Genomic DNA, 144,179 nt, shown 5'->3' on the forward strand with positions numbered 1-144,179 from the left:
GGTTAAGCTTCAGGCTTTCGAGAAGCAGTTCAGCTGAGATTCATTCTGGATGAGGACTGAGAGGCTTCCTGTTTGGGGAAACAGCATCAGCTGAGGAACTGGTGAGGTGAGGTGACTGTAGCTTGTTCTGCTTCTCTGATCTTCCAGCATTTACCCCAATAACTGGCACCAGCTTGTTTTTATTAATAAGACCTTCTAAGATCCATTTGGATAAGGACACAGAGGCTTCCAGTCTGAGGAAACAGGATCAGCTGAGGAACTAGCAAGAGGTGGCTGTGGCCTGTTCTGCTTCTCTGATCTTCCAGCATTCATCCCAATACCTAGCCTCGGATTTGTTTTTATTAATAAGACCTTCTAACAATTCAGGCTACAGAAAGATTCCTATCAGAGACAATAATTTAGTTTCTCATCCAGGTGTGCAAATGGAGGAAGAAGACTCTGGCTACCAAAGAGAATGTCCAGGGAGAGAGAAGTTATGTATTACAGCAACAGTGCCTGGAGGATGTATGGGAAGGTTCTGGCTGGCTTTCGATGCCTTGACATATATTTAGTTGTCATGTGTGTGATCTTCTGCTGGTCCAAAGTTGCTCTTGTCTCCTCTCCTTCTTCTGCTCTGGTTGATACACTCCAGGTTGTTGTAAGTGCTTAGGATTTGAAGACAGGCTTTTTTTGAACAGAAAAGCATCCTGCAGCTAGAAAGGGAGTAGATGAACCTCTGAAACTGCTGAATTCATGTCCATTGTTACTTGCCTACACAGAAAAAAGTTCTATTTACAAAAGCACTCTAAATTTTTCTTTGGAGCACTCCATCCCTACCTCCACACTTATTGTCAAGCCACATGAACCAAGGTATGCACAGGCAGTTTAATTGAAAAAAGATCAGCTACAGTGAGCATCAACAAAATTTTTTGTAATGAGACAGCTAGTAAACATTTCAAATTTTGTGGATTACTAGGTAAGAGGTAACTAGTTACATAACAAGATTATATATGTGCATATATATATATATATATATATATATATATATATATAATGCAATAACTGAGTATTTTTGTGAAGGCATACTAATGTGAGAATTAGAAAATTAGAATTATTTTTGTTTAGGGACAGGGTTAATATTTCATTTAAATGGAATTAAATCAATCTTTCTCATGAACAAAATCACCTATTAATTTTTCCTCTGTTGCTGTTGATCTGTAATGAGATTTTGCCCATTTCCTCTTTTAAAATGTCCTTTCATTCAGTAGGCATTACCACATACCGATATTAATTCATAAGCATATAATTTTAATTGAGTATATCCATCATTGGAAAGGCATTTATAAATTCTATTAAGTTCTTCTCTTTGATACCTGCCTTTCAGCATGTCACTACAATGTTGATTAATCACTTCCAATTAAATATTAGGTGGAAACTCTTCAGTTGGATTTTGATATATGAAAATTCTCTTTCTACTTGCTTGGAAGCTGGCAAATGTGACAAGAACTATATTAGATGTATTTGGATCAGACGTTGTTACAGGTTTGTGGGAGATTAGAGACTTTTACAGTTCACGCTTCAAGAGAACAGGAAGTATGCAATACCGTTTGTCATTACTTACAATTCCAGGAATGTTAGCTATTGCCAAGGTAACTTTACAGTGGCGTCAACTTAACACCAGCACTGTTCTGCTTTGTAAATTTCAGTTTAATTCATTGCACAATATTATCAAATGTTCAGTAAAAAAAGAAATTAATTTCCAAAGAGTGCAATATTCTATAACAGACAGAATTTACTTTTCTTGTTGAGAAAACTTTTGACATCAGGCATAAGCTCTAACAATTACAAGGAGACTTCACCCCTGTTAAGCTGTCAGGCTTGCTATGGTAGGGCAGATCAGCATAATCAGCCAATGTCTATTCATAAATGGACAATGATTCATTTCAGAACAATGAATGAGGTTCGGTTGACACCACTTGCTTAATAACAACTGGTAGACTCAAGTATTCTTTGCAACGACTGTACAATTTATAATACAATTAATAGTCACAAGCTTTAAGTGTCTGGCAATTTCATGAGTTTTGCATGTTTGTCTCACCAACTTTTTTTTTTTCTGCATATCACTGTCTTCTCTGATAGCTCATCTTAGTGTGTTCCACTTCAGGTTATACTAAACTGCTTCCCTAATTTCCTCAAAGAACTGCCTACCTATTAATGTTCTATACAGATTGTTCTTCATTCTCCTCAAGCCTGGGGCTGACTTCTTAAAAAGCAAACAAAGGAAGAAAAAACAAAACAAACAAGCAAACAAAAAATAACACAGCAGTTTGGTAACATCTGTCAACTTACTAGTAACCAAGTTATCTATTCAAAATTGTTTCCCTTATTTTATTGACTGTTGACGTTGTTCCAAATGTTATTAACTTCTCAAGCAGCTGTTCCTTCCAAAAGCACAACAGTCATAAACAACCCTTTTTCCTAAGCACATATCTTTGGTTATTGTCACCAAACGTGACTTAATCAACTCGTGATCAGTAAGCATAATTTTCTGCTGAGTTAACAGATATGCCATTTGCAAATTTATTTTGCTTAGAACTTTGTAACACAACTTCCTAAATGGTCTTTTAATAAAAAACCAGGAGCTTGATATTGGGGTGAAGGCTGAAAGATCAAAGAAGTAGAACAAGTCACAGCCACCACCTCTTACCTCACCAACTCCTCAGCCTGAAAAAGGCTCTAGTTCCTGTCTCCTCACACCTTATATACCTTTCTCCACCCTGCCAACACTTCCTGGGATAAAAGTGTGTGTGATTCCCAAGTAAAGGCATGAGATCTCAAGTGCTGGGATTAAAGGTGTGTGCCACCACTGCACTGTGTGGCTCTGTTTCTCTCCTACACTGAGTCAATCTCATGTAGTCCAGGGTAGCTTTGATCTCACAGAGATCCAAACAGATCCTGAGTGCTAGGATTAAAGGTGTGTGTCACTACTTCCTGGCTTCTATGTTTAATCTAGTGGCTTGTTCTGTCCTCTGATCTTCAGGCAAATTTTATTAGGGCACACAATATATCACCACAGAGCTTCACATTCATGTCTCACTGCTGTGGAAATAAATTCAGCAATAATGAGATATTTCCCCTTTAAAGTTTTCTGGTTTTCCCACATATTGCTTTCTTGTGCCTTGGTGATGTTGTAATGAATATTTATTCTGCCAATGCCATTCACTATCTGTTGTAGATTTTTAGACAACTCTATTGGATAGTAAACATGGTGTTTTGACACTAAACTCAATAATAAATAATTTACACCTTACCGTGTTTTAAAAGTGAGACATACTATATTCGTTTCCTGTGGCTATTATAATAAGTTGCAGTAAAATCTGTGGCTTGCAATAACACAAATTATTTCATTCTAGTTTGGGGAACATGAAGTCTGAATTGAGCAAAATCTAAGACAGCTATAGAGCCAGTTAGTGCTAGGCCCTTCGGAGAAGATGCTTCCTCACCTCTTCCCACTGTTGGAGACTGTAAGAACAACTCCGCTGGGGCTTACATCCCCGCACTCTGCTTCTCTTCCTGCATCACCTTCTCCATTGCTTCCCTATGTCTCTCTTAGAATCACCACTGTGGTTTCGTTGAAGACACCAGACAACTGAGTATTATCTTCTCATCCCAAAATCCTTAATTTGATCACATCTGCCATACAAGGTACCATAAAGAAATTAGGACCTAAAAATCTTCAAGGCATTGACTCTCACAAATTTAAATATACTTTTTTCATTCTGCCCTAATGGATGTCCACAGAGAAAGGAAATGGATAGGTCATTATAGAACAAGAGGCATTTGAAGGGCTGACATGTTACAATCGCATCATTTCAACATGCCCTGTGCTGACCGGAATGCTAATAGGGTATTTCTTATAATTCAGTTCTACTTTGGTAATAAGAAAGCTGCCAAAGGTGATATGTAAATGAGCAGGTATGGCTATATGTCACTTTGATATCTAAATTTCACAAAGGTTCTGTAGATTAAGAAATGTTGGATGGCTGAAGAAATGGCTTTGTTAGTCAAGTACCAGTTACATGAGCCTGAGAACCTGAATTTGACATCCCACATCTACAAAAAAAAGCTGGTATGGTGACTCATGCTTATAATCCCAGCACTTTGAGGGGTGAGATAAGAAGACAAATTCACCGGTCAGCTAATCTTGAACACCCGGTTGATAGAACTGGTGGGAGAATCTCAGCACTGAGGAGGCAGACAGAGGTGGATACCTGGAACTCACTGGCTAGCCAGCCTAACCTACTTGATGAGATACAGACCAGTGAGCGACCCTGCCTCATACACACACACACACACACACACACACACACACACACACACACACACGGAGAGAGCAACAGTAACCTTATGAATTTTCAAATACCAATATAATATAGAAATATTTCTAATCTCCCAAACCATATACAAATAGCTGGCAGGCTGCTGTGGTTTGCATATAAAATGTTTGAGTACTTGGTTCCCTGATGTTGCTGCTGTATCAGAAGATAAGGAAACCCTCAAGGGATGGACCCTTCCTTAAGGAAGTCGTTCACTGGGTGTGTGCCTTGAGGATTTATAGCCTTGCCTCACTTCTGGTTTTCTTTATGCTTTCTGACTATGGCTGCAGTGTGACTAGCCACACTCTGCTCTGTGCCTTCCCTACCATGATAAGACACATCACTTCAAACCATAAGCCAAAATGAGTGCTGTCTCCTTCATGCTGCTTCTTGTCAGGTATTTGGTCATAGCATTGAGAAAAGGAAGCAAGAAATAGGCTGCAGTGACCATTAGGGCCTAGTTTTCTCACTTCCAAACTAAGCCTCCAGACAACTCAACAGCTAGATCTGTAGATTCCCTTCAGACCACCACGGAGTGATCAACAAATAATAATCTGACTGTTGTCGGATCATCTTTTTATACACTGTGAAGATGTGTCTCTGCCAAGGCACCTTCTGATTGGTTTAATAAAGAGCTGAATGGTCAATAGTCAGGCAGGAGAGAATGGGTCAGATTTCTGGGAAAAGAGAGGAACTCTGGGAAAAAGAAAGGCAGGATTCACCAATAAGACACAGAGTGAGTTGGACTGGATGTACATTATGGAGGAGAGGTAACGAGCCACATGGCAGAATGTAGATTAATATAAATGGGTTAATTTAACTTCTAAAAGCTATTTGGGAACAAGCCTAAGCTAAGGCCAAGCTCTCATACTTAATAAGAAGTCTCCATGTCATTATTTGGGAGCTGGCAGTCCAAAGAAAGACTGGCTATATCTGACACTTAACAAATAAGAAAGTTTGCATGAAAACTTTGCTTTTTTATTTCCTCTTATCACATCTGAAGATTGGGGAACTACGGGCCCAGCTGACAACATTCCCATAATGCAATTTACTTTTTAGATGGAACACAGAATTTTCTCCTGGCTGACTTAAATCTTATATGCTATTGAGTATGTGACTCGAGTCTCTTAGCCCTCTAAATTTCCTGTTGAATTCTTCAAACAATTCATTGTGGCTATAGCTGCTCAATCTTCTGTCATAGTGATCCATTTCTTTTGTATTTTCTCTGCTCCCTTCTATAACATGGTACCAAAGAACTGCAGCTGTCACGGTAAACCACACTATGAAGTAAATATTTGGGGATACTTTGGGAAAGAACTCCAACACTTAGGCCCTGCTTTAAACCAATTGTAAAATAATCACTGGGACCACACTTCACATGTCAGTTCCCATACTGAATATGCATCAGCTGATTTTAATGTGAATCCAACTTGGAAATGAATGAATTAGAGAATAGACATTATATCATCCTGGGCTGTAGTCACTCTTGGCAGTTTTGACATTTTGAATTGGAAAAAAAAAGAAAGAAAGAAAGTAAACTTGTACCTATATAGATGTAGAAATTATGGAATCCTCTATTTTATTATTTCACTTTTTTCTGTTTTTGATTCCACATGAATCTAAGCACCTATTATCTTCTACTACACACTAAGCCAGGCACAAAGTCTTCGTGAATTTCTGCTTGTTCTTACAACTTACTGTATATATGTGTAGTATTATCTCCAGAATATACATGATGATTCAGAGGTTTAATAAGATTAGCAAATTCTCCATAGTTACCCAACCAATAATTATTTTGTACAACTAGCATTTGAACCAAGATTCACAAGCTAAATTCATTATTCCTCTGTACTCTACCATGAGATAGGTGTATATATATATATATATATATATATATATATATAACACTTATGACCATGTGGTGCTTCTGGCTCAAGGCTAACTTTGTACAAGGATTCTTAGGAGAGCAAACATATATATATATATGAGATATATAACATATTACATAAAGCATACTTAACAAAAAAAAGCACTTACTGTGGAGGGGCCCAAAACAGCTTGACCACACAACTGCCATGACTGGCTTAGGGGCCTAGACACAGCTTCTGTAACAGGCTTACTAGCAGGCAACACCCAGATCCAGGAAAAGCCTTAAGCTGACACCACCCAGGGATCCACCCAGGGATGGGGAAGTACCTAACATCCCAAACATTCCAACCATTAGATAAGGTGGCCAGATGTCCCTGAGTCTAGCACACACCTGTTTTTGTTTTACAGATACCCCTAGACAAATGTCAGCCAATCAAGGTCCTGAAACCTGGAAACCCCGTCACCTTAACCTCTGCTATGATAAAAACCCTACCCTGCCTGGGCTCAGGGCGCTCTGCTCTCACTGCTGCATGAGACAGACAGACCAAGTCCCAGAGCTTGAGAATAAAGGCTCTTTGCTTTTACATGTGGGATTCGATCTCAGTGGTGGTCTTTTGGGGGTCTCCGAGATCCTGGCATAACACTTATGACCATGTGGTGCTTCTGGCTCAAGGCTAACTTTGTACAAGGATTCTTAGGAGAGCAAACATATGACTTTGCCTAAGATAAATTGAATACCAAATGTTTGAGAAGAATTTTATGTATATGTGGGGTGTGTGTGTGTATGTGCATGTGTGTGTTGTGATGTGTGCGTGAGTGCAGGCATGTGAGGCCAGACATATACATGACTAAAGAAGCGAAATCGGTAGAGCACTTCCATGCATCAGTTCTCTCTTCCACTTGTATTTTACTGTTTTATTTTTTGAGACAGAGTTTTTCTTTTTCGTGCTGCACCACTGCTCACTCCATGCTAGCCACCCTGCGAGCTTCCAGGCAACTCTTTTTGTCTCCAGTTTTCATCCTGCCTTAGGAGTGTTGTAATCAGAAATGCATACTGCTGTATCTCACTTCTTGGATGGTTTCAAGGAATCCAAACTCTGGTCATTAGGCAAGTATGGCAAGCACTTATATCTGTGGAGCCATATCCCTGGCCTCTGGGCAAACAGATTAGCAGACACACTTTCACCCCAAACAAGTCTTTGGTTTAGATAATAAATTACATGATCACCCAAGTTTTGCAAGATTATACCTGAGTAAAGTACCTATACACTTCAACACTCAAACTTCCCTTTGTGGTTGTTGTTATGCAAATAGGTGAAAGAAGGTGAAAGGCAAGAATATGCAGTCAGCCTATGGCCTTCTAAATCATTCATCAAAAAAAGTTATGGACAGTCACATGTTCTTTCCAAAACTGCAGTTTATGAACACCAAATATATGAACACTCAAAACAGTTGAGTATTGTGACTAATGGAGAGATTTGTCTTAGTCACTAGTCTGGATCTTGTTACCAGTGAAATAGAAATTATAACTAGGATTAATTTTTAAACTGGGACATTTTAGATCTTTTTGCCCACTGATCATATCATACTCCTAGAATTTCCCCATGTGACCTCAGGGATTTCAACACACCTCTCTTTTCTGCATGGTGGTCAGAGAGAAAAGTCAGGAGAGATGAAGCCTTCTCACTCACTTGTGGTGTTCTGTCCTGGACCCTGTGCAACACATGCATTATCTTGTGAGATGGTCAGTCCTCAGAGGTGTGGGCTCACCGAGACAAGTCAAAGAGATTCCTTAAGGGCTTCAGTTATTCCTCATGACCTACCCTAGATGGCATTGCTCATTTGCAATAGGACCAATATGTTTCTAGTGTGATTGTAAGTAGGCAATAGTGGATGTGCGCTTTGTCTGTGCTTGTGTTTGTTCATGTTCCAATGAGTGTTTGTTATACAATGAAACTTTGCATTTTTCAGAGTAGCAAGTTCCTGATAAAAAGCATCTCTACCCATGTCACATTTCCTTCTCCCAAACTGCCTATGCTCGCATTTGACTTACATTTTCCACCCTGTGACTACAGTTACATATATATTAAAAAGTAATAAAAAACTCATCCTCCATTGAAAAAAATTACAAAAAGATAATGTTTCTCTAGTCAGTTCTGATTAGCTCTAATCTGGCTCCCCAGAAGGAAAGGACATGACATTGAACATCGAGTCTCTATTCAGAAAGCCGATCCTTAATAGTGCTGAGAGGGGAAAAAAAGGATTCTTTTGATCTTGTATTTTAATCTTAAATTTTAATTTGCCCATAAAAATTTAATAACTGTCCTCTAGGTTTCAAAGTGAATAGAATTAAATATTTTGCCCACGCTGCACATTACACATGTAACTTAAGATCCTTTTGTGTCTGCAAGAGCTTTGAAGCCCGCTTATTAAATTAGTAATGGCCACTGGTCAAAGGATGTCAACCTTTTTGTATACTGTTAGGCCTTGACCACACATCAAAAATACAAACTGAATTCTTCTTTGTTCAGAATCACAATATAATGATATGATCATGATTTAACAAACTCTGTGTTTCATGTGGCATTGTAAATAATTACCTCTTACTTTTCTAGGCTCTGTGTATCATATATCAATTAACAAAGCATCATCCAACAGAGTACACTTTTCAACAGGCTAATGATCAACTTATAGCACCATAAAAATACTGTAGTCACTTATTTGTAGGGACTATGTCCCCAAACCACCAGTGGGTGCCTGAAACCATGGATAGTGGCAAGACTTATCCATGCTGTTTTCCCCTCAGTATGCTACTTTCTCTTATACATACATTCCTGTGATAAAGCTTAATTTATAAATTAGAAACACTAAGATATTAATACTAATTAATGATTGAACAATAGAATTGTGACAACATGTTATAATAAAAGTCATACTAATGAGGCCTCTCTGACACTTCCGTTCTCTTATGTTGAATTAATTGAACCCAAGGAGAGCAAAACCACAACAGTGAGTATGAAGCAAAGACAGCTATTGAATGGACCACAGGAGAGTAGCATATACAGTGTGGGTACACTGGACAAAAGGAAAATGCATGAGAGAAAGAGTAACGATGTATGGGATTCCATCACACAACTAGGGGCGGCGTACAAAACAACTTCCACTCTATTTCTGCACGTTTCCATTTACAATGCTTGTACGACAACAGACTAAAAATAAGTGAGCCATGCAAAGTGAAACTATACGTAACGAGGAGGACTACTGTAACATGACCCTATCTGTGTGATCCTGAACTAAAAGTTAATACATATAACATGGTTATGTAGCACCAACCCAAGCCTTATTAGGAAGGGTAGTCTGCTTTTCTGATTTACTACTCTGTTTTATATGAAGATCATCATTTAAAATTAAGATATGTATTTTAAGACATCATCTCCTGTACCTCTTAACTGTATGAGAGATAAGACAAGTAATATATACATATATATACATATTTTTATATATTACAGTTGAATGCAATTAAATATATTGCAATTGTAATACACACACATATATGTGTGTATTAGTAACATAATATACATTACAATTCATTCTGTAAGGACACACTAAGAAGGCACAAGTGTGCAATATATCTGGCAATAGTTTTATATTTTTATAAATTATTTTATTTTATTTTATTTAAATATTAATATAAATTTTATTTATATTAATATTTATATTTTATATACTAAGAAAGTGTGTTTTTGTTCCTTAGTTCACTTAAGAATACACTGACCACTTGCTTGTTTGGTAGAGAATTTCCACTTCACATGATATGTAGCATACTAATGAAGAAATAGAATCAAACCAGAGTGAAGAGAGCTGATTACTGCCTTGAGGAAGCAGGAAGCTTCAGGGAGAATGTCACATGAGAAAGCTGCCAAACAGATTCCAAAGCAGTCTTGAAGGAGTGGAACGATACAGAGCATGGGATGGAAGGCCCACTTAGGAATTCTGAGCAACTGAGATAGTCCTTCCCATATTCTCAGTATAATTGTTCTTTGAGGTATGTGCTCTGCAAAACATTCTCTCAGCCTACAATTTTCTATTTTAGTGGTATCTTTCATGAAGCCAGTTTCTAATTTTGATGAAATTTAATTTATCACTTTCATTTTCTTTTTTAACTGTGTTTTGATGTTCCATCTAAGGAAGATTTGCCTATCCTGAGATGTGTAGCACGAATCTTAAAAGTTCTTATTAATAAAAACAAACCTGAAGCCAGATATTGGGGTGAATGCTGAAAGATCAGAGAGACAGAACAAGCCACAGCTTCCTCACCTCGCCAATTCCTCAGCTGATTCTGTTTCCTCAGACTGGAAGCCTCTCAGTCCTCATCCAGAATGAATCTCAGCTGAACTGTTGCTCAGAAGCCTAAAAGCTTAACCAGACCTAGTTCCTGGTCCTCATGCCTCATATACCTTTCTGCTTTGTGCCATCACTTCCTGGGATTAAAGGCTCACTTCCTGGAATTAAAGGTGTGAGTCACCATGCCTGGCTGTTTCCAGTGTGGCTTTAAACTCACAACCTATGACCTGTAGTCTGCCCTGCCTAAGGTAAGTGCGGGGGTGGGGATGGGGGTGGAGATTGTGGTAGTGGCAAACCAGTGGCTGTTTTAGCTTCAGCCCCATACCTCAAGAGTGAGCTCACCCCGGACACTGCATGGAGTACCAGGCCCCAGAGGTTGCATGGCCCTGAGACCTAGGATAGAACCAAATACGATTGGGGCGGGGGTTGAGGGGGAGGGGGGATGTCAATGTATTGATGTCCCACAATATTCTGCTATACTCATAGATTGGTGACTACCCCAATTGTCATCAGAGAGGCTTCATTCAGTAGCTAATAGAAACTGATACAGAGACCCACAGCCAAACATTGGGCCGAGCTTAGGAAATCTTGCTGAAGAGAGGGAGGAAGGTTTGTACAAGCCAGAGGGGTCAAGGCTATCAAAAGGAAACCCACAGAAACAGCTAACCTGGGCTCTTAGTAGCTCAGAGTTTGCAGCCACGTAGCCTGCATGGGACCAACTGAGGCCCTCTACATTATGGGTGACAGTTGTGTAGCTTGATCTACTTGTGGGACTCCTAGCAGTGGGAGCAGGTACTGTCCCTAATGCTTTGACTGGCTTTTGGGAACCTATTGCTCATACCGAGTTGCCTCGCCCAGCCTTAATACAAGGGAGGAGCTTGGTCCTATGGCAACTAGATATGCCATGCTTTGTTGACACCCATGGGAAGCTTGCCTCTTTCTGAATAGAAACAGAGGAGGGATAGATTGGAGTGGGAGGGTAGAAGGGATGTGGGGAGAAGGAATCAGAGGAGAGAAGGGAGGGGAAACTGTTATTGGGATGTACAATAAATGAATAAATTTTAAAAAAGAACAGTTGAGTAAATTTGCATAAAAGATACAAGCTATGGGACTAAGCGCTTTTTCTCACATTGCTCAAACACTTTTTCTTCTACGCTTTCTATGTCCCTTTGTCTAGAATCAATTGGTCATAAACATATGGGATTGTCTTCACACTATTTGAGATGCTTTTCAAGTGAAACTAAGAAAATGATGGAACTAGGGGAACCCGAAATTCTTTTTTTTTCCTCCTCATAACATTCAGAAGCTGGTCTAATTGTTATCATTGTTTCCCAAACAAGAGAAAACATAACTGCACTACCATGCCGATGAGAAATATCAGTATGTTTATAGGGCTTTACTGGGGTACAATATAGCATACTACAATGATGACAATATTTCTGTCAACACAAGGGATTTTGAAAACTCAAAATTACTAAATTTATCAGATGCACAAAGCCTACGTGAGATAACATAATGCATTCTGTCTTAGGTTGCTTTTAGTTGGTGTAACAAAATACTTGGTTTGGGCAACCTGTGAAGCCATCTTAACATGATGAGGGGCATCATGAAGGGACTTGGAACCAGAGTGACATCTCAGGTCTTTTCCTCTTCTTACGAAGCCACTAATATGATTTCAGTAGCTCCATCCACATTAACTCACCCAACCCTCACTGCCTCCCAAAGTGACAATGAAGAGAACTGCCTGCCCACAGTATACATGAACTGTGAGGATCCCAAATGGATACTTGAGAAAATGAAGAAGAGACATTGATAGAGTATTCATGTCCCTAAAATCACAAGCCACCCTAGAACAGGACTTCTTCAACTTTTCCATGTGTAATGCCTTTCCATCCAAGAAACATTCACCAAGCTCATGAACACAGGTTCATGAAATAGGCAAACAAGTCAAACACCTACTGATGATGATAAATCATAGAGTTTTGTTTTTTAAACAATTCTCTGGTGCTGTTTTAAAATATATACCATTTTGCCAGTTATAGATGAAAGAAAAATTGTATACTAATGAGGTAAACTTGCTTGCTCATTTTTACATAAAGACTTAAATCTTATCTGAATGTCTGAAACTGCAGGACAGAAAGAGTCTGTAATGCTTTTGGAAGTTGATCAATATTTTGATTTTATAATTGCCAATTCTCCAAACAGCCTTTATGTAAATACACAGTACAACACAGCAGACGTGAAGTTAAGGCCATTTCAGAAATTGTTGGAAATTTTGTTCTAATCCCAAGCCATGGTCGACTTAATGATGTTTTTTATTCAATTCAAGTAAATTACTCAAACAGCAATGTTTATAATAAATATTCTACCCCAATATGATTCAAAGACAGGCAATCTGATACTGGCATACTGAGAGATAATATAGAAAATACCAAAAATTCTCTTTTTCCTTACTAAATAAATATATGCAGGAGGGAAAAAAAAACACAGAAAATCATGACATCCAACAGTTTGAGTATGAGCTGAGATGTTTCAAGCAGCACTTGCTGGCATTGCCTGGTGTGATAGCATGTACAAGGCAAAGTTCACACATGTTTCCAGAACCGAGTCAGGATAGAACTCGTGCAATGCAATACGGCCAAGCACTACCCAAAGTACTTTAGACTCAGTATGTGTTTAATACTGGATTGATCAATGTGCATTCTGAAGTCTTTTTCTGAGGCGGCATTTTTCATAGCCACCACTTTCAGTCTTGAAACCCCATGAGTTCATGAAGCTGAGGACCAGAGTTCCAGAGGCTGGGCTCTAGACATCCATACTTGTTTGCTGAAATGCTCTTCCCAAGCACCTGGGCTATGTGTTTCTTTCAGAAATGACATAGTGAATTCTAATTCTTTGGCTTAAACTAAAGCTGACATGTAACTGTGAAAGGAGTGACCTGGAGGATTTGACCCATGGTGGCACATCCGTTAGAGAATCCAGCATACATACAGTTGGGCACCATGGGATGGGAAAAGAACAGTTTTCACAGAGAAGCATCCTCCTGCAGCAGATGGGAACTAGTACAGAGACTCGCAACCAGACATTACAGAAAGATAAAGAGAACTTGGAACATTCAACTCTACATGGGATGTCTCCATCAAATTCTGAGCCCAGGGAACTCCATGGAAGAGGGGGCAGGAAGAGTATAAGAGCCAGAGGGCATAAAGAACACCAGGAGAACAAGGCCCTCTAAATCAACATGAGCAAAGCTCGTATGACTGAAGCAGCAAGCACTGGGTATGCACAGATCTGCACCGGGTCTTCTGTGTATATATTGTAGCTTCCTTTTTCATGGTTTAAGGAATTCCTGTGTGAATGAATAGGTCTCTGATTCATGTGCCTTCTCTGGGGCTCTTTTCCTCCTGTTTGTTTGCCTTGTCCAACCTCAATATGATTATTTTTTGTTTTTCTTATTGTATTTTATTTTTCTATATTTTGTTGTTATCTCTTAGATGCCTGTTCTTTTCCAGTGAGAGACAGAAATAGAGTAGATTGGAAGGGAGGGGTGGTATGGAAAGAGTAGAGGGGAGGAGAATCTGTGATCGGAATATATTGCATGAGAAAATAATCTATTTTCAATAAAATGGGAAAAATAAAATAAAATAAAGACTCAAATTATCCCCCACCAAGTAAGAAGAAAGAAAAAAGGAAAAGGAAAATAATTTGATGGTCTAAGAGTTTATATCCAAATTCTTAGGCAACTCTTATCCAAAAGCCACAGTATTTTGTGTCTTTAAAGGAATAATTCATATAAAAATCACATCCTTGTTTCATACACTGCAAATCTTCTTTAATTTGGATTGTAATTAAAAACAAATAAGGCAACATTTAGATGAATAACTTTTTTTTAACTTGGAAATTGTTATTTTGTTCTTTATTCATTAAACTGAAAGTAGATTCTGGAATGGCTTTGTGCCTTTTAATAGTAAAATCGTGTGTGTGTGTGTGTGTGTGTGTGTGTTTCCTCTGGAAGCCTCTCACACAGAGAGCATTTTAATTTTCCATAGTATTGCTATCTTGACCTCTGAGACCTTGCAAAGTAAAGTATTTATGATCCTGGGCTTTTTTATGGTATTGTTTCAATATTTTTGTAACATTTGTATTTCTTGCTGATGTTTTTGGCATTAAAAATCACTCAAGCTGTGCTGAAATATAATGGTATTCACTGAACCATACCGAGGAAGGATAATTCAGTTCAGCGAGGTTATTCGAGCTCATCATGTACACAAAGGATTGAAAGAAATTGTAGGAGCGCCTCAGTTCTCTGCATAGGCAGCATCAAGTCTTTTTCCCCCTGCTAATAACTTGATGTAGAAAAACCATCACTTCAATATAGAAATAGCTAGTTTTAAGCTTTTAGAGCAAATCAAAGGAACAATATAATGGCTAAATTTTATGATATCAAAGTGTGGGTGATCAGTTTGTGCTGTTTGACTAATTTCTTTGCCCTGTGACCCAGACAGAAATCCAGCCTGGACATTGGGGCTAGGGCTGTATCTCAGTGGTCAATCACTTACATGCCCAGCATGTGCGAGGGCCTGGGCCTAAGTCCTAGAAAATGCACACAAAATTTACTGATGGCAGAAATCTAATCACAACAAAGAATACGCCTTTATTTGCAGTTTCAACACATCTACATCAACCCCCCAAACAATGTATGTTAGGCTTAGAGTAGGGGGACAGGCTTACAAGGCTGTAATTAAGAGATGATTTCACATTGAAGATGTTTGTGTTGTGGATACTCTGACAGTCAAATTTCTCTGTTGTATCTGGGCCATTTTCTGTTTATTTTTTTTAGTATCTGTGCCAAGTACAGGAAAATGCTGAATCTTTCTTGTAGTATACAGTAGCTCCTTCCTTATACTATTTGACATTTAAAAAATTTCCATTTTGGTTTCTTACTATTCAAATTTGGCCTTGATTCTACCATGAAAATAAAACAGATATACAGAGCTGAGTGGCTGAAGCATTAATATTCTCAGGCCTTACATGTATTCTCTTCAATTGCATGGGACAGATAATATTCTGAACTAAAATACATAACTCAGCCCTTCAATTTAGTGGACTTATCTCATAGATGCTGTATCCTCCTACTACAATGACAGCAGAACTTCCAAGTTTGGCTCCTTGAAGATAAACACAAGTACAACTGTAAGGTTCACAAGCAGAAGAATATGTGACACAAGGGGTCACATATTCTTCACCTCTTGCACTAATGGTAAGAATTTAGTCATGTCATCCTAGCTGCAAGAGAAGCTGTAGCTAGACCTGGTGGCCCCATTCAGAGCTATGGCCAGGTCCCTATTATTAAAACAAACAGGGAAGAATCTGTATTGTGGAACTTCATGGCCAGTTGTAAACATTAACTATGAAATCAGCTTATAAAGGCTTTGGTACCATGACTAAAACTCAGAAAGATTACAAAATTTTTACTTCTATTAATACTTTCAGGATTTGAAAAAAATCCTTTATTGAAAGGGCCTCAAAGAACGGTAGTACCAAAAATTCTAGATATCCTTTTGTAGCTTTTCCCTGGTCCCTAGGTAACCTCTCCCTTCTCTCAACCTAATGACAGGAAAAAGGTCCATAGAAAGAACACAAAATGCTGAGCAGAAACACTGTGCCAAACAAAGCAAAGGTGTCTATGAGAAAAGATTAAATAGATTGTGGCAGGAAGCAGGGGACATGAGGGAGGCCAGCTCCCTCTTATTCTTGAGCAGGAAGAAATGAGGAGTTTGTAGATAGAAGGATAGAGGAGAGAGAGAGAGAGAGAGAGAGAGAGAGAGAGAGAGAGAGAGAGAGAGAGAGAGAGAACATAGGATAGCCTCAGGAAGGCCTAGGTCTCAACCCACCACCCCCTTCTGTCTCTACTAAAGGGCTTTTTAAAGGAATGTCAAGGAGTGGAGCAAAAGACACCCCCCCCCAGCACAGCCAAGTATAGACCATTCCAGACACCTGGTGACCATGCACATGGTCCAGTCATCCCCTAATGCAGCCCGGCTGTGTAAAGCAAGCTCAGATCTCACTAGGAAACCTTTATGGGCTCCCACAGGGACAGGACTAAAGGAATGTCCTTCCATTTTGCCTATCACTATATAATAAATAGAAAATGTCTCCAGAGAGCTGTCAAAAATGAGCATAAAATGTTTCCTTCCCCTTTTTTTATTTGATACTAGATGATTCATTAAATAAATATGAAAATGACAGTGCATGATATACCATCTTGGCCTGGAGGAGGGAACAGCGGAACAGGTGTCTATTTCTTGCAGCCAATTTATGTCCCTTTTCAAATGTTTAAGCAGAAGATGAAAGACAAGAGCAGAATAGGAGATGACCTATAGAAAATTGGAGAAAAAGAAATCTATATGGAAATCATGTAGGAGCACATTTTATATATATATATATATATATGTATATATATATTTAATATACATATGTATATATATAAAACTACCTGCACCCATAAAAGATGACCAGCACTTACAAGTGTGTTATAGAACTGCCTAATGGTAACTGCAGTGTAAGTCGGCAGCCTGACTTACTTCATAACAAACCTTAGTCATCAACACACCTTTGCCTATATCTTGAAATGTGATGCTTTGCCTTGAGTTATCCCTTGGATGACTGATGGCCTTGCAATTGATAGACAGTTATTACTGTCCAAATCCATATGTCATCTCTCTCCTTCCAGAATAGCTGCCAATTCCAAATCTCCTATTATGAGTCAAATCCTGAAACAACCTGAAGAAAGTTTAACTTTGCAGGACCCTGGATTTAAGAAAGATTAAATAATCAATAAATAAATGACTCCGGTATGAAAGAGTGAGACACAGGGCAGGTGTGGGCCATCTTGGGAGTGGCAGCATCCACAGGACATGTCCAGTTGAGATACAAGAAAGGACTCTTCATCAACAGCAAGAAGCAAACTTTGCCAGTTGCTACACACATCCAAGGGCCAATAGCTGAGCATGAGTGTTCAAGAGAACCAAGGAGCACAGGACTCTAGAAAAAAGAGACTTCAGCAGAAAAGGGAAAGAGGCTATAATTAGGGTGCTAGCACACAAACAAGAGGGAAGAGGATCCCCAAACAGCGCCTTTAGAATGTTATTTTATTCAAAATAATTAAAAAAGCAAGTGTTTGGAGGCACTATAGGCACATCATCAAAAAATTAGGAACTAGCATAGAAAGAATGAATTAAAGAATAATGGCCAGGAAGGGCATGGACAGTGTCAGGAGTGTACTGGCTTCATCTGGGGGGTAAAAGATGTTACCCAACCAAAAAAAATTTCCAAGAAACTGGAAGATCTTATGTTAAGGGAACTAAGCCAGTCAAGAAAGACAAACACTGCCTGATCTCACTTTTATGGTGAATCTTAAAAAGTTGGTATTGGCTGTTGAGAGCCAAATGGTGTTGATCAGAGGCTGGGAGGGGAGGGGAGATGAGTAGAGGTTGGGGAAAGTTATGTTACAATTAGATAGGACACAAATCTCTGACATCCTACAGCATAGTGAAATACCAAAAAGAGCAACAGCACGTTGTATGTCACAACAGCTGGAAGAAAAAAATTATGAATGAATGAGGAGATAAACATGTTATCCTGATTTGAATATTACACAGAACAGACATAAATTAATAAATACTGTTAATTTTTGTGTCAATTAGAAGTAAAAACACACACAATGATAAGACTTAGGCCCAATGGAGGCGGAATAAGTTTCTTTCCTAATGAAAACACTGAGCACTAATGAGTACTGTGTTGCCCCCATGTGGGAGTGGGTAGGTCACGCCTGCTGTCTGTTCCTCTCTCACCACCTTCAGTTTTCCTTTGGGCAGCAGAGTGCTGCTCTCACTGGGATCTTATTTTATTTTTGTACTACTCTAGTTACACCTTCCTTTCCCAATGGAGTGAACACATGACCTCATTCAGGCCAAAGGGGTTCTCCCAAAAATGTGCGGGATTATAGCACATTGAACATATCTTTAAAAATAAATAAAAGCAGTGTCACAACCCATCAGCACTATGTTCCTGTTGTTGGGCTTCCCTCCTTCCAAAGCTGGGTGAATCAGGTTCCCTTTGATCCCCTGAGGCCCGAACTACCCCACAACCTCCCATTGAATCCCATTCAGGCTTCGAGGCAGGCATTCCTTTGTGTGTATCTAAATCATTCTGAGAAAAGCACCCCCAACACTTCACAAATGCATCTGCCTATACATTTTAACTTGTCTTTTGGCAAAATAACCCACCTCAATGTTATCGACAGAACACACACTGCTCTAGACAATAAGGAAGGGTTTTTGGAATATATTAAGGCAATGTAAACTATACAGGATGCATACATCCATGAAAAGAAAGCACCAAATATGGAGCAATAATACATCCTTCTCTAAATGTTCTTGTCACCGAGAACATTAAAATTGCCTTGCTAACGACAGTAAAGCCACGTCACAGAGGAACAAATGAACATTAAGACCATCAAGGGTTAGATGAAACATAGTCTAGGGAGGAGGGTAATTTCTTCCTCAAAGAATAGCATTTATCGGGCCACAAAAACACTATGAAAAGGGACCTTGAGTTTATACAGGCAGGACCCACCTGGGAGAATGTCTGATCAAAACTAGGCAGGCCCTCAGTCTCAGGGGCTAATGTTGATGTGGTTTGTATATTTTTGAAAAGAAAAATAGGTCTTAAAGTACATTCACTTAAGAAAATTAAAATCACCCTAATGTAAATTCACAGTACCGGAAAAAAAAAAAAAAAGAACACTTTCAGTAGCAAAATGAAGCAGGAAGAGGATTATAATGGACTAAAAACACACACCCAGGACACAATAACTGTCTTTATATTTCTGTATCATGTCTGTAACAACAGATATGGAAATACAATAACGTTCATAATAATAAAAGTGAACAGTAAAAGTATAATTTAGGCCCTATGCTTTTAATATTGCAAACCATCCTCACCATTGTACAAAACCCAAGCCAGGAAAGTAAACCCCCATTAGCCTGTCTCTAAATATTTAAATTCCTCAGCCAAGTCTCGGATTCTAACTTAATTGTTTTCCTCCATCTTGCACTCAACAGCAAACGTGCCACTATCCGTAGTAGTGGTGATTCAGAGAAACTGTGAGTACCAATGAATGCAAGGACCACTATACATGCCACACATATTCAGAAAGCTGACTTGCTCTCCAAACTGTGGAGACCAGAGTTTAAATTCCCAGAACCCACATAAATGCTAAGTGGGTGTGGTAGCCCACCTGGAATTCCAGCCTTTGAAAACAGACATCATGAGATCCTTAGAGCAATCTGGCTTGAAGGATAAGCCATAACAGTGAGCTTGGCATTTGACTGAGAAGCTCTGACTCAATTAGTAAGACTGAAAAAAGAGCCAGGATGATTCCCAAGATCAACCTTGGACCTCCACATGTGCATACACACACACACACACACACACACACACACAAACAAATGCGCGCATGCACATGCACACGCACATTCATACTTTCACATGTGCCCACACACATGCACACACCAGATACACACATCAAAATGGAAAACAAACAAACAAACAGTGCCATAAGAGGAATGGTATGGTAGTTTCAATGTAATTGGCTCCCATAAGCTCATAGGGAGTGACATTATTGGGAGGTGTGGCATTGTTGAAGTAGGTGTGGTATTGCTGAAGGAAATATGTCATTGTGGGTGCAGGCTTTGAGGTCTCTTTTGCCTTCTGATCACAATTTAGGCAGTACCATGTCTGCCTACACACTGCCATGCTCCCTACCATAATGATAATGGATTAAACCTCTGAAACTCTAAGCTGCCACCTCAATTAAACGTTTTCCTTTATAAGAGTTGATGTGGTCATGGTGTGTCTTTACAGCAATTGAAACCCTGATTGAGACTAATAAGAACTGGGCAATAGTTTGAGTGACACATGAGGTAAGAAACAGCATTGGGGAACTCTTGGGAATGTATCTTTCTATAAGTCTCCAGGACAGTCAGAGCAGCAAAAACATGTCTGTTAAGGCATTTTGTGCCTGATAGAAGTTCTTAGGACCTATTATGTGGGATGGGATGGTTAAAAAAAAAAAAAAAAAAAAAAAAAACCTTAATCAAAAAACATAATGTGATGAAAATAAAGGTGAGGATATAGACAAGAGAAAACCTGACCCAGCTGTTCTTCAGATGTATGAGCCAGGCTAGATGAAATAATAAAGACAGCCATCACCAACTCACCACAGAACACACATGCTTATTAAGTCTATTGGTCTAAATTAGCTTCCTTTTTCTAAAATCTCATCCAGTATCCATATAAAATATGAATATTGTCTTTTATGGATGTGGTGATTTGAAATGGTCTCCAAAGGGAGTGACACTATTAGGAGGTGTGGCCCTGGGGAGTAGGTGTGGTCTTGGAGGAAGTGTGTCATTGTGGAGGCAGGCTTTGGGTCTCTTTTGCTCAATGTGACACTGAGACTACTCCCTGTTGCCTTCTGATCAAGATGTAGCCAGCATCATGTCTGCCTTCATACCACTATCTTCCCACCATGATGACAATGGTCTGAACCTCTGAACTGTAAGTGAGCCACCCAAATAAATGCTTTCTTTCATAAGAGTTGCTGTGATCATGATGTCTCTTCACAGCAAGAGAAACCCTAAGACAGTGGACATTAAATTGGTATTTATAAAATTAATTGTAAGTAGTTTAATGTATTTATATAAATTCTAGTTAGTGCCTCTTTCTACCTCTGAAGAACATTTTGTAATTTCGTTTTGAACTTTCTAATTGTCAACATAAATCAGGAATTTCAATTTGTTTGTTATACTATATTGAGAAATCAGACAAATCAAGAGGAATGTTTCCAAATTAGAAATGATTTGAATCAGGGGACCCAAGCACACACACCCATATCTAAGCAAATGGTATACGTGAATAACTCAATCTGAGTATGAAAAAAAATACATGATTACCTTTGTCTGACCTTAATGTGTCCATGTTTCATAATTGTGTGCACTGAAAAAATTCTAAGGAAAGTTACAGCAAAGGTACAAAGTAACAATGCATAACATTGGTCTTAGTCACAGATGCACTGATATAGATATATAGGATATAGAGATGATAGGATAAAAGGTTAGATTAATGAACCTACTTATAAAGAGCAACAACTTGTTTAAAATGTTTTATATTGGTATAGATTTCAGTTTATGTTTAAAATGTTTTACATTGGTATAAATTTTAGTTTATTGATACAAACTTAAAGTTGATTTTGTTATACTGTGTGTATATTTCTACACTTGTTTAAGGTGTTATGTTTGTACAGCTCATTTAAAATTGTAATGGATAATTAAAAAATAGATTAATAATTAGTTATCTATGATAATCATACTCATAGCCATGTTAGTTAAGTCTTTTAGGTATACATAGATATATTTCAGATAGATAGGTAATCTTCAAATACTTCAAAGACCTACAGAATATGGCATTTAAAATATTTTTAAAAATTTAGACTTTCTGGACAGTGAGACATGTCTGCTCCTGACAACACCAAATTTACTTAAAAGAGGATGGGCATCGAAGACACTCCATCTGGAGTTTATCTTTACCTTGGCAAAAATAGCCATTTGGACAAGAAACTGTTCTTGCCTTGACTGCTCGATCGACTGGACATGCAGGAGCCATAGAAAGATGACCACTAAACTTTGCTTGACAAAATGGTCCTTCAGGTTCCTGCTTTGCAGAGAAAACTGCCAGACATTCTACAGGACGCTGAAAAAATGACAAAGAGACTCTAGCCCTGTGGGCTAGAGACAGATGCCCCAACTTTACAAAGGAACATGAGGTGACTGTGCTGTGGGATGTATGGCAAATGTGTTGCTGATTAATCAATAAAACACTGATTGGCCGTTGGCTAGGCAGGAAGTATAGGCGGGGCAAGGAGGAGAATAAAGCTGGGAAGTGGAAGGCTGAGTCAGAGAGACACTGCCAGCCACCATGATGAGAAACAGCTTGTGAAGATGCCGGTAAGCCACGAGTCACGTGGCAAGGTATAGATTTATAGAAGTGGATTAATTTAAGCTATAAGAACAGTTAGCAAGAAGCCTGCCACGGCCATACAGTTTGAAAGCAACATAAGTCTCTGTGTTTACTTGGTCGGGTCTGAGAGGCTGTGGGACTGGCAGATGAAAGAGATTTGCCCTGACTGTGGGCCAGGCAGGAAAACTCTAGCTACATGACTGTCCAGGCTGTCATCTGTCTCTGTCTATCCTGCAAGACTCCCAAAAGTTGCTTGCATCCTTCTCCCGTTTCTCAGGGAATATTATATCCTTTTGAGGTCTTTGATGTAGTTAAAGACTAGATAGTTATAATTTTCCTTAGTTATGATAAAAGATAAGTTAGATATAAAACCTTAGACTCACAAATATAGGATAGATAGAATATCTTCTTTAATTTTGTCAAATATAAACAGACTAGATATTGTAACTGTAATTCTTGCTTGATAATTGTTTTATTATATGTAATTTTACTATGTGAAAGTTAGAACCTTCCTTTTTGAAAAAAAGAAAAGGGGAAGTGCTGTGGATATCGCTCGGTATAAATAAAACACCAATTGGCCAGTGGCCAGGCAGGAAGTAGGCGGGACAAGGAGAGAGGAGAATTCTGGGAAGTGGAAGGCTGAGTAAGGGAGACACTGCCAGCCGCTGCCATGACAGGCAACATGTAAAGATGCCGGTAAGCCATGAGCCACGTGGCAAGGTATAGATTTATAGAAATGGGTTAATTTAAGAAATAAAAACAGTTAACAAGAAGCTTGCCACAGCCATACAGTTTGTAAATAATATAGGCGTCTGTGTGTTTATTTTATAAGTAGGCTGTCGGACTGCCGGGGCTTGGCGGGACCCAGAGAAAAAACTCCAGCTACAACGCACACAATGCAGAAGAAGTAGGCATTGACATAAATTTTGAAATGTACACTCAACTTAAGGTGGTAGCTGCCACTCCATGAAGCCTTGGAAGTATCACACTTGGTGTGATTCTAAAATTATTAGATGGTCTTGTTGATGTCACTTACTTTGTTCAACAGAACAAACAAGTGATGTTCCACGCTGGGCCTCAGTAGGACTCAGTCACTTCTGGGTGCTCTCTTAAAGTTCTGTCATTAATACAACAAAGCCACAGCTAGCATGACATGAATGATAAAGATATGGAGACAAAAGAAATTAGCTTTCAAGGCAGGAGAGATGGCTGAATGTGTAAGAGCATTGGCTGTGTAATAAGCATGAAAACCTTTTGGGGTCACCAGCATTCAAATAAAAGTCTGAGTATGGCCAGGCATATACTTATAACCTCATTACTCTGGGGAAAGGGGATGGAGGCTCACTGGGGCTTTCTGGCTGTCCACCTAGTTCCAGCTTTAGCCTGTCCAAGTGACTAGGCAACGAATGATAGAGCAGGACAGCCTACATTTTCCTCTGGTGGCCTCATACATACACACCTGTTTGTGTGTGTGTGTGTGTGTGTGTGTGTGTGTGTGTGTGTGGTGGAGAGTGTCACAGAAACAGAGCCAGCTCTAAAAAGATGAGTGAGTGAACCAAGATGAAGGCATCCATGTACCTGATTCACAACTCAATTAAGACACAGGAGCAACAAGCATACATTTCTATATCACTGAGGCTTTGTGGGTTTTTTTTTCCTTTTTCAGTAATCTCATGGTTATAAGTAACTGATGATCTCCTTTTGTAAAATTAGATTTTTTTTTTAAAGTTTGTAACTAATTCACAATTTACAGGAAATGCAACATAGTTCAAATAATTATTTCAGTGGTTACAATTCAGGTCCCAGGCCATTGTCTTGTATTCTCTGTTCTAGTTTATTCCCTTCATTTTACAATTATGAAAAGACATTCACAGACATAATATATCTTCCCCAAAGCTGTGTATTTTGACCTCAGGGATGTTGATTCTTCTAATTCAGCCAAATTTTGCAAAACATCTCAATGTCGTCATTTGGGTGCCTGGATACTTCAAAAACCACTTTGTTCTTTTCTCACCATTCTTCCTGCTACCTAGTTTTTGTCCAGGGGCTGGATTCCCACCAAAAAAAAAAAAAAAAAAAAAAAAAAAAAAAAAAAAAAAAACCTGCTGAATTCTTCTCTACAAACCTTCTCTGAACTCTGTCAGCTACCATCTTTTGAGCCAGAAATTTGAATTTTCCTGCTCCCAGTGAAGATAATACATCTAAAACTATGCTTGAGGCCACAAACTTGGTATGTTATTTTAGCATTAAAACACCACTTTTCTCCACAAAACAAATGAATAAATAATGTTTAGACTTTAAACTTGAAAAAAAAATTATATACAGTGCTGACTACAACAATATTCCCATGTAGCCGGGCGGTGGTGGCACACGCCTTTAATCCCAGCACTCAGGAGGCAGAGCCAGGTGGATCTCTGTGAGTTCGAGGCCAGCCTGGGCTACCAAGTGAGTTCCAGGAAAGGCGCAAAGCTACACAGAGAGACCCTGTCTTGAAAAACCAAAAAAAAAAAAAATATTCCCATGTAAGCTATAAAATGCTGGTCTTGGCCAAATAAAAGCAAAGGGGATAAAAGCAGAGAGACAAATTCTAATAGGATGTGTGTCCATTTATTTCAGAAACATGGTTTCTCCATCACAGAGCTGTTGAAGCAGAATCCATATTGAAAGTTGTGAATATTGTTTTAGCTTAGATTCATAGAGTTGAACAGCGACACTCTTTATTAGACCCATTCTAGATACCTGTTCTTTGTGTTTGGTGCTGGGAGATATTTATGTTGTCAATTCAAGTTTATACTAACTATCAGGAGGAACACTCCATGTAGCTCTGCTGACTCAAAATAATGACTTGTAAGGGAGCTCTAATGACAGAACAGGGGGCAATTATAGACCCAGCATGAGGCTTGGAATAACTGTGTGATGTATTCCGTGCACTTGATTGACCTCATCTTCAAGTTCGTTTGTGACTCACTGTTGTAGATATAGCCTATGCCTCTGGGTATATGCCTTGTTAATTTCGATATAAGAAGACAGAATGGATTAGAGTCAACAGCTCAGAAAAAAAGAATATGGTGTGCCAGTGGTTGGCAGAAAAGCCATGACACATTGAGGTCTACCAGAAGGAACCATCAACAGTCTTTTAGGGAAAGATGAGAAATTGTAATAATCAGCATGGAGTGTTAATTTATTTCTGTTCTTGAGATAACTACAACAACAACACCATAACTGTGGTGGCGGCTGGGAAACTTAGAATTCTTTATAAAAAAAAAAAAAAAGGAATAGGACAGCCAAGAATAAGAGTTTACTATACAATAAGGTTACTAAGGTGTTCATAGATCATGTCACTTTAGGGTCATTTGGCAGTCTCTTCTACCCATGTCACTTTGAAATGCACTGCTGCTGCCTTCTAATTCAGAGAATGGGAGAAGGGGAGTATTTTCTGATGGGTAGTCTATTATCCCAGTTCTCTCCAAGTTTACTTAAAAGATGTGGGTACAAGAAACAGGACAGAAACCATTGTTTATAGTTTTTATTGATGTTAGCATTTACTGAGAGAGAGAGAGAGAGAGAGAGAGAGAGAGAGAGAGAGAGAGAACAAATTCTCTTGTTTCATTGTGCACAAAATTATAGAGGGAATTCAAGTACATAACAATATTGCAGGCTGCCTTGAAAACAACACGGAATAACCAATAGTTATGCAATTTCTCAGAAGTATAGCTTTGATCTAAATTGGGTGAAAGGAGGCATTCCAAAAGAGCCGTTTCACCAGCCATGGTTGTTTGTTAATAGTTACATCTAGTCAGCGACACCTGCCCTTCAGAAGCAGTTGTTGGAGAGCCTACAATACCTTAGTACAAACTTGAAATTGATGTTCTCTGAACGCTCCCGGGAACTACTACATATTTGCTCTTCTGTCGTTACCCTTGTTATCTTTGAGAAAGACATGAGTAACACATAGTATTAAATGAAGAAACATCTCTCTCATAATACACAAAGAAAGTACAAATCTAACTGAAAATATAGGCAAACACCACAGAGGGATTAAAACCTGGAATATGTGAAACTATTCCATGGTTACCTCTCCTCCAAATTTTAGTCTAGAAGACATCCTAACTAAAACTTTATGAATGTAGGAGTTACTGTGAAAGAGATTAGGTTCTTGGAGGCTGTTTGTTTTTGAAACAGGGTCTCATTATACATTTCAGTTTGACTTTCAACACCTGATCTCCCAGCCTCAGCCTTCAAACCATTTCTTTTACAAGTCTGTGCTGCCATGCTCAGTTAGATTCCGGTGTTTTTTAGACCCCCCCCCTTTTTTTTTGCCTCAGATGTTAGAGAAAGAAGGTACATGCTCAACCACAAAGTGCTTTTAAAGAAATTGGTTTGCAATAGCCTGTTTTAAAGAACAAATATTTGTAAGTTCTCTTCAGGACACTAATCAAATATTGAGTACTGATTATAAACAGTATGTAGAATAAGCATCCATGAATTTTCAGATTTCTATGAGAAAACAAACTCAACTTAAAGTCTCACTGTTCAAAAGATGTTCTTTTTCACTGGAGCCGTGTAGTCAACAAAAGCAGGAAGGTGCAGTTAACAAAGCAAACACATAGAAAACTGTAATTCTCAATCCTTGATTTTCAGTTTTATTTTAATATCACTACCACTGGGTCTGGATAGTAAAGCCAGAGAACTCTAAAAAAATAAGACAATGCTATTATTTTATTAACATTTGTTTTAAGAAGTATAAATTAATTAAATTGAAAGTCAATGAGCTATAAAAAAAAGAAGTTACTTTCACAATACCTGTAATTAGGAACAGATAGACCCTGAGAAGAGTTTTGTCATAGGACATTCCTTGATTTAAGTTGTCTTTGAAGTATGTTGAAGTTGTTCCGTGTATGTTGTAGTATATTATGCTGGATTTTAAAAGCCTATAATCAGGAGGTACTCTTGCTAGTGAGCATCAATTTGTCCTTCCGCCATGAAGTAATTTTCTTTGGAAGCCATCTACCAAACTTCCCATTTATGTTTAAGGAAATGTTCATGACTCTATCCTTGGCTCATGACTCAGGTCTGGCCAGGCAGTGCCTTTTTATTTTTCAAGAATTTAAATTTGTACATATCTGGCCTACAGCTGTTAGCAGCCATTTCAAGATCAAGGAGGATCTAAGAACAACTTCATTAGGTTAGAAAATAAGACAGTGAAAGTAAATTCTGATGCATCTGATTATTTGGTAGCTCATTTTCAACAACTATTCCTTGAGCACTTATTATACCATGATATCCATAGTAAAAATAAAAATAATACAATTTGAAAATAGCTTGAGAGTAATATGGATCATGGAAATTAATAAAGTAAAAAAAAAATGACAATAAACACTGAGATGGGTGTGTTGCGTTGTTTGACACATAGGGTGGGAAATTATAGCCAATATTTTTTAAAGAACTATTTTAAAAGAAGAGGGGAGAAAACAAATAACAAAGCTATAACGTGGCTGTGAAAACCGTAACTTAGTTCTAGTATACCAAGGGAGCAGTTTAGGATCCTTTCTGTCCTTCTCTAAGCATGACCTTCTTCCAATGAAAAAAAGTTAAGCTACATGTGATCTCAGTACTTCGGATGCAAGATAAGTGGACTCTCAGGTCCAGTCCAACCTAGGCACATACAAAGACTCTGCCTCAAAAAAAAGGAAAGGGGAAGAAGAGACAAAGACAGATAGATACACATGCATGTGCGCGCACATGCGCGCGCACACACACACACACACACACACACACACACACACGAGGGGGAGAGGGAGCTGCAGAAGAAGTGGCTCAGAGAACAGTGTAGGAAATGCCATATGATAACTTACTATTTTATAATTCAATTAAAAATACTAGCTATAAAGAATGAGAGTCATGTCAAGATACTGCTGTTTCTGAAAGCCCGTTGTCAGAAAGAAAGTAAGGGAGGAAGGAAGGAAAGAAGGAAGGAAAGAAAAGAAAAATGAAAAGTAAAAGGGCAAGACAGGGCCAGAGAAAAGGCTCAGTGGTTACTGTTAGAGGACTCAAGTTTAATTTCCAGAACCCACATGGCAGCTCACATGCTCATCTGTAACTCCAGTCCAAGGGCTCCAATGTCCTCTTCTAACCCCTGCAAGTACTGTACACATGTGATAAACAGACATACATGTAGGCAAAACAGTCATAAATGAAAATGAGTAAACATTTTTTCTTTTAAATAAAAAGACATAAATGTGTTGAGCATAGGAAAGTAACTTGCATGAAAGAAGGAAGATAATGAGGTGGGAGGAAAATCAGAGGTGGTACGGTAATCAAAGTGCACCTTATGCGTGTGAAATTATCAAACATCAAATTTAATGGAAGTGATTTTAAAGAATATCTGATACATTTGACCAGAAAAAAAAAGAAAAGAAAAGAAAAGGTGATGAGTGATAAAAGAAGACATTTAGCATCCTCCTCTGGCCTCTGCATGCTCATTCATAGGCACACACACCTAAGTACACACCATACCACACACACACACACACACACACACACACACACACACACACACAAGGACAAACACAAAATGTAACTGATTTATTTCATTAAAAATAAGGATGGATGTGATGTCATTTTCTGACCAAGTTAAGTAGAAGTACAGTGGTACCAGGGCAAATTTGCCTAGCCAAAGCAATGTTCTTAAAGTAAGAAATTCTCACCAAGCACAGAGCAGACTGGGATCACAGCCATGGAGCCTTTATTAAGGACACAAAGAGGTACTTAATAGCATCCTTTGGCTAGGTTATGGCAAGTCTAAACAGTCTTTTTCTATTGTAAGATTTTTTAAAAAAATTAGTTCTTTGAGAGTTTCATACAATGTTTTTTGATTACCCCTCTCCTAACTCTTCCCAGATCCACCACCCCATTCCTTATATACTCACCATTCTCTCTCTCTCTCTCTCTCTCTCTCTCTCTCTCTCTCTCTCTCTCTCTCTCATTCCTTCATGACTAGTCCATGCTACCCAAATACTCTTGGATGTGTAATCTTCCACTGAGAGTGTTCAGTTTACCAGGGGCTTCAGTCTTAGAGAAAACTGCCTCTCTTACTCCTAGCAGTTATCAGTTGCCAATAGCTCCATGGCTAGGGGAGGCATTGTGTGCCCAAATCTCCTCTCCTTGCTGAGATTTGGTCTGGCTTGGGCTTGCAGAGGCTTTGTGCATGCTGCTATGACTATTGTGAGTTAACATGTGCAGATGCCCTGCCGTGTCCAGAAGAAATAATTTCCTTTCTGTCATCCGCTGGTACCAGCTATTCCACTTTTTCTTCTCCCTCTTCCATAATAATTACTGAGCCTTGGGGTCAGAGAAGATATGTTCCCTTTTAGGAATGAATATTCTTCAGAATCTCTTTCTCTGATCCTTAGCCAGTATAGATCACTGTGAAAATCAACATCTACTATAAATAGAAGGTTTTTTAGATGAGGGCTAAGAGATGTATTCATCTATGGGCACAATGGTAAATCATTAATAGTCAATTTAATATTATGTTCATTTAGTAGGTTAATAGGTTCTCCCTTAGGACCTATAAGCTCTCTAACTATAGGCTCTTAGTCTAATAATGGTGCCAGATATGAGTTTCATCTTGTGCACTGGGGCTTAAATCCAATCAAATAGTGATTGGTTCCTCCCATGATGTATGCACCACTATTGCACTAGTTGGCATGTCTTGTCAGGACAACCATTATTGTAACTGGATTGAGAGCTAGTTATGATCAGTGACTGTGTTTTTCCTCTGGAAATACAAATAGAAACCCAGGCCCAGGAAGATAAATATCGTATTTTGTGTTTTCCTCATCTGTGGATATTATCTTTGGATCTTTAGGAATGTCTTCCGTTTGGAATATCCATAGAGGTCAGAAAATTGCTGAGTGATCATACAGGGGAACTTTCAAGAGATAGGAAATAGAATGCACTTCTATTAAGGGTTAAGGGAAAAATGAAGCAGGAAGGGTTAATTCACAGTGGGGGAGTAGAGGATATGGTAGAGAATGGAGTTCAGGAAGGGATAAATAACACCAAAGCCCTTTCAAAAAGATATATGGAAATCAACTGCTGTAAAGGTTTCCTTTACTCTCTCTCTCTCTCTCTCTCTCTCTCTCTCTCTCTCTCTCACACACACACACACACACACACACACACACACACACACACACATTCATACACATGAAGAGTTAAAATGGAGTTACCCCAGAAGAGGACAATACCCCTACTAGACTCCAGAGACTAACAGAAGGAAATGAAGAAGGAGGAGGAGGAGGAGGAGGAGGAGGAGGAGGAGGAGGACGAGGACGAGGACGAGGACGAGGACAAGGAGAAAGAGAATGAGAATGAGAATGAGATTAGGAGGAGGACCATGACAATGAGGATGAGGATTAGGACGAGGAGGCCTAGTACCAGGAATGTAATTGTTGGCCAGTGAGGTCCAATAGATATTCAAACATTACAGGCTATTGTTATTGCTCTTAGTTACCCTCCATAACATCACAGAGGGTTTTATGAGGATGTGTCAACCATATTACTGAAGATATCATATACATGAGCCATTGAATATAGAAAACTTAGAAGTTTCATCTCTATTGGCAAGTTTTCATAGTATTGGAAATCTAATACAATACATTGGCCCACTACAAACTAACATATTCAGAGTAAAGAGGGGCTAGTTTCAATATAAATTGGGGAATGAGAGTATAGCTCAGTGGAATAGTGCATACTTAGTGTGCAGGAGGCCCTAGGTTTGATTTTTAGCTCTGCCAAAGTGAAACAAAGCAAGAATAAAAAATGACACAGAGAGAGGGGTGGGGGGAATAAGATATGTAAAAGGCCAAAAGAGGAATACAGACACAATTGGCTTCACTTGTATCAGAATGATCTCTGCTAATAAGCCACTATGTTTCAGATGTCTTACCATGGGCTCACTGCTTCTGTCCTCTCAACATTCATATACTAAGCCCATAACCTTCATACAATGATATTGGAAGAGAGAGATTTTTTGAAGGCCACCACCAAGTTTAGGCAATATCTTGAGGTTTAGCTTAATTCTCTCTGTCAACATGTACTCACCAAGAAGAAGCCATGTGAGCACAGTGACAGACCTACCTTCTAGGAGCAAGGAAGGATTTCCTCACTTTGAACTACTACTTACAAACTTGATTTTGGATTTTTCTGTAAATTGAAAAATGTCTTAAGATATTTATATTTGTCTTCATTTAGCCCAGTGGTTTTCAACCTGTGTGGCATATCAGATATCCTTCATATCAGGTATTTACATTTACATTACATTACAATTCATAACAGTAGCAAAATTACAGTTATGAAGTAATAACAAAAATAATTTCATGGTTGGGGGTCACCACAACATGAAGGACTTTATTAAAAGGTCACAGAATTAGGAAGGTTGAGACCACTGATTTAGCCAAAGGGTGTAATAGACATTTCATATTTGCATAGTCATTCAGCCTGTCAAAGAGACATGCTTATGAAGCTAAACTGATTTAATTTATTCTAGAGACTTCATAAGATTTACCAAAGCAAGACCACATGCCTACAATGAGGAACAGAAAAAGGGAAGTTAATGGATACAAAGAAACCAGCCAGGCAGGGTGATGCATACCTATAATTCCAGCTACTCAGGAGAGTGGGAAAAAGTTTAAGGATCACCAATTTAAGACCATCCTAGGCTATATAATGAGATCCAGTATCAAAATTTACCCAAACAAATGGGGACAGGCTGGAGATTTAGCTCTGTCAAAGAGCCTGATTTGTGAAGCCCTGTTTTCAATCCCAGGTCCTACAAAGGAATATAAGAAACTAAACAAGCTAAGAACTTTTAGTCCAAGGAAAAAAATTTAAATGTGATTCTAAGCATGACTTAAGAGTTTCTTAATTACACATGCTATTCAAAACCTTTTTAGATTTATGAACAAACACATTCTTTTTTCTTTTTTTATTTTAAATTTTATTTTTCATTTTACATACCAACCACAGTTCCCCATCCATTACAACTTCCCCCATCACACTCTCCATCCACTCCTCGGAGAGGTTAAGGCCTCCTGTGGGGAGTCAACAAGGCCTGGCATATACAGTTGAGGCAGAACCAAGCCCCTCCCCACTGCATCGAGGCTGAACAAGGTATCCCACCATAGGGAATGGACACAAAAAAGCCAGTTCATTCACTAGGGATAAATCCTGGTCCTACTGCCAGGGGCCCCACAAACTGCCCAAGCACACAACTGTTGCCCACATTCAGAGGGCCTACTTCAGTCCTATGCAGATTCCCCAATTATCAGCCCAGAGTCCATGAGCTCCCACGAGCTCGGGTCAACTGTCTCTGTGGGTTTCCCCATCATGATCTTGACCCTTTTTCTCATATAATCCCTCTTCCCTCTCTTCGGCTGGATTCCAGAAGCTCTGCCCAGTGCTTAGCTGTGGGTCTCTGCATCTGCTTTCATTAGTTACATGATGAAGGTTCTATGATGACAATTAGGGTAGTCATCGATCTTATTTCGGAGAAGGCCATTTCAGGCACCCTCTCCACTACTGCTTGGAGTCTTAGCTGGGTTCATCCTTGTGGATTCCTGGGAATTTCTCTAGCACCAGGTTTCTCCCTAACCCCATAATGACTCCCTCTATCAAGATATGTCTTTCATTGTCCTCCCTTTCTGTCCCTCCCCCAACTTGACCATCCAGTTCCCTCATGTTCTCATCCCCCACCCCCACGCTCCCAGTTTACTCAAAAAAAAAAAAAAATAAAAAAGAACAAACACATTTTCACTCTTGCTCATATCTCAAAGATCCTCAAAAACAGATTCCCCAAGATGACTAGCTGCTAGCAGCAGTATTTTAATGCCTCACCTTGAGTATAGGAGAGTATTCCATTAAAAATATAAAAGAAGATAAAATGTAACCAGTTTCTAAGTTCTACATAAATATGGGACTTCAAATAGATAATCATACTACTATCATCTATTACATCAGTATTTGGTGTATTAAATATGTCTGTGTGGTCAGTGTTTAACCATCACAGTTTAATCATTTGTATTAGTTTCTTGTGGCTGCTATAACAAGCTAGTAGTTTGAAACAAAAGAGATTTATTTTTTGCAGATTCCAAATCCTAAAGTCCAAAACCAAGTTGCCAAAAGCAGAATGCTCTCTCCAAGGTTTGTAAAAGAGGTGTATCTTTCAAATTCTCCGAACCACAGCCAACCCTTGGAGCTCCACTAGACATTCCTCTGTCTCCAACCAAATGGCCTTCCTCTCTTTAATGTCCTTCATGGAGAGATTTGTCACTGGATTTAAGAGGCAACGAATTCATATAATATTCCATCTCATGATCCTTTATAACATTGTGAGAATTCATGTCCCAAACACGGTCTCCTCCACAAAGACCAAGAGTTGGGGTTGGAACATATGAGAGTCATCATTCATCTTTGTCCTCATTCATCTTTAATGCTCAAAATACAAGTCACTTAGGAAAAGCCAAACATCGTGGAATTCCCCAAGTAGTATTGCAAGTAACCAAGTTTTAAAAAATCACCAGTTCCAAGTCACGTTGTTTAAATGTATTTGTGTGTCTGCCTGCGTATGTGCTCACATGTGTACTGACACGCCTACATGAGTGTATGTGTCAGAACTTGACATCAGATGTCTTCCTCTGTTCTTCTCTTCTGAGATCAGGCCCTTTGCTGAACCTGTCACTCACAGATAGAGTAAGACCAGCCAGCCAGTGAATCCCAGTGACCCTCCAGTCTGCCTAGCAGGTGCTAGGATTGCAGGTATATGTCACCATACTCAGATTGTTACATCAGGGCTGGGGACTCAAACTCAGGTTGCCATGCTTGCGTTGTAAGCACTTTACTGACAGAACCATATCTTTAGTTCCTGATTTTATTTTTAGTACTCCAGTGTCACAGTTCGGTAAAAATGACAACTTGAGCTTAAGAGAGACCAATAGATGTAAGACATTTGCTAGTATTTTCTGTATTCGATACTCATGTTATCAGCCTACTTAAGACATTGGAAACTGCTAAAAAAAAAAAAAAAAAAAAAAAAAAAAAAAAAAAAAAAACACCACTTTAAAGACACAGTACTTCAGATGGTGACTTCCATCTGCACATATTTAAAAAAATTCTCGCCAGGCAGTGGTGGCGCACACCTTTAATCCCAGCACTTGGGAGGCAGAGCCAGGTGGATCTCTGTGAGTTCAAGGCCAGCTTGGGCTACCAAGTGAGTTCCAAGAAAGACGCAAAGCTACACAAAGAAACCCTGTGTCAAAAAACCAAAAAAAAAAAAAAAAAAAAAAAAAAATCTCGTTTTTACCTTGCATTCACTGTAGCCTTGCCTTTTCTCCATTTACAATGAGAATCACAGTTTAGATTGCTGCCCTACGTGTCTGAAGGTGACCCAGTGGGGAACAGAAGAGGAAATGCCTGTGATATGGACAAGTGTGATGATATCTGTCACAGAAAGAGCACCTGCCAATGCAACGGACTCCTTTCAATGGTGCATCCTGTTAAACAGTTAACTAAAAACATCATTGCAGGAAACAGTCATTAAAACAACACAAAAAGCCACATCAAATGATAGGGTCAATCTAACAAAAAGATTTCTGTTACCAATGTAGACAGTACAACTCAAAACTGATTCAGAGCAAAGATACAAGCAAAACAGAATTCAAAAAGGCAGAGCGAAATAAAAAATAAAATACACTGTTTCTGACCAAGCACTAGCTTCCTACCACAGATTGAGTAATTTGCAAAGAATGGGAGTTCCTTCTTTCAAGGGTTTGGGGGATGAGAGTGTCAAGAGCACCAGCAGGTGGTACCCAGCTTGTGGGCATCTAAGAAGGTGTTGGGAATTCTGTTCTTCTAAACAAAGGAGCACTGTATCCATACACGGCAGTAAAGACAGAGATAAACTAGTCCAGCAAGCCTTCAGAGTAGCTACATCAATCTCTCCATGAAGACTGAGCACTTACAACTAAACACCTTCCTATAGATCCCATCTTCAGAACTGTTTGACCTAGTGATTGACATTTCAATGTACAAATTTTAAATAAGACAAAACCCTTTAAAACTGTAGCAAAGTCTTAAGTACCTTCCAAGGCTAAAGAGATGACTCAAAGGTTAAGAGAATCTACTGCTTCTGCAGAGGACCAGGGTTCAGTTTCCAGCACCCATATGGAAGCAAACAACTATATATAACCCTAGTTACAGGGTATTCGATGCCTTCTTGTGGCTTCAGTGGGCGCTTAACACATGTGGCAACCAGATATACATGCACGTAAAATATGCATACACATAGATAAAAAAAACAAGTATTTAAAATCCCTTTAGTAAATTACCTAAAGAATTCAGAATTTCAATTATCAGTAGAGCTAGGCCCTTATCTAGATATATCTCTATATCTTGAATCTCTCTCTCTCCTCTCTCTCTCTCTTACACACACACACACACACACACACACACACACACAAATATAAATAGCCCTAAAAGTCTTCTTTCAGGTGGAAATACATAAAGAATAAGTGTTTTCCTCCCAAACCCTCCAGCAAAACTCAGTGCTATTTAAATTGGATCATAAGCCTAAACTTGAGGGAATCAATGTAAATAAAAAGATAGACTACTCTGACTGGCTAGAACAATAGACCCTCAGGAATCTGGAGAAAGGAAATACCAACTCACACCATGGAAAGTTAACATGTTCCTGTATGTTTCCATCATATATTTGACAGCTAGAAATATTTTATCTAAGTTGTTCTAATGACCCTTGATTATTTTAATAGAATAAATTCTTAAGAGTGGTATTGCTATGTCCGAGCATATACATATACATTTTAAACTTTTAAGAAATGTGCAATATTGTCTCTTAGAACATGGCATTGATGCCTGTTTCAAAGGGTAGTGTGTGATTTTTGTATTGCAAGGTCTCGTTTTCATAGTTAAAGACAAAATAAAGAAATATCTAGATACCATTAGTCACATATATTATTTTTGTTTAAACCATGGATAACTGCAGATATGGAAATACAGTAACAATCATGAGTCAAAATCTAAACACTGGCCGGGTGGTGGTGGTGGTGGTGGTGGTGGTGGTGGTGGTGGTGGTGGTGGCGGCGGCGGCGGCGGCGGCGGCGGCAGCAGCTCACGCCTTTAATCCCAGCACTTGGGAAGCAGAGGCAGGTGGATCTCCGTGAGTTCGAGGTCAGTCTGGGCTACAGAGTGAGTTCCAGGAAAGGCACAAAGCTACACAGAGAAACCCTGTCTCGAAAAAAAAAAAAAAAAAAAAAAAAAAAACTCTAAACACTGTTACCTACTAAAGTCCAGACTTTGCATTACAGTTTTCCTTTTGTGGTATTCATGTCCAAAAGTTTGACAGATGGATAACTTCATTCAAGTCCTCAGAGAGGCACGCAGAATATTTCCACTTCCTCACTCTTTCTGAACCCCTACCTGAGTTAACCCTTGATCTTTAGTCTCTCCACAGTTTTGCCTTTTTCACAACGCACTGTAATTGGACTTACTTCAAGTGGCTACCTTTGTTTACACATTTAGACAGTTGTGAATATAGCTACTATGCCCATCTTTATGCAGGCCTTTGGTGGGCATAAGTTTCCAATTCCATTAAGTAAATACTAAGGAGTGTGGTGGTAGCGCCATTTGGTATCATCATCCTTATCTTTATAAAGAACCATCGAACCATCTTCCAAAGTGCCTGTACTGCTTTGCATCCTTACCAACGATGAGTCAGAGTTCTTGGACTCCACATGCTTACCTGCATTTACTGTTTTTGGTGTTCTAGATGTTGGACATTTCAATACATAGACAGTAATATCTTATTTGTTGCTTCGATTTGAATTTTCCTAAAAGCACATGACCCCATCACTGTCACATGGTTATTTTCCATGTGTGTATCTGTCCTTTAGTGACCCTACACCCTGGAAAATACTCCTCAGTCATTTTGCCTTCTGCAGGACAGGATGGCCGGAGGTAGGTGAAATTAGGTATTTTCTCTGCTCCTGGCATGAGAATATGTAAGAGTTAGAATTGGCTGTTTCTCTCCAATTAAGAACCACCAACAGTTTAGACTGTTGTAAAATAGTAGTTTCACTTGGAGCATGGACTTGAGAAGAACAAAATGCTCTGATACTTTCAAAGTAGCTCTTCATTGCCACTACCTCCCAGAAGCAAACAGCAAGTTTGCTCTGAGGCCCTGGTTGAGCCGCTGGAGCTATGTTTGACAGAGTGGGTAGGGACTCTATGATTGGAACCCTGGCAGCTCTTGCGTCAGTCCTGGGTTTCCCTTCCCATCACTGTTTGCCAGCTGTTTCTGCCCATTGATTCCTGCTCCAGTAAGTGGATGCATCTGTCTGTTGCTCTAGTTTAGGATGCAGGGCTTTGTTCTATAACCTCCGTGTTTTATATATTAAGAATATACTTATATATATTTTTTCATTTCATTGAGTTTTCTACTAGTTATTAGGATTGTGGAAATAAGTTCCTTAAATGCCGATCCAGGAATTCAAACTCTCTACTTTTTTTCTAGTTTATCATTTCCTCACTTTTAACATCTATTCCAAGATTCAACATAGCCCAAGAATATGGTCATCAACTTCCATGAGGTTGTTTCCCCATAGCAGAGCCCCTGAAACAGACAAGGAGATTACTCCTGCTAGTGTTGATACTTTCCACTCCTAATGGAATTGTCACTGTAACTTCTAAACTTTAAAGAGGCTGCTTCCCATACAATACCAGCACAACTGATTGGCGGAATATGCAAACAAGCAATTGGATGATGTAACACGGTGTGTTCACAAATAATAATCCCTGGAAGTAGGGTTGAATGCATAGCGCATAGACAACGAAGCTGGGTGTTGCCTGTTGCTTCCTTTATTGTTGGCGTGACTTTGCATATGACACCATTTTCTCTTTTTCTTCCATCAGAAATGTCAGCATCATTGCCAAGCCCAGCACTTTGGAGTTTGATGTAGCATTATCTCCCATGTCAGATCTAATCTCCTCCTCAAAGTGAAGAACTTTGAGTTGCCTGCTCCTTGTGTGCCTCTTCACACTGGCAGAGTGAATGGGATCTCAGCTTCAACTGATAGGAATCCCAAATTCTATGATCTTCTGCCAAAACGCAACTTATTGGCACTTATGAATAGCAAGATTGCAACCACCAGATGAGCTTTGATATGACACTGTCGTAAACAGGATCTGCTCTCCACATGCCATCTTTGTTTTATGGAACTCTTTTGTATTCATAGAACCACATTAAGTTCACAGCTCTTCTAAACCATAATTCCACAGGCACATCTAGAGACTTTCCAGGGTCTCTGGAATGATCTCACTTCATCACTGGTTCTGAATAGGCCAGGGCCTCATCCAGATACAATCACTGTTGCCCAAGGAGTGCAAGGTGCTGGCCAGCTATGGTAGGTCATATAACTCATTGTGAAAAAGGAGTCCAGCCAGCTCCCCCGGAAACTGAAATGAAAATGGTGCTAGCTCAGAGGAGAATAGGGATATAGTTAGCAGAAGATAGATGACTGAATTCTAGGAAGCCAAAGCAACATGCTGTCTGCTTTGGAAGAAAGGAACGATTTCACGGCTGCCCATGGCATCTGATCTTGCATAAACAACTCAAAGATAAATTCAGTGAATTTGTGGTCATTTTTGTTCTCTCTTTCTCCAAATGGTATTGACAGGATTACTGTGACAGAAAATTGGTTTCATACAGTATATCACATTGTTTTCCATTTATATTTATAATGTATTACTTATGATATTGCGTTTAATTTAATTATTGTCAGAGGGACTTTGACACTTTGAGCTGAGGATTCTAGGAAAATCTGAAAATCAAATAGAGGGAACCAAGGTCTTGGTTTCCTGAAAAGGCTCCCTCCCACCCTGATTTTCAACAACTCTGCGTGTGTGTGTGTGTTTTCACGTGTGTGCCTGCACACATGTGTGTTCAATTATTTTTAAACCTCTCCACCCTCACAAACATATACATACACTTTTCCTCATTTTTTCCCTAGTATGTATCCTAAGGTATTTATTTATTTATTTATTTATTTATTTATTTATTTATTTATTTATTTTGGATTTTTTTTCAGACAGGGTTTCTCTGTGTAGCCCTGGCTGTCCTGGAACTCACTCTATAGACCAGGCTGGCCTTGAACTCAAAGATCTGCCTTCCTCTGCCTCCCAAGTGCTAGGCTGAATTAAAGGTACACCCAGCACCTGAGGATATTTAATAATGGTTAATGATAGTTTATAAAATATGATTGACATGAATTTCACTTTTACCATTATTATTTTAAATGCAAAGTAATAAATATTAACTAGCTGTATGTTTTAAATATCAATAATAGATAAACTACAGGACAAGTGAAATCAAAAGAAAATTTGCCACTCCTGTCCTCTACAAGAAACAAAAAATCATACCATAGGTGGTACAGATACATTTCAGTAATTCCCGTCGTAAGGTTTAGGGACAATAATTTAAATAAAAAAAGATTTCTAATTTTCAGTGTCATTTGTGTAGTTAAAAGTTGTAGAAATGACAGGGTATAGAATGAAGCAGAGAAATCAGATCTGACAAAGTCCTGGGTAGGGGTCATTAGTGTTAAATAAATATTCATCCCTCACTTTCCGCCCATATTGAAATGCTGGCAGGCTGAATCCCAAAGGCTCAGGAACCTGACTCTCACAGAAGTGCAGTTTTGAATTAACGAACTAGATGGAGCTCAGTAAAAGTGCTTTAGTTCTCAGGCCCTGGGGCTATTTGAAGAAAGAAAAATGGAGCTACGTGGAGATGTCTTCAGTATTGTTTCTCTTTTCAACCCATCAGAAGAGGGAGTAAAAATCACATTGTATCTTGCTAACAGTCTGAATGTTTGTGTCATCCCAAATTCATATTGACATCTATAGTAATAGGTGGGACCTCTGTGACGTGATTAGGCAATGGGGGGGGGGGTGCAGACCTCATAAGTGACATTAGTTAGTACTCTTAGATGAGGCCAAAGAGAAACCGCCATCCTTCCCCCGTAGCAGGTTGCAGTGAGAAACTGTTTATGAAGCAGGAGGAAGACCACAACACATATGGAATCTGTTTATACCAAGTCTTAGACTACTCACTCTCCAGAACTTAGAGAAATAAGTTTCTTTTTGTGTATTAGTTTCATTTTAATAAAGCTTTTTCCATAGCAGCCCACACAAATTAAGAAATATCTTTTATAAGCCAATGAACTATGTATACTTTGCAAATATGTATAGGTTACTAATAAATATCAAACGTAATATCTAGTACAATTTAATGTTAGAAGTACACTGTGAGACTGGGGCTATGCTAAGTGGTATAATATTTGCCTAGCATGTGAAAGGACCTAGGTTCAATCCCCAACACACACACACACACACACACACACACACACACACACACACACACACACGCCTGTAATCTCTTCCAAGATTTCATAATGAGCCTGGCAAAGTCACCTTAAAACAGTAGGCTAACAAGGGAGGGAAAAGTCAACATGCCCGTAAGTACTGAGAATGCCTTTTCTAAATAACAAGAATCCTGGTGCAGTGTGGTGGTGTAGGAAGACCATAACGTTTGGAGTTAGCAGACTTGGATTTGAATCTTGACAACTTCCAGTTGCTGATTGAAAACACTGATCAACTTGGGGGTCCAATCTGAGATTTAGAGTGATTATCCACGGAAAGAGTTAATCATTCCAACATCACAGGTTTGCTTAAATAAATTACTCTTAAGCTAAACTTGGATCGACAATCCATATGAAACTGAAATACATATATACTTATGCTTTAATTTGTTTAGTCAGCACGACCATTCTTCAAATTAGCATATGGTTGTCTGCTAGTACAATAAGCTAGCATATTATAATGTAGATCTTTGGATTGGGTATATTTTAAACACATTATGTATAGCATATGTGGTAATTTGCCACACATCCTTCTATCTCAAGGGCATTTTATTTAAAAGTCTCTTTTTTTTTCCCTCATGTATGCGTTCAAAAAAAAAAAAAAAGAATCCACACATCCCCTCATTTGTGGGTAACAGTTGAGGATTTGGAACAGAGAATTGCGAAGGCAATATCTTGCTTTACCGCAGCACTCAAGATATCATTTTCACTATGTCTAAAACATCTTATAAGGAGGAGAGGGGAAAGAAACTTTCCCGCTTAATTGTCTCTTTGATTTGTATCAGCTTCTTTAGTTTTGTTGCTGATTCGGGGCGCAGTTAGAAGAGTTGGAAGGTGAAAGGTAGCAGGAAAGCAGCTTGGCTGTGGCTTAGGGGTGCGATGCAAAGCATCATCATTGATATTCTTTTTAAAGAGTTCACTGGGGTACAGCGCACAGTTGTCGAGTGGAATGGAAAACAGAAATCCCTTTGAAAATAAGAGATAGAATTCAAGGTCAGTCCTCCCACTAGCCAGTATTCCCTCTCCCCTCGCCTTTTTTGGGAAGCTGCGAATCGTTTTTCTGAGTTTGCTCACTGCATGCTGATGGCATCAGACCTTATCAGTCTCTGAAAGAACACTTCACTGGCATATTTTAAAACAACAGTTTATCTTCTCCTGTTCCCAGAGCTAATTTGAACCCAAGAAAGTCCCGTTGGGAAAATAATCGTAAGTTGTAATGCTTTTGATAAAGTTAAAACTTTCTCGTATCTGTTGTTCAAAGTTTAGTTAGCAGGTATGTTCGGTCTTAGATGGGCCGGCTGTGCCTACCATAATTATGAGTTTCAGAAAACACTAAAGAGGGGAATTGTTATTGTATTTTGACTATAAATGTACAAGTATGTTCTTTCTTATCTGTCCTATGTGCCTTCCATTCTGTAGCTCTGTAGTGAGAGAATGGCTTGTGATCAGTTGCAGATACCATCACATTGCCATAGCAAAAAACAGAAACAAAAATGCTTAATCCAAAGCACTCAAAATTTAACTCCATACAAGTTGGTAATTGTATGGACTGGGAATAAGAACTGAGAATTTGTATTTTTTTATTTTATTTTATTTATTTATTTATTTATTTATTTATTTATTTGGTTTTTTTGAGACAGGGTTTCTCAGTGTAGCTTTGCGCCTTTTCCTGGATCTCGCTCTGTAGACCAGGCTGGCCTCGAACTCACAAAGATCCACCTGCCTCTGCCTCCCCAGTGCTGGGATTAAAGGTGTGTGCCACCACCGCCTGGCCGAATTTGTATTTTTTTTACAATTTCCCAGAGTGTGCCGCTGACCTGGGGATCACAATGCGTAAATTCGTTAGCTGTCGGTATTCAGATCTTAAGTACAGATTCCTGAATGTAAGGGAGTTTCTACAAAGCCCTGAAACGGAAGCATACAGAAGAGAATAAAATCAGTAAAGGCTTTGTCATCTCTGGAACAAAATCAGTTCAGTGGACATGATATTTTGAGATCATTAAATGATGTGGTATGTGGCAAATGTAAGATTCTGTTCACAGGCCAGCAAGTAGTTAAAACACAAACTAGGTTCAATTAGTTTTCTTATATGCCTGCTTTGGGGGCCTAAAACATTCAAACTGTTTTGAGGAGGTGCGTTTGTTTTTGCTTCCTTACCAACAGCTAACAGTGATTTTCAGTTGCTGTCCAAAAGTTAGTTATGTCAATTTTAGTCTTGCTTTGTCAAATCTTGATCCAAGTATGAATTTTATTCTTTCTACAATGGAATATTATCAGGTAACTTGGAATGCCTCCGTGACAGTATAGTATATATCTTTTGGAGAATAATCAGCAAAATGAAAATTCAAATCAGAACTAAAAATTAGACAAATAGTAACAAGAAAAGGGCTGTTTATAGATATACTGAGGTGGATGGCTTCATTAATATGCATAAGGTAGCTATAGGGGCAGTAAACGCTCGTCTCTAAACCAAACATCTTAAAAAACAATAGAGAAAGAGAAGGCTCCCTGACTGTGGTTAAATGAAGTGCTAGAGACTGAAGTGATGAATGGACCTCCCAAAGTTAGAACTCAATATTTTGCATATTTTAATACCTGCAAGTTCACCACCCTACCGAATCCAGCACGATTTAAAGTGTTCTGAGTGGGGAGAGGATGAAAACTACAGATCTATAGTTACATTATGTGATTTATTTAAACAAAATGAAAATGCAAGGATAAAATAGTTATGTTTCAACTGTAGTGAATAGCGTTCATAAAAATGAGAGCTGATTGGACTTAATCACACAAAGAATCTAATCCACTAACTTTCAGCTCGGGAATCTACATTCTTAAATGATCACCACAAAGTGTCTAAACCCTGAGAAAGAATGCAATCCTTAGAAGGGTCTTTTCTGCAATGCTTTCCTACTAGGACTGCTCACTAGGACCTTTTACAGATGACTAGACTGGTACTTATCTACATTACTGAAAATAAATTTACACTCTAAATATAGCCTCAGGTCTTGTAGACACTGGGCCACAGGAAGTGATTTCACATCGGCTTCTAATATTGTGTCCCCTTTTAAACTGAGTCATTTAAAGACTTACACAGTTCCAAATGAATCTTTTGCTGGAAAACACCCAGGTTTGAATAAGATTTTCCCCATTTTTAGCGCTGAGGCTCACACGGCCTGTGAAACCCCTCACTAGTGTTCTGTGATTTCCATGCATCCCCAGCTGCCTCTGTGGAAGCACTGACTAGTGATACATAAACCAGAAACCTTCACCGCAGAGTTGGTCTCTGTTTTCAATTGCAACCTCCCCTTTCAATTGCACTGTCAATTTTTCTGCTGCTACCATTGCCATATTTCCAGAACAAGAAACAAGGCATCAAGCAGCCATCAAATTCCAGAGTGACTCAAGGGTAAACACAGTGTGATCCAACTTCCCAGCACCAATGCCTTAGTCTAACACTGAGAGGTATTCAATAAATTTTTTGCAAAAGATAAGGATTGGAGGACTGTAAAATAGTGCTTTCCATATGCAGCAAAGAAGTTATTTCCTTCTGTGGATATTCTCCAAGCAGCTTCTTCTCACCCCAGCTACCACCAAATGCATTTTTTTAAAAAAAAACCTAATCTTTAGATATGTTTCAGTCATATGCTCCATTTGCAAGGAAAGTTTCTCCTCCAGGTGCTATTCGTAAAATAGTAGTTCTGAAACTTATCTGTCAGAGAGCTGTCTAAGTGCTGTAGAGGAGTCCCACTGCCTGTTGTGAATGTTGCTTGAGGGAAGCAAACAAATGCAAACATTTGCATAACTAAAGATTACGATGCACAACTCCAGCCCTTTTGGTGTCCATCAACAAAGATGTCAGTAAAGTCAGATTAAGTTCAGACACATTTCTAGTGCCTAGTGACAGTTGAGAAACATTGGCCAGCCATTCTGACAATGGGAGACTCTTCTTTTCAAGAGAGAGTGCAATAAAACAAAATTCTATGCTTGGACAGTAAAGTGAACACTACCATCTCTTGGGAGTTTGGGTTGGTTGGTTGGTTGGTTGGTTTTAGTTTTTCTGTTTTGTTTTGTTTTGTTTTCCCTGTGAAATGATCTGGGAAGAAATCCTGCCCCTTGCTAGAAATGCACATCATAGACATACTGACAATGATTAAAAATTCACATATCAATGTATTTATTATGATGGACCCTTACTCCTATAATATCCAAGAGAGAAAGGGGGAGAGGGAGTCACAAATAGATTTTTTTTTGGCTTATATTACATATAAAACTGGACATGGAAGATACAGATCCCATTCTCATTAAAAGCACAGAAGTGACTTGTTAACTGGCAGGTCACATTGGCTCTTCTCTTTGCTTCTTCATCTTCTCCATTTTATCAAGTGCACAACCTGCCTCACACAATTCAGTTGCCCACTAATGATGGCAACAATACCTGAAGCATCTTTTGAAACATGACCTTCTCATAAGACATCCGGATACTCCTTTGCTTCAGATTGCATCACTTCTATTTCATTTCCTCCTGGAGCATCAAGTTCAAGGACAGCCCCTAGCAGCCCTAATCACATCCCATTACTTAGAAGTCTTTCCTCCTTCAGCACCTTGGCTCCTATTGCTCTGCTGAACAGGCTGATGAAGAAGAACAGGAGTGTGTGGATTTTCCAAAATCTTTTTACTTCAGCATTGTAGGATGATATAGGCCAGTCAAGTTCTCCCAAAGCATTCAAAAGGCACAGAGAATCTGTTATTTCTTCTATTTCACATCTTATCTCTCCACAATGACAGCTGGCTTTGGCAGTGTGCTCCATTCTGATGTCAACCCAATGTATGGGACAGTTCGGTCAGCACTTTAACAAGAGCGATTCAATCAAGATGAGGAGAAAACACATTGGCAATAAACTCCTGGGTGAATTTATTTGATTACTTCTTAATAATACAGAGCTATTTATTTGATTATTTTCTGGTACTTTCTACCACTAATACTTTCATGTTTGTTTGGCTTTGAAGCACAGGGATTTTTTTTTTTCTTTCGGACTTAACTCTTTGTAGCAATGACGGTGATTTCTTGTCAGACATCAGTATGATCCACTAGATTTTTCCATGGATTCCTTCCAGTTTGAGTTTCAAAATGAGCTATTTGTCTCTCTTGGGCAGCCTCAAGGTGAATAGGAATACTGGTCAAATAAATGAATACATAAAATAAATTTTTATTTTTTCAATATATTTTAATATATTGTGTTGTGAAAACAGAAGGCCCAATGAAGGAATAATAAGAAAGAAATTCATAACGGAAGATAATTCACATCAATATCTGTACCAAATATCGTCAAACTAAAATGGCAGTGAGACATTTTTAAATACCTACCTAATTTAGGAATATGAACATCAGATTTTCATTTTCCAAATACTTTTGCCTGATGCCTTTGTGTAACATTTAACATTTCCAAAGGGGAAAATTTTTTCCCTGTATTTATTTAACTTAATATGTATTGTGTGCCCCCAGACAAAAAGTATGGCATATTGCTTTTAATTTAACTATTTAAACCATGCTTTCATTTCTAAAGAAGGAAAAGAGTGAAGTTACCCATTTTTGCCCTGATGCAACAGTCCCAAATCAGCTGGAGTTTATACAAGGTCTAGACAGTTCAGACCCAATCAGGGTCTGTTATTTCCCCCTTTCACTCCTGACTGTGAAACCTGGTGCCAGGTTATCATTTCTAGAAAACATCTATGCCAGCACAACCTGCAGATTTTTTTTTAACTTTTCTGAATTGTTAGTTGGTCCCCCAGCACATTTCGAATGTAACCTTTTTAATCCCCACATTGGCAATTAGAGATTAAATTTCCATTCCAAGAGCCATTCGGCAGATGGCATAGCATGAAAGAAAAAAAAAAAACCTGGAGGTACTTTAAAATTGTATTTATACAGAACACCAGATGAATTTGCCAGGCTGTTTCTTCCTGGGTTTATACACTCTCTCATGGAATTGATTGTTTAAGATGTAGATTTCATTTGCTGTGACTTAGCATTTTTATAGGACTTTGCAGCATCAATTAATCCATCTCTTTTGTTCAACACAGTTCCTATAAAATATAGAAGTAAAATCTATATTTAAAGAAACTGCTTGAGAAGATTAAGTCACCTTAGCACAGGTCACCAAGCTAGGTTGAGAAAGGCCACACGATAATAAAATGGACCGACCGCAGAAGGAATGCACCTATTAAACAGAAACCCTATCACATCTTAAGCAATTTGAGCAGTTTGAATCTTATTTTTCTTCCTTTAGTTTGCTCTGGGGGCTTTTTAAAAATATTCATAGTTTTTAAACTTTGGTTGACATGAATACACACATACATACATGCATACATGATGGGTACAGAAAAGCATGCAAATCATAAATGTATAACTTTAGGAACTTTTTTAAAAAAGGAATCATGGAACCACCTTGCAGATTAAAAAGTAAGAACAACACTTTGTGGTGTGAAGCTGTTCCAACTTTGACCTGGAGGTTACTACCCTCATTGAGGCTTCCGGTAACTGTCACGCCTATGAAGGGGGGCCAAAACAGGAGCCCTTAAGACCTGAGATCCAGTTGTGCCAGCTCTCTTGGTTCCTGGATCCTGGACACTGGAGGTAGACTGAGCAGAGTTCTCCAGAGAACACCTGTGGACTGCACTTCACCTCTCCTGGACCCTGTAACCTATCCCTTTAATTGTAAGTTACCCCACAAAATAAACCTCCCTTTTAACTACGTGGAGATGCCTTAATACTACAACCAATAATCTGTTTCTCAGAGTTTTGTTCCCTCATGTTTCCCTTCCCAGGTAATTTCCTCCCAAGGTGACCACTATTCTACTTTTTGCTGCATAAGCAGACTTACATTTACCCTTTTGTACCTGACTTGGTTCACACAGGTTTGTGAAACATAGATCCTGCTACATGGAGGTGTATAGTTCTCATTGTCATTTTATGTAAGTACATTTGATAAATATCTCATACTCTCTTCATTGTATTGCTGATGGGTATTTGAGATGTTTCTATTTTGGGATTATGACAAAGGGTGCATTTATGATCTTGCATAAATATCCATGCTTAGTGAATATCCCTGAGAGGCCTGCTCTTCCACACCCCAACAAGGGAAAAAGAGGTGGAGTTGATCTAGGTAGGGGAGAGGAGAGGTAGGAGGAGGGACTGGGAGAAGTAGAGGGAGGTGAAACTGCATTCTGAATATAATGTATGAATGAAGAATAAAAGTTAAGGGGGGAAAAAAAAGGAAAGGAAAGAGCAGGCTGAGCAAGCCATGTAGAGCAAGCCAGTAAGCAAAACTTTGCATTAGTTCCTGCCTCAAGTTACCTGCCTTGCTTGAATTCCTGTCCTGACTTCCCTTAGCAATGGACTGTTCCCTGGAAGTGTAAGCTGAAATAAACCCTTTCCTCCCCAAGCTGCTTTTGTCATAGTATATTTAGTTACAGCAATAGAAACCCTAAGACAATTGGTGAACATCATTTAAGGTTAGACCTACTGAGTATGATGGGTAGTGGTTATAGCACACCAATTTCCACATCTCTTAGCAACAATGAGCGTTACCACTACTTCCTATCATTGTGGTGACCAGACAGCTTCCATTTACTCACTTTTGTGAGTATGCAATGCTTGGAATTGTAACTTTGATTTATATGTTCCCAATAAGAAATAAATCTGAGTATAGTTCCATATTTATTCACTAGCTCATGGAAAGATGACTATCACATGTAATTTGAGCATGCTTGAATTTAGTTTTCAATTTAAGGAGATACCTCTATATACAAGTTGTAAATCTTTGAAAAATACTTATTACAAATAGTTTCTAAGTGACTGGCTTTTACACTACCCTTGAGCCCTTAAATAGTTCTTGGCTTTATATATTTATTTACCAATAAATAGGTAATTTTATTTCCTTAATGATTCATGGATTTTATGTTTTCTTTGAGAAATCTTTGCCTACCTGAAGTGACATGATGAACTCTGCTTTAACCATTCAAACTTATTCTACAATCCAAATTTACTTTGCATTGTGTTAATGGAAAATTAGAATCATGATCTTTCATTTAGATATTCTACTGACCCAGTACTGTGTTTGTAAAGAAAAAAGTTAAAAGATACTTACTATAGGCTTTCTGTGTTCTAAAAATTGCAAGCATACACTTTTTCCATATTTATGGAATTTATATCTTGTTTTCTTTTACAAATCATTTATGTATAGATTGATTGATTGATTGATTAATTGATTGATTTGAGTTAAATGTTTTCTATGAGACAGACAAATTTGAGATTTCTTTTTTTAAGATTCATTTTTATTTGCATGTATGTATGTGCCTCCCACATGTGATCAGGTGCCCACCAAGGCCAAAAGAAGCTATCAGATCCCTCTGGAACTGGAGTTACAGACAATTGTGAGCCATCCAACTTGGGTGGTGGGAAATGAGAGGAACAAACTCCAAAAAAATCAATGTCTTTGGGCTTTTATATTTTATTTTATTATTCAAATGTAAATCTGAAGATTTTTAAGTTCAGATTATTGGCAATCAGTTTATCTCATGTGAATATAGCATGCAATACTATGATAAAATGATAAATATGATAAAATATGGAGTAAAAACCACCTTATTAAATCACACTTGCTTTGCACTGTGGCCAGTCCCATAACCTTTCTTAATATTAGATTCTCCCTTTGAAGTATTTTTGTGAAACAAACATACCCCTCTGCAGAGAGGAGAGAAGCTGTTAAACTCAAGGGATCTTTATGAGGCTCAGAAAGCTCAGAGTGTTACAAGACTCAGAAAGACCTTCTCCAAAGTTATGTACCTAGTCAAACATCCATCGAGGAAAGTGTCTATTGGATACACGTAACAGTTGATCAAGGAGCTCCATCCATGTGGTTTCATGAGTCATCACACATGCCAGGCTAGGCTTTTCAGTCATGCAGCTGCACATATCACCCATCTTCCTGGAGGTAACTTACCTTCTACACTACTGTAAATAAATCCAATATTTCCATTGGTTTACCAATCTAAACACGGACAGAAGCATTTCTAGAGTATCTCTGCCATGCCTTTATTGGGGTGAAAAGATGTTTGTTCACTTCTCCCAAGGAAAAGTCACCTCAATAGCTGAATCAAATGTATGTGAAGGACTTAGTAGAGATAATTTTATTACACCACATAACCTCACTGCCAATCATGCAAGGAAAAGTCACACACTCTCCAGGTTTGAAATGGTCAGAGAAGCTTTTGAGGAGATTTATGTTCAAAGGAGCCTTTGAAGAATCAGCAGTGTACAGATTGGGGGGAAAGGCAAGAAAGCTTTTTTTTTTTTAGGCACTTTTCAAAGACTTTCTTCAAATGCTTCTACTTTCATTCCCTGCTTTTACTTTCTCCCTGCCTTTAACTATACTGGGTGTGGACAACTGCTGCATATAATCAACCAAACAAATAATGAAGCTTAAGTCTTTTCCCCTTATAAGTCAACACAACCTCCAATACAGATGTTTTTGTATCAATAAAGATGAAAACAAAGTTTCTGGGAAAAATGAGGGAGCTACAATGATTCTCTTACTGTCTGATTTATATGAGCAATTATCATACATATCAAAAATCAAAATAATGAAGTAACTCCACAATTTACAAAACTTACATTTTTCCTATTCAGATGAGATGTATAGGGCTATCTAACTAAACATCACACACTACCAGGCATTATTTCTTTTTTTTGTCATTTAATTTATTTTTTTAATTCTTTTTTTATTAAGAAAATTTTTTATTCATTTTACATACCAATCAAAGAGCCCCCTCTTCCCTCCTCTGGCCCCTCCACCAACCCACCCCCCATTGCCTCTTATGAGAAGATAAGGCCTCCCATGGAGAGTCAGCAGAACCTGGTTTATTTAGTAAACACAAGTCTAAGGCCCTCCCACTGCCTCAAGGCTGTTCAAGGTGTCCCATCACAGATAGTGGGCTCCAAGAAGCTTGCTCATGCACCAGGGATAGATTCTGATCCTACTGCCAAGGGGCCTCTTAAGCAGATCAAGCTACACAATTGTCTCACTATGCAGAGGGCCTAGTCCAGTCCCATGCAGGCTCCACAGCTGTTGATCTAAATTTCATTAGTTCCCACTAGTTTGGTTTGGTTGTCTCTGTAGGTTTCCCCATCATGATCTTGATGCCTCTTGCTCATAGAATCCCTCTTCTCTCTCTTCAACTGGACTCCTGGAGCTCAGCCTCATGTTTGACTGTGGATCTCGGCATCTGCTTCCATCAGTTACTAAAGAAAGGCTCTATGATGACAGTTAGGGTATTCACTGATCTGATTACTGGGGAAAGCCCGTTCAGGCACCCTCTCCACTATTGCTAGTAGTCTAAGCTGGGGTCATCCTTGTGGATTCCTGGGAACTTCCCTAGCACCCGATTCTTGCTATCCACATGATATCTCCCTCTATCATGGTATCTTTTTCATTGCTCTCCCACTCCATCCCTGTTCCAGCTCAACCATCCCATTTCCTTATGTTCTCATCCCCCCAGCAGTAAAAAAACAATGACATCATGAAATTTGCAGGCAAATGGATGAAACTAGAAAATATCATCCTGAGTGAGGTAACCCAGACTCAGTAAGACAAACATGGTATGTACTCATTCATACATGGATACAGGATGTAATGCAAAGGATAATCAGACTACAACCCACAGCTCCAGAGAAGCTAGCTAACAAGGAGGACCCTAGAGGGACACATGGATCACCCTGGGAAGGGGAAATAGATGAGATCTTCATGAGTAAACTGGGGATGAGGGGTGAGCAATGGAGGGTACAGGCATTATTTCTTTAAAGGCTCATGAAATAGTCTTATTGTAAGAGCCCAGGCCATTTTCAAAACAGTTATTACTATCCATAGGGACTTTTAGAAATCCTCTAATCTTGTTGAGTCTCTTTTTCCTCATCTTGAATAATAATATTTAGGTATGAATAAATTAAATAATTCTCATAGTCTCTGTGTGACTTCAGTATCAGAACCTCCCAGAGCACTGGCACAACAAAGATCCTAGTAAATGTCCACGCCATTAAAAGAGAAAGAGAATAGACACTAGGGGGTGGATTTTAAGTAGTTCCAGAAACCTAGGGGAGGCTGTAAACCTTCTTTCTCCTTCCCAGTAAGGGTATTGACTTTGTGTTATTAAATTTGGTTTCATATACCTGAGGGTCCCCTGGTTAAATATTTCTATAAAGGGAACATGAACATCGTCTCTTTGACTTGCTGATGGTGACATAAAAGTGACTGTGGCAGAGCAATGCTGGTACTCTCGTGTCTGTCAAGATCTTACACTGTCAGAACATCCAAGCCATGTCTCCCAGGCACAGTGGGACACACAAGTCCTTCTAGGATATACTAGATCTGTTTCTGCTGTCAGACAGCATCTGTATCATTTATATAAGGAATTCATTCTTTGACTAATTAGCTCATGATCACAGTCTTTCTCACAGATGATCTTCATGCCAGTCTTCACTCGGGATCTCTACTTCACCCTTTGAAGTGTACACAAGCCCTGTCATGCAACAAAAGAGCTTAGTGGGGTGTCCTTCTAGGGATGAATCACTAAGCTCCATGATGAACATTAGGATGTTGACCAGAAAATTTTTAAGTGTGTAGATGATGTCAACATCAGTTTCTGTGGGTGGTCAATAAATCAGAAGTAGTCAGGACGCTGCATGTTCCTCTAAAAGGTGACACTAGCATGCAAGAATAAGAGGTTCATTCAGTCTTGACACATTTGGCCTTTCATTTTCTCCATTATGTTAGGGCAAAACCATTTGTTGTAGCTTTTTAGACATTACATGATGGGATACTTTTATTATATGTATTTATAATAAAAATTAAGTGACATATTAAATTAAATTGTAGCTCTTAAATATGTAACATTCTAAGAATAGTTGCTTTGTGATTCAATGAGATTCTGTGCTGTCAGTATTTTCAAAATAAAAGTGGCTCACACATTTAACAGTTAACTTCATGAGTCCATCTGGAAGACCTGCATACAATATCTACAGGCCTTGGAGAGGAATGAAATCACATTAAGGGCACCCCTTGTGTTGAAGTTCCTCTACATTATTAGCTCTGTGGCATTGGGCAAAGACTGGACTGGTCTGTCTCTTTACTATCACATGTAAGATAGAGAAATAGGAGGATATTTCTAAACACATGTAGCAATTATTATTTTACCTTATGAGCATTCTTGAAATGTCTTCATGAAAAAAAATTGAGAAGGCAAGTAAAAATCACTCAGAAACTATTACCTGGTTCCTATGCTTATCTTCTTTTCTAATTTTATCTATATAATAGCCTCAAACTATTTCTACACTTCAGATTTCAAAATTCTATGTGTGTGTTCCTTAATTATACACTAACTCACTCATGCCCAACCATTTATAAGCAGCAGCTATCATTCAGATCAGTGAAACAGAATGATCATAGCACATGGAACATGTCTTTAATGAACATCTGCCTCCTCTGGTAAGATCCTAAGTCTTGAGGAAAGTAGAATCATGACCCCTTCCACCTAGTCTGTTTGAATCAGTTACGGATTCCTTGATGGCCCAAAATTATTGACTAAACCTGCAAGTGGAAGAGGTGGCTCTCTCCGGGGAAGAGAACATTAATGGGTTGTGCTGTGACAAGCAGCCTTGAAAACATACATACAAACATTACATAGACTCAACAGGTTATATTTAGGAATAGATAGGTAGGTAGGTAGGTAGGTAGGTAGGTAGGTAGGTAGGTAGATAGATGGATGGATGGATAGATAGATAGATAGATAGATAGATAGATAGATGGATAGATAGATAGATGATAGATAGATAGACAGACAGATAGAAATACATATATGTGTGCAATAACAATTGATAAAAAAAGAAGCCATGAATTTGAAGGAGAATGTGGAACAGTACATAGGAGGGTTTGGAGGGATGAAAAGGAAGGGAGAAATGTTGTGGTTAAAATTCAATCTCAAAGACCAGAGAGACTTCATTCTGCAACTGATCAGAGCAGAAGCAGAGTCCCACAGCCAAACACTAGGTAGGGTCTGGAAGTTTTGGGGGGGGGATTGGAGGAAGCAGGGGGGTCAAGGACACCACGAGAACATGGCCCACAGAATCAACGGACCAAGATTCATGGGGGCTCGCAGATATCAGGGAGCCTGCAGGGGTCTAGCCTACATCCTGTGCATATCTGCTATGGCTGAGAAGTTTGATGTTCTTGTGGGATTCCCAACAGTCGGAGCAGGGCTGTCTCTGACTCTTTTGCTTGCTTGTGGGACACTTTTCCTCCAACTGGGTGGTCTCATTCAGCCATTATGTGATGGTATGTGCCTGGTCTTATTGTAGCATATTATGCCATGCCCCTGGTAGGCCTACTCTTTTCTGAAGGAAGATGGAGTGGGGAGGGACTTGGGGGAGAGGAGTGGTGGCAGGGAGAGACTTGGGGGAGACAAGGGAGGAGAAACTGTGGCCGGGATGTAATATATGAGAGAAGAATAAAAAAGAAAATGCAATCTCAAAAATCAACAAAATTAACACAATAATTTTAGTTAGGTGTTGATGTGGGAGAAGGATATGTGCATATGTGAATGCAATACCCATTGAGTCCAAACAAAAGCATACACTGGAGCTGGTACTATAGGTAGTTGGGTGCTGGGAACTGAACTCAGGCCCTCTGGAAGAATACAAAGTTCTCTTAACTGCAGAACCATCTCTCAAATCTCTCCTCAAATTCATTTTTATCATGTCTCATTTCTACTACTAACACTTACTAAAATATCATATCTCCAAAACAAAACAATATATTTGTTATGCATATATATAATACTTAGCTATATTTAGAGTACATTCTATTATAGCAAGGTAGGATCTATTTATTTAGTATCTTGTTTATTACTCTCTCCAACAACAACAGTACTATCCATATGTCTAAGCAGTCATGATCTATGAATAAACATATGCATAACAATTATAACAAATATAGTGGTTACACCTATATTTGCCTAGTATTTTATATTCTTCAGAAATCATTCTTTATTTGACCAATTTAACATCTTCTCTCTTAATCACACAATACCTTCTAAAATTACATTATGTGAAAGAACAAAATAGCACAAATGAGTTTCCCAAAATCACCAAAAGAAAGAATGGAGGAGTGCACAAAAAAGTCTTCTAACTCCTAGTCCAGTGATTTTTCTATTGCAATCTCATTGCCATCTCAGAATAGTTGGTCAATTTGTCACCTTCACATGGGTGTTGAGGAACACTTAGGCAGAAGATTGGGATTTATAAATGAGAAAGATCTAGAAAGTGATTTACTATCCTCTTACAAAGGATAAGAAAGCCATTTCTAGCAAATCACCATCCCTAATTCTGAAGACAATACTAGTCAAAAGCTCCCAGGGGTATTGTGCATCAGCTATAACCTTTGTACACATAGGAGCTGCTGAGATACTCAACTTCATATTCATAGCAGTCAGGTTCGGTGTTATGTCTGTCTCAGTGAACCTTGTAACATGCTCATAGAGACATGATCCCTCTATATGTGTTTATGAATCCATATGTGTAAGATGGGTGTATATACACACACACATCTATACAACTATGTGTCATCGTGAATAAGCAGCCTCTAGTTCAGAGAGAGAGTTTGCATACCAAATATCCTTCATCTTCAGTGGGAGAAAGAGGTCTTTGGGACAGAACTGAGTGATTCAATTCTGGAACTTAGAAGCTATCACCTTTGATCCCAGAGATTCCTCTGTCAATTAGTCTTTTGTTTGTTTGTTTGTTTTCAGAAATCAGAGCTGACTGAATAACCTACTTTTCAACATCTACGACTTTCTGCTTGAACCCAGTACTATAAATGAAGTATTTTGGGTAAGGTTGAAATGATCATGTCAGGCAGGACAGACGGCTCAAAGGTTAAGTAAGAAAACCAGGGTTTGATTCCCAGAATTCACAAGTATCTGTAACCCCAAGTCCAGAAGATCTGACATGGCACCAAACATATAAATGGTACACAGACATATATGCAGACAAAAAAAAACATACATAAAAATTTTTAAATAACAATAAAAAAGGTCATGTTTCTTTGTCCCTGAAGATGAACAGACACGAGCCTTCCTGAATTCCACTAACCTCTGCTTCTTTACCTACCCACTATCTCATGGCACGGGCAAACTAGCCCAAGAAGGTAGGAACTTTCCACTAATGCTGAGGTCATTCCTTTCTCCAAAACTTCAGCATCACAGAGGGAATGATACCTTATTGACTTAGTACATAGAGAATCAAAGGGGAGAGACTAGTGGATGGTTTAGAAAAAGGTGTCCCCAGCTATTGAAATTGTGCTAGATTCAAAATGTAGCCGGCACACATTCCCAGAGTTGCTCCTTTTCTACTGCCACTGCATCATGTGCGTGCCTTCTAAAGGACCGTAATTTCCACATGGCTTTTCCAAGATCTCTCAGATCTTAATTGTCAATTCATGTGATGGACCTAGAACTAAGCGTGGGGACAAGCCTCTGTGCATAAGAATAACAATCGTGTTGGCCAACTGGAGCTCAGCTCCCTTGGTTTTCTTACTCCTGCAACTGAAATTACTTCCCGGTCATTAGACCCAACTTCAGTAGATATTTTTGGTCACTAAGAAAAGAAGTATAATGACATTCAGTGATTTCAAGATTGCAGCAGTAAAAGCGGGGAGATGTTGACAACAAAAGAAAACACTGAGAGGCTTTGATTTGAAGCTCAATGTTACAAAAAAATGTTAAAAACAATATGTCTATATATCATGCAAAAAAAAATGTACCAAGAACAGACAATGACTCAGATAGTGTTCTGAATGCTGGATAATAGATTGTGTGTGTGTGTGTGTGTGTGTGTGTGTGTGTGTGTGTGTGTGTGCAGGTGCTTGTGTGTGATACAAGTGGAAGGTAGAGGACAACACTAGGTGTCATTCCTTGGGCACTGTCTACCTATTTGTTTTTTGACACAAAAACTTTGCCAGGTAGGCTAGGCTGCCTGGTCAGTGAGACCCAGAGAAAAGGGTTTGCAAGGGAGGCAAGGAATGCATTATGAAGTACACACACACACACACACACACACACACACACACACACACACGGACTTAGACTAAGAATTTAATGAAAGCTTATGGTGTGGCTAGCACTATTATAAGCCCTAGGGACTTAGTGATAGGGAAAGACACGGCAAATGTCCTTGGCCTCATGAAATTCTCCGTCTAGCTGTTATATTGCTGTCAATTTGTTATTAGATCGTGAACAATTTGAAACCATTTGAAAATACAGGAGCTATGGAGACATGGCATCAGGAGAATAATTGGTTTGTGGGAGCTGAGGAGGGGTACACTAATATCATACAGAGTCACATGGTTAGTGAAGAATGGCTGAAAATCCTTTGTCTCTATCTTGACAGAGGGAGGCTGATGAAGCTGGGCTGGTCTTGGTAGCTTCACGTGACTGTAGGATTATGAGAGAGTGATGGTCTGGGACGTTGGAATCGCTGCATCTTCTGCTCAGATCCCTTGAATACTCACCTCGTGAATGACAGCAACATGCTAGACTGGGCACATCACACGACGACGTCAGCCCCTCCCAGTGGTCCCTTCTGATATGCACATGCTTTTCTGTTCCCCTCTCCTGGGGTATAAACCCTATGCCTTGCTTCTAACAAGGGAAGTGTCCCTTGTATTTAGGGAGACCTCTCTTACAAAACGTCTGTCCTCTGTATTGCTTGATCTCTTTTGCATTTGGATCCCTCACTATGAGAAATGCGAGATTCCATGCTGTGGGCAAGCAGACAGGGAGTACCATGTGATGGAATTAATATCTGTGGCCAACAGCAACATTAGTCAACTTGAAAGGGAGTGTTCCCCAGCCAAAACTTGAAATGACTGCATCCTGGGGGTAGGAGGGGGTGAACCTTAATTGCAGCCTTGGGGGAGACCCTAAGCCATAAGATGTATCTCTAAGACATGAATTCTTCATCCCCAGAAACTGTCACATAATAATTTTGGTTATTTTAAGCCACTAATTGTGAAGTAGTTTGTCATTCAGTAACTGATGATTACTATACTGAAGAAAAATTGTAATTGGGGTCAGCCATGGGATCATCCATAACAAACTGCCAAGCATGTGAATGAAACCTCTGAATTGCACCTGATATCTCTCAGATCTGAAGCATTCTCCAAAGCCCAGGTACAAAGACTTAGTCCCTGTGTAGTACTTACTATTAGGAGGTGGTTAAACAATTAAGAGGCTGGGCCTGGAAGAAAGTGCTAGGTCACTGAGGGTATTCACTAAAGATGACTGTGAGATGCCAACCTCTTTTCCTTCCCCTCTCCCTATCTGCTTCCTACATGCTTTGAAGAGAAAATACCTCATGCCATGCTCTGCTGCCATCATGCCACCACCAAGTCACAAGGCCAATGACCATGAGCTAGAACTTCCAAAACCATGAGTCAAAATATACCACTGTTTCACTGTATAGATTTCTTTTTCCAACTGCTTGTTACAGTAGCTATTATAGAGCCCATCTACCAACAGGGCATAAACAGCACTAGACTATGCAGCTAGTCGAGACCTTGAATTTCTGACTTGCAAAGTTAGGATCTAAACTAAACAGGCTGTTATTTTAAGCTATCCTGTTGGAGAGTAGTTTCCTATGCAAGCAGGTAAGTAGAACAGATGGTCAGGAACATCTCTTTGAGGAAGTAGCAACTGAACAAACACTTAGCAGAAGCCAGAGGAGGAGCCATTCCCAGATTAGGAATTAAGAATAAAGCAGACAGGCTGAAAGCATGTCAGGCAAGGCCCACCAAATGATCCTCTGGCGACATTGTATAAGTAAGCGTACAACGGGAGGAGATGAACTCAAGTGTTGTTCATCGGTGAAGAACATTACAGGGACCAGTGTTTACTCTGAGTCACTTGCAGAAATTTGAGAGATGACTACCAGTTTCGAGGGGCATACTCTGTTCTTAAATCTTCTTCCCCTGGCTCCCCTTATCTAGATAGTTATTTACAAATGGTGAGTGTCACATGCCCATAAGAAACACTAGCCAACAACTAGTCATTTTGAAAGGTCCCCTAAGAGAATGCCGTCTGCACTCTGTGTGGTGTGTGCAGCCCGTACCTTCGCCTCTTCCCATTCCTCTCCTTTGCCTGGCTGTATTTGCAGTTCAGCACTGAGGCTTTCATTTTCAGAGTGTTTACATTAACTTGAAGTTGTTAACCTAGTTGTGTTGCAGAATGTTTCCGACAGTGCCAGAGGCTATAAATAAATAACAGTTATTTCAGGTCTGCCTGGAAAACAAGAGCCTGGATTCTGCAGACCCCAGAGACTATGACTGCTGTGGCACTGAGTGTCTCAAATGGCCACAACAGGGATGCTGGAGGAATACTAAGCCTGTGGCTCACAGGATGCAGCTGTGTCTGCCACCACATGCATCTTCTGGTTGCCATAGGGACCAGTAACTACACTTCTCTGTCACATCGTCTTCAAACCCACTGCAGCAAACTTGGACCCAATTATTCCATGTTACCAACCAGATATATCTCCTGGAACTCTACCAGCCACCAAACAACCAAAATAAAAACATTTAAGGATATTTTGTTTTAATTTAAACTGTCATCTAAACTATGGCAATGTCCCCTAAATTTCTTAAGTAAAATCTGTCTTTGACATCTCAGTTATCAAAACCCAACTCTACTATCTCAGGCTAGATAATTTGTCTCTCTCTATCTCAGTTTCTCTGATTATAAATTGAAATGACCTATGCCACAGAGTTAATGAGACTGTAATTGTGATGACACTTGTATTTACAGAAGTATCTGACATAGAATAACAGTCACTAAAGATCATCATCATTTAAAAAATATTGCTTATTATTCTCCTTATCACATAATAGTAGTTACACGCTTAAATGGGTTTCACCAGGAAGAATTCCCTAACATTTTAATAAATCCTAAAGCACTTAGAAATGAATATATAATGCATTATCCATTAAAGAACTTCACATATTAGACACAGGCATACTTGAGAAAGACAGTTGCTTATTGAACCAGCCATACCTCAGGAGAATGTAGCTGTCATAGAGTTTAGAAAATTCTAGACCAGAAATTTATGTTCCATCTTTTTATTATTTATATTGCTAGGATTAGAAAATGAAAAATGCTGATAACAATTATGATATATAGCCCTGGGAAGAGTCTCATATGTCAAAAAAATTAGTTAAAAATTGAATAATACAATTGGAGTAATAAGGCAAGAGAAGGAAATGAAATGGATAAAAATGGGAAAGAAGGCTGGACGGTGGTGGCACGTGCCTTTAATCCCAGCACTCAGAAGGCAGAGGCAGGCAGATCTCTTGAGTTTGAAGTCAGTCTGGTTTACAGAGTGAGTTCCGTGACAGTCAGGGCTACACAAAGAAATCCTGTCTCAAACCCCTCCCCACAAAAAGAAGAAGAAATAAACATGAAAAAAGAAGTCAAACTCTCCTTATAACATGATACTATACATTAGATCCAGGACCAAGAAGTTTGCTGTGAGACTGTGCCTCCTAGTAATCGAAGAAGGTACACCCATGAATTCTCACCCATATCACTGTCTACAACTGAGCTGAAGAAGGACAACAATAGACTGCCAAAGTGGTTGGGGGCAAGCCCAGGAGGCCACAGTCCTACACATAGAAGCACAAACAACTAAGGCATGCTGAGAACAGAGCAGGAGAAATTGTCTTCCCCAGGGAAGCGCACACCAACTGGTTATTCAATAGCAAAAGATCAGCTTTAAAAACATGTATACAAGTAATATTATATAGAATGTAATATTATATAGGCTGTATTTATGAATATATATATTTACAAATGTACACATATATGCTTGTAACAACAATTAATTAAAAAAGAAGGCATGAATATGAAAAAGAACAAGGCAGATATATGGGCTGGTTTGGAGGAATGAAAGGAAAAATGACATAACTGTATTATAATCTTGAACACAAATAGTTAAAAATAAAATATAATGTAAATACTACATTTTAAATAATATTTTATTACTTAAAGAATTTCATACAATATATTTTGTATATTCAACCCTTATCTAACATCACCCAAACCCACCCCTACTTCTCTACCCACCCAACTCTATTGCTCTAGATTGTACCCCCTCTCGGCCCATTTGTAGTGAACAATTGCTCTTGGGTGCAGGGCCTACCCTAGATGACTGTTGACACGCCAGAGGACACACACTTAGGGAAACCTGACTCTGCCTTTCTAGCAGCTATTAAATGCCAGTTACTCCTCAGCTCAGGATGATACTTCATACTACCCTACCCTCCCCCTAAGCTGTAATTTTCTGTGGATTGAGCTTGTGTGTGTGTGTGTGTGTGTGTGTGTGTGTGTGTGTGTGTGTGTGTTTTGTGCATGCTGTGTAAATCTCTGAGTTCATGTGTGCATCTGCTCTGCTGTGTTTAGAAAATAGCTCCTTGTAGTCATCCACCACCTCTGGCTCTCGCAATCTTTCTGTTCCCTCTTCTGTAAAGGTCCCTGAGCTTTGAGAGGTGGGGTGTAATACAGATGCCCCATTTAGGGCTGATCATTCCAAAGTCTCTTACTTATACATATTGACCTGTGGGGTTATGCTTCTTCCTCCAGATCCTTGGCTGCATTGGTCCACGAGGGTGAAGGGAACAGGATTCAAGACAGGGAACAGGAAACAGGGAACAGGGTTCAAGACAGCTGTGGGTATGAATGAAGACAGCCCTCTGACAGACAGTCTTCAATAAATCAGCTCAACTTTATTCCAGAGTATAAGGAATATATAGGCTTGATGAGCCTGGGAACAAACTCTAATTTGCATTAACTGGCACACTCCTGTCATATAGCTGGATTAGTGGAAGCACAGCCCTATGGAAATGGTTAGATCACTTGCCTAATTATCATGTGTGTCATCAGAGGAAGATCATTTGCAGGGAACTGTGTCAAAGGTCGGCCTAGAGACATCCTACAGATAAGGCTGGGTAGTGTGCTGGAAGCTTTGCTGGTAAGGGAGGGAGTCCTCCATTGTTGCCAAGCTTAGAAAAAGCTGCCAGGCTATGGTAGACTCCAACCTCTGACCAGCCAGCATTGACCAATTCTGGATTCCTTTGTTATTATCATCTACTGCAAGATAAAATCTCTCTGATAAGTGCTGAGAGATGTGTTAAACTATAGGTATCTCAATAAGTCGTTGAGTCGTTTTAATAATATGTGGTACTCACACTCAGAGTGGCTCTTCTCACATCAATTCATATAACCAGGACAGTTCTTCAATTGAGGTTCCCTACTAGGTGATTCTAATCTGTAATGAGTTTACATTAAAAACTAACCTTCACAGTTGGTTTAGGAAAATAGCAGCAATAGGTTTTTCTGTAGAGTCTGAGAATTCTCCAGCCAGCCAATGTCTGGCTAGTTTCATGCACCAAGCATAGGGTCTGAACTATTGAATGGGCCATAAGTTCAATTAGATGGCTATTGGTTACCACCAACACCACTATTTCCCCATTTGGAGATATACTGCTAGGCTGGCCATTGTAGTGGTTCATAGCCTTTACATGCATAGGCTAGAACTATGCATGACTTTTCTCCCTTGGCAGCTTACATTACACCTTTAAATATCTTTCATCTGATCATTGGATAATGAAAATGGGGTATATACACATATACACACCATAATTTTATCAAGTTAAAAAGAAAAAAATCATGAAATTGCAGATAAATGGACGGAACTGAATCAAATCTTTTTTTTTTTTTTTTTTTTTTTTTTTTTTTTTTTTTTTTTTTTGAGACAGGGTTTCTCTGTGTAGCTTTGCGCCTTTCCTGGGACTCACTTGGTAGTCCAGGCTGGCCTCGAACTCACAGAGATCCGCCTGGCTCTGCCTCCCTAGTGCTGGGATTAAAGGCGTGCGCCACCATCGCCCGGCCTGAATCAAATCTTTGATGATTTTTTTTTCTCACTAGAGTAACCTAGCCACATCCTGATGAAGTACATGTCTTTGCTGACTGGTCTGATATTCTGTAGTGTAGGTTTGTATCTGAGGTGGGACCAGAGATGCTTCCCACAGATCTTTAGTCTGAGAAATGCTTGATAAGATGGGTTAACTATCTTGCATTTCACCTCCCACCACCACTCAGTCAATTAAATACAAAATTTAAAGGAAAAGGCAGTTTCTTTTTCCCTACACAAATGTTGGTGTTTAACCTAATGCACTTTCCACGTAACTGTTGCCAGATACTGAGAATAAAGTGTCTCAAAGTGACTAAAGATCATTAAAAATAACTAATTAGCCATGAGTTAAGAAGGTGTTCAGGTGAGAATTAGATTCCTCCATGCCCACAAAGTGTGAGATAGATGAATTAAAAAGAAAAGCAGTGTTTCTTATACCATCCTTTCTCCAGTGCAGGACTCAATTTCAAAGGTATATTATAAGCTACAAAAAATGCTGATATCTCATGGTTACCTGAATATTAATTATTGTTGCCTTTCTAGGAGATCTATCCAGTGTGTCTGTCCCTTCCTGGGTCAGTGGTTGTGATATATATGAAGAGAGTGGAGTCATTTGTACTTTGGCCATAATTAAATTCCCTTGCTTCCTTCAGCGATTCAAAGCCCACTATTGTATTTCCAGAAAAATGTTTCTAAGCACAAGGTCACAGAGACACTACCAATTTTAGTTTAACCTGCCTCTTCAATTGACTACTTAAACTGACAACTCTAATTGTCTACCAGTGGACACATTAGTGCATTAAAATGTCTGGTTACATTGTTATGAACCAACAGATAATCTGACTTCAATAATCAGGTCTGAATTTAGAGGCTAATTGCATCTCATCCTTTAACCTTTAAAATGAGTTGCCCTTATAATTTAGCAGAGTCCTCTGCACATTTTTCTAAAAGTGAGGGTTCCAAAGGGATGAAAATAAAAAGAACAGATTATTCTATGTGGCTGAAAAGTGACAAAGCAATGACTCCCCCCTCCCATCTTCAATTTCATAAAGGTTCTGAAATCTATGCACATATTGTGGCCTTGGCGGGTTTATAATTTGTTCATTGCCCGTTGCTCTCATTTGCATGAGAAAGGAGAAGAAGGTCAATATGCTCCTTTAAAGCATCCGACCTTGGGGTCCAGAGGCTCTGCTTTAATGGACAGCATCTCTTTGCGCAATTCTCTACCCCATTCCCCGGCCTCACCCTCATGCCTCACTTTCTTTCTATCTCATTCGTTCCCTAACACACAACTTAAAAGTGTATATTTGAGTTTGATTTTAGAAAAATCTAAAATGTGATTGCAATTCTACATTTAGAACCCAGATATTTCAAGGTAAACATTATTTTCAAGATTTTTTTGAGTGTCAGGATTACTTTTATAATCCATATATTTGTATATATATGTGTGTGTGTGTGTGTGTGTGTGTGTGTGTGTGTGTACGTGTGTGTACGTATGCATATGTGTGTGTTCATATATATATGTATATGTATGTATACTGGTGTGTGTGTGTGTGTGTGTACATGATTATATATTTTTGTTACCATATCATTTGCACTTGGATGAGGCTGAAAAGAAATAGAATAAACTATGTACTATAACTGCAGTCTCTCTTCTCAAAAAACGTTGTAACCATATACCCTGATTTAAGGAAGCAATGAAAATGTGTCCTCAGAGAAAAGTGAAATCATACATAAATATCAGATGTTAGAACTTGTTTAAAATTCTCTATCACGTCTCTACTTTACAAATGAAAACTAACTCACATCTCGGCTTCCTAGACCTAATTCTAGATTCTGTCATTCATTCTGAGCTTTTCCACATAAAATACAACTTTCCACTGGATAATACAGGTAGTAAAAAATTAATTTAAAATATAGTTCAAATATGCTGAGTCATGCTTACTTCATAGGAATAGTGATTGAAGGGGCAATTTGAATTTATGATATCATTCCTATTGAAAGAGAAAAATCTCTTTTTTCCCCAATCAAAAGTGTTCCATCAAAAGGCTAGGAGTGATGTGAGCTATACAACAAATGGAAAGATGCCATTTAATAGGTAAAACTTCTCTTAGGCAAAATGAAAATTTCTAGAAACTAGCTATACCAGTATGTACCATAGAGCTAGAAATCTGTGTCAATACAAAAAAGTTGGATCCAGCCAAGCAGTGGTGGCGCACGCCTTTACTCCCAGCACTCGGGAGGCAGAGACAGGATCTCTGTGAATTTGAGGCCAGCCTGGTCTACAGAATGAGTTCCAAGACAGGCTTCAAAGCTACAGAGAAACCCTGTCTCGAAAAATCAAAAAAAAGAAAAAAGAAAAGTGGATCTCATGTTGTGTGCTTTTTATCACAGCACAGTAAAAATAAAAGTCTAGGAAACTCTTCCATGGGTGATTAAGAAGCTATTGGGATACGAAGACAACATTTAAATAATCAGCTATTTAAATTGCCAGTAGGTGTAATAATAACCAGCTGGCTTCCAGAAGAAAAGATGCTGTTTCATATTTCCTCTCAGTGAGCAGATTCTACTGGCCTCATTTGTTTGATACATAGTTACTGGAAACAGCCAGATTTGTGATCTCCAAATTTGCCTTTTCAACTATATTTCAAAGATTATCACTTGAATTCTAAAGATTCCATTTTGAGAAATCTAGGGTGGTATGGATCCTCTACCCAAAAGGCTGAGGGTAGATTGGGTAAATCTGCTCATAACACCACTGAGTTTCTGTAAAACCTTCAGTTGAGAATCATTGGCTAGGGTTTACTTGGAAGCTTAAAATAGTACAGTATTAAGGGGTCAATTCTGGGAATAAAACCTAGGCTCTGGCAGTACTAATAACAACTAGTTGTCATGGAGACCAGAATTGTGATCCAGGGGCCTCACATAAAGAGTAAATTTCATTAAAAATTACTATTATAACATCAATAGGAAATGTACTAACTTCATAAATAGCTGTGATTTTGGGGCAAGCTCACTCAATAGAGGCAGAAATAAAGAAGAAAGAAAATACCCTTGAATCCACCAGATCTCGGAGCCTGAATTTCTCTAAAATCCATCATGAGTACAATGAGATGTCTGAATGGCAGATTGCGACTTTTACCATTCACTTGCCTCCTTTTACTATGGCGCCACTCACTTTGATTAGAATATTTAAATTCTGGGAGTTATTGTGATTTAAAAAAACATATTAAGGAAGTCTGACAGTAACAAAAAAATGGGTAAAATCCGTTACCAGGACATGGAACATTTCCTGATGATTATTCTATTCTCTTTTCATTTATTAGCATGAAAACTTTTTTCCACCTGAAAATCTTTAAATCACATTCATGACACCTTAGTATTCTTGGACTATCTCTCTCTTCTGTATAAGTTTCAATGATTGTAAATCAAAAATATCAAATAGAGTCATCCTCCCAGACAATAATTTCCTGGATAACTAACCCTGTATATCTTAAGATGTCCTAGAATATGTAAGAATTTCTTCCTTCACTATTCAGACCTGCTTCAACAGAAATGTGAGAAAGTCTTTCATACCACGGGTGATTAAGAAGCCCTTGGAATGTGAAGGGAGGATTTAAAGAATACAATCTGTACAAAGCTGGAACACTGTCAGAAAACTCACCAATCACTCACATATGCATCCTCTCTTCTGTGTCAATGAGGCCCAGTAATATTGCCAAGAACAAGTTATCAATTGAAAAAATTAGTCTCAAGCATACTTTATATCAAGATCTTTATGGATGCACTAGGCTGATTAACTCATTTCTCTTATTCTTCGGAATGTTTGTCATAGTTTTCACCTTGTCACAAATATAATGCTACAATTAAAAGAGAAATTGCACATCACAAATACTGTCAATGAAACCTAAGACTCAAGTTAACACTATTGCAACCCAAGAAAATGAGTTCACAGTAAATTATTCTGAATACTTTAATGATATTGTTTCCAAGAATGTAGCAGACACTGGCTGAGTGATTAGGATGCTAGACATCAAGTTTGACAAAGGAGACATGATAAGCACTGGTCCCATTGGACTCCATCATTGACACCATTATGGGCCAATGTCAGTTATGTCTGTGAGAGTTACCCTTTATTGGAATACTGACTTTGGAAATCCTGCTGTACAGAGGTGAGTCTCTGACAAGTCAAATGTAAACTCTTGCAATGAAGCATTTGTGAAGGAAATGACAACTTGTATCATGACACAAAGGCACATGGATTTTTCGTAAGGTAGAAGAGTGAAGCAAATGTTGGTCACTGTTCAATCGGCATGGACAAGACTCTCCAACTTAAATCTTTAGAAGGAATTTGTCTATTTCTGGGCTTACAGAGATTGATCAGTCATTAAAGTGCTTGTCTCATAAGAATGAGTACCTGGGTTTTATACCACATTAAGACTTGGACTCATCAACACAGGTATTAATCCCAGTACTGAGGAGGCAGGGTCAGGAGGCTCCCTGAGGCTTACCAGCCAAATAGTCTAGACAAATTGGTAAGCTCCAGGATCAGTGTGTAAAGTTCACCAAGAGCTAGCCACTTATATTATCATTATTAGGAGCAATTAAAGATAAGCAATGTCTTGGGCATAGTTATCAAAAACTGAACTCACATTAAGAGCTGTTTAATGCCGGGCAGTGGTGGCGCACGCCTTTAATCCCAGCACTCGGGAGGCAGAGCCAGGTGGATCTCTGTGAGTTCAAGGCCAGCCTGGGCTACCAAGTGAGTTCCAGGAAAGGCGCAAAGCTACACAGAGAAACCCTGTCTCAAAAAACCAAAAAAAAAAAAAAAAAAAAAGCTGTTTAATATTCGTAGCACTCCAGGAGATAGTTTATTATCATTACATTACAGTCAAATCATTACAGAAAGTTGCACAGATAACAAACAATAGTGACTGAAATATATTTGATTGTTACATAATTATCTGGCCTGCAAGACCTTCTAGGTCAAAGAATAAAATGTGTTCTCCTCTTTGACGGATGAAAAATAATAGCGTATTTTCAGCTTCACCTTAGAGGAATCGGATCATCTCTAAATCTGTCAAACACTTCTTTATGTCCATGAATACTTTCTAGCTAGTGATTTAAGTATTTCCTTCCTTTAACTTTTTCTGCACTCATTTCATTCAAACCACACACAATACATCCTTGGTCCAATGTTTCCAGATTTAGACAGAAAGTCTATTTTCCCTTTTGAGTTCACATAGTTATCCCGTACCCAATCTTTCTCTAATATTTTAAAGTGGCATCATGCTTTTTTGATATATAACTGCCAGAATCATACCTACTGTTTCAGGAAAAATTTACTGAGTTTGTTTACATTACTTTCAGTCATCCCTCCTCTCTAAAAGCTTGGGATATAGTTGAGAAGACAGGCTAACACTCTGGCAATGTTTGGTCAAGAACAAACATGCATTGTTTTAATTCTTCTGTCTACAATGCTCTTCACCAATTCCAACCTAACCAAAAGGATGTTTCCATGGAAACATTAGGACACAACCTCTGTATAGGAAAGTCATTTTTCGTAGGAAGTGATGATTAAAAATTAGTAAATACCATGGGAAAGTAAATTGTAAACGAATATTGCTTTCAGAGGAGGGCCTTTGCTCGATAACATTTCACCATTTATGGACTACTGTGCTACAAAACCATTGCTGGAGATCAAACAAGGTGGGGGAAGTCTGAATGAACAAGGTAGAGGTTGCACATAGAGATTTGCAGAGCCTGGAGACACCCTTCAACTGTGATTCTCTCAAGAAAGGGAAAAGATCGAGACTTTGCCTAGCACAGGTGAGCATCATGTATAAAGAATGAAGAGAAACAACAAAAAATATTCAGAATACCCATCATTGGCATCAGATTGAGACTGGGGAGCCAGTTCCAGCCAAAGGGTTTGGTTTCCATGTGTCTACATGAAACAGGAGCTCATTGTCATGAGTGTAACACATTCTTTCATCACATAAAGGTACGTAAGTTTGGCTGAGAACAGCATTCACATTCAAGACATGCTTTTGCTTAACAAAATTGAGATCTTGGCATGCCACTATTGTTTTTCATGGAGCAAGCGTAATAAACGTAAAACATTTGGCCTTGTGACATCATTAATTTTCTACTTTGCACAAATAATTGCTATAAATTAAATTGACATGCAGGAAAAATGGTTATCTGTTCAATGTTAAATTATATTACATCTTTATTCAGAAAGGCTGAACTCTAAATTAATTTTCCCATCACCAAATGAAAACCAGTTATTGTTTTCTGAAAATAAACTAAATAGACCTTCATGATAGAAAACTTTCTGAATTATAAGCCTCAGCACTTCCACTTCATTGAAAAAAAAGAAATATGAAATTAGTTTACTAACTGCTGAGTTTCTATGAGGCATTTTCAGGAATCCTTAGTTTTGGTTAACCCTAATGAGCTAATTTCAAAAGGCAACTTTAAAAACACAAAAAGTTGGAATGCCATTACCCAACATGGGTGGACAATGTTGCCCTCGGGAGACATAATATTAAATGAAAACTGTAGTAACATACATGGCTACCATCAAGATTTAGGGAACACCAATGGAAAAGATGAGAAAATTACATATGGGCTGGAAGATGGAGAGGCGTGCTATGCAGCATTGTCTTCTGGACATGGCCTGGCTATAGAAATCATGAACTCACAGCAGTCATGGACACTTACAAAAGACCAAAGGAACCAGAACCCCAGTTTAGATGGGGCAGAAAATCTCCTGGCCCCATCTCTTACTGAAAATCTGTTAGCAGTGGACAGCTTCCAGGAGAGAGAAAAATCATTCATTTCTAAGGATGTGGCAGTCACGCTATAGTGGATGGCCGCACACTCCTCTGCATATGGGTAGCACTAACGAGACTTAATTGTAGCTAGAGTTTTCCTGCCTGGCCCACAGTCAGGGCAAATCTCTCTCACCCGCCAGTCCCACAGCCGCTCAAACCTAACCAAGTAAACACAGAGACTTATATTGCTTACAAACTGTATGGCCGTGGCAGGCTTCTTCTAACTGTTCTTATAGCTTAAATTAATCCATTTCTATAAATCTATACCTTGCCACGTGGCTCGTGGCTTACCAGCATCTTCACGTGCTGTTTGTCATGGCGGCAGCTGGCAGTGACTCCCTTTCCCTTCCTGTTCCTTTAATTCTCTCTGTTAGTCCGGCCTATACTTCCTGCCTGGCCACTGGCCAATCAGTGTTTTATTTATTGACCAATCAGAGCAACAGATTTGACATACAGACCATCCCACAGCACTTAATAGGTTATCAAAAAAAAAAAAAATGGGTGGAGGACACATGTTGAGAAAATATGGATGGGAATTGAAAAAGATATTATGGGGAAGGAATGTGTTATATTCCGTTATATACCTGTAAAAATTTTTCAAAAATAAATAAAAAAGAAATGTGGGCTTAGCTTGTTACTAAAAGACATGAAAGAAATCCCCAGATAGAAGAGATGAGAGTTGTTTTACTTAACTTTCTGGGAAAAATACAGATGGTGATGAGGAAAAGAATAGGGGACAATTGCTTTTCATATCGTGTCATGTCTTTGTCACTGAACCACTTGTGTAAGCCTTTTTAAAGAAAGGATTTCTTCAAAGGAACTATAACTTTGCCAGTTCATACTCATTACCTAAAGTATACTGTGCGAGCCTGTTTTCAAGTTCCTCATGGCTTTACCCAGCAGGTCCGCATAGAGGATGATCAGGGCCACGGGCCTGAGTGCAGGTGTCTGAAATGGTCTGCACTTGCCTGTGCTGGGGGAGGAGGTCTTTCGCTCCACCCCTTGGCGTCTCTATAAATACCCTGAGGCAGAGACAGTCAGGGCCTGTTGGAATAGGTTCCAGGCCCTCTCGAGGCTATCGTGTATTTTCTATTTGTTTAGCTCCACAATCTAAATCCTTCTAATATTTCCTGCTGCTTACACTCAAGAAAACTCTGGGGGAACTGTGGGGTTGGTGGGTAAACGCCCCGCAGTATACACAAATCAGAAAAGAGAATTTAAGCTGAGGTTGAAATCATCATGACAGTTGGCTAACACTGTCAGGCAAGGTCTCTTTCATGTTGGATTTTTTACATTTATTGACTGATTGATTGTGTGTATGCACACGAGTGTGTGCACAGGAGTCAGGTCAATCATCACATTACACGGCTTCCAGGGACCAAACTCCAGTTATCGTGCACTTGGTGGCAAGCCCCTTTACCTGCTCAGCCATCTTGACAGCCCATAATGTTTGTTTTTAATGAAATGTCTACCCTGCATTTAACTGAGCAAGATAATGAGTTTAAAATAAACCTACGGAGGCCTTCTGTGTGTATAATCAAGAACATTTTCAAACTGGAATCAGTTGGAATGGAGTTTTCCTCCTTTGATTTGAAAATATAATTTACTTCCTTTTTCCCTGTGGCATATATTATCTGTGTAACCTAGACAATTAATCTCTTACAACTAGTCCATAACCGTTTGATGGAAAGCCTATACTTTCCCCATCCCCTACGGTCATTGTACACTGTAGCGGTAGGGTGGGAGGAGGAAGGGAAGAGGGAAATTAAAAGCAACAACCAGGGGCAGCCTTGCCCTGGGATTTCACCAACAGAAGTGTTTGAAAAGCCATCTTGAACTCTGGCAATGTTGCTTTTCCATTCCTGGGGTGTTTTTATTTAATTATACAAGGAATAATCTGAGAAGCTAGCAGTGGTTTCAATTTGTCTGATAGAGAAAGCTAGAGAATTACCCTTCAGAATACTTAATTAAACATTTCTATCAATTACACTGAATAAATATGCAGTCACAACTATTGCTGGTTCGTTTGGCATTTAAAGAGATGGCATATATTAAACCCCCAGTTTGGCTGTGCACAGCATTAGACTCGCTTAGCAAACAGAGCAATTGTTTCTCCTAAGCAAATTGTTCCTTTTAATTAAAGCATTTGCTCTTCTCTTAGCACTTTACAATGTGCGATACAAGATAAACATAAAATACTTCCTAAATATTTTCCTTTCTCAAGCCAGATACACCTTTCTGACAAAGGGTGCTCATATTCCTAGCACTAGTCACACACCTTTGCTACTTCTGCATCTCCACTGATGCCCCACCTTGAACAGCTCCAAACTGGGCTCCTGGTCTCTACTTCCACACTCTTCAATACCCAGAGTGCCTTTTAGTTCATAAAGATTAACTAAGAATCTTCACTCTCCTCCCATTCCCTTAAAATAAGCAAAGCATTTTAGTGTTACATGCAGGCCGTTCCCCACCTGGTTACTGCTTGTGAACCGATGCTCAGCACTGCTGCTATGCTAACATACTATTTCCTCTGTCTTAAAGTTCGCTGAATGAGTTATCCTTTATTCCTCCCCTCAGGAGCTAACTAATGCTTTTGTCTCCGCACTGAGCACCTGCCTTCAATATTGTAGTTTGTGAGTTAGGGAAAGCTCTCTCTTACCTCCTACTCTGCCTCTGAAAGACTGTTATGTTCATCAGATCTCTGTTACTATAACAGAGTACTGGACATAAACAATTTAATAATGACAAAGGTCTATTTTGGTTTATAATTTCAGAGACCCATCCACGATCCATTCATTGGTCCTGTAGCAAGGCACCTCACAGTGATAGGAATACATGGATGAGCCCTGTGTGCCTTTTGGCAGCCTGGAAACGAAGGGTAAAAATTCATTTTCTGCTTCCACTTGTCAGTAATGATCTCTGTTAGTTTCAATCAAGACTTGTAAATGAGAAGGAAGAAATTCAAATTCTAACCAATGGATAGTCACATAGATGAACTCGCACACAAATGCTCACTTCACTAACTAAATGAGTAAAAGAAACAAAGAACCAAGGAAAGTTAGGCTCATTTATTATTCTTGCCTTTTTCTCTCTTTTCTCCCATCACTTAGCCTCTTCCAGTCATTTCAACAGCTGCCATTTTAAGTGTGTATGTTTGTGTGTGTGTCTGTGTGTCTGTGCATATGCCTGTGTTCACATGTATGTGAGTAAGCATGCATGTGTGTCTGTTTATGTGGAAGCCAGTGGACAACCTTGGGTGTCATCCTCAGGAACACCATTTATATGCTTTGAGACAGATCCTCTCACTGGCCTAAAGTTCAACAGCTAGTCTAGACATGACAGCTAATGGGCCTCATGGGTCTTCCTGCTTCCACCTCCTAAGTAATGGGATGATAAGCACATACCACTACACCCAACATATGTCATATGGATTTTACTCAGGTCTTCATACTTACAAGACAAGCACTTTGTTAAATGTTCAATTCTACCAGCAACATCAGCTAGTAGTTTTTAAAATAAACCATCATAGTTCTAAGACAAAATCTGTTTGTTTGTTTGTTTGTTTTCAAAATAAAAGTACTTTGAGTCAGCTTATAGGTTCAGCTCCAGATGATCAGGAAACACTGGACTCCTGCTGGCAGCCTGATAATTTAAGCCAATCCATCCAAATTCTGCTAGTATAGCTACCCACACACTCAAATTAGGAGTTAAAAGTAGAAAATAACTAACAGCCAAGCTTGCTTAATGGCCTACTGACATGGCAAGGTCATGCACCTAATAAAATAAATAGGATGTTAAGATATAGAAATGATCCCACACATGGGGTCTGTTGAGAAATAGACAAATATTAAGGAGGAAATGGAAAAAAATAACTCCCAAATGAGGTGTAAGATTATACCCTCCTGATTACTCAGTCAATGAGAGAGAAGAAGGGACTTGGGTATTAGATGATAGAAACCAATCAGCATACCTACCATTCTGAGATGACACTCAGCTTCACCAAGTTGTAAAATACACCTTTCTTTTTCTATTCTGAGTCCCCCGTGTTCTTATTTTGAAGTGGGGACCCATCTTCCTCATACAGTGTCCTAGAAATCATAAGGGTTCACATGTAATTCATTAATTATATTCAGCTAACCTGTGAACTGGTTGAGTAGGATCCCCTATTCTTTCACATAAACTGATTTAATTTGAAACTAAAGAAAATTTTCCAAGGTGGAAAAATGGCATCTCTCCTTCATGGAAACTAGCTGAGCAATAACAAGGCATGCATTTCAACAAATATACTCATAACTCTAAATAGCAATTAGACATCTTTTTATGAATATTCCCTCAGGTGCCTGAAATTGAACAATTTGAAATTTTAACTCCTCTCTTTATGTCTGACAACAGCTTATAAATTTTGGTTAATCTTCATCCTCCAGACTAAAACATAAGACTATAAAAAAACCTTTCAGCACAATAGGCCAAACCTGTACCATGGCAAGATTATTTCAGTGACTGCCCAAACCAATGAATGTTATATGTTTTGAGGTGGTGTTTTCAAGAATGGAAGAACAGAGCCAAATTCCCATTCTGTAAAGAAAATATTCAAGTAGAGAGTAAAAGGGATCCCACACAAACCATCCACAGACAAAACATACAGATACAAGTGAACTAAACAGACTAATTATTCCTAATGACACAGGGTTTAGGCATGACAGCAGACATTTTAATGCTTCTTCCACTAAGACATGGAACTCTATGCAAACTCCCCATCAATCAGTGCTTTCCATTGCTTTTACCAGTAGACCTCTGTGACTCTGTCTTTCAGGGACTCAAAACTGAGAAAGGACCACACTCACCACCTTCTTAAATGGCATAGTCATTGTAGAAACACTGAACCTTCACATAAAGTCCTGCTGTCTTGAGAATGCATGTCATGGGCCAACACCAGTCAACTTTCAATGGAATCCTGCTTGTAGTCATCCCCAAAAAGATGTAACCATGAGAAATTGCCTGGATCAGGTTGGCTTATGGACATGTCTGTGGGGGATAGTCTTGATTACTAATGACAAAGCCCATTGTGGGTGATACCATTCCTTAGGCAGGATGTGCTGAAGAATGGGATTGGTGCCATTCCCTAGGCAGAGGGCTGTATAAGAATGAAGAAAACTAGTTGGGCACAAGCAAGCAAGCAAACAAGGATGCACTAATTTCTCTCTAAGCTATTGACTATGTGGAATGGTGTTACTAACTGCTTGAGTTCCTGCCTTTACTTTCCTGTGATGATGTACTATAAGCTGGCAATGTGAAAGAAATAAACCCTTTCGCCACACCCCAAGTTAGATTTGGTGAGGATATGTTATCCCAGAAATAGAAAACGAAAGCACACATAGAGAAAATTTAAGTGTGGGTACTAGCTTGAAGAAGTAGGTCAAGAAGACCAGGCTTTTGAAGGTTATACTTGATCCCCAGTCACTTTTGGACCCAGAAAGAGTAAACTGACTAACACACCATCTAGTCTCATAAGTACCTACAACAAAATGAAACAAAAAAAGGAAAATCTTTTTTAGAAAAGTATTAAGTGTATTAATCCAATTTCAAAGGCTCCAGAAAAATCTTCCCAAGTCATACAGAGTTATCAAAGCGATAGCCTTAAGGAAAAGATCAAATATAAAACAGTCCAAATGATGCCTACCTCACAGATCCAAGTTGGGGTGGTGGAATCCTGTTTTAAAATGGCAAAGATTTAAGTCAATGCCCAAGATACACTTTCATCTGTATAAAAAGTCATCTAAGAATATTAAGAAAATATTCACACCTTCTCAGCTCGACTGTAATTTCTCTAAGACATATAATGGTGTTTCTAAGAGCAGTTTAATGAGAAAGCTCAAGATAGAGTTGTTTTGGAATAGGCATATGGTGTTGATTTATCCATTAATACATAAGATATTTTAAAACTTTGTCATGAACTCTATCAATTTTTTTACTAAAAAGGAATGTGAAGATAGAAAAAGAAGAGACTTTTGTAGAAACAAACTTTCAGGGATATAAGCCAGGTCAAGAGTGTTAGTTATAAAATTTACAAAATTGTTTATGTTTTAGGAAATTAAATTTAAAAAATATCTGAGCCTTATTTGTGATACAGCCAGTTAAATTTCAGAACTGCTCTACTACTGAATGCTACATACAATCTCTGTTTAAATAGATTTGTTTTAATTAGCACAAAGAATTTGTGCACATTTATGATAGTATTTCAATGATATATGCAATGTATAATGGTAAGTTAATGGTAGCATACAAAGTCAGCAAACAGACATATATTTCTTTGCACAAGAACATCAAAATGCTCTCCACTAGCTATTTTTGAATAAAATTGTGTTCGTTGTTATCAAGCATAGTATCACATTGTCCTAAGGAACATTAGAAATTTATCATGCATACCAAGGTTCAGGGAACATCTCAGAAGAGGGAGCAGAAAGATTTTAAGAGCTGGAAAACGGGAAAGAGTGCTGTGAAATATTTTCTTCTGGACACATCATGACTCCTGTACCCATGAATTCATGGTATCAGTGGCTACCTTCTGAAGATGGTATGATACTGGGCCCGTATTGATGGATAGAGGATGGACTCTTAAGCTCCCATACCCCTTTTAGGAGCTATAGTCGGTTAATGGTTGCTGGAAGAAGGAGAATCATATTTCTCAACCATATAGCCACTGATACATTGCCCTGATTTAGGTACGTAATCCCAACCCAGACTCATGCAGGCAACCTCAATTTAATGCAACAAATAGTGTGAAACAAAAGGTGTTGAAAAGGAAAAGATTCAGTTGAGGGGAGAATGGGTAAATCGAAGGTAATGAAGGGGACCTTCATCAAAGAGCATTATATATTTGTAAGAAATACTGAAAGAATCATTTTAATACATAAACTATTCTTAGGAAAAAATTATTTCTCCTACTTAGTGGCACATCTGTGGCACGAACTGTCTTCTCTCCGTGTCTCCTGCACGCTACTCAGCCTCTATTTATTCCTATTACAGAACCTTGCCTCTTTGCACTAGGAGGACTGAGCACTGTTTCAGAGCCTCATAATTCTTCACATGTAGAATTGAGTCATAGGAAATAAACTCCAAGAGCTTTGTCTGCCCTTGGAGATGACTTAATATATGATCCCAGATTGATATTTTAATGATAAGACTGCTAGGCGAAAGTCTCAGGGGAAGGTGAGTAAATCTCCGCGCAAGAAATGTGAACGTAAATGACACAACGCATGTCTGTGATTTTCAAATATAAATGCAAGAACCTTCGGAACTTTTCTCATTGAGTAGAGGGGTGCAGGTATTTGCTTCTTGAAATAGTAAAGTTAACAAATGCTTCAACAAGTGGAATAAAGCAAATATGATATTAAGTGACTTCTCGGGGTAGTGTTTTAAAGTTCATGGAACTACTGCCTTGAGAGGTGTTGAATCACTATAGGGTTCTCTTTACATATTCTAGTTGACAGTTACAGCTGAGGTAGACTTCCCGCCACTCTACCAAAGTGCCAGATATGCCAGTGAAGCCGATTTGGTCATTAAGAACAGTCTTTCATGATCTGAATATGATGAGGTAACTATCCATCCCCGTAAAAGAACAACCAAGCAGTTCCTCCAAAAATTCTATTTTAATCAATTTTCAAGTTATCCCACAAAGTAATGGGTTTCATTATGGCATTTTCAAATATATATGTCATCATATATAATGAAATCTTCATTATCTTTCTCTACTACCTGTCCCTATTCCACTCCCATTCTTGGTCACCTTATCCTAAATAGTCTCACTTTCTCCTTCATGTCACATCACCCTCTATTTTTCTGCCCTTTCCTCTCCCCCTCTCTCTCTGAAGAGCCGTTCCTTCCCTCTCACCAACTCCATTAGTATCATGAACCTCCAGTATGGCTCTTCCTGTTTGGGACTGCTCTGGGTATATTAGGTCTTTTGAACTTTTCTCAATTTACTATGATGCTGACTATATGTATGTTGTAAACAACCTTATTATACTAAGATCACTTCTTTATGTTTATAATATTTTAGGGGATTTTTATCATGAAGGGATGATGAACTTTGTCAGAGTTTGAATCTTTAGAAGTGATCATGTGACTTCTACACTTCCATCTATTCATGTAAGGATTATTTTTCCTAGATCTCTGAAGACTAAAATATTGATGAGGATTGCAAGTGAATCATTAGATTGCTTTTGGTAGCATAATGATGGTTTAACAATATTAATTCAGCCTATCAAAAGCATAGGAGGCCTTTCAATCTTCCAGTGTTTCCTTTAATTTCCTCCTTTGGTGTCTTAAAGTTTTCATTGTGGATGTCTTTCATCTCTTCAGTGATTTAGTCTTGAATATTTTATTTTATTGAAGCTACTCAGAAAATGCTTTCCTTTTTCTTTCTCATCATTATTGATATATAGAAAAATGGCTGATTTTTATATAGATTTTTGTATACTGCTACTTTCTTGAAAATAGTTCTCAGATCTGAAGATTCTCTGGTGAAGTGTGGAGATGTTTTAAGTACAAGAACATGTCGTTTTCAAAGAGTGATAATTTGATTTCTTTGTTTTCTGTTTGTATCACTTCATTTCTTTCTCTCTGTCTCTGTCTCTCTGTCTCTGTCTCTGTCTCTGTCTCTCTCCCTCACTCTGTTTGTTTTTCGAGACAGGGTTTCTCTGTGTAGTTTTGGTGCCTGTCCTGGATTTCACTCTGTAGACCAGGCTGGCCTTGAACTCACAGAGATCCTCCTGGCTCTGCCTCCCGAGTTCTGGGATTAAAAGCGTGTGCCACCGCTTCCCAGTCATTTCTTTCTCTTGACTTATTGTTCTAGCTAAGAATCTGAGTACTTCATTGAATAAAAACAGTGAGAGTGGACATATTTGTCTCATTGCTGATTTCAGAGGAAATATGTCCACATTTCCCCAAATTAACTATGATGCTGACTATATGTGTGTTGTAAACAACCTTATTATACTAAGATCACTTCTTTATGTTTATAATGTTTTAGGGAGTTTATCATGAAGGGATGATGAACTTTGTCAGAGTTCAAATCTTTAGAAATGATCATGTGACTTCTACACTTCCCTCTATTCATGTCCCATTCATTGGTATGGATACGCTGCAGCACCCTTCCATTCCAGGAAGGAAGCCAATTTCCAGTGATCTCCACAAAGTACTCTTGAATTTTGTTGGCTTCTATTTTAGTAAGAACATTTGCATTTATATTCATCAGACAAGCCAGCTGAATAGTTTACTCTTATTGTTCTGTCTTTATTGGTTTCAGTCTAACACTGATTTCATAGAATTATCTTGGTAGTGTTTCTTCCTTTTCTGGATCTGGAGTTTGGGGAGTGCAGCTGTTAGCTCTTCTTTAAATGTATGGTAGAATCTGATAGCCTTTGCCTTTGTAGATGGTTAGTATATTGAACATTGTTATTTTGACTTGAATTTCTGACATCATGATTCTGATGTCTCATGGACAGATTCTTCTCTGGGCATGCCCACTAGAACTCGTAAATGACTCCTGCGTTTGGGTCTATTTCTGTTGACTTAGGAAATTCCAGATTTAACTTCACTGACTCGATCCTCTGTGCCTTTCACTTCCATCTCTGCTCCTTTTATCCAGTGGATCCTTACATTTGGCCTGTTAAGCACATCCCTAAGTTCTGAGTTGCTTTGGTCATGCTTCTTTTTTTTTTCTTTATTGGTGTTTGAACCAGTACTTCCATATCCTGCCTTCCAATTCTTATATTCTTCCTTTTCCTTGGTGGAGTCCATTGTTAACACTTTCTGCTGTGATTTTCATTTGATTCGTTGAGCTTTTCATTTCAAATATTTGTATTTCTTTTAAATCCAATTTCTTTACTAATTGTCTTCCATGTTGCTATTTAGTCTATGTTGTCTATTTTCTGATACATTTTGACTTTTCTCTCTAAATTGCTAACTTTCCTTTCCAGGTCCTGCCTTGAGTTCCCCTGCCTGTGTGTGTGTCTTCTTTCAGGTCGCTGCTCATTTTGGTGGCAAACTTTTGTCATTTTCACCTGGCATTTTTAGTACTTTTGAACTAGGTACTTGAGGGCCTATTGGGAGGAGTCATGCCACCTTGTCCTCTCATGCTTTCTGTTTTGCAATTTGACGATCTGTTCCGTGCAAATACCATTCCCACCCCTTCTCTCCCTCCTAAAGGAATCACTGTCTCACCCAAACTGGCCACCACCCAGATGTGAAGCTCACCATAGCTGTGTGCTGGCCTGAGGGTTCACCTGCTGGTTTGTTTTCAGTGCAGCTACCTTGCCTCCCTTTGAGAGGAGGTTTTGTGCTTTCTTTCCTGCTTCCAGGGAGCCACAGGTTGGACCTGTCTTAGACCTGGCTCACTTCTCTTGGTACTGCATATCTCTCCCTCATCGCTTTTCAGCTCTTCTCTCACTACCTCTGTGAATCTCCGAGGTTACCTTCCTTTCCTCGGAATAGAGTCTGTGCATTCTTATAGTGACTCTTATTAACTGGGCTACCTATGGTGGAGCAACTTCTTGCCCACCACCTTGCCTGGAAGCTGAGTTAAAAACCTCTTTTGCTGGTGCTTGTCCACTGTCAATCACCATTACTGCGGTGGCAACCTTGCACAGCTGAGAGGCGCTAGGTGACCACGAGCATGCTGAGAGGCTAGCAGCAGTGCATATGTGAGTCTCCAGTTTGGAAGGCATGCAGCCGTGTCTTGGCGACAAGCACGAGAGGGTGCCTAAGCAGGGGCAGTGACGGCCACTTTACCCCGCTGTTCCTAAATTAACTCAGAAAATCATGAGATACAATAATATGTTCATTGTTTTAAATTCACGAGCTCTGAGGTCATTTTTTTTTTTTTTTGAGTATCCATACAAAAAGAAGGGACATTGACTTTTCTCGGCTTAGGCAAGAGTAATGAAGACACTGTAGCTGGCTAGAAACAACTGTTCAGGCAATGATTTTATCAACAAAAAGAGATTTTTATTTTGTGGCTTGCTGAAGGCAGCTAGGAGTCAAATCTCTTAATGGTACAGTCCTCTCTTCTTTTAGGTCCAATTCAGAAGAGTCTCCTGCTATACTCAGCTCATGGGTTGTAACAGGTACCTGTCATCATCCCACACCTAAAGTGTCGGGTAAATAGTAGACCATGCATGTTTCTTCTCTATAAAACTTTCCCTGAAGTATTTATGTGATACATACATATATATATATATATATATATATATATATATATATAATGCATGTTATATAATAATTATATACTCTATATTATATGGTATATGTGTTATATGCATATATGTGTGTGTATGCATGTATGTAAAAAGATACAGAAAATAGAGTATCTCTGAGTATATGGAAAAATGTAGAAACTGAACTAAAATGCAACTCTCTTGGTTGGGGTTTCTTTTGCTTTGTAAAGACACCATGATCATGGTAACTTTTACAAAGGAAAAACATTTAGTTGGGATGGCTTACATTTTCAGAGGTTTAGTCCATTATCATCACGGCAGGAAGCAAGGCAGCACACAGGCAGACATAATACTGGAGAAGAAGCTGAGAGTCCTACATCTTGACCCACTGCCAACAGAAAGTGGTCTGAGATGCTGGGCATATCTTGAGCAGAGGAGCCCTCAAGGACAACCCCCACAGTGACACACTTCCTCCAACAAGGCCACACCTACTCTACCAAAGCCACACTTCCTAATATTGTCACTCCCTGTGAGCTTATGGGGGCCATTACATTCAAGCCACAACAGCAGCATTCCTTGGTAATATTGGACAGTTTTACTATGAACAAAGCCTCTTCTTGAGAACAGACAGGAATCTAGGTACTATTTTATCCAGAGCCTAAAATTTGGTACTACACAGTCAGTCTTCCATTTAGCAATTTTCTGAGCAGCTCAACTGAAAGCCTAAGAAACCCACAAAGCTGAGAAGAAATGTTTGTGATCAACGTCTGGATCCAGCTGTGCAGAAAAACATGATGAACCAAAGCAAAATAGGGGGGAAAAAAACAGAAAGTTTCTAGGAAAAAAATACAAGAAATTATCTCTGTGATTTCAAAATGGGCTTCAAGAGAAAACAAAAGCAAAAATGATACCCCCAAAAAAGGGACAAAATTGTCTTCAACAGAATGAATAAGCAATCTACATACTGGGAAAAATGTTGGCAAGGGCACATCTGACAATGATTATGTATTGACAGAAGTCCTACTACATGCCAATGGGAAAAAAAAAGTAAGTTCTCAATTTTTGAAGGATGGAAATGAGACATGCCCATGGTCAGTGACAAATACCTTAACCAAAAACAGCAGCTAATAGAAGACTTTATGTTGGCTTATGGTTCCAGAGGGAGATTCCATAGTTGGAGAAGGCAATGCAGCAGATGGCTGGAACAGGAAGTTGAGAGAACATATCTCAATGTAACATAAGAAACAGAAAGAGAGAGCAGGAAATAGCTTGAGGGTATAAATCCTCAGAGCCCATTCCAATGGCATTTTTCCTTCAGCAAGACTCCAAGTACCAGATTCCACAGCCTCCTGAAACAGAGCCACTAACTGAAAACAAAGTGCTCCCCAACAGGGGAGGCAGAGGCAGGCAGATCTCTGTGAGTTCAAGGTTCAAGGCCAGCCTGGTCTACAGAGAAAGTTCCAGGACAGCCAGGGCTACACAGAGAAATCCTGTCTCAAAGTAAAAATTAAAAAATAAATCAAACAAAAAAACTTATTTTCTTATTGGTGGCATATTTTATTCAAACCACCACAATTAGTGACTGAATTTAAGAAAAATTAAATGACAGGAAGCCCCTTTTTAAATAATAAAAAAAGAGCTTAAAAAAACAACTAAGATGTCGGAATTTGGGACAACTGGTATTCTGGTCTATGCTGAAATATAAAAATACAACCATTTTAGTAGACTGTCAACAGTTTTTGATAAACAGAGACTAAATCTAAAATAGTACTTCCTCCCCTTAGTGTTTCCTCTTTCAGAAAAACACAACCATAAAAAGCTCATAAAGATTGTAGAAAGCAACATCATTCATTATAGCAAAATATTGAAAAAAACCCAAATGTCAATGAGCAAGTCAATGTATAAGCAAGTTGTGGTATAGTCACACAATAAAAAACACTACTTAACAATAAAAAATAGATTAAGTACTCATAGATGTATATTATTTTCTCTACAAGCTCTACTTTGAGAAATAGCACAAGAAACGAATTAAGATATGCAAATTTTAACTATCTGAGAGTTGGTTGTTGTAGCATGGTTTCAGTAGTAAATAACAGAATCAGTTGAGTTCTTCAAGTGATGAGCTAGGGTAGATTAACTTATATATACAGTGGAAACATTTTTAGATTACATTGTAGCCACAGGATTTATTTTTATGAAAACTGGTCACAATATATTAGCTGAACAAACCAGCTTGCAGTGCAGCCCAGTGTCTACACATAATTAATGCAAGCTATCATGGTGTGATAATAATGTCTTTGTTGTTTGTATTTATGTCTATACTTATGCGTGATGGTTGTGCTTTACTTGGGCTACTATAACAAGATATAGTGCTGGGGCTTACATGGCAAATATTTGTTTCCCTCCTCTCTGGAGTCATTGGAAGACATGACTTGCTGATTATGGAGGATGCTTATCCCGGTTTGTAGACAGTGGTCTTCTTTTGTATGGTCACATACAAGAGGTGAAGAGAGTGAAGAAGATGACCTTCCTCTTTATAAGATCACTAATCATACCATAGAGTTGCATCATCATGACCAAAATATCTGCCAGCACCTCCATCTCTAAGTTACATGATATTAAAAATTAGGAATGCAATATATAAATAAAATTAAAATAATATAAAATTGTTTAAAAAATAAGATAAAAGGAAAGCCCTGATACAAAATTATAAGACAAGGGACCTACAACGATGCCCTGTAGTTCATTTTCAGTTGGCCATCTACCACTGGGCATTCAGCCTACCATTAATAGTAGTTTGTTTCTCCTGTGAAACCCTCTTGGAAGAAACTAAATTTTCATTTACAGCTTATCAATTGGATATAACTTCTATGTTAGCAATGAAGATGAGTGACTCCTTATCTTATCAGGTACAGACCCCTGCAGACCCTGTGCATGCTGCCTGTCAATCCTGTTGATTTAGAGGGTCTTGTTTTCTTGGTGTCCTCCATCCCCCCTGGTTCTTACACTCTTTCCAACTCCTCTTCTGCAGGGTTCCCTGAGCTCCAAGGGGAGGGATTTGATGAAGACATCCTATTAAGGGCTGAGTATTCAAAGATCTCTCACTCTCTGCATAATTTCTGGATGTGGTTCTCTGTATCGGTTCCCATCTGCTGTAGGAAGAAGCTTCTGTGATGATGGCTGAGCAAGGCACTGATCTATGAGTCTAGCAGAATGCCTTTGGGAGTCATTTTTTTTGCTATGTTCTTTTAGTAAAACAGAAGTATGTAATTTTTACCCTAGGCCCCTGGGCTAGCTAGTCTCAGGTTCTTGGTTACCCAAGCAGTATCAGGTATGGGTTCTATCTCATCGAGCAGGCCTTAAGTCAAATCAGATATTGGCTGGTTACTCCCATAAGATTCGTCCCACCATTGCACTAGCATATCCTGCAGGCAGGACACCATTGTAGATCAAATGATGTGTGGATGGGCTGGTATTTAAGTATCTCTTTTACGTGCAGACTACAAATCAGGTAGATGTTTTCTTCAACAATGGGGCCTTGTGGTTAATTTGTGGAAAGCAACCTATAGTCTTGGCAAGAGCCTGGCTTGTTTGGATTATTTTATTTTATTCACATATATTTTTCTCTCTTTCACTCTACAGGTCCTTTGCATATATATCATGGCTTCCAGTTTAATACTTTTATGGGATTCCCGAGCACACAAACAAGTGGCTCTCTGTGTCTATATCTGATTTTTGAGCCATTTCTTAGGCTCTTTTTCTTCTGTTTGTTTGTTTCTATTCTGATGTGTTAGGTTTTGTTTAATTGTATTTTATTATCATGGCTTAGAAGCCTTTTTGTTTTCTAATGAGAGACAGAAAGGGAGTAGATATGGAGGGGAGGGGAGGTGGAGAAGAAATAAGATGGGGGGTGAGAACTGTAGTCAGGATATATTATGTGAGAAAAAAATCTAGTATCAATAAAAGAAAAATAGGAATTCAGCATATGAATTTGGAGAGTATCTCAGTCTTCAGAAGTACTTACCTTCAAACATGTGCTTTGAGTGTGTGTCTGCATGACATGTAGGCTGAAGAGTGAAGAAAGATTATCCTCTTCCTAAAAGGACATTGTTGAAATTTACTTTGTTTTTAATATATGTTAATTGCTAGTAACAAAGAAAAAAAAACACAGACCAATAAAATTCAATGTGCAAATCAAGTAGTATAATATGCTTAATCACTTAATCAATGACATTAGTCACAAATGGTCATCAGTGGCTTTTCTTAGAATCAGTTGACAATGAGCAATTCTCTCATTGCCACCCCTTGATTACAGCACATAGAAGGGAGTGTTTCTTTTTACCCGGCTCTCCTCTAAACACCCAGTAAATCACTTTGTGCCAGGCTATAGTAAGCAAAACTCCGCAAAGACCCAGGTAGTTAGTATTTTAAGGTTATAGGCTATTAGTCTTTATCACAGCTGAAAAATATGTGATACTAATATGAAGGTCACCCAACAATATATAAATAAATGATTATGGTCGTGTTCCAAAGACTTTTTTATTTACAAAACCAGAATCAGCACACAGACAACACTTAGTGCTGGAAGTAATATAAATAATCACAACAATAATAAGAACATAAGAAATATCCGCATAGAGTACAATAAATAGGGCATGAGCATTTAAAGACAAAGTAAACAAATTATATAGATTTTTTTGTACTTTGAAAACTGACTTTGTAGATATGAAACCCTTTACCAAAATGGAAGGATTATTTTCTTATGTTAATGGTAGACCTACAGCAGGTAGTATTAAGACATTTAAGTCCAATAGAAATGTTTTTTTCAGTATTTTTATTTTATAATTAACTTAATTTCACATATCAGCCACAGATTCCCCCATCCTCCCTCCTCCCACCCCTCAGCCCCCCCCAAGCCACCCCCCACTCCCACCTCCTCCAAGGGAAGGTCTCCCCTGGGGAGTCAGCCCAGCCTGGCAGACTCAGCCAAGGCAGGTCCAGTCCCCTCCTCCCTACACCAAGGCTGAGCAAAGTGTCTCAGCATAGGCCCCAGGCTCCAAAAAGTCAGCCCATGCACCAAGGACAGGTCCTGGCTCCACTGCCTAGGGGCCTCCCAAACAGTTCAAGCTAATCAACTGTCTCACTTATCCAGAGGACCTGGTCCAGTTCCATGGATGATAGAACTCTCATCCAGTGTCTGATGAAAGCTGATGCAGAGATCTAAGGCCAAGCCCCAGGTGGAGCTCTGGGAGTCCAATCGGCGAGAGAGAGGAGGGATTGTATGAGCGAGAGATGCTGAGACCAATAGAAATTTTGTAATGAGAAGAAGAATAACAATTGGATCACGTTTTAAAATACAGATAACAGTTTTGGAAAGATGATTTGCTCACAAAATGTACCAATAAGAACTGTTTGAGTGTTAAACTGATGGCCTGGGGACCCTATAACTTGTCATTCAAAATTTTGGAAAGTAGAGGAGGAAAAGTAAAGGTATATATAAAAAATATGGATTTTGAAGGATATGTTTATTGGCCAACAATTTTCTTTTATTAGATCTATACAAGTTTAATTCAAAAACTATTTCCAAGAATGAATATTCTCTTAAAATAAAAACATACACACATATTTATTTAGCATATTCATTTCTATTGATTACCCAGATTTCAAAATAGCATAAGGATAATAATCATTTTTGCAAAATATATTTCTACTTAGCATAAGTCATGTTTTAAGCATATGTTTCCTAGTATGATATTGTTATGAATTTATTAATAAATTAAGAAAATTTTTTACAATACTCATATTTGCATTTTATAGTTACATTTGAAACTGCCAAAATTTTTAATTGACTCTTCTTTAGATGACAGTATTTTCAATGAGAAATTATTTTTTATCTGTTCCAATTTAAATAAAACATAATTTGTTAAGGGGAAATATTTTTTATTTTTAAAATGTCTTAATGTTGAACTACATGGATAATTAATCCCAATACATTTATAAGTACATTCAAACTTCAGTACTTATCATTAATCAGCAGAAGCACCCACAGACTCAAAATACATGGATGTTTTTGTCCTTGATATGTAACTGACATCATGTATTCATATAACCTACCCAGATCCTTCCATATCTCCTAAATTATCTCATGATTACATATAAGTACCAAACATAATGAAAATAGTATATAAATGGTTGCTAGAACATGTTGTTTGGAAGCAATCTTAAAAAAGTCTGTGCGGTCTGGAGAGATGGCTCAGAGGTTAAGAGCACTGACTGCTCTTCCAGAGGTCCTGAGTTCAATTTCCAGCAACCACATGGTGGCTCACAACCATCTGTAATGAGATCTGGTGCCCACTTCTGGCCTGCAGTCATATATGCTGTATACATAATAAATAAATAAATCTTAAAAAAGATGTTTATTAATTAATTTCTTAAATATTTTTTTAAAAAATCTGTGCATATTTATGACAGATTAATTTCTTTCTGCATAGTTCTGCCCTGCTGCTGGTTGAATCCGTGTGTACATACCCTGTAGTGACAAACTTTACTAACTTCTAATAGCCATTTTTACAAAATAAAAATCTCTCAAATGTTTCCTTATTCTTTTCATATTTTCTTTTATGCTTCACCACATTTAAATGTGAAATACCCATAGAACCAATCCATTTCAGTTCTTTCTGGGATAAAATACAGATCTATTTGGCCATAAAAAGGAGCCTCCTCACCCCCCCTAAAAAGACATCACACTTAAGTCAAACAAACATATCATTTATGAAATAATATTTAATTTATTCTGATCTTCCTTTGATGTTATAAGGGTACATTGAAATGACTTGTTCATAAATTTGATTTTGAGCTTTTTCGATGTGCTTTTAGCAGTAGAACTGATTTTGTTGGTACTTAATTTATAAATAAATAGATTAAATGTTTTCTACTGATTTTAAATAAGATGTGATAATTTCTGTAAACAACTCAATATTGTGACCAGGTGCTTAGATTTATCTCTAAACACCTTTTACTCTAACACATTTCATGTTTCATTGATGGTGAGCATCCATGATGAAAAGTATATCTTCCAGCCAAAATTACTTTGAAGATCTCACTGGGAAAAAAAAAAGATTTCCACACAAAATTCTTATATCCAGTGACTCTACACTGGGAGCATACCTAAAAGTGTGGCAATCTTACCAATTTTTGCTTGTGCTAACATGTCCAGAATAAGATCGATGGCAAATTATATACCCTGAATGAACAACAAGCAGGTCACTTCAAGTTTACCCAGGTTTGTCCCTACATTACTTTCCTGTGAAATTGTAAAACCATGAATTGCAGTAATGCAACAAACCTAGACAATAGTACTTTTAAGTCTTCAAATTTTAAATTTAATTTTACCAAGGTACCCACCATAACATGAGATGAATCACATTGACAAAATGGCTGATCTGTTATTGGAATTGACGAGTTATCTAATTGAATGCTCTGAACATACTAATATAGACCTGGAATCATGAAATTACTGGGACTATTTTTCTGTGAAGCAGCCAACATATGTACAGCTTCTGCTTCAGTTTTCATACATGCTCAGAAGACTATGGATTAAAAAAAATGCACAAGAGGCATTACAAGCAGTCACTTCATCTGAATGATAAACAGTGTTTCTCAGACTGTCATGTGAACTTTCCCTCTGCATATTAAATCACTGTATTCAAGTATTTCTAACTATTAATTTTACAGAGATGTTAATGTCCCGGAGTATATCTGTTCTGTTACCTGTGTAGTTACTGATAGAGCAATGGTCCCCATATGGCAGATAGTAATTATGTACAAATATTTTGTGAATGCTACATGTTCTTCATCAAATTTTTAGAGAACTTAGTACTGCATTTTTATGGTCAGGCATTTTTGGTTATTTTTTTTAGCTCATTGTACCAAAGTAGATTCATTTAAAAAGCTTAATGGTTTACTAAATACTAAAATATATGTTTGTGTATTTGTCTATATAATAAGCATCGATATAAGTGCATCAACTAAGCATCAAAATAAATGTAGAAATGGTGGATTAATATTTGGATCATCCTTGGTAATTGGTTTTCGGAACATACTATGCAAATGTTTAATCAATAATTAATCAGGTTCCTTGATTGATTTCCCTCAACTAGTGATTAGGTAACTCCTTACATCTCACCAACCAGGAAACAACCACAGGGTAATGTCTGACATAGTGAGAAAGGGAAATAGTGACTGTGTCTTCAAACAGCACTTTAAGTGACTTAGCGACCACTGTCTAGGCCTTGTGACCAAATAAATGGGAAGAATTTAAAAAAAAAATAGAAATAGTTTATAACCTTTACCACATTTTGTTTTGTTTTGCATACTTAATCATGTGATAAAATGTAACTTTGGTATCCAAAAGGACTATACTTTGAACAGGACTTTTCTAAAACTTGGATATGACAGTTTATGAAGTAAAAGAATCTAAAGTAACATTATGGTGTAAAATGGTGAAGAATCAATAGGCAGGATATGTGCAAGGCCTGTATACTAAAATTCCTAAAGTATGATTTATAAAGTATTAAAGAATATCAGACAAAGACATTAGAACTCATGCTTTTGCTTAGAATCTAGATCACATATTATATAATAACTCTCTACATGAAAATAAAATATAGAGAATCAACACAAGATTTCAAGATATATTAGTGACCAGAGTAATCAGGTCAGGCTGGAGCATGATGGATATACAAATCAAGAATCAACAAAAAGAAAAACACACTCACATAATCAATGTACATAAACATACAAACATAGTGGCAAATGACTTGAACAGATACAACATACTCAAGGAAAACAGAATATAGCTCAATGCCATTAGTCACTTATTAAATAAAAGCCAACTAGTATGGCACTATGCATCTAAAGTCATGCCTAAACAAGAAATGGAGGAAATGCTCATCACATGGATCATTCGTGAGGAGGCAGTGCTGGATTGTCCTTCCACTACTGCTGAAAATGCAAAGTAGCAGAATCTTAGGGACGACAGTATGTTCCACAAATTATACAGTAGATTCCCACATAACAGTCACCCCATATCAAGGGGAATGGATAAACCTCACCCTGGCAAAAATACCTGATCATAGTGCCTCCCCTGTTGGGTATTAGGACAAGGTGGGAGCAGATCTACCGACTCTAATTTTAGATATTTGTCCCAAAGAATAAAAATGTGCACACATAAGAATTGCTGGGTGGTGGTTGTGGTGATATTTTGTTTGTGAGCTAACAAAGGAAGCTTGTCTGAAGATCAGAGTGCAGAGCTAAGCCACTAGTTAGCGATAGAGGCCAGGCAGTACAGGCACACACCTTTAATCCCAGCACTCGGGAGGCAGAGGCAGGCCAATCTCTATGAGTTCAAGGCCACCCTGGGCTACACAAGATTGATCCAGCCTAAAAGAGAAACAGAGCCAGACAGTGGTGCCGCACATCTTTGATCACAGCACTTGGGATCTCATGCCTTTAATCCCAACAATAGGGAGGTGGAGACAGGAAGTAATATGACTAAGCAGGGAGAGGAATATAAGGTGGGAGGAGACAGGAGCTCATTGCATTTAGGCTGAGGATTTGAGGAGACAGGAGCTTGCTCTCTTTCAGGCTGAAAAGTTGGAGAGGTAAGAGGTAGTGGCTGTGGCTTGCTCTTTTGTCTCTCTGATCTTTCAGCATTTACTCCTATATCTGACTCCGGGTTTTTATTATTAAGACCAATTAGGATTTGAGCTACAGGTGGTGGCACTTGCCTTTAATCCTAGCATTTAGGAGGCAGAAGCAAGTGAGTTTGAGGCCAGGCTGGTCTACAGAATGAGTTCCAGGACAGCAAAAAGAAAAAGAAAAAAAAAAACTTACCAGAATTGCTTTGAAACATCCTTTTCATAATTGTTAAAAGCTGAAAATAATCCACATGCCCTTCAAGTGGTGAATGAACAGATAGTGAGAAGACCATGTAGTTAAATATTATTCAGATATAAATAGGGTTAAATATGCAACATGAAAGTTTTCTAACAGCAATAAAAAGAACAGTTAGAAACAAAAATAATATATATGTGTACATACATACGTATATATAATGCTTATTTGCTGAAAGTCAGAGCTCTTGAGGCATTACAAAGATCAGTGACTGCCAGGAACTGGGACTGAATCAAAATTAATGTAAAAAGGCAAAAGAAAAACATTCATAGAAATGTAATGACTTCTTGGTTATTGTAGTAGCTGCTCAAAGGCATCTATTGTCAAAAATCATGGAAATGAAGACACTGGAAGGTTGAATGTTACTGCATGTCAACTTTCCCTCAATAAAATGGGCCTAGGAAGTACAGATCCTAGCATTTCTTCACACACCTCCGTTTTATCAGCCTAGTATACCACCCCAACAGAAAAATTGCCTTTCTCCCCCTTTTCCTAGCAAACTCTGTGTTTCTCATGTTGCATTTAGTGCACTAGGTTAAACACATGTCTGTTTATGTTTCCCCACAAGGTTGGGTTTTCTTGAGAGTTTGGTTTCCTACCCTGGAAATACCCCTCCCCCATTTAAACCACATCTAGTATACAAACACAAAGAATAGTTTACAGAGAGGAAGTGTGAATGGGGAAGAGAAAAGATGCTTGTTATCATTCTTTTCTCTACCAAACACCCATTAAAGGGGAAAAGAAAAAAGGTTTTCTTTTCTGCCATTCAAAAGATACCAAAGTTAACTTTAATCATGAAAATATCCTTGACTTATGTTTTAAAATGAACCCATGATTTTTCTCTTACTCAAGCATGTGGGGTCAGAGAATATGAAGATGACTGCCCTGGAATGTTGTTGGTAACTGCTCTCCAGTGCTTTCAACCCCACACAGGACACACAGGAATCAGGAAGACCAGTCCTGAGGCCACGTAGAGAGGGAATTGTATGGACTAAATCTTGACTGTGATTTTGGGAAAAGTGATGGACAAGAGCAGAGTGAGCCACCAAGAAGGCTCAGGTTTGGATGTTTGGAAAGATTTGGTAAGTTCTGGCTGCCTGGTACCTAATCCTGCCATTATGTAGAGAGGAGAGATAAAGTTCCTGACTTCAAGTACCCAGCAAAGGGACACTCAGGATCTGAGGGACTTTCTATCCAAGTATGCTCAGTACCTCTGGGTGATGACTACCTCTGACAGTAGCATCCTTTCCCCAGGGGAGAATACCCATATGCCAAAGTATTAAACCAGAAAATGAGAAATAATGTTTCTTTTGTTCATCACAACATAATAAAACAGGCAATCTGTAATAAAAGCTAGGGGTGACCTGGTGGTTACTGAGGTGTTAACAGTGTTTCCAGTCTTTAAAATTAGTCTAACATCTTGCTAAACACCAAGTGAAAAATAGCTTAGATGACATGCTAAGGCACATTCCTCTATATTCTGCAATAAGCACTATATAAACATGGAGAGAGAAATTTAATTTGTGTATGGAAAGATGGATTACATAGTCAACTTCTTTAACTTTTATTTCCTACTGTGAATCATCAGAAGCTACGCTTTAGTGCCTCCCAGGATAAGCAAAAGATAATGCTGTAGACAAGAACTGCTGAGTTATCTTCACCCTGTTGTTTTATTTAATATTGTATCCGTGTTATTTCATTTAACGAATGATACATGAGCTAAGAAAACACAATAGTGTGTCTGTATATGTACAAATACGAGAGAAATCAATTACTACATAATAGAAAGCATTCTATTTTCTTATATGTGTTTTGTTCAAAGTGTTAGGGAAAGAGCATACTACATTACACACCCAAATGTATTTACTTTAAACTGAACTCCACCACAGAAGAGAAGAAAGCATTTGTCACTGGTTCCAAGATAACTGCCAGGCTTTCATTTCTGATTTCTTTTCTCCAGTTCTGCCTTTTTGTGGGGTTAAAGCGATGAATAACAATAATTAAATATACAATCAGCAAAAGCTTTCATCCTAGAGTTTGCTCAGCTGCTGTAGAAAGGCTTAAAACAAGATATTCATTTAGGAAATTGTATTTTGTGTCTCAAATGGCCTCTTTCAATTTCCTCCTCATTTTTGAGAATCTAAACAGATTCATTGGCTAACTTTAAAAAGAGTTAAGAAACCTACGTTAGCAACAGTAATTTTAAACAGCTAATATTTGATATTTTGCTATGTGCTTACTATGTGTTTGATGTACAATATCTCATTTATTTCTCCAAACACTGCAAGAGAATGCATTTGCGCCATCAAACTTGTTCATATAGGAATTACAGAACAAAAAAATTAAGATACTCTCAGTTCATGATGGTAACCTCAAGGATTCAAATGGGGGCTCTGGGCTCCAGAACTTACTTCATTGTGTGTATCTGATGTATACATGACTTGATTGCAACATTTTCCTCTAAGAAGCCATATTATAGATAGAATTTACAGTGCTATAAACAACCACATAGCATGTTGCATTTATGTAAAAGAGTCAATGTTGTTACACAGAATCTGCCCAAAGGGTACACAGTCTTTTCTGTGAGATGATGCATTCCATAGTTTCTGTACTTGGCACAGTAGGCATAGATGTTTTATTTTATGTAGCTGAACAGTAGAATTTCTTCCCTTCTCTCCTGGACACATTGAGCTGAGTACAGCTGATTATGTGTGGCTTTGTTACATAATAGGATGAAATAAGAATTGTTTTCAGCATTGAGGAGACAGAGATAGATAATCTTAGAAAGACTAAAATGACTGTAATAAGTATGATAGTGGTAAGAACCTGTGCTACATTTGTTTGAGAAAGAATATATTCCCATGATACATTATGTATCTACAGTTCCTAACCCCTTGCAAAATATTTCAAAGATATTACCTTTAATCCTCTAATAAAATACATAAATATTCTTACTTTGTAGTCTAGGATTAGCTGAAATGACAAGTGGATCATAGGGCAGGAAGTCCTGTTGCGACCAACTCCAAAGGCCAATTGTGTTATTATTTGAAGAGAAGAAGGTCCATCAACTGAAAGTCAAGGTTGTTCCTTACTCGTATTTCATTCCAAGCTATGAATATTTTAAGTATCTTTTAAATTTAATACCATGTGCTCAACAAGTTTTTATAGTTTTCTTGCACACCACCCATGATAGTCAGGATAAAAGACAGTGGAATTCGTTTCACGGCTCTTGAGAGAATTATAAAAGCCCCGGGGAGGGACAAGGAGGAGGAAAGGAGAGAGGGGAGTGGTTGTGATGGCAACATCAGGATGCTATGCAGAGCACTTCAGTCAACACTCAGCATAGATTATGTCATCTCACTTAAATCTACCAACTACTGAGTGTGTTACACTTACGTCCATTTTATAAGTAAGGACATTTATTAATTCCCCTAAACCCAACACGGGTCCCTAGTGTTAGAACTGGGATTTGATTGCAGGTTAGCTTTCTGAAATTATGTGCCACCAACTGTTATGTCACGTTGCTTCTGCTAGACTAGTGCATTATATTGTAAATATCTCTATTTGGGTGGGGGAACTTCTACACAGTAGCTAAAAACTATGAGTATGCCTGCTGAGAATTAGCAAAGGAGGCTGATGAACTTACTCTTCTTAAACAGACATTTGTTTTTCTTCCCTTACAGGAAAAGAAGGAAAAGAATTATTCAGATTTTTCATTTCAACCCAATTGAAATCACCTTCTCCTGAGAAAATCCTTACCGTGGGAGGTTGGCTTAATTGTCCAGAGGATTCAAGACTAAATAGTCTGTCCTATGATTTCACTCTGGATCAATGGCCCTTGTGTCCTTCTGTCAGTGTGAAGACCACAGCATCTCATCTCAAGGCAGCAGAAGAGTGGGTTCAAGAAGGGAAGCTCACTGATGTATTAAAGGGACTGCAGCCTCGGCAGAGGATTGATGGTGGCTTCAGGAGAATGTGCTCTCCTATCCACTCACAAGTGTAATTTAAAGAGGATTTTTCACAGCATGGATAGACACCATTACTCACATCAATTCCCACCGCCTTCTCTTTCTATAACTCTTTACCAATTCTAGTCCACAGCTACTCTGCCCTGTTTAATCAACAGCATGCATTTGAGAGGTATTCTCCAGCATCCCCAAATGAATTTCTTATAACACAAATTGAATGAAGTGGTGAAATGATAAATATGTCTGCAGAGTAACAGACTCATTTAGGGCTGTATATGTGCTGGAGGGTAAAGGGAGCTTCTCACACAAACGATGCCAACTCTAGACCAGAAATAATGTACTTTGACCAGGAGTTTAATTACCTTTTGGGTTTTTATTCCATGGTTTTTTTTTCTATGAAGTTTTTATCTATACTGTCTTAAAATTTTAAGATCAATTCTTTGCTTTGAAACAAGCAAATAAATAAGATCAAGAACAAAAATTTACTCACAACAAAGATTTAATGAACTAAAATACATTGGTGATTTGTGATTTTTTTTCCTAACCTATTCCCTGTATGGCCATTGTAATAAGCACAATAATGTGCTCTCAGGCATGCCCATGCCCTAATCCCCAGACCCTGGAATATATCATGCTACATGTCAAGGCTATTAAGGCTGCAGGTGGAAATAAGGTTTACAGGGAGGTGACCTTGAGATAGATAGATTATCCCGGACAATATGGGTGAGCTCAGTAAGTGAGGGACAAGACACAAGACCTAAGCAACAGATAAATATTTTGCCAAGACTTTAAGGATCTTTAAGATGTTTCACCTTCAGAAATATGATAATAAATTTGTGTTTTAAGCCACAAAGTTTGTGGTCAATTTTTTAGAATAGCAAAAGGATAACAAATGTGTATTTTATTTCCTGCAAGTGAGGTGATGTTTATAATATGTAAAATGTGGAATAACAAATATCTACAAGTGTGGAAGTGGTTATGGAGTCAGAAAGTAAAAAGAAGATTGAATGAGTTTAAGGACAAAATAGAAAAAGGCCAGACTGCACTGAACTGAATGTTAGCAGGAATATGGATGTTAATGATGTTGTCAAGGAAGAATCTGAAGAGAGGGAATGCTAAGTAGAGAAAACGAATATTTTTCTCAACTAAGACCTAAATAATCATAAAAATTATTAGTTATGAAGCTGTGAACATTGCACGCTATTTAATGCCTACTAGACATAGGTGATTAATCTGATACATATTGTATGTATATAACACTGTTCATCATAATAATTATTGATAATTGGCAAGAGTTTTCGAGAAAACTTAGGAAGTAGAAGGCAAAAAATGAGAAAGTTATTCCTGAGCAAGAAACCATGAGTCTAATTCAAAACAACCTAATAGAATGCATTGGAGAACTTCAATTACTCTTAAAAGGAATGCTTTGTCAAGGCTGCAAACACAACTTGAAGTGTCCAGATTAGGATAGACACTAGAGAGGGCAAAAGAGCTCTGTGTATTTATGAATGAAATAATACTGTGGTTATGAAGTCCTTGTGGAAGGAAATCAGCTAGCTAGAGTACTGTGCACACAGAGAAAGGCAGAAAAAGTTTACATACCTGTCACTGCCTGAAAGAAGCCATTTTGAAAACACTGCCGACTGCATGGTTCCAACTATACCATTTTCTGGCAAAATGCAAAACTATAGAAACCATAAAAAGTTCACAAGTTAGCAACTGTTATGGAAAGTAAGTGATGACTGGGTGAAACTGTTCCATATACATTGCACTATATCAGCAAGAACAGAGTCATAGAAACTGATAAAGAATCCTGAGATAACAGCTTTGTGAATTTGGTCTCGGCTTCAATTGAGAGAATGGTGAGGTCTAAAGTCACACTTGGTTTTAAAGTCATGCTAGGGATTTAACAAATAAAAAGCAAGTTGTACTAAAGTTTGCATGTAATATAACATTTATTTGGGGTGAGAAAGAGCCAAGCAATCCTTCCTGTACATCCAGTAGCACAGGATGTACTGTGAGAGTTTGCAGAAGAGAGTAAATCTGTGGCTTTACATTCCTCTTCAGCCTCCTGTGTACACACGATGGGTACTTATGACCCACCGACCACAGGCATGCCCACAGGCAAACCTAATCTGTATAATTCCTCATAATGACTCTTAGGTGACTATGTGTTGTATTAATATGAAAATTAAAGTTAACCATCACACTGTCTAACCACCTTGTAATTCTTTACATTTACACTCAAGGACCTTGGTAGGAGAAACTTCATTTGCAATGGACAGTGGTCAGTGCAGAGTTAAGGCTGGTGAAAGTGCTGAGAATAAGTGACTATGATTGCTCATCCCTAATTGGGGCATTTTTATGATTTCCATACCAAGGCTCAGGGAACACTGTAGAAAATGAGGAAGAAAGAATGTAAGAGCTATGGATGAGAAGAGGAGCTGTGAAAAGCTGTCTTCTGAACACAACACAGTTATTCTACTCATGAACCGCAGCTGCAGTTACATATACAGGATCAAGCCATCCACAATTCCAGTGTGGGTGGGGAACTAGCTCAGGAGACCCAAGACTAAATGGGGAGCTATTGACAGTTGATAGCACCTAGAGGAGAATCATTTTTCTTTGGGGTTATGGCCTCTGGTAGATTTCCCATGTTGCAATGACTAGTTGGGAGGGGGTAATGTTTAGGAAGATCTGCAGGGAGTTGGAGGGAAAAATGGAGATGAATATGATAATATTTATATGTATGAATTTCTCAAAGCATAAATTTCTAAAATAATGTGGAGAGTGATTGAAGAAGATATCTAATGTCAACTTCTGGCCTCTACACATACACACACACACACACACACACACACACACACACACACACATTCACAAGAGACTTGAGGTTGCATGCCCAAAATAAGTTATCCAAACCGCCAGTATAAACAGGGAAAGAATCTTGCTCTCATGAGTTATCAAAAAGTGCAAGTTAAAAATACAGCAAAATTATTGACAATATGAGGGTCAATAAAAAAATGTGAAATAAAGGCCATTCTCTTAAGATTTTTTTTAAAGTCAATTAGGTGACTTTGATCAATCACTTTGCTCTAAAGTGTGCATCCAAGACCAGCAATATACGTCATAATTTCAAGCGGTAAATAAGCACAGTGTTCATTCACATACAGAGGGTGCATAATTTCCATTATACTTCATAAAACAAATACAACACAATGAGTGTGAGTGAACTTTAGCTACATATAACCATTTGAGTATTAAACATACCTTCATGAACACTGCTGGACTAATGGATCCTCACACAAATAATACATGCTTGTGTGGCTACTCATATAACACTGAAAAATAGATAAAGCTATACTAGTGTTCAAGAATGCAGAAAGGTAAAAAGTATAAGGAAAAGTAGGAAATTAATTCCCATAGAAGCCATTGTCTCAGTTTATTTATTTATTTATTTTTGCTGTGATCAAACACATTAACAAAAGTGACTTATGGAAAGAAGAGTTTGCTTCAGCTCACAGTGCAAGTAACGTCCACCATGGCAAGGAGATCGAGGCAGCAAGGAGGTCAACGCAGCTGGTCACATTACGACCACAGTCAGAGGAAAGCAATGAGTGCATCTCTTCCGCTTTCGCTTCCTCTCCCCATTTACATACTCCAGGATCTCACTCAAGGGTTCCAGGCACAGTGGGCAGATCTTCCTGCTTCAGTTAAGATGGTCAAAATAATCCCCACAGGCATGCCCAGTGGCCCATTTGCAAGATGATTCTAAATTCTGCCAAGATTAACAACACTAACCATCAAAGACATCAGGTGACCTCCTCTGTAAAGAAGAATCTAGAAGAAATAAGGAGAGTGGATCTATGCCAACATTATGTTCTGAACCAGGGAAAGGTCACCTGGAGAGCAACTTGATTCTCTGTACTTCTCTGTATGGGACTTGTGTTTTACCACAAAAATAACGGAGAAGATTCTAAATTTAAATTTTCAAGGAGGAAAGCTATGGTACTACCGGTCTTAAAAATCATTCTTCAAAATTCAGCTTATATTTCAGCTACTTTTCTCTAGGACAACACAGTTGTAGGCTCAATCTATAATTTTTTATCCCCACAGAACTAGAACATTATTATTAATTAAGCTTTATATGCATCTAAAGTCTCTCTCTCTCTCTCTCTCTCTCTCTCTCTCTCTCTCTCTCTCTCTCTCTCTCTCTCTCTTTCTCTCTCTCTCTCTCTCTCTCTCTCTCTGTGTGTGTGTGTGTGTGTGTCTTGTCTCTCCTTAAAACCTTCAAGCATTTCAGACTCAGAAGCCACAGTACAGAACACTAGCATTCTAAAATGCATCCATATATCTCATTCTCTCTGCATTATTGTTCCTGTCTATCACAGTTACAGATTCTTAACTAAATGAAGGAGGGAGCTGTAGACAAGAGCCCCTACTGCACAAATGTGAGCACCAGAGCTTGAGTCTCCAGCGTCTATGCGAAAGGCCAGGCTTTGCTGCACTCACACCTGTAATCCCAGCACCGTGAAGGACAGACTGGAGCCTGGCCGGGCTTGCTGCCTTCTCATGTAACCTCACACTCAGTAAGAGATAGTTTCTCCAGGAATAATGTGGAGAGTGAGGACTACTAGGTGTCCTCCTCTCACCTCCACGTGTAGACATCTGTACACACGTGTGCGTGTAACACACGATACACATAGGACTATCTTCAGAGAAAGAGCCATACCATTAAAAAAAAAAAAAAAGAGTATGTTCTTTAAGCAATAATCCTCCCAGGTAAGTATTCATGAATAAATGAATAATTATAAACTAATTGAATCATGCTAGTTTCTTCTAGAAGTTAGTGCAACTGATTCTTACATGGTTCAACAAATGAATATTCCATGATCATTATCCTCTCTGCTACTGTGTCAGTGTCCAAAGAATAAAACCAAAACTTAGTCCTCTGATGAGACCCTTAGCCATATTTCCTTGGTGCAAGGAAATGCAGTATCAGTATTCCATGTGTAAATAAGTTCAATTAACAACGAATTATAATTGCACAGGGAGATGAAAATTAGTTTAAACAAGTCAATTAAATCATAAACATTTCAGAAATAAGAGGATGTGTTTGTAATCCAATTAGTGTGTTAATATACTAATAAATTTACTGATTTGAATAGTATCTTAATTGTATAGTAGGACACCAGAAGAAGAAAAAAAAACAGTATATCTTAATTGTCATAAAGGGAGCTTGGGCTGCAGTATGACTACATAAGTTTGGAGAAAATTATCCATGTTAATGAGATCAAAATGCTCCTATCTGGAATAATAAATAAGGTTACTTGATAGTTCACCTAATAAAAATGCATCCACGGGACAGAGGAAATGGCTAAACATAGTGTTGTGTGCCAGATAGTAATTACACTAAGTTCCTGATGGGATAGAATGGGACATTTTATACCATGACCAAAAAAAAAAAAAAAACCACTTTCATCATTTAAACACTCAGATAATCACGGGAGTAAAATATTCCAGGGATAATTCTTTATTGCTACCGCAATTATCACAAATTAAGCTGATATTAATATACTTTACTGCTGCTCAGCCTTAAGTGAAGTCAGTTGCTCTCCACTGATGTCTCCGGGGAATGAGCCTCTTTCCCATTTCTGCGTAATTAACTGTAATTTATGGAGCACAGAGAGACCTGCACAGTCTAGTCAAGGTCACAATAAGAAGGTTGGATTGCATTGTTTTCTATCGCCATCTGTGTTCTGGGCTGAGGTTGCCACCTTCTCAATTGCCACAAGAGGAAAGGACCCCTCATTGGCACAGGGGTCCCAGTGCCAAGTTCTCAGGCCAAGGGGCAGGAAGATTCTGAAATTTATACAGAGTGTGAATTTTAATGATTACATGACATCCTGATTAAAATGCTGAAATAGATAAATAATGTTTTTTAGTGCTAATTGCAACAATTTAAATCAATTGGAATGCCTGCAAAGAATATTGATGACCCACTCTGGATGTATTCCAATTTACTTCTTCAGTCCTGGACTGATCCCCAAGCCTTCCTTCCACTCTAGTGTCGAAGATAGCTGCATCGTCCTTCCCAGACCTCAGCTCAGCCAAATCTTCAAAGACTTGAAACATCACCCAAAGGCACTATTACTCCAGTAATATTTCTTAATTCTTGCTTCATTTAATAAGACTTTTTGCAAGAATTTTCCATACTTCTTTGTTTTGTCATTTAAATCAAGTAGAAAAAAATGGGAAAATGACATACAAAGTAAATCACTAAACCAAATCATAAATGGGATGTGGTGGTATTTTACTTGTACTGAAATGTGATTTTAATTGTATGTTAATAAATAAAGTTGCCTGGGGGTCAGAGTTATAGAGCCATAGCAAGTGCGTGGCGGTGGTGGCGCACACCTTTAAGGACCTAGAGGGCGGTACATACAGGCAATGACAAGGCAGTCACGTGTTTAGTTTACAACCAATGAGAAGGCAGAACATCTAGACTATTTAAAGACGTACACACAGGAAGTAGGCCTTTTTTTCGGAGAGCTCTCTTGGCTGAAGCAGGATAGCTGAAGCAGGAAGGGTAAGGCTCTTAGTTCTGACCTCTTGGCTTTCTTCTCTGAATCGGCTCTGTGTTTCTTATTTAATAAGACGGTTGGTTACATCTACAATGGGAAGCAGAATTTTGCAAGGCAAAAATCAAGAAATCAAGATAGATGATAATATCATTTTAATTATTGTAGCAATCCACAGTGAATATTTGCTGTGTACTAGTAAAAAACACATGTTCTTCAGTCCTTCAGGATTTATAACACCAAGTGCATCATTTGGAATGCAAACTATAAACAAATTCAGATTAAATGTAAATACAGAAACAAATGAGCATTGAGGGAGGAAGCTTGATAACGAAAGAGAAATCAGTGGGAGGAGAACTGGACTTTATTTACAGTGGTCAAAATGGCCTACCTAGTAAGAAATGTTGGCACATCAATCAAAGGAGAAGAAGCTATGTCAGTGTGAGCAAAGAATCACCTAGAGAAGAAAGAAGAACATATGAAGTTGGGCAATGAAGGGAAGATGTGTTTGGCAAGTTTGAGGAAGTTGTGAAGTTTACTAAGCATACAGGAAAGGTCTAGGCAACATCCGGGAGCACATATGGGATATGTATGCAAAGGTGTTTCAAATCAACATAAGAAAATTCCATTCTGTTCTGAATGATGTTCCCATCTCATGTCACTGGAAGCCAGGGAAGTTGTTGTGATCTGACATGTTCTAAAGGAATCACTGGGGTTGCTGAAGTGCAAATGAAATGTTAGTGTATGGCATAACAGAGAAAAGAGCTGAGAGGATGGGACAAAGGTCAGCTGAAGGAGCATCACTGCTGAGTCAGGAAAAGGGCAAGAAAGTAGTCAGAAATTGTGGAATCTTCTGTGAATGTGTGTGCCATACACCTGTCTGTCTGTTTGCATGTTTCTCTCTCTCTCTCTCTCTCTCTCTCTCTCTCTCTCTCTCTCTCTCTCTCTCTCTCTCTCTCTCTCTGTGTGTGTGTGTGCGTGTGTGTGTGTGTGTGTGTGTGTGTGTGTGTGTGTGTGTGTATGTGTGTGTGTGTGTGTGTGTGTTCAAAATAAAACCCAAATGGATTTTTCTTATGTATTAGACACAGGATATGGAAAAAAAGAGTTGTGTATTAATTCAAAAGTTGGGTATAAACAGTAAGAATGATATAATTCTTTCTTACTAAATTTGTGAGAAACACATTAACTTTTATTTCTTTTATTTTTTATGTCTATGGGTGTTTTGGTTGAATGTATGTCTGTGTACAACTTGCACACAGTGTCCTCAGAGACCTGAAGAAGATGTCAGATCCTTGGGCCTAAAGTTACAGACTGTTATGAGCCATCTTGTAGGTGCTAGGAATTGAACCTGGTCCTCTGGAAGACCAATCAGTGCTCTTAATGGCTGAGCCATCTCTCTAGACCCAAGAAACAAGTTAAGACAGAGGGAAGAATTGGAGCTTAAACTGTAGAGTTATTAAGTTTCCGATGCTAATCTGTCATCCAAATGGAATGGTTAAGTAAGGAGTCAGATAGGAGTTCATATTTGCCCAACCTGGAGACATAACCTTAGAAGCCATCAGTTTATAAATAGTTTTAAGTCAAGAGTTGCAAGAGATTGTGCTTAGATGACAGTTAGTAAAAAGGTAAATAAAAGCTGCAGAGACAAAAAACAAAAACAAAACAAAACAAAACAAAAAACACATGCTAGGACCCAAATAGTAAACTGAGTTCAAGAGGCAGGGGGACTTAGATCTGACTATTCAATTCATGAGTTCATTGTAGTAGTTTGCAGTAGATAGGACCAAGCAGGCAGTCAGTGATTCCAAGGAGAGTTACTGAACAAAGAAGCAGAAAAATAAGACAGAAGCTAAAAAGAGGAAGGAAGTTAGAAAATATTTCTAAGTAAGAATAGTATGATGATAATATTAAAGAAAAAGAAAAAAGGAAAAAGAAAAACAATGCACTTTGGGGGTAGCAAGTGTTGATGGCTTTAAAGACAAACACAGAAATGTCATTCCTGACTATGAAATAATGGTAGAACATACTATACAACTTCAACTAGAATGTCTGATTTCAGAAAAGCAGCGTGTGGTTCTAAGTTCTCCTACCTTTTCAGTGAAGCAGGAAGCAATGCCATCAGCTAAGAATAAGGATGAGAAGACATATGTTCAAAGTTGGATGAGAGGAGATGAAAACCAAATGATTGTCTAGGCAAGTAGAAGAGATGAACTTGAAAAATGACGTTGAATTTCCTGGAGGTAGAAGGTTCCTCTTGAAGAAAATCGCCTTGGGTTTCGAGGGGGACAGCTCAACATACCTAGACTTTCTGCAGCTATGTGTAACTAGAGACCTCAGAAGCACAGTAAGTAGAGTAGGACTCAACCAAGGCCGAGCACGAAGAAAACAGAGTGACAGGAAAAGAGGACTAACCACAGTGTGATTGAAGATATGTACAAGAAAAAAATTAAAATGATGGACTGAGGACTGGAAATACCAGAGCTGGATTTACTCATTTTTCTAGGTAAGAGAAAGGCCATTCACTCTGTGAATGAACAGTGAACAGTTAAGTTCTTCAAATTGTGAAGTCTGAGGCTAGCTATAAGGCAAGAAGCAAAAAAAAAAAATCTATTCAAATGGAACAAGATTCTGAAAGAAAATTTTTGATTGTACAGAAAGGTCATAAAACTCTTAAGGTTTCTCATTTTGTCAACATAATTAGTCTTTTCGGCAGGAAAAGAACAAGACTCAATTCTGAACATATGGGGTAAAGCGATTTAATGTCGAACTAATTTCAGATTAGGAGTGATCCAGTCCCTGTGAGCAAGTGCAAGGTTGCAGCAGACTTCAGGTCATGCACAAGTCAAACTCTGAGGTGACAGCATAACATATGAACAGAAATATTTCATCATTAGATCAGACAACACAAGCTAAATTAGGTATGAGGGAGACAACAGCATTGAAAATAGCAATATACAGTTGAGAGAGGGAGAAAATGACTGGTGTGGGTGTTAGAGTGAGCTGAAAAGATGAGAGCTGATGGCTGAAGAGTGAGATGTTTGCAATCAAAATTATGAAGGAGATGAAATGTTATATAATCCCAAGGTCTGGAAGGTCTGTCAAAGGATGTACGCGGTGACGTTAAGGTAGAGGACAAGGTCCTCTAAAGAACTTCAGGAGTCACAGTTGTAGATGAATTATTAACATGGAAAATGAAATCAATCACAATAATGAAGAGTTAGAGAAAATGACAGCGAGCTAGCAGCTAGAATCTGTAAGGAGGTAGGAAATGGTGTGTCTGTAGAATATTGCAAAAAAATGAGAAGTGATCTATCTGACCCTTTAAACAAAGATTTTTGATCTTTTGGGGGAGAAGAGAAAGAGACATTGATCACTAATTCACAGAGGTAAAGACAATAACACATCATTAGATGGAGCATAATGAGTGAAAGAAGGAAATGAAGTGAAAAGGTGGGGTTTTATGGACCTGGAAGATGATCCAGATAATCAAGTGCATGTGGATTCCTCCTACTAGATGCCAAGTCATATTGCCAAGTATAGACCACAGATACATGGAAATATAAGAAAATTGGACTCTTGCCAGGAGCACACCAAGTGCTAGACTCCATTCTGCCTCTAAACTAATGTCGCTTTCTTTATCAATTGTGAAAAATTATTTTACTTTGTTAAAAGTTTCCATAGTTCTTGATCTCTACCTCTGATTCAAGAAAACCTTTGTGTATGACATACCTCTACAGTCAAACATTGTAAATCCTCAATAAATAACTTGGTCACACATCACAATGTCCCAACCCTATAATTTAGTTTACCAAGCAACTTCTATCATATTATTAACATGTGTTGTACCCAGGAGCAGGATAGACGGGTTAACTAACAGCTGAATCTACAGCTTCAAGCCCTCTGCCTTTCCCTTAATCAGTATTCAGTCTGCGCTCCAGCAAACTTTCCATTTTATTTCTGTGTTTTAAACCTTGTCCCCAATTTATCACCTCCCTGTATTGTTTCACTCTTTCAACAAAAAGTTATCAAGCACTTATTATGCTGTGTGCTACAGGGGATGAAGAGATGAATAAGTTGTTATTCCTGCCCTGGAAGAGCTCAGAGCCTTGGATGGGAAGTAAACATGCAAACACAGAAGATCACACTTTGTGGAATGTGGCATACCAAGGGGATGCACCAAGTCTAGTGTTGTGTCCAGACAAAAATCCATTTTAGAGCTGATAATGAGAGCTTTATTGCCTCCTTTAGTCTGCCAGACACTTCGAAGTCATTTTGCAAGAATGGCTTTGCTCTCTTTATTCAAAGATTTTCTTAATTAAACCTTGAATTCAGAGCTCTAGCTCTGCCCATTTTCTTTCCAGGACAATTATCATCCACCCATCACTTTAACAGAAACGTGGGTGCTTATGTGGGCAAACAGAATGGAAATCAGAAATATGGGCTTTAAGAGGAATACTGTTTCATTTAGTATCTCCTTCACAGCTTCACATTCTCTTTCATAGTCACTAATACATCATAAATACCAGCTAAGCTGTGCCGAATGAGAACAAATCAGAAGTCAGGGAATAATTCACATGATATGCCGGCCTCTCTTGGGAAAACATGACCAAGTATAAGCCACTTTGATACCTATTACATAGACAAAAATGAACCATTAATTTGGGCTTCATTCAGAGATCAAGAAATCTGAAAACATGATGTGTTAATGTCCAAAAGATCTTCTTTCTTGTGTTTAGCCTGCAGACTACATAAAGAGATGGCATAATTATCATTGCAATATTTAGTCTCTCCTTCTGGTCAGGTGGTCTTGTCCCTAAGACTTACAGAGTTGGTGCTTCCCTTCTGATAGAGCTCCTCAATGCAGCAGAGGGTGGGTCCACAAACATCAAAGTCATGGAATCCTGCATTCCTCTTAAATGAGCCATTTTGAAGACATCTAGATTGAAGGCTAACTCAGAGCAAATGAACCATGAACTTGGATCCGTGTATATTTCTTCCTCCAGAATGGAGTAAAAAATGTCCTTCTAACATAGGACATGCAGGCAGTGGCATTGTACTGTTATCATGGGCAGAAGGACATTTGGAGAGGTACAAAACTTTTGCCTACCTAATAATTCACACCAGAAGGAAAAAATATAACAATCTAAAAGTTTTTTTTTAATGAAAAAAAACCTTTTCTTCAGTCAGTCTAGATATGAAGTATCCTTTCAACAAGGGAATCAAGGAGAATTTTCCTTGTATAATCCTAAAATATCACACACACACACACACACACACACACACACACACACACACACACAAATATACACATAGCAACACATATACAGCATTTAATGATGTCATCGGTTTCTTTATTACATTGATTGCGCTGTATTCTTAGTTTAAGGGTGGAAAACTGATCCCATTGGATAATTTCAACTCTAACCCTTCATGCTTCGAGAAGTTTCACTGTACATCTTCAGTTCTTCAAACCGATATGTGAATTAAAACTACAAGGAAGTATCAATACCTGAGTTCAAGAATGAGCACAATTACAAAGGCAAGCAGAGCGCACTGGGGGTGAGCAGCAGCGTGAGATCCTGGGACTCTCGGGCAACTCTGGGGAGAATAGAAAATAGCATAAAACTTTGGAAAGGTTAGCAGCTCTTCATAATGCAAAATGTACATTTTCCACGTGACATTAGAATCCTACTCCTTGTTGTCTACCTAAAAAGAAATAATAAACACAGCTCCATAACATAGTTTGTTACAAAACGCAAATAAGCATTTATCCAAAATAGCCCCCAAACTTAAAAACAACAACAATGGTCCACCCACAACAAAAGACTTAACAAAGATGCACCAACTTACTGCACATCCATACAATGACATGGATGACTCTCCAAAATGTTATGGTAAGCACAAGACACAAGACACAGCAATACACAAAAGAGCATGTTTATACTTACATGAAATTCTACAGGAAGTCACACTGATCTATAGTCAAAGAAAGCAGAAACCGCCATTGTGGGGGACAGAAGTGAGCACACCAGAAGAGGGGAGGAGGAAACTTTGTGTGAGTGGAAGTCATCAGTGGAGTGCCAGTAAATACGGAACACACAGAACTCTACAAAACTGTGTGTAAATACGAGTGAGCGGTTCAGTTTCACTGACATGAACAGTAGGAGATGACTGTCTCTGGATGGTGAGTGACAATTGTTTTTGCCCAATTTGGACAAGTCATAATATGAAGCTCTCTGGAAACCTTGATAAGTACACTAACCATTCCTGAGTTCCAACCTCATAACCTCCCCACTTCTCTAGTCCTATCTCATACCCTTTGATACTCCATCCTAGTGGATTAGATCACAATAATGACTTTGGGGAGACACAAATGCTTAAACCACAGCAACAACACACTTCACTACACATCCCACGAAGGCAATGACTTCTTATGGTGGTCTTTTTTTGTCACCCTTAAATACTGAGTACACGGCATCTCAATTCTATTTTTCTCCAATAATTTCATTTTCTCCCATAAACTTATTTTCTTTACATCTGAGATATAATATGTTAAACCTTTCTCAACCTTTTACAGATTATATATATTAAAAACCCAGCACTGTGTATTTTTGAATCTGACTTAATCATGAAAAACTGCTGAGTCTAGAACAATGACCAAATGGTTAAGAGCCCATATTGCCCTTGCAGAGGACCTATGTTCACTTCCCAGCACCCACAGGGAGTGACACTTCAGCTCCAGGAGATGTGATGTCCTCTGCTGGCCTCCATGGTACTGCATCCACAGACACAATCATATTCACATCATCTAAAAAATACAATCTTTTCCCAAAAATGGCTGCTAACAACTTCCGGGCTGGCTCACCCACACCTTCACCAATGTGGTTGACTCTATTGTGCTGCTCACAAGAGGCTGCCCCTGCCTACCACCAGCTGCAACACTCAAGAAAGCAGGCCCTGCACCTTACTAGGCAGCCCAATAGAGCCAATCCTGTTGGTGGAGGTGTGGGTGAGCCAACCCCCAAGGAAGTTGTTAGTTTTGAGCATGAGAGAGCTGTCCTCATTACTCATCTGTCATGTGGAGGTGGCATGGGCCGGGAAAAGATGCCCCCACCTCCGCAGGCAGGTGGGAGAGCTGGCCCTGAGATCATAAAAGCAGGAGAGCTAGCCCTGCCCACCCTGCTTCTGCTACACCACGCCTAGGCAACACAGTAGCCACTGGCCCTGAAGGTGTAGGTGTGGGAGATCCGACCCTGAGGACATGAAATCAGGAGAACTGGCCCCGCCCCTTGCTCTAGGCTGCAAAGGGTGAACTCCCAAGACAGTGCAGGAGAGCTCACCCTGATGGTGAGGACAAGGAAGAGCTGGTGGGCTGACCAACCCTGCAACTACCCAGGCCCAGAACCAAGATTATGGATTGGCCCACCCCAATATCCACCCCATCTGTGATCTGCGTGAAGGTACCCGTCCTGCAGACCCAAAGCTTCAGGATTTCCACAGCACAGAGCAAAACCTCAGGATAACCAAGAGGAGTCTCAATGAGGGCCCAGCGTCAATAGTGTAACAGAAATCAGAGGCCTCAAGCCAGACCAATGACTCTTTGCAATGAACGCTTGCAAGTGAAGATACACGAACAGTTTTCTAGGTATACATAGATATAATTCAATTAGGTAGATAATCTTCAAACTCTTCAAAGACCTATAGAATATGGCATTTAAAAATGTTTTAAAAACTTAGACTTTCCTGAACAATGAGACACATCTGCTCCTGGCAGCACTGATTTACTTCAGAGGGGAGGATGGGTGTCAAAGACACTCCATGTGGAGTTTATCTTCTTCTTGGCAAAAATAGCCATTTAGACAAGAAACTGTTCTTGCCTGGACTGCTTGACAAAATGTTGTATCGACTGGACATTCGGGACCCTTAGGAAGGTGACCACTGAACTTTGCAAGACGAGAAGGTCCTTCAGGTTCCTGTTTCACAGAAGAAACTGCCAGACATTCTACAGGACACAAAGAGAAGCAACTGACAGACTCTAGGCCTGTAGGCTAGAGAATAGATGCCCCAATGTTGCACAGGAATTTTGGGTAACTGTCCAGGTAGCAAGCTGTCTCTGTCATTCTAGATTTTTTGGAAGTTGCTTACAACGTTCTTTCTGATTACTTAGGTAATATTTTATCCTTCTGGAATCTTTGATGTAGTTGAAGACTAGCTAGTTATAATTTTCCTTGGTTATGATAAAAATCAAATTAGATATAAAACTTTAGACTCACAAATATAAGATAGATGATAGAATATTTTCTCTAATTTTACAAAATACAAATAGACTAGATATTGTAACTATAATTCTTGCTTGATACATGTAATTTTACTAGGTTAAAGTTAAAACCTTCCTTTTGCTTAGACAGAAAAGAGGAAGTGATGGGGCAATGTCCTTCTGTATGCTGTGAAAATATGTTGCTCTTATTGGTTGATAAATAAAGCCATTTGGCCTATGGCAAGGCAGCTTAGAGGCAGGTGGAAAATCCAAACAGATAGACAGAAAGAGAAAGGAGAGGCAGAGGAGATGTCAGTGAGCCGCCCCAGGAGCAACATGTAATGGGATACAGGTAAAGCCATAGAACATGTGGTGATACATACATTAATAGTTATGGGCTAATTTAAGATGTAAGAACTAGCTAGCAAGAAGCCTGCAATGGCCATAGTTTAAAATTTTTTTAAAAAGATACATGGTTTACTTCGTGACTCACTATGTCACACTACAGCTTCCATGACAAGATTTTTTTCCCTTTTATTTCTTTTCTTTTTTCTCTTAAATTTTATTTGGGGGAGGCACAAGGGCAGAGGGCAGCTATACAGTGACGGGCAATGAAAGGGAACATGGTACATGATGTGATAAACACAAAGAACAGATTAAAAAAGAGTTAAAAAATGACTGCTTTGTTGAAACAGAAAGCAGTTTTCAAAAAAATACTTAAACCATCTCAATTACTTTTGAAATGGTAAAGTAATAACTATGGACATGATACTTCTGAATGCAATCCAGTATTCCTATTTTTATCTTTAGATTACTCATGACTAGAAGAGAAACTGAAAAAAAAAAAGTCAAGCTCTAATCTATAGTTAAAGGTCAACTTCCAAAAGGTAACACTCTTGCCATGGTGCATCTCATGATGTCACTAAGTTCAAACCAAACCATTTTTCCAAAGTTCCTCTAGTCAAGTAAAAAGGTTGCAAAGAGCCCCAAGACCACAGCAGTAAATAACAAGACTTTTGAGTGTGTTTTGTTCAAATGTAATTTATTGCATTGTAAGATCATATAACTTTTCAATAATGACTGTGTTTAACAGCCACCCAGAGTTCCTGATAATTAAACTGTCAGACATTACAAGTCAAGTGTAACATTCCTCTAGATATTTTCTGTGTCTTGACTGGGATGTTGGCTACAGAGGTTTAATATACATTTATCAGGATCATTAGTGGATGAATTTTATTGTGTTGAAGTTAAACTTCAATAAAGTACATTTAAAAGAAAATAATGGTGTTCCTCAGAATTTGCCCTAGACCCATTTTTTACTCTGGGCCAGCTTATCTCATCCAATTTCTTCAATTACTGTCTATATGTAGATAGCTTCTGGTTATTTATCTCTATGCTCCTTCTCTTTCCTGACAGCCATTTCATTCTAGTGAATTTTCACTTGGATTCTTCAAAGATATTTCAAACTCAGGATACCTAAAACCATACTCACCATCAAACTTCTCCTAGGTATTCTCTCTCTGTGTCTCTCTCTCTCTTTTTTCCCTCCCTTTAGAAAATACCTTAACGCTTTCATCTACCAAGTTTCATAAGCCAAAAGTTGGTATGGAGTTTAAATCTAGTCCCCTACCTAACCCTATACCTCTGGTCAATCAACAGCTATCCATTCTATTTCTGGGTATATTTTATATCTGCCATGTCCTTATTTTCTTTGCTCCTCAGATCATAGCTAACTCCCACCTGTAAAATTCCCAAACACCCTAACAACCTCCCAGTGTTTAGCCTTCGCCTCACTCTGTGAACTATGTAAAGATAGATTTATGTAAATATGGGTAGACATCAAATTCTGATGTTATATAGTTCACAAGTGCCTAAGTGATTAAAGCTTATAAATATGGCCATACACTGAATTCTGGTATGGTATGACTTACAAGTACCTGCATGATTAAATCTTGTAAAGCTGGGTAGACATCAAATTCTGATATTGTATAACTCACAAGTACCTGCATAATCAAACTTTCATTGCTTAACTGTATATCCTTGACATCCACCTTCTTAAATTTTACACTCCAACCTCACCAGAATGACTTACATCTTTTATAGAAAACATCCCCTTCTTTTATTCAGCTATTTCTGACTTATCATTCAGACATCAGTTTGTTTCTTAATCCTTGGGGAAGATATCTGTGACCCCTCAGGTTTGGATAGATAGATAGATAGATAGATAGATAGATAGATAGATAGATAGATAGATAGATGTATATATTCTCGTACCCTACATAGCACCACATTATTGTCTGTGTAATTTTCTGTATCTTATGCCAGACTGAATGATGCTTTAGGTCAGGGACCATTTTAGTGATGATTACCAATGAAGCCAGACTAAGGCAATGTACCTGGAAAACAGCAGGTCACTATTGAATATTAATTAAGTCTTAGGAATACTACAGACAAAAATTTTGGCAACAACTGCTAATTCTTTTTTGTCTTATGCCCATCAGATTTCCAAATGAGTGTTCTAAAACAGTACTGAAAGTTTCCTGATTGCTTGAGGATACTGAAGTAAATTAATTTAATCAATTCAACTTTAACTTGATTAAATAAATAAAATGTAAAAATCCACTTAATAATGCATATACGTACTGAAACATCTTATAAATAGCACCTCATAAAATGTATAATTTTATGTATTTTTAAAAATCTTGTAGGCGTCAAATAGCACCCTAAGCATGATTCACTAAAAGCCTGATCAATTACATGGTTTCCTACCATTTTAAGACTCAAATTATTTATAAATTCCTTGGATAGGTACAGAAAACTTTATCTAACAAAGCATGTAGGATGTTTTGAACACCTTAAAAATTCTGATTTTGTGTTGCGTTTTATTTCACTTCTTTTCAAATTCCCTTTCCTCCTCCTCTCCTACCCCTCTCATTAATTCTCACTCTGTGGTCAGTGTCTTGAATGTCTCCATCTTGTACAAATAATTTATTATGCAATTTTCAAAAGCTCCCTCTAGGTCTTGACTTTCTCATGAAAATACCCTCCCCACCTTAGAAATTATTTTCCATTCTCTCTCTGTTCCCAGAATAGGAATGAGTGCTAAGAAAACAAACTTAAGAAATACTCTCCATCATATAAGAGCTTGTGCATGCTAGGGGATAGGAATGGGTGGTATTTAAATAGGTAGCTATAACATACTGTGATATTTTATATATATATATATATACATAGTATGTATAATGTATATAATGTATATCTAATATATATAATAGAGCTAATGAAGCAAAGAGAAGGAATCATTCATGGGCTGAACATGACTGATAGAAAAAAATGGACAAACTCATTTCTAAAAAGTAATTTAACCTCTTTACTGTGTTCCTATAATACAGCAACCTATCATATTTATTCCGGCATTTTCTTTGGCTAGCATTCCATGAGCCTACAGACTAATTGAACTCTTATAAGTCTATGAAAATGATGTAGGTCCTGGAGCACTCAGCATTTTGTATCTCAGGAGCGGCGACGCTGAGTGCAGCTCCGTGCCACTAACTTCAATGCGGCACAGCTTAAATCACTGGTGGGTGATAGAAGACGCACCAGGGACCAAGAGAGTGGGAAACCTGCGTCAGATCGATCTTCGGACAGTAGGAGACACAAAGTAAATTGTGTGCAAGCATTTGTTGCTTTTAGATATTTAGACCCAAGGGCAAGGGCAATCTGTTTATCAAGTTCCAAGGCAGAAATGAAAGCCATAGCTGCTAACTTGAGGCTCCAATATGTTCCCACATCAACCTGGATTTTTTTCTCTGTTCTCAGACATTTGTTTTGTTTGAATTGGATTCGATGCTCTGTTTGTAAAATTTCTTAGAGAAAAAGAAAGAAGTAATCCCACATTCCTTGTGTCTTTAGAAAATAAGCCTGGACAGGAGAATTTGCCAAGGTTTCTGTTAGGAGGAGAATCTTGGCTTCTGACTCCGGTATAGATACTTAGGCGGCGAGGCTACCCCGTGATGCCCTCATCCTTCCTCCTAACGGAATAGGGCTGCCTTCCAGCTGCCCTTGTGGTGCTTCCCATGCTGTTTGCATGAGAGACAAGCTTGAAATAAAATTTACTCTTTGCTCTCAGCAAGAACTAATACTTATCAAATGCCCTGGTCAAACACAATAACATCATACTGTGTAAGGAAATTGCCTTTGTAATTGATTTACGAGTTTTCATAGAGGAAAAAGCATTACAGTAGCATTTTCATTAAATTACTTGTCTACAACAACCAAAAAATATCTAGTTTTCAGATTTAAAAGACCCAACATCTCTGTTCTTTAGGTTTGGTTTTGTTGCTGTTTTGTTTTGTTTTGTTAAGTAAATGGTAAATAAAAGATCTAGATGTGTGCTTTGTAGGGAAGCTCAGGATTTGCCATTATTTATAGGGATGACAGGCTTTTGTGTTTGTTATAGTAGGTTGGGAGACAAAAAAATTAAGTGAGACAGGCGTAGCACTGCCTTGTTTATATAAAGGGGGGCTGACTTCCCCTCCTGCTAACACGACTGAGCCCCAAAGCCAAGTCCAACAAGCACAAAGCCAGTTGCCCAGGTCTCACTAGCCTCTGACTCTGGTCTTACTCCAGGCCCCATGAGTAGCCCAGACCTGACCACAGAAAACGTTCCCCTCTTAAAACACCCTTGGTTCTAAATGGACCAAGAAATTAGGGTGCATCTAACTTTCCTTTCACCAGTATTGACACAAAAGCCAAACTACCAAAGCATTGGCTTAGAAATAAGTGTTGTCAAGTGCCATCGAACAAGACCTCTATGTGTGCAACTACAGGCCAAAGCCAAACTCACCACGTACACTGCTTGAAAGAACAAAGTGATTTGAGTATCTCATTTAATAAAATGAAAAGTGTCTTTAGATGGATATCAAAACAATGCATTTCATTCTATTTTCAAAATTTAAAAAAAAAAAAAGCTTTTCACATTTTCCCCCTTGATATCTCGCTTTCAGAGAGCATCAACAGAGAACAGCCTGTGAACAGGGAGGAAGGGAGCAGTAGTCAATATAAAGAAGGATGCAGTAAATGGAATCAAAATCTGGAGGCCCAGATACCAATTGGCAGTCTCTATTTTGCCGGTATACATACACACCTACATGATGCTAATCAAACTATGGCCACATTTGATGGGCATCATAAAATGAAGTACTTTCCTTTGAACAATTTAGAGCATTCCATAAAAGTCGTCTGACCTTCTGATACATCCCAGAGCATTCCTTTCTCCAACAAAGAGTCAGTGAAAGCCACCACTTGCTAAACATGGTGCTTGGTCCTGTGCATCCAACAATAAACCTGTGACATCCAGCTCAGATTATTTTCTTAAGGTCATGGGAAATTGAAGACTACAACATTTAGGCTCTCTATGAAAAAGAAAATATTTAAACATTGGCATAGTCTCCAAACAATTTCAGGAAAAGTGTAGACTGCCAAAGCCAATTCACAAGACCAGTATGTGGTGTGTGTGTGTTTGTGTGTTTGTGTGTTTGTGTGTGTGTGTGTGTGTGTGTGTGTGTGTGTGTGTGTGTGTAAGAGAGAGGGGAGAGGGGGGGAGAAGAAGATGGAGAAGAGAGAGAGAGAGAGAGAGAGAGAGAGAGAGAGAGAGAGAGAATCCTACCAATTTTTTTGCCCTCTGCCTGAACATTGACCTAACATGATGCTGTATTTCATCCCTTTGTATTTCAATTAAATTCAGGTAAGTGTCTGGATGGACTCTTGATTTGAACAGTCACCGAATGAATTTCACAAAAGCAAGGCAGCGGGTGATCTCACTCAGCCCCTTCCTGCCTTTCCAGAGCTTCCTGAAGAAGCTCACAGAAATCAGCAAATCATGGTAATATGGTTTTTAGAAAGCTTCCCTAAGCAGATTAATCAACTTGTAATAATTTATATTTAAAAGTTTTTGCTCACTTAAAATATTTTTGCATTTCAGTGTGTGGATAACAAGACAAATGAGATGGAAAAACTAGGAAATATTAAGTTGATGTGTCCAGTTCCACAAAGAAAGAAATGCCAGGATGACATTTAAAATACTTATTGGCATAATAAACACTTTGTTTTTTAATTAACTATCCTTCTCTCAGTTGCTTTATATATTATAATTTATGGATTACTGAATTCATAATTGAATAATATGTAGATGTCATCTAGGAGTGCTAAACCAATTCACCTCTTTGGAATTGCCTGTCTAAACAAGAATGACACTAGCTTCAGCATTTTCTCTCTGATTAGAGACACTATGGATTTGCAGTCACCTCTACGTAACATAAATCAATAAAGAATAATTTTCCAGGCAGTAAATCAATTGTCGGTTCACAGACCCTAATACCCCTGTGCAGGATTTATTGAAAAAATGAATGGCAGGCTTGTTAGGAGATGTATGCATGCTTTATGGGTACATAATAGTGTAAACCTCAAACTATTACATGCACTGCAGTGAAGAATTCAACAAAAACAACTCTTTTGTTTCTGTGCAACACAAACCCAAATGGATTTTCCAATGATAAAAAGAAAATTTTACAAGATAACAGTAAAAAGCTGCATCTTTGAATTGGGAAGTTTGGGGAAACAATGTAGCCTTTGCTGGGGACTTTCTCTACCTTGGGTAGAGTGCTTGTGACAAGTTAGTAAGATGTCAGATCTTGCCTACCTAACACAGTATCCATTGGTACAGAGAACTACTGAGTATTTGCAATGAGATTTATCAGATCTGAGATGTGCTTAAATACAAAATAGAGACTGAGTTCAAAGACTTGGTATATCACTGAGCATATAAAGTAACTCATTAAAATTTTACATGTATTAATTTTAGAAACTGAAAAATTGTAGATATATGGTTAAATAAAATGCAGTTTAAATTCTTTTCAAGAGCCACTGAGGTGGCTGAGTCTTAGCCCTGGAACTTACAAGATGAAGGGCAGGAATTGATTATCACAGGTTGTCCTCTGACCTCCATGAGCGTACTGTGGCATGTGTAACCCACACAGAGACACACACACACACAGGCACAGTAAATAAATAAATAGATAAATAAATAAATAGATAGATAGATAGATAGATAGATAGATAGATAGGTAGGTAGATAGATAGATATTAATTTCAAGTGTGTGTTTTTATCTTTATGTGGTCACTAGAAAAATGTTAAAGTACATAAAAAACCTTCATATTCTACATGATTGTAGAAATCATTTGAAGTAGAAGTCTCCTGAATCCACACAGAGAGGCTGAAGACAACAGACACACAGTATATCTTCATGGGGAAGTCCTAAGGTATTTGGTAATATAGCTCAGAGGACCAAATGAAAACTGTATCACAGACCACTATGACAGTCTAAAATGCTCAGAAAGCTAAATAGTTAAGGAAGCAGATAAAACAATGTTGCACATTCCTGGACGGAACAATATACAAACTTTTTGGCAAAATGATAGATGAATCCAAGTGATGGATAGCAGACTTATGAGTTATACAGGGATATTAAAGAGTGGGCGAAATGAAACCAGAGAATCTAAGAAGAGGAAATGACCACAAAAACTTAGCAGATAAGTGAGAGGTATAGGAAAAATGAAGCCAAGAGGAGTCTGATTAATGGTCTACAAAGATTTCTTAAATTCCTTTGTATCAAACTGATCTTTGTTTGAATATTTAGAAGTAGTCTTATTCATTATTGTATGTCAAGAATCTTATAAAGAGCTTGACTCTCAAAATATGCACAATAAGTACGTGTTGAATAAATCAAGTAACTAAATAGAAAAATGAAAGTACTGTGCATTTAACTTGTTAGAAATATCCAAGGGATGGATTTTTACAATTACATTTTAAACTACAGACAATGAAGAAGGTATATCATTGAGAAGAGGTAGTTTTTTAGACTGAATAACAAGGAGAAAATAAAAAAGCTGGTATTGTTATTGATTCTTAAAACATAAGAAGATAAACTAAGACTATGAAATGTAAAATATGTTAGCATCTAGGCAAATCTCTCCAATTATTTGACCGGACAAACTGTAGCTTTTTGAATCTTAAATTCTGAATTTAAATGAAAGATTTGTAAATTAACTATAAAATTGCACTGGTCTATAATATAAATGATATGGATGAAATCAAAGGATGGAATAATTCTATAGTCTAATAGAATTAACAGTGAGAAGATGATGGCATATAAACTTCATTAATTTGTAAGCACTAAATTTTGCCCACAAGTGACATGCAATGGGGTGTGAAGATGGAGCTCATCTTCAAAATCCGAGGTAGATCCTACTGATATCAACTGGGTAAAACTGCAGAACTTAAAACAACCTACAATGCCCAGAAAAATTCCGTGCCACAAAGGTTATCTGGGGCAAATGTTAAAAGGCTAAGAAACACTGATCTAAAATAATATAGAAATAGTTTTTTTAGAAGCCAGTGGAATGAGGCAAGAATACTACAGAAATTTATGAGCATTTCACTAGTAGGGAAAATGTACATAGTGTGTGCAAGGCTTAAGCTTCAAAGAATAAAATAATATCTAAACTCATTATTTGCCTATGGTTTTCCTCCCTCAACATCCTTTCAGAAGTCTTTCTAGAATTCTTAAGAAATCATCATGTCTGAGAAAATGAGAAAAATAATTCAAATTTATATGGGAGGTGTATGTGTGTATTTTATGCAGAGGAAGTAAAAATTACGCCTTATTCTATTATGAACAAAAAGACTTGTCATAAATTCAAACTGGGCTCATTTCCTTATGTTTAATAAAGCTTTCACACAAGTACCTGAAAAGAAACCAAAGAGAAAATGTACCCATTAAACTATTTACCCTTCAAGTAACCTAAAATGGTAAGAAATATAGGCTTAATTATCTATTCCTAGCTCAGCCACTATGTGAATTTCAGTCTACTAGAGTTGGAAAACATAGAATGCTTTCAACAGCAAATTTAAATCTACTGACTTACAAATACCTTCCTTTGGGCTGCAAGCCATAATCAAGCACTCTACATCACCATGAGCTATAGTACATTAACATGATATAAAGTATATTTTAAAGATATGTTCCTGATTTATAATAATTGCAACTCTCAGAAACTAATAGCCAGAAGCATTTGACTTTTCCCTCCTGATATTCTCACTCAAATCCAGATAAAACCCCATCCCAACCAGCAAAAGAGTTTTTATAGTTGAGATACTAGCAACAATCATCACTTTTTAAAGAACTTTGAAATTGTGGTAATAATTAACAGTTTAGTGTATTATCTTCTTTGGTAGCATATTTTCATTTTGATAGCAATCCATTAAAAGATGTTTTAATAGATTTCTCATGATGACATTTCCAAAGACCCAAACTAGAAAGCATATATCTATAGGAATAAGAAGAAAGGTGAAGGGCAAGCAACTTTATAATTCCTTAGTAGATTAGTTCCTGGGGCAACTATAACAAAGTCCATACAGGGTGTGGTTTGAAATAATAAAAATTTGCTCTTGTGCAGTGATGGGGACTAGATGTTTGAAGTCAGCAGTGATTCCTTCTGAGGACCCTAAGGATAAAACCTGTCCCACACGTCACTGTTTCTGGTGGTGGCCAGTGAGCCTTGGCAGTGTTTGGCCTATGCCTTTGATTTCATATGGCTGGCTGTTTTTTTTTTTTTTTTTTTTTTTTTTTTTTTTTTTTTTTGTCTATGTATTACCTGTCTTCTCTGAGAAAAATACCAAAGAAAGAATTTAGAACACACTCAAGAACCAAGATGATTTCCTCTCTAGACCTCTAATTAATTATAGCTACAAATAACACAGTTGCATATAAAATCACATCTCTAAGTCCTAAGTAGATATGTATTGGTGGGAAAGCTATTGCCTCAGCACACTGTATTAACCATACCTTGTGGTCAGTTACTAACTCTGTTTAAGTCTCTCGAAGGCTCTTGCTCCCACTCTCATTTTATTCGTGGCTTTAAGACTGGAAATAACATCAGAAGATGTTACTGACATTAGTGGATGTCAGTGATAGGGCTCAAACTAAGGTGGAATAAAGTAGGCAACAACACCTTGGACTTTTTTCAAAATCTAGTGAGGAGGATGGTGTAGTAGATAAATGAATCCACTTCTCGATGTTTCCATTAACTGGAAGATGAGATGAATTACCCTAGATATGATATAAGGCACTTGGAGTTGAATACTCTCTCATCTGTTGAATAATAACTTGACTGTCAGTGGATCATCTAGACTTTTGGGGATCACATTTCTTTTGTGTAAAGCCAGAATAACGTAGATTTAAAAAAATAATACAAATATTCTAAACATGAATTATAACTACCACTCTAGATCCATGATAGAGGAACTGACGCGTCTTGCTTGGCCATCAGGATAAAAGTTGTTTTTCATTTCACCTTAAATTCTTCTGACAGAACAGGCACTCTCCAGTTTGCTATGGGCACAGCTCTAATGATCTTAAACTGGGTTTATCTGTTCTGGGATTTGACAATTATCTGGATTCACAGGAAATATTCAATAAATGAGAACGATATCAGAAGCTTCATAGCCTAATACTGATGATCCATTTAGGAACACAGAATTTGCCATGTGAAGAGAACCTTATTTCACTGAATGTTTTCCCCAGTTCCACGTTTTGTTGCATCTTTCATCCTGTTCCTCAAATGGTGTTCACTGCCCTTGCCTTTTAGTGCTAAGACAACAGAAGGTAAATCTCACTCCGCCCCTAGTCACCTGTGTTTTGTTTACATAAACACATACCTTGTGGCTCTCGATGCATGAGGTCATTCCTATGACAGCACTCAAAGGCAAAACTGTGGCCAGGAGTTTATGTCATCGAACCTTCCATCTCATTACTGTCAAATGCTGCCCAAGGAAATTCTCATTTCACGAGATAATTATACCGCAAGCTCATAAGGGATCAGACTTCTTACTTTTTTGATTTTGTAAGGGATGATAGAAAAACCCTGATTAATCATTCCCAATGTTTATAGAAATAGGGGCAAAAATATAGCCTTGTACAAATTTTATAAAGGTTTTTCTTATCTACTTTCCTTGAGCACAGTATCATAAAATCAAATTAAGGGGCAATTTTCTTTCAAATAAAAAAGTGGTTTAAAACCAATTTTAACATTTAGATTTAGCATTCAGAATTTTAAACTTTCCCCCATAACCTCAAGACCATATTTCTGGTTCTTGGAACCCTAGAGAAATATGCTTGAAGTTTGGAGCACATTGAAAACGGTAACATGAAACTATTGACTACTAGCCGAATGTTAAGAATTGGGAATGTGACAGGAGCTCTGGACCAGGCCCATACTACTGGTATTTAGAACAAACGAGAGAGAAGTACCAGTCACATTGGACAGTGACTTCATGTGCTAGGCTATAATTGCCAAGTGACCAGATGTCAATATAGTCAGCTCTCTGAAATGACTATAGGAATTCTATGGGGTCTGGAATGCTGAGATACTTGCTTATCTTGCCGATGGCGAAACAAACTACCTTGGTAATGAGGCCCTGTAGAAGCTAATTCCTTTTAAAGAGATGGTGATCCACAGTTCCCTATAAAACAACAATAGCTAAAAGGAAAGGGAAGGATGCTATTGCAGTAATCCACAAGCATGCATGTTTTTCTCCTTTTACCAAGATTTACTGTATGTTAACATTATTCATATAATCCTTTGATAAATGAAGTAGTTTCATTTATAATTTTCTAAAGCAAAACATCTTTGAAATTAGCTGGATTCCTCTAATGCTGGGCACAGGAGATATAGATATAGGAGATATAGTAAAGGAGTATCATTAACTTCTTAAATTGATTGTTTTCAGAACCCACAACTATTCATTGTAGCAGGTTACTACCTGACGCTCAGGCTTTTGCTCTGGGGACTGCATATTAAAACAACTCGTGTAAAAATAATAGTAATAATAACTTTCTCCCTTTCTTTCAGTCGATAATAAGCTGGAAAACAAGGGTGCAGAAATGCATTCTTTTTGAATGCTTATTTGACAGATAATCTTCTTTCAGAATTATACAAACATTTCAAGTTGAATTTGCATTACTCAAAACTCAGACACTTTCTCATCAGCCAAGCTAAATATTTGCTGTAGATATTTTTCCTCCTGTAGATATTTTTTTTTCTTCCTGAGGAGAGCTAGCATTCCTATTAGCTGCTCAGCATACTACTCCTCCAGCTCATATGTGTAAATTTGGAGGAAATCTGAGAAAATATTCACTATCTCTATGTAGCACAATTACTTCATGCAGCATGTGTGCCCTCAGAGAAATCAGGTGCCTGTGCGCTGCAGAAATTTATGTTAAGGAACGTCTGCTTAAGAGAGGCAAACATGTAACCAAAATTTATCTCCCAGTGACAAGTTCAAAATCTGAAAGTTTCCAAGTTCTTCCCTTGTGAGTTATTCAAAATTGTTGTTTTTCAAGTCAAGAACACCTGTTTAGTGCTTTTCTCCTCCTCACCCTCCTGGTAGAATGGAGCCGCTAGGAAAACAGGATCTAACGGTTTTAATGAATGAGAAACACTAAGTATTGACAGATTTCAACGTATAATGCCACCCTTAACTCTGTCCCCCTAATGAGGTAAGATCAAAAAGGAAGGAAACAGTTGTGATATTGGGCTCCCGCGTTTGTTTTCAAAGCGCTGCAAATGAGCTCGGATGGAGGCTCATTCTGCTGGGTACCGTCATAAGCAATTTTCACGTTGCTACGAAATGGCACACACAGACATGGCTTTGGTAAGTGAACAACTAAAGGTTTGATGTTCAGCATCAGGCACCCTGCCAAATAACTTTCCATCTCCATACGACACTCTAACAATCAAAACTCTACTTGTGCCATTTCTGCTGGGTCAGATGTAACTACAAAATAAAACAAAACAAAAAGAAAATAGCAACAGAGCCTGAGCCGGTGTTGAAACTTATTCTAACACAGTACTTATTAAGAATTGAGTCTGTACACTGTGCAGGCCTCAAAGAACAGAAATGTAACATATTAGTTATGGTCATGTGGAATGAAGGATCAGGGATAGCTTAGAGTAAGCCAGCCTTTATTCACTAATAAATACTTATACAGCAGCCACTTCCTGCTAGTTACAGATCCAGGTGTCAATATTTATTTGATAATAAGTAAAGCTATGGCAGTCCCTATGTGTCTTTGAGGATCACAGTCTCATCAAGGTGACAAGCCAGAAGATCAACAGATAGCTGGATATGTAATTACTAGTTAAGAAGAGGACAACAAAGGAAGCCAGCAGAAGGCTTTTCATTCAACCAGTGTTTGCTGTTCACATGCAATTATTGATGTCCCGGTACTTGACGGTTTGCTGCAAACAGGTAAGGCAAATTTAGTGAAAGAATGGAAGAGTATCATGAAGAAACATACAACATAGAAGTTCATCATCTAACAGAAGCCAAATCTTAGATGTTTTTTCATTCCACGCAAAAGTACAGAATTATGCTCCAATACAGAGTTCTAAAATTTGAGGTTTACAAAATGAGGAATCCACTGAAGGTAGGAAAAGTATCATCTTTGGGAGTTTTGTTTGTTTGTCTATTTGCTTACTTACTTATATTGTTGAACCCATGAATTTTAGGAATATGGCAGAGAAGGAATATGGTAGCTACAGGAGCCTAGGTAACTCTCCAGCAGCTACACACTAAAGAAAATTGCTGTCCTTCCCCCAGCAACCATTAACTGCCTGTAGATTAGTGGTTCTCAACCTGTGGGTCATGAGCCCACAGAAGTTGTGTGTCAAATATTTGCATTACAATTCATAACAATAGCAAAATTACAGTTATGAAGTAAAAACAAAATAATTTTATGTTAGGGGGTCACTACAACATGAACTGTATTAAAGTGTGCAGCATTAGGAAGGTTGAGAACCTCTGCTCTGTATCCTTAAGAAGAAGTGTACCTCTTTCATGATGGGATGGTGACAGGGCCAATGTTTGTGCAAGTCTGATTCAGGTAACCACAGTTGTTCAGGAGTGCAATGGTCATGTTCCAGAAGACAATGTTCTACCACTTTACCCTCATACTCAAAACTTATATTCTCTCTGCATCCTCTTCAATCATGTTTGCTGAGCCTTGGAGGGATAAATATTAATAATCACTTTGACCAACTATTAGTGTGGAAGAGTATCTAAAAATATTCATTTAAATTTCTTTTTTAAGTTTAGTTTTAAGATTATAGTTTACTTACCTTTCTCCCTTCCATTTCCTCCTTGCAAACCCTCCCATGTACCGCTCTGCACTCTCCTTCAAGCTCATGGCCTCTTTTTCATTGTTATTATATGCATATATGCATTGTTTATACTTATATTCCTAAATAGAAACTTATGAGTCCATATGCTACTTTTACGTACATATGTTTTCAGAGCTGACCATTTGGCACTGAATAACCATTCAGTGTGTTCTTCCCTAGGGAGGACCACCTCTCTCATTCCCAGGTTTACTCAGTTGTCTATAGTTCTTTGATTAGGGCTAGGGCTTAGTGGGCTTTTCCCCATCCAGTTCGGCATGTTCATTGGTGTCATCCGTGTTCAGCTCACAGCTGGTTAGTCATGATGGCGAGACTTTACAGGTATAGCTTCTGTTACTAGGAGGCACGATCTCACAGCAAAGTCCCTGATGCTCTGGCTCTTATGATCTTTCCATCATGGTCTCCGTCTGTGGCAAAGAGAAGTTTCCATTTCTTAACTACGTATTTTAATACAAAGAATAGCATGGCTTCTTAACTTAACCATAATGTTGGATGAGCCTGAATCACCAATGGGAAGACATACGAACTTTTGAATGAAATCCTTTGTTTTCATGTCCAGGACTTTTGTAGCTGCCCTGAGGTGTCATTGCTCTGAATAAAGCCTGTAGGTAGAATTCTTAGAATGTCTTACATCTTACTCTATCATCAAAGGTGTTTATAAATTACTTCAAGAGAGAATGGTTAGAATAGCTATTGAATTTCTCAATTAAAAATGATTTATATAGTTGGATATTAAAGAAAAATGTCAAAATTGCAGGACATTTATCCGTTTGGGTAAATAAAAATATTTTAAAAGCTCAGAAAGCAATAGCTTTTAGGAGACATAAAAATCTATGGGCAAAGCATACACAATATCAATTTTGAGAAATTTTTACATTGAAAACATTTTTATTTAAAAAGGAAATAAAAATGTTGAAGTCATTGTCATGGTTTGAATAAGAAGTGTTCCCCACTGGTTCATGGGTCAATGCACTTGGTCCCAAAGTGGTGGCTGTTTTGGAAGCTTATGCAACTTTCAGGAGGTGGAGGTATGATGAAAGAACTGGGTCACTGGGGGGTGAGCTTTGAGGCGTACCCCTTCCCTAGTGTTCGCTGCTACTTAACTACAGATACAATGCAACCAGCTGTTTCAGGGTCCTACCACTGAGCTTCCCCACCCTCATGACCTGTATCCCTTCTCAAATTCTAAGCCACAATAAACCCTTTCTCACCTTAAATGTCTTGTGAGGTATTTCGGTTTAGCTATGTGAAAAGTAACTAATGTGGTAATTATATAGTGCATATATGGATATATTTCATGTGAAAGAGTTTAATTTTCCATTACTTATAGAAATATAAAGAGTTTCAGATAGCTTTGGCTCTCAGTAATATGAAAATTCTTGATTAACTTATAAGACAAATTATATAGGTATATGTGTGTGTATTTATATCATATGAGAGGAAAAAAGTAAGAACCACCAAACCCTATCAGAAACTTTACACTCTGGAAGACAAATGGAATTTCATCTTCAATCCCAAAAATATCTACATACACACTACCAGTGAGATGGCTCAGCAAGTGAAGGAATTTGCTGTCACCTCCGGTGACCTGAGCTTCATCTCCAGGACCCACATCATAGAAAGAGAAAACCAATTTCAGCAAGCTGCCCTCTGACTTTCATCCCCCTACACACACACATACTAATTAAGTAAAATGTAATAATTTTTTCCTAAATAGTACCATCTGTTAAATCTATAATTAGCCCTAAATAATGATCAAGTCTACTGACATCCAAACAGTCCATGACTTAACATTATTTGTCTCCTAATGATAATGCATACAAATGTCCTGGGCAGGTATGTCCATGCCAATCTGTTTATTATGGTACCCAAGCCATCTGGGTATATGCCTCTTCCTTCACTCCATCCCATTCCTTACCTCCAAAGAACATCTGCGCATCATTTTGAGAAGAGTGGAGGAAAAGTGGGAAAAGAAAGTACTATAAAGAAAGAAGACCATGCAGAATAGATCCCACTCCTACATCACTATCCCAGCGGAGATTAAGTCCTCAAGTTTAATCTACTCGGGACTCCATCTGCCCACCCTTCCCACCGTCTTGTCAGAGCCATCCAGCATTAACAGCATTGCTTCCTTCGGCGGCCACCAAGTTCTGGTGGCCTTTAAGTGGATGTATTAGGGATTGATCACTGGTTGTACATTCCCTGCTGTCTTCAAGTGGAAGAGGTACCCTTGGCTAGAATCTATTTGTGGGTGCTGAAAAAAATGTTTAACTTCCTAGTATTTCTGAAAATGGGGGCTGGAGGTGGTAGGTTGGATCAGCAAGGGAAGTGGATCTTGGTAGGCATCCCATCACAATTATAAATGTTTCTTTCAGAATTCCCACCTACAAGGAATCTCAAAAGCCATGGTCACAGTTTTCTCCCGCTGAGTCTCTCTTTGTAGCCAAGTATCCTAACAGCACTTCATTTCCCCCTTCCACAGTGGGAGGCAGAATATTTCCTCCCTTCCTCCAAACTATTTAGATCCCCACCAGTGCACTAGTGTGTCCTTTCTCTCTGTAACACTTGACTACCCCAAACAGGAAGGAGACTCTGAAAGGAGAATCAGAATTTAAAAATAAAAAAAAAAAAACCCTAAGCACTTGCTTGCCAATCATTTTGACTCCTTTGTACTCGAAGCACTAAGGAAACACCCCCATTACCTCACAGTACCCGTTAGTACTTTCGGGTTTGATTAAAATCCTTTCTTTTTCATTAAAATACAAAGCTTCTGAAAAGCTACAGTTCCACATTTTTTGCAACCCACAATTTATGACTGCAACCTTCAAAAGCTTTTAAAAATAGTATCGGCTCTATTATTCCATATTATGGTAATTGTGGTAAAGATTTAAGAGCCACTTTAAGACTTTTTAGCTCTACAGTATATTACTGTTCCGATTCCTTGCTTGGGCATTTGGGAAAGAAGCCTTATTTAAAAGCTTCACCCTCTGCCCCCTGATATACAGCTTCCCTCTTAACTACAGTAGCCAGACCTCACTGCACAATTAGGGAAGCAAGGTCTCCAATTAGAGCTCAGAAAAACAGGGGGCAGAGCACATCTTTCCAGAAGCCCATTCCATTTATATGCACCTGACAATAATCAAAATGTCTCTCATGTGCCAAGTACCTTTGACCCTTTTGTTATGCTTCACATTCCCTTGTTAACTCCCCAACCCTCCTTTTCTCCCATAGGAAATCAGCACACATAATCACAAGATTAAATAACTCCAATGCCACCGCTTAAGCGTTCAAGGCCATTAATATAACAAACGCCCAAGGGGCCACGGGGATTTATGTAGTATTGAAATTAAACTGACCTCACCCTATCTTCGACATAGATCTGTTCTCTCTAGTTAACCTGTGTTTTTCTCGTGTTGGCCAATCTAAGATGGATGCAACTCAAAAAAGAAAAGAAAGAAAGATAGAAAGAAAAAGCAACTAATAGAATTTCCACTACTGTGAGCATGCACAAACTCCCAATCTAATAGTTGACCTGGTGTTGTCCTTTGTATTCAATGCAACAATTGAGATGAGCATTGTAACCCCTACCTGACACACACACACACACACACACACACACACACACACACACACACACCATATTGCTAAAGCAATTTTCTTGGGCACACACCATATGGAAAAGTCACACCTTCACTGTTCCTTCCCTTTCTCCCTGTAGGAGTTCAGTAGCATCTGGATACCCCTAACGGTCCAGACTCTGCAAAAAGGACAAGAACTTCCTGGCTTCTCTTCCTGACTGGAGCTCTCCTGCTGCAGAGCAACAATCTTTTATTGTGTCAACACTCATGAGATAGGGAGCTTTTCCCAGGCACTTCTTCACTATGCACGTTTTCCTGACTCTTAGCTTTCTTCTAAAGGATCGCTCTGTTTCATCCACACCCGCGGTAAATAATCTGAAGTGTTTCTGCTTTGTTTTGCTTTGTTCTGAATTTCCGTGTACATTTTAGAATAGTAAACACACAGAGATTCCTGCCCACTGGTATTTTATGATTTTAATTTGCTCAAAAGCTCTGAATTTCATTATATTTTCCCATTTGGTGCATGGGATTTTTACAGTTAACAGATGTTCACTTAATAGAGCCTCCTAGTGAGCAAATCAGATTTTTCCCTCTGGTATTCATGTAACTTTCAGTCCTGCAGTAGCTGTTGTTGGTGCCTGCCAAGATAGCTGGCAGCCAAGCTCAAATCGAAAAGCACAGCCTCTCTTTGCAAATGTATATCCGCCTTCCTTCAGACCAACTCATTCCCACTTAACTCCTTCCTCATTAGCACCGTGTGAGAATGCCCGAAGGTAGAAGAAACACCAACATCAGAAGCCAGGCAGGTTTCACTCACAGATGAGAAGCCACTCTGCACCCCATAAATACATTCTTCGCCTCCAGCCACAACTAATGCCAAAAATTTTAATGCATCCAGAAAAAAACAACTGTCCTAGGCCAACTTCCAACTAATGAATTGTTTGGAGTGTTTTACTCAAATACATCTCAGGACATTAAACAAATTTCTAAATGAATTGGGGTCTCCGTCCCAACAATCCCAACTTCTTACTGGGGTCTCTGTTGTTATCCTTGGAGTTGTTTTGGTTCGGAGTTTTTGTTTTGTTTTTTTGAGACAGTCTTTGGGTCTCAGTATGCAGCCAAAGCTGGTATTGAGCTCATGATCCTTCTGCCTCTGTGTTCCCCAAACTGGGATTACTGGATTACAGAACTTTGTCATCATACCCAGCTTCTTTATCTAAATAGAAAAGGGTCTGTGGGCATCTGCAGAAGCTGTGTTACATCTTCTTTGGCTTACAAACACTACTTAAAAGTTCTAATAATTGGCAATCCCCAACACTTGTGTTCATGCAGAACACAAAGAGAGAAGCCATTGTACCCAAATTATAGGAAAGTAGAGGAGGAACAAGGATGTGTGTTTAAGAAAAAATGGGAGATCCCAGCCTGCTGCGAGTCTAGTGACTCCCTCGCTCTTCCTTCCCACTCCATCTTTCCAGTACTGTGTGTGTGTGTGTGTGTGTGTGTGTGTGTGTGTGTGTGTGTGCATGAGAGAGAGAGAGAGAGAGAGAGAGAGAGAGAGAGAGAGAGAGAGAGAGCTCACATGCATTCCTAGAAATGAAAACTAGTCTTGCACTTTGCAGAAAAGCATGCTACCACTAAACTCTACCCTTCAGATTTTTGCCTTTTTCAGTCAAGTAGTCAAAGTAATGGGTTTCATCATGGCATCCTCAAGCTCTTGAAGGCATCCTAAAAGGGTTTGACAATTAAAAAAAAAAAAAGTGGATGTTTAGGGAGAAACTGCCAAGGTCACCAAATCGTTTTCTCTGTTTGTTAGAGACTTCTAAACAAACATATGGAGGACATTTCATCCTGTTTGGATCCTATCCTGTTTGGATCCAAGCAGAAGTTATCTGCCTTTGTAACATGATCTTTTCTAATAACTTAATCTAGAACTTTCGTACCTTGACCTAGGCTGGCTGTGGCATCTACAGCTTCAAGTTAATATTCCTCAGGAATCAGATGACTGTCCCCTTCCTTCATGAACTTCTCTCGGAGTCACTCACCTAATTCCCCTGTCTTCTGATACCTGAGAAATATTTTCCAATTGTCTTATTTAGTCATTAGATAAGCTTCACTAGCACTTGAAGTGTCAACTAACATCTAGTAGGCCAAACAAAATGGGTCAGCTGAGAAGGGTCCCTGTGTATGTTAGCCCTGTGTGGTCCAGGGCTGAGGAACCCCTTAGAATGGGAAATTATCCCACAGAGTAAGGGTTGTCAGGCCCCACTTAGCTCATACTTAGTTCAGGAACTTGGTATGAGAGTTGAAATACTACCCAAAGGTATATACATAATAGACTCAACCCCAACACTGTGTAATAATAGGTCCAGCTCCCCATGATCAACCATTCTATCTTCAACTCCATACATGAATACTTGGCAGGTACTTAATGTGTGACCACTGAACTAGAAGCAATATCTGATGAACAGTCTGACTCTGTTCATATAGGAAACCTTCCCTGTGTGAGTTTCCAGACCCTGTGAATTTGAACTTCAGAGAAAAGTCTCTTTTATTCCCCCATGGGTTGGAAAGGGAGATCCATCATTGACTCCACCATCATGACCTTTCATGGAGTCAGTCATAAAGGTTCTCATCTTAAATAACATGAGATACTGAGCAATGGCTATGGAATTAGACTCAACTGAATACAAACCATTGCCTTACCATTAGCACATTGTGTCACCCCATGAGAAGTAAATTTTTATCTATGAGATACCTTTTCCTCCAGATACAATGGAAAGAAAATGAGTCCATCATACAGGCTTGTTAGCAGGACTAAATTAGAGCAGTTATATAGGAGATGGTATATTATCTCACACAGTTGAAATATTAAATAAGTATTAGAAGAGATAATGCTAGGAGATGTCCACAAAAGCTTCCCATTGTCCTGCTGTAAGTTTCTGCAGCTTTGCTGTGATTAAGTGCTAAGTTGGCCATCATGAGCCAGCAACTCGGCAGCAGAGCCTGGGTACTTACTAATACTGTGGGGGCATTTAGATGTTTTAGCTCTTAATTGGCAACAAGTTAGGAACCCAAGAATCATAAAGAATTCCATTTAGCTGTATCCAGCTGATCAATATTCACTCAGCATGCTTCAGCTCCTAATGTCTCGGAGGAATAAAATAAATTGTCAGTCAGTGGCACAATTTTGTTGTGATGGTGGTGGTGTTTTTTTTTTTTTTTTTTTGGCTAAATTATTCACCTTCTTGAAAAGAAATTTGATAAATGTTTATTTCTTCATAATGCATTCCAACAACCACTGATTTGTGACCCTGGCTGTGACTGGAATTTAAACGGGGGTGGGGGTGGGGGGGTTGCCAGCACAGCACCCAGACAGCACACAGAGGAGCTGGGGGCTGGTGTCTTCTTGCTTTCAGAGGGGAGCCAGCCTCCCACAGCACCAGAACACTAATTGAATTTAAAGAGACATAATGAAGGAGAAGTACACACAAGCACAACCTGCTGTGTGAGCGATGATCCTGCAGGCCTGACCTGAGAGGTGGGGGTAGAGAGCAAGCTGGAAGCTGCACAGCCCGGCCAGAAAGACCAAGGCGAGGAGTTGTGCTGTTAAGCGATATCTGTACAGGGAGACAGGGGAAGCTGAGAGAAGGTAAAATTCTGAGTGTGTTCTCACTACAGATGGCTTTGGGGACCAGAGTACCCTGACAGAAGGCTGGGGAGATGGTGCAGGAAGGAAAGTACTTACCGTGGGAGGAACTGAGTTCAGATTTACTGAAATGCTGATCAGATATGTCTGCCCATGTGGAATCCCAGAGCTCAGGAGGTTGAGACAGTGCATCCATGGACCAAGATGAGCCAGCATATTTAAAAGAGTACAATTTGGGAAAAGGTTTCCAGGCAACAACCAGTTCAATTCCAGATGTACAATAAAGCATAAGGTGTGACTACATTGGAACTCCTTTACAAAGTACATGTGACCATGAGGGTGGGATCTACAGCCAGCAGACCTGGAATCTAGTGCCGTCTCTGGCAAAGATAGCATAGAAGGCAACAAGCCATAAAGTACATGTGACATCTCCCCTAAGCATGGTAAATGGTCCAGGAAGGAAAGAGTCTGGGATAATCATTCCAGAGGATTTGAATGAGGTCTGCTTCTACAGCAAAAGGTATCCTCAGATAGCAAAAAGGTCATCAGATCATTAACAAAACCCACTCCCAGCCTTCTGGGCAGGAAAACAGATATTTTATCTTCTCCACTGGAGAAGAGCCCCTGTGTGCTTAACATTCCTGGTTCCCTAGTTCTCTGTGGGAGCAAGGACCTTTTTGCCCACAACATATCACATAGAATTTCAGGTGTTTCAATTTGAGAAAAAGTGCATGCCCTGAAAGTCTCTGGGTAGGAAGGTGGAACACCAGAGGGGTCGGTCTCACCTCCTCAGTCATCTCAGTGCAGATGACTAAGTGTTTCCCTTGACCTTGTCTTCAAACAGTCAGGTTTATGTTCAGCAGTGCTGATGCTCAGTGGGTCAAGGTGTGCACAGGCTGGTATTTCCCCTCAAACAAGAAAGTGAAGAGTGAATGCAAGCTGTTTGGCCCAAGTCTTTGCTGAAAAATCATGACCAAGGAGGTTATCTCAGTAAAGCCTGAGTTTCCTCAGTTCACATAACATTTTCCAGTTCGACCCATTTTCCTGAGGCAACAAATATCACATGCTCTCTCCCCTACGTGAATCCCAACTTCTAGGTACTGTACATGGGTATCCATGTGGGAGTCAGTGTAGGCAGAGACCAGGAAACTAGAAAGGGCCCTGAAATGGGAAGAAAGGAGGTTTTAAGAGAGGGATGAAGAAGATACTAGAACATGTGGGATAAGAATGGGAAAGCTGGAAGGCTGACCACCTAGGCCCAGAACTAGGACTATGAGGTACCCCACCCCAACACCCACCTCATCTATGAACTGCTGGAGCATGTGAAAGGGCCAGATCCGTAGATCCAAAGCTACAGGGTCTCCAGGACACAAGGCAAGAGTAGGATTTCCAAGAGGAGTCCCAGTGAGGACTCAGTATGGATAGATAGTGTAGCAGAAGCCAGAAAGCCTCAAACCAGACCAATGACTCATTGCAATGAACACATACAAGTAAAGATGTATGGACTAAAAGGTATGCCATGTGACTCTCTGGGCCATACCACAGCTTCCATGCCAAGATTTTTTTGTCTGTTGGTTTGGTTTGGTTTTGCGGTTTTTGGCTTGTTTGGGTTTTTTGGGTTTTGCGGGGAGGGTTTTGTTTGCTTCTTTTACTTTTTTTTTTCTTTTTTTTTTCTTTTTTTTTTAATTTTTATTTTGCAATACAATTCAGTTCTACATATCAGCCACAGATTCCCTTGTTCTCCCCCCTCCCGCCCCCCTCACCTTCCCCCCAGCCCGCCCCCCATTCCCATCTCCTCCAGGGCAAAGCCTTCCCCACAGACTGAGATCAACCTGGTAGACTCAGTCCAGGTAGGTCCAGTCCCCTCCTCCCAGGCCGAGCCAAGGGACCCTGCATAGGCCTCAGGTTTCAAACAGCCGACTCATGCAATGAGCACAGGACCCAGTGCCACTGCCTGGATGCCTCCCAAACAGATCAGGCCAATCAACTGTCTCACCCACTCAGAGGGCCTGATCCAGTTGGTGACCCCTCAGCCATTGGTTCATATTTCATGTGTTTCCATTCGTTTGGCTATTTGTCTCTGTGCTTTATCCAACCTTGGTCTCAACAATTCTCTCTCATATAAACCCTTCTCATTCTCGCTAATTGGACTCCCAGAGATCCACCTGGGGCCTAGTCATGGATCTCTGCATCCAGATCCCTCAGTAGTTGGATGAGGTTTCTAGCACGACAATTAGGGTGTTTGGCCATCCCATCACCAGAGTAGGTCAATTCGGACTGTCTCTCGACCATTGCCAGCAGTCTGTTGTGGAGGTATCTTTGTGGATTTCTGTGAATGCAAGCTTGTACAACCACTTTGGAAATCAATATGGCGCTTTCTTAGAAAATTGGGAATCCATCTCCCCCAAGATCCAGCTATACCACTCTTGGGCATATACCCAAGGAATGCTCAACCACACCACAAGAGCACTTGTTCAGCTATGTTCATATCAGCATTGTTTGTAATAGCCAGAACATGGAAACAACCTAGATGCCCTTCAACTGAAGAATGGATAAACAAAATGTGGTACATATACACAATGGAATACTACTCAGCAGAGAAAAACAATGACATCATGAGGTTTGCAGACAAATGGATGGACCTAGAAAAAATCATCCTGAGTGAGGTATCCCAGACTCAGAAAGACAAACATGTACTCACTCATAGCAGGATACTAGATGTGGAACAAGGATGACTGGACTGCTACTCACATCACCAGGGAGGCTACCTGGAAAATAGGACCCCAAGAAAGACATGGGGATCGCCCAATGACCGAGAAATGGAATGAGATCTACATGAACAGCCTGGACATGAGTGGGGGTAGTGAAGGGCGAGGGTCGAGGGAAAGAGAGCTTGGGTGAGTGGGAGATCCCAGCTGGATCAACAACAGAGAGGGAGAACAAGGAATAGGAGACCATGGTAAATGAAGACCACATGAGAATAGGAAGAAGCAAAGTGCTAGAGAGGCCCACAGAAATCCACAAAGATGCTTGTTTTACTTTTAAATTTTGTTTTGGAAGGAGTTTCAAGGGCAGAAGGCAGAAGTGAGAAGACAGGGAGATGAGTGGGATTGTGACGTATGATGTAAAATCCACAAAGAATTAATAAAATTTTTTTTAAAAAAAAGACGAAGGAAGAAGAAAGGGGGTCAGAGGACAGAAAAATTGGGGAGATTAACAGGAATTAGAGGGAAAACAACAAAATTAAGCACATATAAAAATGTCATACCATAAGGAAACCTATTTAGTATGCTGATTAACAAACCAAGGTGCTGGAGAGATGGCTGAAGAGTTAATCATGGATAGCACCCTACCAGAGGACCAGAATTCAGTTCCCAGCACCCATATCACGCAGTTCACAGCTGCCTAGAACTCTAGCTCCAAGAGATGTGATACCTCGAGCCTCCTCAGACACCTGGACTCACATGCACATCCACACACAGACACACGATTAAAAATAATAAATAACCTAAAAATATCAATTAATTTAAAGTGTAACTTAAAAAGAATAAAGGAGAAAATCCCGCCTCACTCTTGGCTATGATTCTTCCTGAATCTATGAAGCAAACTGCCTAGCTTTAGGTTGATGGTAAAGTTTGAAACAATCATATACTCTCCCCATCTTCTGACACAGGATATTCTAGAGAAAGACATAAGCTAATAATTTAAATGCTATTGGCTGTGAGCAGTAAGACTTCTTTTTACATAGTTGGTGTTTCTGCACAACTTCTCAAGTTCTGTGGTTGGGTTATTACTGAGCCAAGTCAACCTCTGAGCTTTTATTCATAGACTGTGATTCATTGACAGCTTCTGAGCCTTGGTGGCCCACACCAGATCAGGGACATGGTATAGTTTGCATGTTATGGAGTATGTTCCCCAAACGTCCAAATGTTAGAAACTTGCTCCTCTCTGTTTCCACAACTGTGTGAAACCTTTCAGAGGTGAGGCCTAGAAAAGTTCCTTAATTTAGCTGAAAATTCCTGTGTCCTTCTGGCATCACATTTTGCAATGTGATCTCTTCCCATGCATGTGTTCCCACCATGATGTGACGAAGCAAAGAGGAAGGGCCCTCACCAAAGATGAGCTGATGCTTCCCAACCATGTGCTAAATAAACATCTTTTCCTCATGAAGTTAGCCCGCCTCGGGTGCTTCATCTTAGTAACAACAAATGGACTAATACAGTGTCCCTTCAGAGATCACAATAGATAGATAGATAGATAGATAGATAGATAGATAGATAGATAGATAGATAGATAGATAAAGTGAGTGAAGCCATAAGGGGTGATGATGAGAACTCTTAACAACCTGAGCCCTGCACTCAGAGGAGTTACTCATCTCCAGAGTAAAGCCTTCACTGGGAAAGGAAACTCCATTTCAAAAGATCTTTCAGGCTGCAAATGAATTGCCAAGGTCTTTTCGTTCATTTCTTTTCTTTTCTTTTTTTAAGATTTATCTTTTAAAAATGTGTGTGTGTGTGTGTGTGTGTGTGTGTGTGTGTGTGTGTGTGTGTGACTGAATTTATGTCACCAAGTGAATACCGGGCCCAAGGAGGCTAGAGGGCACTCAATTCCTCGGAACAGAAATTACCTGATGTGGGTACTGGGACCTGAGCCCAGGTCTTCTGCAAAAGCAACAAGTGCTCCTAACCCACTGAGCATTCTCAACAGCTTAACTCTATTCAGTCCTTTAAGAGTAGCTGGAAATCTAAATCTCGCATTAAAAAATCAATTGGCAATAAGTTGAATAAAGATTTTTAAAATGCAGCATCAGCCAACATTCACAGCTAGCATTTGCGATTTTTAAACCCAAAATTTCATAAAATAATACTTTATCTTGGCCATATTATGCTGTAAGAACCAACTAAACTAGCCGAACACAGTGATTCAACACAACATCATATAGCTCACGGTCATTCCAGATCAGATGAATCAGGAAGGAGGAGGTGAGGGAATCAAGGGACATCCTACTTTGTAGAGTCATCCAGGGAAGCAGGTAGTTCTGCCATCTTCCCTGTGGGATTCCAAGCTCTCACTTCTGTTCCCTCTACACAGAGCAAGGGGTGGTGGAAGGAAATGGGATTAACTCGGTTTTTGTGATATTCTAAAGTCTGTCAAGGTAGGCATGCACAAACGTCCACCTTCCATTGGGATATACAGAAGTTAGTATTGGGCATCATGGACTTCAAAGAATGTGAGGGTTGGAAGTGGATCCCAGCCTCCACAATGTAAAGGTTTGCCCATGGCCACACAACTCATTTGATCCAGATGTACAATTAGAAAAATCTCTAGCTATTGTCTTCTCCACATTTTATATAATTCCAAGCTAGAAGGTGAACCACTTTTTCCACTTAAGGCTAAAAAATTACTATTGTAAAGGATTTCCTCTTCTAAGATTTCAAGGCTGGAAATGGATGACTCAGTGGTTAAAAGCACAAGCTAACCTTGCAGAGGACCTGGCTTAGTTTTCCAGCACTCATACTGTGGCTCACAACCATCTTTAACTACAGTTCCAGAGGTGACATCCTCTCCGGCCTCTGCAAGTGCCAGACACAGTGGAACTCACTGCTCTGGAATAGTCCCCAGCAGCGGGCCAACAGGTGAGAGACCACCCTTGACAACCCCTGGACTGTTATCTCTACGACCCCCTCCACCACCCAAACCCACTGACCCCTGCATCCTCCCCTTGGCCAACCATCCACTGCCAAACCAGCAGTCTCTACAAAAGCCCCACCTACTCCATTTGGAAGAACAGCGATTATAAACCGCAAGCAAGTACCAGACACATGAGTGGTGCACAGATGTACATTCATAACCATAAAATAATAATAAAGCTTTAAAGCAGGTTTCAAGTTTGTAGCAAAAACAGGGAGACAAAGGGAATAGGGAAGGCCTCTGTCACTCACTGCACCTCTCCATGCCCTTTTCTCTCCTTCCAACAACAGTACCAACATTCCTTTTGAAGAATAATCCATTCCACCATCTAAATAATGCTTAGTCCTGACTCCTCTCCCAGTGACCAGACCAGGCTACTCAGAGCCTAGTGACGATGGTACAGGATGTGAGTCATATGTCCTAAGAAAGCAGACAGCCTCTCACCACAAGCTTGTCATTTCTTGGAAAATAGTTGTTCACAGAAGACATGGGCCCATAAATGAGGTAGTAGGATCTCTATAAAACTATTCACATGAGCTACTACTTTTCTACTACCTGAACAATAGTACTCCTCCTCGGTGAGGATTTCACCTAGATTAAATACACAGAAACTGAAGTCCAGGCCAATGCTAACCTCTATGGTACCACAGGGACAGTGCCACCATCATTTGATAATCTCAGAAGTCAGTTCTTTTGACCTTCCACTCACAGCTCTCTGGAAACCTCCAGGCCTTCAGTGCCAGATTGGAACCTTTTCGGCATCCAGCCTTGTGGACTGAGCAGCTATTGGGCTTTCAATAAGCGGGAAGCCATTGTTGGATTACTTAGCCTGTCTAACGAAAGTCAACCTAATAAATCCCTTGTGCAATGTCTATTCATTCTATCAGTGCTGTTCCTCTAGAAAACTCTAATGCACCTACCCAATGGCAAGAAATAAAGGCACCAATTAGTGCCAAATAGTATCTAAGACTTGTGGTTCCACTTGCAATTCTTTTACTTTTAACACAGCTTTGAGCATATTCATTAAATCTCTAAGCATTTTTTTTCTCATCTGTAAATTGGAACTAAGTATTTGCTCCACCAGGCTGTTGTCATAGTGACTGACATATAGAGAGCAAGTACCAAGTGACAGTTCTTTCTTTCGCACCACTGTGCCCATCCCACCCCCCTGGTCCAGCAGTGAAGTCTGCCTGAATCCTCATTCCCACTAATGAGCCTTCGGAGCTCAGTGGAGCTGAAGCTGGAGGGTTTTCATATACCAAAGCCATCCCTGCCTTTCTTCATTTATATTTTAGAAGGTCCAGATCAGACACTCCACCTCTCACTTCATCCCACAGGGACAGGGTTGACCTAGAACTGTAAAATAAGCTGATCGATAAGTTTACCAGGGATGCGATGGCAGTGGTCAGTAAGGAAACAGAAAAGGCCCTGGCTGACGTTAGAAAACCACTCAAGAGAAAAGGGAATAACCAATAATACATTTAAAACACCCAAATCCAGTGACAGGAAGGTTCAGGAACCTGATTGGACTCCTATTTGTTTGAACTGAAATATTACAAACACAACCCCAAAGCTCCTGGTTACTGAAACACTTATTTGTTTTCTCTACTAAAAAGTGTGAAGGTGCAACATTAAAATGTCTTTATGAGGACAGCTAGATGCCTCAGTGGCTAAAGGCTAGCTCCAAATGTGTTGGCCTGAGCTGCATTCCTAGGACCCACATGTTTGAAAGAGAGAAAACTCTCACAAGTTGTCCCCTGGCCTTTATACCCATGCACATGCATGTGCGCAGGTACACACACACACACACACACACACACACACACACTAGATTTCATAAAAATTTTTAAGTATATACTAACTTTTGCCATTCACGTGTGTCTTCCATTAAACTTACCCCTGATCCCTGAGAAGCGTATGCTTGGATGGCGAGAAAAAGACAAGAAGGCAAACAAGTAACTGTACAAGATGCAAAATTCTTCGTTGTTAGACTTAGTGAGTCCAAAGGCTGGAAACTCACATTTCTATCCCTCCATTTCCTTCATCTCTGTTAACAATCACACGGCCTCATCTCTGATTTCTCCATCTCTCTCCCCTGACTCTCTCCACCACCACACCCTCCCTGGGGACTGGTCACCAGCCTCTCTGGCATTGACCCTTTCAACATCCTCTGCAGCCTCCAGCCTCGATCCTCCTCACTCTAAACTCTGATGAATGACTTCTGAATGTAAAATTAATCACATTGTTTTCCCGGCTGAAACCACTTAGATGATGCTCTATAGACCTCAGGATAAAGTAAAAATGACAGGAAAAAGACATGAGTCCTTACTGCTCCCCCTCAGTTCTACCTCTCTAAATACTCATTGTATCATAGCCCAGACTGAATGTTGAGGTCTCCTGCTGCCACCATTTGTCACAGCCTCTTCTCTTGGCTCAGAATATCCTCATTTTCATTTTCTTATATCTATAGCAGTCCTGCTCACCTGCTTTGACTTAGCCTTATATGTTGCTTCCTCCAGGAAGCCCCCCTCAACCCTTCACAAAATAGACAGGCAGAGAGGGGACACAGCATCCTCCAGCAGGCCAGTCCACCTTTCATTCCCTTGGCACCTTGTAGTTACCTTAATGCCTCAAGTGGGAGCTTCCATCTGTTTCTCTGGGTTTCCATAGAACTTGGAGCTCTCTGGGACTGGAAAATCCCCAGTAGGGGAGACTTCCATTGCCTAGAAGAGAGTCTAACACACACGCTATACTCAGAACATGTGTGTCAGATGGAGGAGGAGTTAGAAGTGGTAGCAGAGATTTCAGGGAGGAGATGAATTTAAAACTCCACTCAGGAAAAGAAAGATCCTAGATAACTTAAGCACAAATACATGGGACTACTCGTATATTTATGGATATATCTTTGTTTCCAAAATATTAAGTGCTGCATCATGATTGAAATCAAACACATGCCTCACAGGAAAATGCTCAAGGGTTCTTCACTTTACCAGACTCACAAATCTTTACCTGATTGCTGGCATTGTTCCTCCATTTTTAGCTTTCTCTTACTCTTTTCTGTACCCTTTCAAGACCTTGCGGTAATTAATATTACCAGATAATCTACAGTTTGATTTTCATCTCTCCTCCTAACTTTCATCTCTAACTTTTTCCAGAATGTCTTTTCTCTTTCCTGAGCTGGTAAATTCACACCCTAGTGCCAAGTTTTAATTCTTACCCCTTTTTGTGAAGCCGTTTCGATCCTCTCCAAAGATGACCTTAATTCTCACGGTTCCATTTTCCCACAGCTACACTGATTCAAACACTTTCTGAACATCTCTAGTTTCACAGAGTGTCAACAGGCCATGTTGATAGGACTAAGGGTCTCCATTCCAATATGCAATGAAAAATTGGCTGAAGATTCAGCACTTCTGAGGTCCTTTGTAAGTTGTAAAACTTACAAAGAGGATTAGGATTGGATTCATTCTCCAAATTCACATAATCGTGACATTCTTGAAACCAGGAACACTTCACTTCACAGAATAAAATGTAGGACCAGTGCTCTACAGAGTTTGGTGGGGTTTTTTTGAAATTTTGTCTTATTTAAGTATTATTTGCATGCCGGTCTTACCAAAGTATCTATGTATCCCTTCAAAATAGTACTTATTTTTCAAATTTCTTTTTAACTTCAATTGTCTATACTCAGTATGTTGTTAATGCAAATCTCTATGAGGCCATTGACATAAAAAGAAGAGGGATGCTAGAGGAAGTAAGAGAGATGACCAGCCCCGTGTGTCTATCATGGTTGAAAATAGCACACATGTACACACACACCCTGTTTGCTGCAACCCACTAAACCCAACTCAGTCTACCCTCTACAGAACACAAACAGCACAGGTAGTATAACTAATTCCAGACTGGATGGCAGACGAGAATGTTGAGGCCATACCGTGGAAGACCGCAACTCTACACTGTTGAGATGCAGCGTTCTCTGTATCCTCTTCTAGAGGTGTAAGCATCTTTCTTCTTGTATTTATGTCTCATTTGCTTTGTACACCAATATAATAGTTTTATTTATTCTTTGAGAATTTCATACATGCAGACAATGTATTTCAATCATATTCACCTTCCATTCCTCTCTCTGACTCCTCCTGCATCTCTTTCCACAACTCCCTCCCAGCATCATGTCCTTTTCTTTTTTTAGATATTCAAATATTTTTAATTCTATATTTTTTAAATTCTATTTTTACTTTGCAATTTCACACATGTATGCTTTGCATACTGGCTATCCTCACCTCCCACCTCTCTATTATTCCTGTCTATCCTCCTCACTTCCACGCAAATCACTCTTACATTCGTATCTATTAATTTTGTTTTGTGCCCAGTGGGTTCAGCAGCAAACACACAACTAAAGACAGTGATTGCCTCTCCCAGAATCTAATACTCATCAATAATTTCAATGTAAAGGGTAGTATCATGCAAATACCCTCCCCATCCTTGGCAAATTGTTGATAGTACTGTGTGGGCCGAGTACAGGTAACTACAGTTGGTATGAACTGATGAGTATAGCAGTTGATTAGTGTCTAGGAAATGGTGTTTTGTAGCCCATCATTATATCCTCTGGCTCCTGTATACTCACCACTCCATCTTCTGTGCTGTCTCTTGTGCCTTTGAGTGGAGTAGTATAAGTGACTTGTTTAGGGCTGAGCCCACGTCCATTGCTTACTTTCTACATCTTGGGCAGCCATGTTTTTCTGCATTTGCCACTCTTCATCACGAGGAAACACTTCCCTAATGAAGGCGGAGAGCAGCTTTTGTCTATAGGTATAAGCACAGGTGTTTAGAAGGCAGTTTGCTGCTGTGTCATTTTGTTACCTGTCATTAATATGTTTCCCAGGCTATAGGCATGACTCTACAGTTAAAAGTGCCTCCTATTCTTCCAGGGACCTACGTTTAGTTCCTAGCACTCATATCAGGCATCTTACAACCACCTGTAATTCTAGATCTTGGCAGTCTAATGCTGCTTCTGGACCGTAGGCACCCTTACACAGGTAACATACATTCACACAGACACAGACATACAAAAAACACATAGTCACAAGTAAATAAAGTAAAAATAAATCTTTAAAAATAATAAAAAGAAATATGTCCCCAGCATGGGCCTATTACCTCCCCATACCTGGCTTGTCAGCCAAGCTTACAGTACCAGCTATTGGCCCCTGTTTCCCATAGAGTGGGTCTTATGTCCATTCAGAGGGAAGTTGCTTACCTCCATACAGATCAGTCAAGCCATCACTGCATAAGTGGACTTTCCATTTCTTTCCGAATTGTTTCTTTACAGTTCCCTTAACCCTAGTTAATCTCCCATCCTCACCCTTTATCTTCCCAGTCCCTTACCTCCATCCCTTCCCATTAACAATGATTACTCAGAATGACAGAAAATGTAGGATTCAGGGCCCGATCAAGTACCTTTGCACAGATCTTTACATAGGTCTCAAGGCCTTACCTAGGATGAATTGCAGTTACCATTGAGAAGGATAGCCCATCCAAAGCTTGACTACAGCTCCAGCCATTCCTATGTTAAAGGGTCAAGGTACACCACCCCAAAGGGCACATGGGCTGACTGTCCACTCCAGTTAGGTAACAGGGCTCTTGAATAAAAGGCTGTGCAGATATTTCATCCTGTTGACATAGAGAAATAACATTTCCTTGTTGTGGTGGTGAGGAGAGCTGTGTCTTGATTTCTGTTTTGGCTTCAAGCATCTCTCTCCCACTGCGAAGGAAGAGCCTTTCAAGGAGCAAAGCAAAGCCACACAGGGAACGTACTTACTTAGCTTACTGAAGTGGAAAGATGCTGAGCTCGTCCTTAAAATGCAAATATATGAAGTCTTTTAAACACCCTGGGAGCTTGGTAACAAGAGAAACACCTGTCTGATAGGTTAACCATATCGAGTTATGTCTTTGCTTCATCGGTTTTTTTGTTCGTTTGTTTGTTTTTGTATTCTGTTCAGAGGAAACACAACTCAATCTCCAGACTGCTCACAAAATCTGGGTTAAGAGTAGGGGAGACATGATATTCTTAAAATGTACATCTAATACTCATACTTATCTTTTCCACAATACTAAGAAAAACTTGGGAGAACCATTTATATTCTACTTTTCCTATGTTATCTATAGTTTTCTAGTCACCAAAGGATCAGAGTTTAATTTTTTTGAGAGATAAAAAGAAAAATGAAGAATTAAAATTGTAATTAGAAAAATTGCTTCAATTACAATTGCACTTCAAGATGCTTGAATGGATGGGCTAAATAAGTTCAGGCATCCATTAGTTTCCAAATTGAATTAAAATACATTGAGTGCTAATTTCAAAAATCTAAAGGCAGCCATCTGAAAAAGAACCGGAATCATCTGGGTCTAAAAGGGTAGGGCACACAACACAACACAAAACAAAACAAAAAGATTATGCCATTCTCAATGACCTGAAAGAACACAAACAATAAATCTTAAAAACCACTGGTGATTTATTACAGCCCATTATACTAATATTGCTATTTACTCCAAGCTACATAATGGGGGTCTCTTGATTCCGCACATCAGAATAGCATCTTTCTAACCATCTTCTGCTCTCTCCCACAGGAAGCCCTTTTCCTCTGCCATTTGCCGTGTGCAGCTGAGATGGCCTGTGACAATTAGTGATGACATTTTCACCCATTTTTTTTTTTTAGCAAATGTAATTTCCTTTTGATGTTGCCACATCCTCTTCCCATCCTGCTGTGACAGTGAACTCCAATAATCACAAGAGTAACATTTAGATAGAGATCAAGTAATGCAGCCCATTGTATCATAGCTTTTGACTTTTAGCTTTATCCTTACATGACTACACATAATACCATTTAAGGAAATGAAAAAAAAGGTTTGGGTTTTTTTCTCATTAATGAAAATAGCTTTGAGTCTGGGGGAAGG

Source organism: Peromyscus eremicus, chromosome 8a, assembly GCF_949786415.1.
Source record: "Peromyscus eremicus chromosome 8a, PerEre_H2_v1, whole genome shotgun sequence".
NCBI lineage: Eukaryota > Metazoa > Chordata > Mammalia > Rodentia > Cricetidae > Peromyscus > Peromyscus eremicus.